This window comes from Pieris brassicae, chromosome 11, assembly GCF_905147105.1.
Source record: "Pieris brassicae chromosome 11, ilPieBrab1.1, whole genome shotgun sequence".
Taxonomy (NCBI): domain Eukaryota; kingdom Metazoa; phylum Arthropoda; class Insecta; order Lepidoptera; family Pieridae; genus Pieris; species Pieris brassicae.
Window position 1 is genome coordinate 7,104,915 of NC_059675.1, and position 124,118 is coordinate 7,229,032.

General features: G+C 33.0%; 6 protein-coding genes across 10 annotated transcripts in view; 4 read left to right on the forward strand and 2 right to left on the reverse strand.

Moving 5' to 3' along the window:
• Positions 1–32,068: 32,068 nt before the first annotated feature.
• Positions 32,069–56,141, forward strand: LOC123715954. Of its 2 annotated transcripts, XM_045671351.1 has the most exons (6): positions 32,069–32,312; positions 38,831–38,888; positions 51,029–51,237; positions 51,454–54,285; positions 54,439–54,556; positions 54,645–56,141. In XM_045671351.1, exons 3-6 carry the CDS (start codon positions 51,066–51,068, stop codon positions 54,700–54,702), a joined length of 3,180 nt encoding a protein of 1,059 aa, XP_045527307.1. In that variant the 5' UTR covers positions 32,069–32,312; positions 38,831–38,888; positions 51,029–51,065; the 3' UTR covers positions 54,703–56,141. The 2 variants fall into 2 exon arrangements, with proteins under 2 accessions (XP_045527307.1, XP_045527306.1); XM_045671350.1 differs by lacking the exon at positions 38,831–38,888.
• On the forward strand, positions 40,255–48,479 carry LOC123715955. Its single transcript, XM_045671352.1, has 2 exons — positions 40,255–40,651; positions 46,414–48,479. Exons 1-2 carry the CDS (start codon positions 40,623–40,625, stop codon positions 48,218–48,220), a joined length of 1,836 nt encoding a protein of 611 aa, XP_045527308.1. The 5' UTR covers positions 40,255–40,622; the 3' UTR covers positions 48,221–48,479.
• A 41-nt stretch (positions 56,142–56,182) lies between the features above and the next one.
• On the reverse strand, positions 56,183–108,459 carry LOC123715948 (dynein axonemal heavy chain 8). 3 transcript variants are annotated; one of them, XM_045671333.1, is made up of 91 exons: positions 107,978–108,456; positions 107,789–107,899; positions 107,422–107,533; positions 106,963–107,105; positions 106,326–106,527; positions 105,968–106,131; positions 105,376–105,552; positions 105,155–105,258; positions 104,362–104,581; positions 103,729–103,875; positions 103,343–103,482; positions 102,733–102,817; positions 102,316–102,461; positions 101,546–101,690; positions 101,188–101,286; positions 100,484–100,610; positions 100,076–100,178; positions 99,522–99,687; positions 98,471–98,606; positions 98,176–98,287; positions 97,467–97,531; positions 97,061–97,220; positions 96,563–96,695; positions 94,697–94,817; positions 94,378–94,520; positions 93,996–94,176; positions 93,533–93,740; positions 92,742–92,871; positions 92,047–92,210; positions 91,657–91,800; positions 91,267–91,377; positions 90,799–90,953; positions 90,514–90,599; positions 89,779–89,978; positions 89,337–89,508; positions 88,815–89,063; positions 88,450–88,584; positions 87,702–87,830; positions 87,200–87,405; positions 86,475–86,613; positions 85,714–85,924; positions 85,217–85,373; positions 84,692–84,885; positions 84,317–84,482; positions 84,150–84,251; positions 83,309–83,531; positions 82,646–82,775; positions 82,142–82,359; positions 81,447–81,583; positions 81,326–81,378; positions 80,565–80,772; positions 79,926–80,187; positions 79,339–79,461; positions 78,823–78,940; positions 78,198–78,293; positions 78,027–78,133; positions 77,659–77,822; positions 77,179–77,379; positions 76,555–76,695; positions 76,318–76,422; positions 75,873–76,057; positions 75,210–75,343; positions 74,793–74,924; positions 74,355–74,557; positions 74,040–74,154; positions 71,442–71,618; positions 70,653–70,820; positions 69,356–69,456; positions 68,928–69,126; positions 68,383–68,594; positions 67,966–68,104; positions 67,195–67,379; positions 66,537–66,663; positions 66,255–66,390; positions 65,790–66,007; positions 64,262–64,504; positions 63,470–63,605; positions 63,203–63,356; positions 62,408–62,527; positions 62,131–62,191; positions 61,867–62,046; positions 61,283–61,395; positions 61,088–61,173; positions 60,547–60,808; positions 59,932–60,171; positions 59,608–59,775; positions 59,240–59,381; positions 58,710–58,899; positions 58,281–58,402; positions 57,681–57,842; positions 56,183–56,731 (listed from the first exon to the last, which is right to left on the reverse strand). In XM_045671333.1, the coding sequence occupies exons 1-91, from the start codon at positions 108,296–108,298 to the stop codon at positions 56,606–56,608; spliced, it is 14,043 nt and encodes a 4,680-aa protein (XP_045527289.1). In that variant the 5' UTR covers positions 108,299–108,456; the 3' UTR covers positions 56,183–56,605. The 3 variants fall into 3 exon arrangements, with proteins under 3 accessions (XP_045527289.1, XP_045527290.1, XP_045527291.1); XM_045671334.1 differs by lacking the exons at positions 56,183–56,731; positions 57,681–57,842; positions 58,281–58,402; ... (6 more) ...; positions 61,283–61,395; positions 62,131–62,191 and having other exon boundaries at positions 61,896–62,046; positions 107,978–108,459; XM_045671335.1 differs by lacking the exons at positions 56,183–56,731; positions 57,681–57,842; positions 58,281–58,402; ... (15 more) ...; positions 66,537–66,663; positions 67,966–68,104 and having other exon boundaries at positions 67,212–67,379; positions 107,978–108,459.
• A 1,513-nt stretch (positions 108,460–109,972) lies between these two features.
• On the forward strand, positions 109,973–119,330 carry LOC123716473 (DNA helicase MCM8-like; the record flags this gene model as incomplete). Its single annotated transcript, XM_045672237.1, has 16 exons — positions 109,973–110,083; positions 110,243–110,291; positions 110,420–110,475; positions 110,572–110,659; positions 110,729–110,860; positions 111,080–111,195; positions 111,362–111,466; positions 112,291–112,437; positions 113,065–113,281; positions 114,113–114,255; positions 114,811–114,950; positions 115,495–115,585; positions 116,516–116,649; positions 117,268–117,490; positions 118,271–118,432; positions 119,110–119,330. Coding segments are annotated over 16 exons (2,109 nt in total), but the record flags the coding sequence as incomplete, so codon positions are not given.
• On the reverse strand, positions 118,617–121,594 carry LOC123716080 (protein-cysteine N-palmitoyltransferase Rasp). 2 transcript variants are annotated; one of them, XM_045671620.1, is made up of 4 exons: positions 121,375–121,594; positions 120,553–121,307; positions 120,256–120,473; positions 118,617–119,940 (listed from the first exon to the last, which is right to left on the reverse strand). In XM_045671620.1, the coding sequence occupies exons 1-4, from the start codon at positions 121,472–121,474 to the stop codon at positions 119,448–119,450; spliced, it is 1,566 nt and encodes a 521-aa protein (XP_045527576.1). In that variant the 5' UTR covers positions 121,475–121,594; the 3' UTR covers positions 118,617–119,447. The 2 variants fall into 2 exon arrangements, with proteins under 2 accessions (XP_045527576.1, XP_045527577.1); XM_045671621.1 differs by lacking the exon at positions 121,375–121,594 and having other exon boundaries at positions 120,553–121,010; positions 121,103–121,210.
• Positions 121,595–123,879: 2,285 nt separating this feature from the next.
• Positions 123,880–124,118, forward strand: part of LOC123716528 (uridylate-specific endoribonuclease D) — a 3,808-nt gene continuing 3,569 nt past the window's right edge. Inside the window, exon 1 of the mRNA XM_045672315.1 lies at positions 123,880–124,118. This exon is cut by the window's right edge and continues 118 nt beyond it. The gene's annotated coding sequence lies outside the window, so the exon portion shown is untranslated.

A 124,118-nucleotide genomic window follows, 5' to 3' on the forward strand; every position in this document is an offset into this window, starting at 1 on the left:
CCTTTAGTTTTTCACCATACCTTTAAATTGTACTTTAACATCCTCGTTTCTAATAATGTTCAATAACATAAGTGTAATTTAATTTTATAAACCCTTAGGCAAGCCAACTTTGTTTTTGTTAGCGCTGTAACCTCTCTAAACCTAATTTTGTGTTAGTTATAAGCTCATGTTTAAACCATTAAAGTCGTTGCCCATCTCCATATAAAAACCGAACTTAAATAAGGCTAGGTCCAAATTTTCTAAGATATTATACGTATACCTACTCAATTTGATTTGAAACGCATTCCATAGATATGATATAAGTGTTGACCCAAAAACCGACATAAAATATTATCATAGGGGAAACAGCGATTCGCAGTTTTCGTATTGATCCCACACAAACCTTATCGCAAATGTGTGTTATCGCCTTATTGACTAAAGAAAGTAAGAGTTATCGAAAGACCAGCGATGGATATTTCGTCATACTCATACAATGTACTTCAATTCCCAACAATTCCCGGCGAGATTATAATCCTCACGATCCTCCTAATGATGTTAAATCATGACGCATAGTCCACATTTCCGAGACCGCTTTTAAAAGCTCTCGAAAACATGATTTTCGTAGTATATTGAAACAGGGCATAGTGTGAGTATACGAATAAAATCCCTTGAGTATACTGGGCTGAATCTATATATTTTAGCTTCATGTAACTATTTATCAGCCAACGAAAGGGGTACCCCTTTACTACTGGACTATATCAATGTAGGTTCAATTGTTTTTATTTCGAAATACCATACCACCTACATTTAGATGTTTTTACTTTATGGTCGAGTTATAGGTGATAATCTCTTTGGGTATCATAAAAAAATGTAATTTGAATTGTTAAATTTTTTTAATTGTGGTATTAATTTCTAATACTTCTGCTGTTACCCTGTTACTGCTCTTATGTTTTTACTATTATAATGTAATGCACAATTACTAGCATTAATGTTTGGTTGATAACCGAAATGAATATCTCAACGTTTCGTTGCCTAATGTATATTTACAACCTTTAGAATTTATGTACAAAATGTAATGCTTTTGGGTCAAATAAAGTAATTATTATTATTATCACTTAGTACATTTTCTAATGTATGTAAATGTTGTAATGTTTTTAGCGACAAATAAATCTTAAAATGTTAATCTGAATATTGTATAAAGTTATTTGTCTTTGCCTTTACCTTTACCTTTACAGTTACCTTTTTATTCCATAATTTCTCTTAAATTCACAAAGTACTAAACGAAAAAATATATGTTATCGTATAAACAGAGGCGGATAAAACATTTATGTGTATCTGGTACAATTTGGAACCGCACTTGACCGATTTCTTTCATTTGCGGTTGTGTACAGGAAATGTTATAGTTTAATCTGATCACCAATCAATGTTATTGCTCAACCAAGCCCAAAATATGTCGTTATATCAGCAGTCACTTTTATGATTTGAATTTATTTGATAATAATAAATATTTGAAGTCCACTTCCCTCATGTCGATTAGACTACGTTTTAAATTACAGGTTTTTATTAAGTTTTGTAAATTGTTTTATTTTAAGTTTAATAATTAACAAGTTTAGTAAGGTTTCACGTGTATCTGAGAAGACGGATAAGATATAATGTCTCTGGTATTATTTACGTGTTCTATATTTTTAGTTATTATAGTTGTTATGTTTCGTAGACTTTTTGAATTATTTTCTCTAATATCATCACTTCAACGCAAATGGTTCGTAGTAATAAATATGATTAAATATTGCGAAGCCGCCAAAGCCCTTATCTTCCATCAGCATTAGTGGAAATATAATTTTGTGCGCAATATTGCCTGTTCATGCCCCGTGCAATAGCTTCCGCTTACTGACGAAATCAAATAATAGCCGCCTCTGGAATGCAGCCATCGATGTGTGGCTATTCGCAGTGTAATACCTGTCGCAACAGTCAAAGAAATCGTATGTAGCTCAATGCGTTTATAAGCGTTTTACGATACATACGGCTAAGGTATTTACCCGATGCGCAGTTTAGAATCATTGTTGTTACTATGACAGTTTAAAACACATGGATTACTTAGACAACGCTACAACCTTTTTAGGTCTGGGCCTTAGATTTCTGTATCTGTTTCATGATCATTGAATAGGCAAGTAGGTGATCAGCCTTCTGTGCCTGACACACACCGTCGAGTTTTTTGGTCTAAGGCAAGCCGGTTTCCTCACGATGTTTTCCTTCACCGTTCGAGCTAATGTTAAATGCGCACATAGTAAGAAAATCCATTGGTGCACAGCCGGGGATCGAACCTACGACCTCAGGGATGAGAGTCGCATGCTGAAGCCACTAGGCCAACACTGCTCTATTATTTACGGCTTACTTAAAACACAAATCTCAAATGCATAGTAAATACATTGTATTTGTTAATACTGAAAAAAATTATAACACTAAATTTAATATATGTTCTTATGAGAAAAAACCAATAATTTCTTATTAAATATGCTTCACTATCATTATCAAAAATAAATAATATTATTTACATCTATAAGAGGAATGTTACGGCTGTTGATCTTTAGACAAAGCGACTATTTTCCGGAACTGTCTATTCACAAAGTTTTAAACGTTGTCACGAATACGATTTTAAAAATATTTACCTACTTCCAACTTTAATATGTTGTGAAAACGTGAAATAAAAACTAGTTTTCGAAAAGTGCCTTGTCGGATTTAGATTTACGTTATAAGAACTTATGGGAAATCTTTTTAAAAATGTTTGCAAGATATATTCTATGCGACGTTAAGTGAAGGAGGAAACACCAGGGCATCAAAGTTTAATGTAAATCCAGCTGCATTCGTCAGTCTGTCAAAACAGTCTCACAGTTGGAACTCTAAATGCCATCTAGACCTTTAGGGTGTGGTTTTCAACCTAAAGGTCATTGGCTAAAGGTTAAATAGGATCGATTAAGTCTTATTGTTGAATTGCAAAAAGATTTATAAACTAAACGTACATTTAATTATTTTCATAAATTTAATTTCCATGAGTTTATAAACTTTAAATTACGTTACGACTCGCGAATATATTTAATACACAAAAGTATTAGTTATTTGTTATGAATACAGTCAAAACCGTTTACGACGACATCGTTTAGAACAACATATCGGTAATAGTATTAAGTACTTATAACAACGTCATCGGTTGTTACGACTATTTGTTTTTACGACCAAATATGAGTAAGCCCTTATGTTTAGTTCACGTTTTATAATATGGCGATCGCAAATAACTGTGGATAGTCATTGTTTGCATTTATAATACAAGTATAGATTATAATAGCATTTTATGAACCTGTTATGTACCGTTACAAAATTTGCAGTAACATTGATGAATGAAGGACGCGTTGAAGCATGGCGACTCAACAATTTCCTTTCTTTGTGTTGTGACACATTTTACGAAATACAACCTTATTTACCATCGTTCAATAAAAAATACAATTAATCAAAATTGTCTACTAATTCTAGTATATTTACTTAAGTCTTTCATTCACATGTTTTGTAGTCTATTACATACATTGACTCCGTAAATTAATATTACATTAAAAAAATTTAGTCTGCATGAATACATATAATACAACAGACAGTATTATATGTATTCAAAATTATTTCTGGTGATTATAATAAAATATATTAAACCACTGATCCCATACAAATGGTATATTGAAACAGCGTATTCCAATGTTAATGTTTCTCTAAATTTATGTTTTTAACTGTGTAGATTCAAACAACATGTAGGTTTTGTGTCATTGAAGATAAATTTGAGCATTTTTACCCGAATAACAACCATTATAATATAATTTAAAAATGCGTCAACCATTTACTTGTGGCTAATGTAGGCCAGTGAATGTTAATTTTCGATACTGCAAGGTGATCATAATTAAAATAATCAACTCTTAATAATATTACGATAAGGCTTTAAAGGTCCGAGATGGGACCCTTAATGATTTCGGCAATGAATTCTGGGCATTTAATAAGAACCTTCAAATAAGATATGATTGCAGAAAACCTCGGTCTTTTTAATTAAAATCATTTATTTTCATTGACTTGAAAGAATTTTGTATATAATTATACGACATATGTGTGAGCACGTTCTACGTTTAAGAGCTCACAATACACAAAAAATAATTCCATCAATTTGTTTAATTTGGAATTTACTTACAAAAATGTACATGTTAAATACCGTACAGGATCTGCATTCGATTCCTAGAGAAAAATATTTTGGTTGCAGTGGGCTAAGAAGTTACGGCTTACATACAATCATAATGTGATTTCCACAGAAAAAAAATGTTTAAGAAATTGGTATACGCCCAATAAACTACCTTACATACCCTACTTACTTACATCTACAAACACAAGTCTAGAACTACGTATAACACTATGAAATAAATTCAAAAAATGTGTACATTTTTTGCTTACAAAGTGAACAGCGATATTTTGTTTATGTTTTCATATTAATTATTTCTTACTGTAAAGAAGGCATAGTAAAGTATAAATAGCAGTGGGACAGATAAAAATATCTTGCACGCATCTGAAAGCGGGAGTGAATGAGATTTCATATTTTTTTATTCGAAGATTACCACCACCACTTTAAGGAGACCCAAGGTAGTTGAGACTTTTGGACCTCTTATATATAAATACATAACAGGCAGTTATATATAGTAGAACGAGTAAGTAACTATAAAATCCATGTATATTATAGAAGCTTTTCATTAAAAACTAACCTAATTCAATCAAACGAGAAAATTTTTCTTATTTAAAAATTAGTATTAAATATATTATTTTCGTATATTTTTAAATATATCAAGGCGTGTGTAATTGTGATTAATTACTAAAACGTTTTAATATGAAGGTCTACAATTCTTTTTTATTAGTTGTGTACAATTTCCTTGCCATTGTTGGGCTAAACAATCGATCAAACTCATTCCAAACAATGAGGTTTAGAAAGAGATAAAAACAAAGACTTTTGTTTAAAAATACATAGAAAATTATTCATAATCGTTTCGAAAGTGAAACACTGAAATCATCAAATTTCCGCCAAAAAATAACAGTTGTTTTGTATTTTTTCTAAAATTGGAGTGGTCACACAATACATACAAACTACATAGTACAATCGGATTGCCCTTCTAAATATAATCAAACAACATAAGGCAAGAGTATAATATTGATAAAATTAGCCGTCAGTCGTAGCGAAAACATCTTAATATTGTCCCTAAACATGTCCCAACATACCTTATCTTTTATCGAATGATGGCAGCGGTATCTTTATCTTTTTCTGTTCCATTCCAACAGTTCACCAATTACTATACCGGTATGCATTCAACCGCAAAAACGCTTCAAGGACTAAATTGTTTTCAAGTTGGAACTTCATATCATTTGATAATACTTTTTAAATAAATAAGACATACTGTATTAAATGTCATACGTAATTTATTAAAAAATAACAGCCGTCAAATGTTTATTAGTGTTGGTTTGACTGATATTTTTGCCTTGCTAAACTTATTTATGTGAGATATGGCAGAGCTCAGACAAACCAAATTCTCTTTCCGCGGCCTGTACGCTTAGATATTTTAAACTAAGTTTTTGTAATGAGATATTAAATATATAGTTGTATCAACACATCTTTTTCTTTATTAATACACTTCCACTTTATATGGGCAGATCTTATAAACTAGACTTTCCTGTTTCCGTGAACTAAGTCGCGAGGACAATTGCTATTTTTTTAAATACAATTTATCGATACAACATTTCATTACGGTAAAAGTATTGAATTTTTGACAAATGTATTTATCTGTAAATTTTATAATTCACTTGCTTCCTCTCGCTGTAATTTTTGCAACTTCAACAATAATAGGTATATTAATATTTCAGTCAATTTACATACAAACCATCAAATTATACAAAAAATTCTCAGGAATAAAAAATACTATTGGTGAAAACATTACAAGGAGCCGCTCAATACTTTCTAAGATTTTTCGTCCCTACAGTTAGCCAGACGCGGCATAATTAATTTTCAAATGTAATGGTACTATTTAGCTATGAAAATAATCAATGATAATAAACTTATAGGTTCAAAACTCTAAATTATGTATCAGAATTTAAATGAAACCTGTTAACCATCAGACCCCTTCAAATTTTTACATACTCTTGTGGGAAGACGATAAAAAGCGCTTAGGACTCAATCAACTATTGAAGTTGTAAGTATATAGACTTTTCAAGAAGTCGGAAGGTTTATTTTTCATAGTCCGTTACTCTTAGTATTACATGCAGTTCTGTTTTAATTCGTTGATTGGTTAGCCTTTATTGAACAACTTTGAACATAATTATCAATTGACCGTTCACCAAAACATTGATTTTTAATTTTTACGTTTTGTTACGAATTAAATTCATCGACCACCTTGAATTTAATGATTATTTATCGACTGTTCGTAATTAATTATATTTCAAGTTTAAAAGGCAGTTTATAAAATATATACATTTATTGTTTGTTCGGTAATAGGATACAAGGGTAGAGGAACCTTATAGGAATAAGGTTAATTAAAACTATCGTCCTGCTAAATACTAAAAGGTACTGGAATTGGAAGTCCGAACGGAAGATCGATTATTTTGTTTGTGTTTTATTAACTGTTAGCAGTTAGTTAACCCTTTTTAAAAGGTCTGTATTAGACAACAGTGCTGTTAAAATTACTTTTATCCTAGAGACAAGAAAAGTGAATTACATGTTAGGGTACTTTAAGAGTTAAAAGTTTTCAAACATGTCGAACTCATTTTCTAACTAAAAATACTTATCCAATGTCTAAAATTTAAAATTATGTAACTAGCTTTAATCCGGTTAAAAAAGTGTTTTCTTTCAATACTTATCCATTTAAGTATGTATTCTGTAAAATAATAACGAAATAAATAACAACGTAATAGTTGCTAACGTTTGATGATAAGACTATTCATAGGAATATGATTAGTTCCTAATTGAAACATTCTTTGCAAGAACTGAGGAACTAACGCCGTAGTTTCATTGAAACCTTTTATTTTCATTATTAATTATGTAAGATAATACAAGGTGTCGTCAAAGTATTTATAGCATATTCAGAATAGCAGTGCGGATGATGAACTTTTGAGCGGTAATTTGCATACTGCGTCTATTTCAGTAACATCGGACTCATGCACCGGCTGTTACGTAGTTTGAACTTCGGTATGAATTGGGAGTTGTATATAATCCTAGTCCACTAGCACAATGAGTATATGTACTGTATTAAATCACAGAACTAAAAAAATATAATATCTGTGTCCGTGATGTTCCGTAAACTTCAAAAATAAATTAATCTTAGGGCTGGAACAAATATGCCAATAATTTAAATTGACAGTATATAATTTCGAGCAGTGTAGGCCTAGTGGCTTCAGCATGCGACTCTGATGCATTTCCTTTCTATGTGCGCATTTACCATTAGCTCGAATGATGAAGGAAAACATCGTGAGGAAACCGGGTTGTCTTAGACAAATGATCATGAAACAGATACAGAATCTGAGGTCCAGACCTAAAAAGGTTGTAGCGCCATTGTTTTTTTTTTATATATAATTTCGATACCTCCGATACTTTAGATTCTTCGCAAAGCGTGCCTTCGCTCGTTACTAAAGATTTTTCTCTATCAATAACCTATATATTTTGTTGGTACAATGTTATGATAACGGTTGGAGCATTAAATTGTAACAATGTGTCTGCTTCGTAGGAATACCCGTTGCCGCGCTATTGTATGAAAAATGTACTACAAAGTAAGACTATATTTAATAGGAAAACTTAAGATTCAATCGCTCGGCATTACACATCCGCAGTTTTATCGTCGCGACGATAATGAAAGTTTATTGAAATTATTTCTAAATAAAGTCTGTCGATAGCACCGGTGACAAAGTAGATCTTACACCCTGCTTACTTTATGCATCCGCTGATTCACAGTAGTTACAGATTTGCGATATGCGTAGTAGCGTTCATTCGCAAATAAATGATACTGCGACTGTCTAAGGAAGGTATTCATTACGATGTAACTTAGCCCCACTATTATGTGTATAAAATAATGTAACCTTAATATATATAGCAAGAAATTCCCAAAATTTTGCCGTTGAGCCCCCGGTAGTTTGCGAGAGCGACCCTGAATGCGATTTTGTAAGAACTACCTAAGGTGGTTATAGTGGGTATAGCTCAACCAGTCACCGAATAGCCTAGATTCTGGTGTGGGTCGAGTGAGCAGTCTCGCATATCCCTGCTACTTTCCGGCACAGGAGATACGTAAATGCATTTTCACCTCGGATATAAAAAAAGGATTTCACAAATTAAAGCATAGACGTTAGTCTGTGTCCCTTTTAGTAATATTCACGATTCTAGGAATTGTTTGTCTATGGTTTATAAAATTATATATACGATATAAGGTTAACCTTCATTTCCAAATATAATTCATATAATGCCTCACTAATTCATAAAGCCTCACAAGAAACTTAAAATCGAACAGCTATCTATAGTTACGTTATTCAAACCACTACCAAAACTATAATACAACGGAATATATATATTTATGGAAGACTGAGTTAACGTATACGAAAGTTGGCTGAAACTATAGTCAAATGTTAAGGCCTCAGACCTGCAGTACAAGTTACAACTAAAATGTATCGTTTGTTATTAACAAGGTTGTGCTCTAAGAAAAGTCAATTCTCACGCTCTATAGTATTAGGTACCGCCATATCAAATGTCACTGAATGCCCAATTATAGCTCGATATTTGTCTTATATTTTGTATTGGCGTCAGTTAATCAGATTAATATAAACGAGACCTGTCTTACGAGTCGTGGTTTCGTGAGAGGTGTAATTACATCCGTAGCTAAACAAATAAATAAACTACGCCATCCGATGACAGCAGCATGATGGGAACTATTTGAAATAATTCACTGTAATAGCTGAGTTATTCAGCCGTTAAAGGGCTTGTGATTAAGTTAAAATATTTTAATGATCGCGAAGAGACTTTAATTGCGCCACATCCTGCCTGAAACTTGCGTAATTGCGCAAAAACTATTCTTTGTTAGATCTTAATGAATAAGGTATTCGGCTTATCATTACCAATTAATATACGTAATTTAACAGACAGCAACTTCCGAAGATCTATCGTATGCTCAATGTTAATTTACACAGCGATAAAAGATACGAAATGTCTTACAACTCAAATTATATATACGTTTGAAGCTTTAACACCTCATAAATTATATATGACTTCAAAAATCTAAAAGTTTCGTTTAGGAGGTTGCTTATTAAAAGTGAATCAATACAAAAAGCTATCTGCTATATAATTCGACGTTAAATAATTATTTGACACCTAAGATTATTATGGTGCAATAGATATTAAACGATATGTATGTGTAAAAGGTACTAAAACTATATGGCATTATTTTCAGGTCCCGGGATGTAAACATTGATTTATTTGTGGACAAAGGATTCTGTGCAGTCTAGTCGGCGTAAGAGACGTCGCGTCGCAACGTGGTCGATATCGTGTAGTCTGCTGATAGGGTTACCGTAACTGGAGAAACTATAACAGACTGCACTGTTGGATTCATAAATTAAAATTTAAAAATATTGCATCGTTAGTAATCTAAAATAACAGGAATCTTTCTTTTAAAAAACTTAAAATAATTAATCATTAGTTTAGTAAGTTCCAACTTTTTTTTTTAATTATTCAACATCCTAAACTAAATGTCTAAAATTATGTAATAAATATTTAATTGTTAGTAAAAATCCGTAAACTTGTTTAAAACGTCTAATATGCATATGTTTTGAATTTATTTGGAGACTGGTAACCCTAAATCCTGGCCAGGGATATGAACCGTCACACGATTTATTGGAAAGACGGCGGGTGAATGGGCAGCACTGACTACGTGACATGATGTATTAATATCAATGATTAATATTTAGTTCATACAGAAATTATTTGTCGTAAATATAATAATTTAAATAACAAAGAGTTCATTTAAAAACATATTTACAATTTCTTCTGTACAAACGTATATTTAATTAAAATTAAATGTTTAAATTTAATACACAACGAAGATGAATGTCGTCGAAACTTACTGATTGTTCTAGAACGCGGTGTGTTCTTAGAAGTACAGCATTTTTATGATTTTTCAACAAACTACATTGAGCGTGATTAAACATGTGCATATGAGTCAAAACATATCATTAGTGTCATTTAAATCACTGTCAATTATACATAGTTTAAGTGAAGTAATAAAATCGAATTGTTACAAAGCATAAATGTTGTTAAAAGCTTCCCAATAAACACTTCGACTTCTTCCAAAATCGTATATTATTAAGCTAAATATGTGCATGAGATAAGGACACTTACCGTATCGTATAATTTCAATTAAAGGTTGATAAAAAAATGGAAAATTTTGCTCACGAACTCAGCACAAGAATCAACAAAACGGTGTAATATCATTGTTAACAAGTGTTTATCTCACGATAAAGATCATAAAGTCGGGGTCAGGTGTGGCTCTAAGGCCCTTTGATCCCTTTTTGTTTATCTTCGAGGGTCCAAACTGCCACGAGACATTAAAGCTTAGTTAAGACATAGTGTTTATTCTCTTAAGCCCGGTCAATGGCCTGATATATCAGCTCATAATATGGAGGATTTACAAACGTAACGAAACAGCCCGGATAAGAACTATTTCATTCAATTCTGTTAAATATTCTAATATGTATTTCGGTTATGGGTTACATGAGCTTAAAACAGCGGAAAGGAAGTTACAAAAACGTGACTTCCGAAGCGTTCTTTGGCATCGGAAGCGTGAGGCTTCGTCGCAATATTTTTATGACGACCGCAATTTTGTAATAATTTTGGAATTTAATATTCTTATCATTATGAATCGATAAACTATCCTAGAGCACATACATTCATAATTTATTTGCTTTTGACAAATTTGAAGAGCAGACATACCATAACGATAAAAATATTTAGTATTTCTCAATGTCGACTAAATGAATTTAATGAGTATAGATTTATTACACATCTTATTGCATAACCTCATAAATATATCGTAAAAATTTGTGATTGCGTAAAGTATAATTTATTTTATGTTTTTATTCATTAACACTAGATGCATAGAAAATTTTATTGCTTCCAAAAGTGAGAAATATTCACATTAATTAATAGTTTATACGAATTTTGTATGCATTTAAAAAGCTTTATGAGGGCTCAAATGACACTTGTTGAACTACTTTAAGAGTTAAGTGCGAATAACAAAATTATTGGCATTAAGGGACTAGCATGTTTCGTTTTCAATGCAACGTTCATATCCTGTTGAATCACCGCTAATATTAGTAAAGAGATTCTTACTTTATGTTCATTGCAACTTTAGCATATAAAGCTAACGTGGTTTGTGTTAGCTTTTAAAATTGAATATCTTCGCGATATATATATATATATATATATATTCACATTCTTCCTCCTCCATACTGTCTGGCTTACTATACAGTTACACATAATAACACTTCTTTAACGACTATTGACACAAATGACATTATTCAAATAACTCGACAATCGAAAGCTTTTATGAAATCGTAGTCAGCAAGGGTCTATCTCTGTCACGTCAAGTACGCACTCTTTATTATTTGATTCTGATATGTAGATAATTTTTAGACTACATTCGTTATGGACTTTGTTTAAATAATTTTCCCCCACTTGATGTGAAAATATGTTGTAGACTTTAGTTGGACTATGGTTAATAAACACCGTAAAAAAACTTTCAGAAGTACCTAACATAGGAATATTGTTTAAAATGCCACTGCAAACGGCCTTCCAATAGGTGTATGGAAAGTATTCTGGGAACTTTCAAGCCCCCGAAGCTGCGCAGAATATAAAGTACGTAACATTAGTTCGTCCTTGCGACATCTTCTGATTTATCGGTTAGGGCTCGTAGCCTAAAGGGCTTTTAAGCCTATAGTATGTTAGCTAAGATTGAAACAGTGTATTAGGTTGCAAAATTAGGAAAAATAACAGGCTATTTAATCACTGGTGTGTACAATATGTGGTTCACCTACGACGTTGGCTTGTATCGAGTTTCTTAAGCATAATAAAAATGTATTATAGCTGCCAATGTGCTTATAACAAAACATTATTATTAGGAACTTGGTAATCGTTATTAAACTATTACATGGTTTTAAAATATAATGGTTAAACTTAATCTCGTTACCCAACTTCAAAATAAATAAAATATTAGGTAAGCTATTCCGATTTGCTCCTCCATTCGGAATGCAACGAAGTTCGGCATTCCATTTTTAAATTTTCAAGAAGAAAGCTAATGCGTAAAGTTAACATCGGAAAATGTCATGCAAACATTGAAACATGTGTCAGTAACATTTGGCCCCGTATAGGTCAAAGAAAACGGGACTCTGTTTAACTTTAAACAATTGCATAAACATTGCTGTACAAAACGATGTATATTTAATAATGCAGTCACGCATTGGCTTGTATCTTCAGTATCGTTTTACGATGTTCACACACAGTGTAAATTAAACGCATGCGCGTGAACATGTTTAAGTAATTAGTACACGAATAGCTTAGACCTGATTACTCGTGATGTTGACGATAACGCTCGTAATCCGTGATCTATCTCCTTTCTTGCTAAATAATAAATATTATTTCACGGGTATAATTTACATCTTGTCTTAAAACTTCGATGAAACCTACGTCCTGGGCATCTTCTACTTTGTGTGTAGTTATGTAGTTCGTAAGTAAATATATTTTTACTAATACTTTTCATCTCGAAACAGATGAATACTCGAACAATGTGTAATGATCCAAATCTATTTACCAATTATAAACATGCATTATAGTTGTCGGAGCGATGGCTCACTGAGCTGCCGTTGTCATTATATGTCAGCTTACAAATTTAATTGTCAAAGACGAATCAATCCGAAACCGTTATACTGGTATTTTATTTGATTTGCCAATATTGCTAGAACTACAAATCTTCAATATAATTATTTAAAGTGCTCCTATATAATGAATACGTTATCTTCACTCCAGAAACAAAATATAATAAGTATTGTTTTGCCTGGTATCGAAGCTGTGTACTTGACTGTACCTAATTTACGGGCCTACGCAATGCGGACATCTTAGTCGAAGAAGGTAATTTAGCGAAAAAAAATTGGCGCGAATATAAATAAAAGAATATTTTTCTTGAAAGTTATAGAACCTCGAAGTTGCGTTAAGTGTAAAACGATTTAAAACGTTACCGATCTGAGGTTACTGCTTTAACGGTCAAGGTGAGGTTTCCTTTCTGTTATTTAATAATTTATCGTTTAGATTAATTGAATCATTTGGGTTCTTCTAATACAAGGTTTTCTAATCCTTTAAATACACATTTACACTATTTAGAATGATCGCGTCTGGGTAGCATTTGTATAAAAATGCCGTGTTCATTTTCAGTTCAGTTCATAAGATCTAAAAATTCTATCGTGCACCGAAATGTTTAACGTATATTGCAATTTATGAACAAAAAATCTCCTTTATTTATTTTTAACTATACTCGGTTTTATTTTTTATAAAGTATATATAAATATAAGTTAAAATACCAAGTACAGAGTAGTGTGTGTACAATCTGCGTCAATATTAGATTCGATAACTGTTGTTCAAATAACTCTGTTCCAGAACTATTTAAAATGTATTACAGACTACAGACACGTGTCGAAGTATTACCAATTCAGTGAATAATCTACTCGAAATATGGTCAACTACATCTTGATAGGTTTTCTCTGCATCCATTTTCATTTAATGTAAAACATTCGAATATTTCTTAATTCAAAGAAATAAAACTAACTGTATAACAAACCAGATATCATAAAAACCATCCACTCTGAGATGTCTCAAAGGGCTGGACAAGTTGACCTAATGGAGTAAGTCAGAGTACCACGGAGGCTATAAGGTGGCAGCTGGAGGGAAGCAATGCCGCGGTACGCCAAATGTGCAGTGAAGAGGACCACCTCTAAGCCAAGGGAATGCGACGAAGGCCAGGACAAGGACAGATTGTAGACAGACAAGGTTGTAGAAAGAATTTGATATAATAATTAATGAACCCAATCTACCACAGTATTGACTTTGTTTTGAAAGTCTAAACGTACTTTTATATAAAAAAAACGAAAAAACAAAGCTATGACTGGTTTACTGCCCTTTTGGTTTACAATTTTATTTATTAGACATTGGTTAGACATTTAGAGTCTTAGTTTAACTGTGGTTTGCCTGATGTACAGTCTGCATTGTCAATCAATGTTTACATAGAGAGGTATGTACTCTTTGTAGATATGTTTCTTACTGTTCCTTGTCTAACAAATTACGCCCATGCATCAAGATATACTATTTATTTAATTTATATGTTAATTATAAAGAAATTTTATAATCTCGAGGAGACGGAAGCCTATTATTATTATTATTTTATATGTATAGTAGTGTAGTGAGAATTAAAAATCACTACATCAATTTATTAATACACGTGTCCCTTTGTTTATCTGTATACAAATACGAACGTCCAAAAGAGGTGAAGGCCCACTGGTAAATTAATAAGTAAACTTGATGAGTATTATCTATAACATGTGTACAAGGCGGTTATCGGAGCGTAGCCGTAACTCAAAACGGGCTAAAGCCGTGCACTCGAATCGCTGATAAAGCGGGACATCTGGCAGTCCTTCATCTCAAGTATCGGGTTTGTCCCACCAATGCCATTCGACTTTGACTTTAATAATCGTAAATTTAAAACTCATTCATATGTTCGAAATTTGAAATTAAATTTTTTTACAAGAGTACACATGGTTTACGATTTGAATTAGGAACTATTCATCCATATCATATCCATATTTGACATACCACTGAGAGATTCATCTTAAGTCACCTCCACAATATTAAACATTTATCGTTTTTTCTTCTAGCTGTCCGACAAGCCAGCAAAACTTACAGCTCCCTGGGGATTGATGTTTTGATTTTTCATTAAAAGGTTTTAATTAAAACCTGCTTCATTAGAAGTAATCTGGGTCTGGATTTTAATTGAAGTGACCTATTACGAAGTACTTGAAGGAATAACTGCCTGGCTCTTTGCCAACTTTCGCTTAAAGCGAAAATCCCCTGAGTTAAGCATTGCCCCAATTCCCGCTTTCATATATCTTCAGACGAAAAGTAGGGGCGTTTCAGAGGCAATTTTCGACAACCGTTGTTGTTTGTGTGATACTCACTGTAATTTTCATAGCAGCGTTGTAGGTTTGTTCATAGAATATTCTGGATATTTGAAACTTGATATGAAATGCATTCGATTAGTGCAAACAAGCGGACGCCTCATTCTTCATGCTCCGCCCGGTTCAGTGTGGCCTTTCTGTTTATCGATAATTAAGCTGATTAACATACGACGATACAGTGCAGATTATTTATTAATACAATTACCGATGAATTTACGTACTTTAATATTCCGTTTTTTATATACCCCTACAGCTGGTCTGGGCCTCAGATATCTGTATCTATTCCATAATCATTTCTAATAGGCAGGAAGTGATCAACAGTTTGTACCTCACTGATATTGTGTATAACTACACCGCATACAATTGTCGAATGTTTTACTATAACTTCAATCTTGCCTTAACAGATGGTATTTGAAGAATATAAATCTACGTAAGAAATTATTATAAGAGCTAAAGAATATTTAGAAATGCAAAAATTAACTAAACAATTAAAAAAGGTCCGTTGAACTATGTAGTTCCTTAACTAACGTAATGCATCGCGTATAATGTGCCATTTTTCGATGTTTAGCTCTAGCCGTGGGCACATATAGTAACTGCGGACAATATCCCCTCCTGAATGATGAGTACGGTAGTTTTGCCCAATAGCTGTCTTTGCTATTCAACAATTATAAAGTACATCGCCAGCGTGTATTCTTGGCGTACTCTGAGCTCGTTGTAGCCCACAGAATAAATAAGTTTGGAAAATTTATACAATATACTGCGTTGTAATACAAGTAGATATGTAGGAGTATCTTCGTACAAGCCCTTATAATGTAGGTAATTTTTGTGCATAGCATCAAACTTATGAAACGGAGGACGAGATGCCCTTTTCATCTAATTATGCCAACTGTATTATATTTCTGTATGCATCGAAGTGTTAATAAATAAATATACTCAAAAAACTACACTCAAATGTCCCCTTAGGAAGTTATATAATCCACGTGGCGGCACGTGGATTGTGTTATCTTTTTTCGGTTTACATAATGCAAGTCTTCCGAGGTCGGCGACACTTGATGATGTATTAGGGTTAAAACAAGTTGGTTTTTATTATCTTATCAATAGGTATGTCCCTGTGACAGAGTGATCGGTCTCAATACAGAAGGTTGTAATTAGTGCGTTGTTCGAGAGACACTAATGTGGGCGATGGAGTACTAATAGTTTTAGTAAGAGTTCTATCAATTAATATTGGTGATAAAAACTTCATCAGATCCTTGATTTTTGTGAAATTGCCTGCAGTAAATTCTCGAGTAATGTAACAGGACCCTAGTTAATTAACGCAGATGACTTGCTTTATTGGTTTTCAATAGCTTGCATCACGGAACACGTTAATCCGACCTCACAGAATGTGCATGTTAACGATATAACAAAGCCCGATTCATTCCCTATCATCTAGGTAATAGCCGTGTAAAAGTTACGGTAAAACGGTATACTACGGCTTTGGTAGACCAATACTTTTTTCGCGCCAGGACACTTTTCAATAGAGTCAGAAGGTCGCAAGTGCGTTGCCAGCCTTTTAGGAATTAGTACGCTCTTTTCTTATAGGACCCTAAGTCAAATTACTATTATTATTATTTGGAAATACTTCATTAGGCAGCTGGTTCCAAATAGTGGTGGTGCGCGGCCTGCCTTAAAAGGCGCTCAGTTGTGTACGTCGAGGTGATACGAGTGGAATTTCGTATTCTCCCTCACCGACCGATGATGAAACTCAGCTACTCATTATCCCAATAAATCTGAACAACTTCTTAGACCAGTCTCCGTAGTAAATACGGAATATGCGGAGAGACTCCACATCTCTACGCAACGCCAAGGGTTCAAGCCGCGAAGAAAATCAAACATCTTAAAGATAGGGATCATGGGATTTGTATCGTCCTCTGTTGCGCTTATGTTTTTTTAATCCCATATAAAAATATAGATATAAATAAAAATGCCATGATCTCTATCTTCAAGATATTTGATTTATTTCTGTGACAAACTAGATACACCTACATAATACAAAAATCATGCAAGTAGCTTTGTAGGTGTAAGTATAACGAAGCGTTATTCATCTAAATATTACCTTATCTATCTTGACTCTTTGGATATTTCACGTCGGTATGATGGTACAAACTTAGACAATATAGTCAAACGGGTAGGAGGTTCACTTGATGTTAAGTGATACCGCAGCACACTCACAATGCCAGAGGGCTGCAAAAAATTCCATTAAAAACACCCAGTTAAGGAACGACGACGAAGCGAAGTCAATATAGGATATATTGATTTATCTAAACTAACATAAGGTAATCTTCAAAGCAGTGCCCCGGAGCTTAAATCTTTTTATAATCTTATATTGAACGGATATATACAAGTGTAGAGTATAGCAGTACAGCATTATTCCCTTGGAATGACCTTCGTTTGCCGGTTATGAGTCAGCGTTATCTATGCTGACTTTCACGTGTTTATTTTGCAATTTGATACGGATGACTTTAAAGTATATAAAACTATATTTAGACTTTATAGTTTCGTAATTTACGGCAATTGTTCGCAACTTGGTGTAAATAGAGTAAAGCCGGCGTTACGTTACTTTTTTTTAGCTTTGAAAGAGACTTTGGGATGAATTTCAGTGAAATGATACGTTTCGTACGTTCGTACGAATTTTAAACTCTCACTATAAAAAAATAGTTTCTCATATTCAAAGTTCCCTGCAAATTCCTATATTTAATTGTAAATAAAAACAGAACTGTACTAGTTTTTTTAAAAACAGAACTGCACTCGGCTTACACATTTAGTTATATACTAGATCACTGTGCTTAGGTAGTCCCCTACTCGGAGAATCTAGCACGTCACAAAAACCACCTTTAATTCGTTACACTCGGGACTTGGGAAACAAAGGCTGTCTTGTTAATTCCTGAGCACTTTCCCACTGATGTTAAAAAGGAAGTCACGGTCCAGAGTTCGTTGCTCCAACTTAATAACACCGTAAAGGTTCATATATGAAAATGAAAGTACTACATTAACAATGAAAGTAACATTAATGTAATGCGGTGAACAAATTACACTTTTACGCAAATTTTTAAAACATGGTGTAAAGCATCTGATCAGATTAACGATTAAGCAATTGTTTTCTAATGTAATATGAAAGGCAATTTAACAGCATCTTTCCATAGATAATAAAGGGCGAGCGACACTTTCATGTTTTTTTACATATAACTTTTTGTATTAACTTTCAGATTTCTTACCAATTAGGAACCTTTGTTTATTCGGAAAATGTATTGTAAAATATAATCAGTGTATTTATTGAAATAAACTTAATGATCCGAAACTAATTGTAATGGTTTATAATCCATATAAATTAAGAGTTACAGTAATTGATTAAATTATTCGATTTAAAAAGTTAAAACAAAACTGTTTTCTTTTAAGTTTATAATAGTATATCTATATTGTTGATTACCTAAACTAAGAGAAAAGAAAACGTTGCCAAGAAGTCCACATTGGCTTTATATATACGATAGCTAGTATTCTTTAAAAGGACAAGGATTAAATACAAAAACATTCGTACAAGAAACATAAATAATACATACTTAGAACCGGTTTCCAATGGTATGAACATTTAAAAAGTCGAGTAGACGCATTAATATTCATAAAGTCCCGCAGTCTCATTACAAGAGCGTTTATTGATTCATGCATTTCGTTAAATAAGTATTTTCGCGCCATGGAAATGTTATTTTTTTTGTAATTATTTAATCAGCATCAACGATTATTTAATGTTGTTTTCTTGCTAGAAATATCTTTCAGTCAGTAGACTCCTAGTGTGTTATCTATGACGCGAACTTAAAAATTATACAAATAATACAACCATCAGTTTTTCGTTAAATGTTACTCGAATTTGGTTAGGTTAGCGATAATACTACGACTAACGATATTAAAACTAAAAATCCAATAAGGTTACTCGTATAACGTAAATAAACACGATAGTACAATATTTTATACAAGCAACGGCAATAGCTAATAATACTAAATTAATATTTTTTTGGTCGAATTTGTACAGTTCCATATACAACAAGCACTTATTTTAAGTACCAATGTTATTTGATAAAATATTTTATATGCCAATTTCTTTTAGGTCAAGTTGAAACAGTATCGCAAACGGTTAAGACATTTAATCGATGAAAATAAAACGTGATCTCCATATAGATAGAGGACAGTAAGATTTTTACTATCGAATGGACTTATTTTTTGATACGAAACCATAAATTTTAATAAATTACCCATACATGCTGCGATTGCGTCTTAAACGCGATAATAACTTATAACATCGCATGACTACTTTGTTGACATTGCTGGTATTTTACAAAATTATTTTATTTACTTTTGTAAACTTTTAAGCCAAAAAGATAGTGTGAATGTCGAGTACAGCATTATAGATTTTTACACTATAAACTGAATCGAAGACATCGTAATTTTTCTACAGTAAACACATTTAACAGCAGTTACTTTTTATCAAAAAATCTGCAACGCGTTAGTCAATCGACAAAAGCCTCATTTGCAAACAATCGACATTCAAAATTCTTTTCGCATAAAATTTGATGAGAAGAGATTAGATTTATATTACAAATAATTACGCCCCGATTTTGATGAATTTAAAGCAGACATTTTATATTGGTATTGTTTTCGTATTAAATGCCACCTACCATGGAGCCTTATTAATCTTAGCAAAGAAAGCCTTCGACCATTTCGCTCTTGGATAAGACAGGACATCAGTCCGGCTTCGAAGATAAACCAGTACCCATTAGTGGAACTAACCGCAAAAACAACAGGGAACGAATCGGGAATGCATCCAGGATTATGCCGAGGCCCTTGTATTGCCATCACATTTCTATGGCCTATTTAATTGAAAAATATTAATTTTGCCGCATAAAAAAAACTTTAAAGTTAAAGTCATATTTTATAGGTACCTATCTTATTAAAAATATATAAAGATAAATCTTATCATTATATTCTGATAAACTGAATAACTCGTTGACTCCACAAAATACAGTCTGCTAAAAAATAAAAATAAATAGCGCAATTTTACAGTCACGAATAAGGCAACACTGATAAAGTATCATATAGTCCAAGGACCTCATTTACGATGAATCTCTGTACTGGCCGGTTCTTTGCTTTAATTACACCTTAGATCCTCTAACGCGTTTTTGTCTGTGGCATAGAACTTTAAAATTCCAATGCCTTTATTTAGAAAACGTGTCTATGCTACACTACACTACACTACACTACACTACAGCTTACATTTTTATAGTCATATGTTTTACAAATAGGTTATTATTAATTTTAAGTCTATAGAACATTTGGCAAATGCTTAAATACAAATGTATTTTACATACAGTTAAAAAAAGTCTTGAAGTCGATATTTTATAAGGTTTGTATGTTATTATGTATTTTCTATTAAATGTGTACACTTTTAGAATTCTACATAATACTAATGCCTGTGTATTGACATAATTTCATACGACCTAAATTTCAAAGAGAAAGCAAAGGGCAAAGCAGAATGAATATGGAACATTAATGCATGTTTCTCCATGTTTAATGATGAGAAAAGTTATTTACCGCTTTATGTTTAATGCAAATGCGCTGTTTTTGAGAGCGAAGCTAACAAAAGATAAATTTGTTTCCTATTGAAGCCTGAAAAGGATAAGATTTGTATGATAATTATTCGTACATGCCTCCATTATACAGTATAGATAAAAATAAGACTTACAAAGAATTACAAATACAGTTCATATCGAACTGTATTTGTAATTACAAATATTTCTGTATATTATAAGAGTTAAAAATTTGTTCAAATCTACAGCCTTTGAAAGTAATAGGTTAGTAATTTATGGGTAAAAATAATTTTACTCACAGCACAAACTTTATAAAACTAAAAAAACATCCTTTGTCGCTATTCCTCTCTTCGAAGGGTGTTGGCATATCGAACGATATTCAGTTTCACGGTCTTGGAGGGAAAGGCTAAATAAGCCTCCAAGAAGCTTGGCGTGCTCAGCAAGGCGAAATGGCTTGCAACTGTATTAAGCGCCAATTACGCCCCACATGAAGTTCTGATCTTACCTCTGGGTGGGTGCTCCCTAATTCCAGCTCCTTCCACTTGACCGTATTCCGCGAAGAGCGGATCAAATCGTCGACGACAAATCTATTTCTGAGCGGCTTGAACCCTTAGCTAAGCCCTTAGTACGTAGAGATTCAACCTCAGACCTCAGACCTCAGACCCAACCTCTCTGGATCTCCTATCGCATTACCCATTCAGAGGAGATGTTCAGAGTAATACCTGCAGCTGAGGTTCATCATCGGTCATCCGACAGGATACAAAATTCCATCCGTATCACCTCGATGTCCGTCGTTCAACAACTGAGCGATTTTTAAAACAATTTTTGATGCTCACTGAAGCTACCAACTGAAGTATCTACAATCCCATTCGACTTAGGGTCCTTCAAGAAAGGGCGTACCAATTCCATTCCTTGTGAGCATTTTGGTAGTATGAGTATCCATGGACGGCGGTATAACTTAACATCAGATGAGCCTCCTGCCCGTGTACCCGTGTACATCATACTTTCTTTAAAAAAAATCTTTACGCCAGTCTCTAATACATATATATCTGTATATCCATTATTCCACATTTATTTTTTTGTCTTCCGTTCGAATACCTGTTATTATTATTTTTTATCGCCAACTTTTCCATTACTTAAGACTCTTTAGATTAAGTAACAAACAATGTAATGCTCATTACCAAAGAAAGTCCGTAACGGATGTCGGGACAATTTTCGTACAGATTACAGCTTCATCATCGTAGGTAATAAACGTAATCTGCCACTTCACGGCAATCTAAGTCATACTGATTCACATAATTCATTTTAAGCCGTACTATTTTATACAACTGCCGAACAATAATATTGGAAGCTTATATTCGTTAATTTGTTAGGTGTCATCCCTTATTTGTGAACAATATAATAGATAGGATTCTTTCCTATTCGTCAGTGACAAAATACATTTTATTCCTCTTAATTTTTGCAATCGTACGAGGTATGAGTTTAGAAATAAAACAGCTTTGTAGTGGACCCATATTTTAATGATTTTTTTTAGTAAAATAGATTCTTAATGAAAATAAACAATTCGGCACAAAGGTATCTTTCATATATAGCGTGGTTGTCATATTAATCATATATTTTAAAGAAAATAAATAATATGCAGAGTTATAACAACACAATTTAAAATAACTCTACGCTAAGCGTAATAAGTATCATAAAACACAACACCATTTCTTGTATATTTTAATATTTCTTCTATAAATAAGTCATAACTCGAAATAATTGCTTAATTGTTATAATTACAGAGTAAATTATAGTTCAAGTTGCTGGTTCTGAATTCTCAGTAAGCTCAGCTTAGAAACACGAGCCCCGTGGTACTAAATTGTATAAACAGTATGATATTAACGGAATGCAAGAGCTAAAAACGTACCTTTTATTTGTCTTACTCAAAAGCCTACGAGGCATGTTAGCTTATGAAAATTACTAACAAAACAAGCGTAAGTTACCTAGACAATAATATTTGACAAAAACCTGTTTTACGGTTTTATGGACATGTCTATGGTGTCATTGTAACTGAATATATTAGAATTCTTGGTGTAGAAGTTCGTTTTGTTTCTTTGATGCAAAAACTACGAAGATAGTAGTTCTTACTGATAAATCTTTTTTCAACAACTACCTTGTGGTTATAATAAATTTCTATGTTGTTTAGAAAGACATGAATTTTGCTATAGATACAATATGCCCAAACTTGTTCTAATATTTTTAAATATATTATATGTTTTTATAGTACCGGGTATTCTGCAAGCGCAGTAGGCTCATCTGATGTGAAGCGATGAACACTCAATTCCAAAGGATACGCGTAGGTATGCCTTGCCGGTTAAGCCATAAATTTATTAAGATGATAAGTTTTATAAATTAACATAATACATTTTTCATATGCTAAAAGAAACCTATAATAACATTGTAAAATAATAGTATTAGAAGCGACCGGCGCTAGCGCATGGCGTGAGGAACTGTAACGACCTCGAAGGACGCATTGTGCGCGGTTGCAAGATATCCGCATACCGCTTGACCGACCGCGGGCCCGCTAATTAATGATTTATATTGAAGCCAATTACCACAGCAAACACTGTATAATATACTATCATACACTTCACTGCTCGGTCGTTACAACAATATATGTGTTACAATATATATTCAACATATAACAAACAACTTCTTGCCGTTTAGAAATTAACATTAAGCCCGATTGTATACTATGGAAATTCGTTTAAGTTACGGTGACCCGAAATTTCAAAACTAACCCATTCTACGTAGTATGTATTTTGAATTTTTAGGTCAAACGTTGTGTGTGAATATTTTTACTTTAACAATCAGAAGGACAATGTTCGACTAAAATCAATCGAATTCAAGCGGACCCAATTTGACTTCATATAAGTTTTTAGTTTTGTTAGTTAGTATATTTGTATCCGGAAAACAAAAGAAGAACTGAGACAGTCCAAAGAAAATGGAAGAGTCAGAATTGAGGTAAAACTAGACAAGTTGAAAGAAAGAAATCGGTTTAGTGCTTAAACTGTGAAAGCAAAGTTCTGTTCAATAATTAATTATGAATTAAATCCTCTCGTAATGCTTTAAATTGGACATAGTCAAATTATCCAGCCGAGTTCAACGACCTATATCAGAAGTTTGGTTTGTGTTATGGTATTTTCTACGTGTATTATTTACTGACTATGAGAAATGTATTGCAGGTCAAATCAAGTCAAATCTTAACCGTTGGGTGATACAGAATGAGTGCAATCTGTTAAACTCTTCACTATCTTTCGTGATCTTCGAATTAAACAAAAAAGACATATTAATACTTTAAAACTTATACATTACATTTTTATTCACATGTGTTTTTATGTAGATACCATGAGTACGCTACCAGAACTTCAGAAGAATAGGTTACTAGGTCATACGTTTAAATCCCGGTGTTCGAAATACATAATTTCAATTTAATAATTTTTGATGAGGGTGATCCCAAATATTTTTTCTCGGATGACCGTCACATTTATAAGATTGTGTATCGACGGCCACCGAACCGTTCTTTGTGGTACACCCGGGTTGTGCTGGATTTATCTTTTTAAGTGCGCGTTTAACGGTAGGGAAAGCGGAATGCCTTAAACATAAAAAGTCGACATGGGTCAGGTAGGCTGGTCACCTACTAGTCTATAAACGAGAAATGTTTAAAAATCAATGAACAAGATCCATACTTTATAGGGTTGTAACATAATTTGTTATTAATCCCCCGAAAATATAAAGTTACTTTGACGGAGGGTTAATTATCGTTATCCACCTGGAAATTGGTTGAAAGATTCGATAAAGATACATCTCGGAAACCACAACTGCGTATAATGGTAGAAGTAAATCCATTAAATCTGCAATTAATATGATTAACTGGCATTACACTGATGAGATTACAGCTACTCGCACTATGTCGTTTTAAGAGAAAAACGAATATGATTATTATTGCTCTAAGGAAAACATTGTATGACTTCTTTAGTAATTTATAAAATAGTTTTTAGTAACAATTTGACAACTAATCATGGCGAATTCAATTATCTCTTACCGGCTCTTTCAAGCTATGTACAAAAATCTGTAGGAGAAAAATGAATTCCTATTATTTCATTCTAATAACGGTATTAGATATTAAATTAAAGACACGGAAGCATGAGAAGAATACTAGATGAAGGATAAAGGTTTTCTAATAACCATCTCAGTAAAGGTTTCCAATATAATCTGCCGTTTGGCCAAAAGATAAAATGGAACCCACATAAATTGTCGTAAAAAAATTCCGAACCCCTCAAAAGTAAACACAGAACGTGTTTCGAATTCTCTATTATTATTTCTTTATAGTACAAAAGCGTTAGATTCAAGAGTGGAATATAGATTTTATTTATGAACATAAAGACTGAGTATTATTACATATAAAATTAATAATTTAAAACCAAAATGCACATCAGTGTATAAGTATGATTAGCATAACATAAGCAGTGACTTTGTGAAATCCGCGCGACCTGTAACAAGAGTAAAGTGTGTCGCGTGCGAACAAAGATGATCTCCACCCGCCAATCATTCCGTTAATTGGAGAGAATCATCGCTGTAGAAAGTCTATGGTAAATGAGGGGGAGGGGGCACAACTACTGCAGTGTCGGTCACCGCTAGTGCAACTGCGCTGAAATTGTAAACGCTCGGCCAAATTTTAGAGCTTTTATTGTTGACATTTATTACTCAAATGTCTATTTAAAGCAACTTCAAATGACTTTGGCTATAAAACTGTTTTTGTGGTATCTACCGGTGTTTCCCGCATCAATTATGTTCGTGTGACTTTTTTCGTTCCAACAATGGATGCGGTCATCTGTTATGAGGTTTTTGTCATCTACGCTACGCGAACGATTTATATTTTTCTCTTATTGTATACCAAATTTACTAACAATGCAAATAAATGTATTGTCGCTAAAATAAAAAAATATTTATAATACTCCAATTTGACTTCATTCATCATCATATATAACCCATAGATGGGACAGAGGAGTCCACACTGAGTCTCCATCACGTTCAGTCTTGATCCTCGTGTTTCATCTCGCTCCAAGTCTTTCCGGCTCTCTTTGCCTCGTCTGCAACCGTTCAGCGCTAGGCTTATTTGGGACGGCCACGCTTCCGTTTTCCTTACGGATTCCAATCAATCGCCTGCTTGGGAATATGATTCGGATCCCTTCGGAGTGTATGGCCTATCCAACTTAACTTGCCCAGTATTAATTCATAATTTCCTAGGAACGAAGCATTGTCATTATTCAATAACGTTCACCTGTTTAGTTTGTGCCAATTATGGATTTGTGTGGGCATCGAACTATAGATGCGTTGCGTCATCCTAGAATTTATTAAAGGTTGCAGCTATGGCAGCGACGTATGAGGTCGTTGAGTCAGTGGCCCTTCCTGTCGTCACCATTTTGGGTCGTGTTACGTGAGCGCCATCACCGGAACGCGACAAGCACTCCAATGACACGCCGCCTTCTCGTCTGGCTCGCCAATTGTTATTTGCAACTGAAGGAAGTCATTACCCATTGTTGTCACAAAGACGTCAACTATAAACAATCCCCTGCGTTAGCAATATTATAATCTATTTATACTTTACGTTTATAATTCTAACGCATTATACGTGGCCGGAAATAGAATTAATAATGTTAATAACAGATAGGTTAAGCGAATCTGCTAGAAATAGGATATGATGTTATTGATCAAATGTAAATGATTAAGAAATAAATATGAAATCAAGGTCCTATCAGATAATACGTTTACACCAACATCCTTAATGAGGTACTTGAGTTTCTCTGATAGATAAAATTATAATCACTGCCTACCGTCCGCCTACAAATTGCCTTCGATACCTACATAGATTTATAAGTGTAAGGTCACTGACTCATACTAATTAATTGTACCTTCGTTTTTTTTATTCGTAAATTATTATAAGCATTTACGCATACATCGAATGATGTTATCTTTTAGAAAATCTTATAGTTTATAGAATGCTATCTGTTATATGGATCTCGTCAAATGTTGTCGCATTGCGTGCATCTTACCATTAGTCAACGTCACAGGACATCATTTAATCTGTCGTCCTATTCAAAATAAAGAATAAAAACACAGTCTGCCTTGCAATAATACTTTGTGTTATTGAACTAAGCAATAATAGTAAGAAAGGTGAAAAATTATTTGTTATTCTTGACGGAAGTCTAAATAATATCTGTATTAGGAAACTATTGATAACGTCCCAATGTTTTATGTCATATCAATAAAATTTTATTTAGAAAAATTAAAATCGATTAAATGCCCATTAATATAACTTACTGAATATTATTTCGAGAACTGCGTCACTTCGCTGACTGAACTGATTTTGACGATAATTTAACTGTTCCCAACCGTGGAATATACCTGATGAAATCGGTATGACTTTTATTTTCCGAGGAGTGTGGGCACATTAACATACTTACGAAATTGAACACACTTGCTGTGCATTTACAAAAATATCAAATTCCAACAATATCATATGCATTAAGAAAACACTTTTTAAACGGATTGAAGCTATGTATTATAATTATAAACTTATAAATATTTACATAATTTGAGTAACAAAAGACAATACTATATCATATGCAGTCAAATTGAGAACCTACGCTTTTAAATTAGATTTTTTTGGGGTTTTGGTTCTTGGAAAAACGTTGAATTATCCTTTAAATCCGTTGAATACTTTATCTTGTAATGTTAAAAAGGCTAAACAAGGCCCGACATTGAAGATACTTTTTTCTTACAAATTAATTGCTCGTACAATAACATGAGGCAGGTGTATGTTTGTTTTATTTGTAGGATGTGGAGTGACATTGTTCAGCCGGTTATTAATTGTAATCATACCTGTATGTAAACTCTAGTTTTTTGACAGACCACTCGTGGAATCCCGATGACATTCCCGTTGCCAAGTACAAACTAAATAATTATTATGCTACTTGAATTCCATTACTTCATTCGTTAAGTTCACACGGTGTATTTTTTGTGATGTTAGTAATATAAAATTCAAATATTCGTTTTTTGCCATCGGTTAAGGTAAGATAAAAAGATACAATTTAAAATAATGTATCCAAAACACGTTAGAAACTTGTTATATCTAAGTAACGAATTAGTTACTTCACAGCTTGCGTGTTTATTTTTCATATTAACTCTAGTTTGGTCATTAAAACATTAATTAATTTTATTCACGTAGACAAGGAAATCTTACGTACGTAATCAAATTATTGTTTTTCCATTACGTAAAGATTTATTTATTTCATGATTAGTGTAAATAGAAATGACCTAGAACTTGGGTATCAGCTGCTAGCCTCGACAAATCGGATTAGCATTTAGGTCTGATTATGTGCGTACATAACCTTGGGTGCATCGAACATCCCTCTATTTCAAAGAACTTTACTAAACGTGATTAATTATCACAATTGTTAATTTAAACAAAAATTGTCAAGTCACCAATAATTTTTAGGATCTTCAGGACAGTTGTATAATAAAAAAAATCTAACTGTGTTTAATCAAAGTGAAAAACAATGTTATCCCATTCCCTCGGAGATTATGTAGTATTATCTAAAGGAACTAGGGAAAATGTTACACGAACGAAACTTAGTAATTGAATCGATAGTTTCTCTTCACCAGGTACATGTTGACGCAGACAAACATTGCTAAACGTAGTTATCATTGCTAATTTCTTGCTATTTATTTAGAGCATATACGGCAATCATTTAAATTCTTTTTATACTGTTGTTTTTATAGTGTGTTTAGAAAGGAATAATAGATTATGGTATATATAAATGCCATGGAGCATAAAAGGGTTTATGCTTAGACAATTAAGTCTTATATGGTATGGATTTGTTTCAACTACGTTGCTATCTTAGTTTATACCTAAGCCAGAATATAGACTATAGACTCGCATCTATATACGTATGTTACATTTGCGTACCTAAGGTATTTTATTTACGTCATTATAGACCTTTATGATATATTCTGCAATTGAATTTTTTATTTTGAATATTGCTAGACTTCACGTTTTTAATGGAAATCACGCAACACTTCAGAACAATTACATAATTATTTCAGGTATATGGGTTTTAAAATTATTTGATGTATACGGCACTTTAATAGATAGAGAATAACCTTGGAATTTGCTTGCTTCAAAATTTAGCGATGAATAAAGAGCTGCTAACTATCTATATTGTGCCAACATTACGAAAACTTAGTGGGTTACTAAAACTGTATGCGTAACTGCGATATCATCGTTTACAATATCATAAATAATATTACAAAGTAGAGCATCACATAGGTAACATTATATTATTATAACGGTGTGAGAATTATCAATATACTTCAAAATGTTAATTAAAACGCTACTATTTTACATCATATTAAATTTTAAATTTATTAAATGTAAATATTTAATCAGATAGAATTTTTATTTATAAGTGGGAAATGTGGTTATAAACCTTCACTGGTAAAGCTAACGTATGCGATTGCACATATACAATCAGAATTAAATCTTCATATATTCTCTCCGAAGATCGCTTTCAATTAAGTGAATGTATAAAACTATATAAAAATACATGAAAGATAGTCCAGACCAGCGATTTACGATCCTAAAGACGAATGTTTAAACCCCAACTTTGTACGAATGGATTTCTTTCGTGATGAACATTTGCGTGTACGGAAAGGAAAACGTAAGGAAATCGCTGATATACAAAAAGACGGAACGATACAAAGATAAACATTCGATGCATACAGAAATTTTAGGTCAATATCGTAATTGATTTAGTATTGTATTATACAAAGAAAATAGTATGTCATCGAGAATTCCTATAATATAGAACAACCGATACGAGATAACACGTGATTCTGACGAGAAACGTGTTGATGACTTGAAAATGGCACAGTCTATCCGGGGTTTATCTATCCGTTGATAGATATTTCAAACATGTACTTTGTTAATACATTTGCTCACGTCTCTAGAAATTGCTGCGAATCGTAGCTAATCTAAAGATAATTACATGAGCGACTCTTTTTTGTTAATGCATATAAACAGTACATACATTACAGATTAATCCGATCATCAGATAAATTTTTTAACATAGACTCTATAAAGGCCTATGGTTATTTAAATCAGTAATAAACTCAATTAATATTATATCATAATAACATTTAAATTATTTTGTTAGAAAATAAATACATTTAATTATAACACTCACAAAATGAGACGTCGCGGTCGTTATGAAACTATTTTGAATTTTGTTTGGCAATAGCATTAACTGCATTAACCATTTGGTACATGCATATTTGGTAGCAAAATAATAATGAAATAAATTTGTTCACAGTCGTTCACTATGCTGAGTGAACGACTATCGTTATGCAAGGCATAAGATACAAGGAAAAAAACTACCCAGACTGACACGCTTAGATAGCACTTTGAACCCTATTGAGAAATATAGAGTACAAAGTAGAAAATTTTGGTTAGTCAATTCATTTAAATTTAATTTAATCATTTAAAATTGTTAATATACAGATTGGCTAGGAATAGGCTGTTAAGGTCATGAAATATATACCTAGTTAATTGTTTTATTATTGTGTATTTACTAATAGTAAAAAAAATAAAAAAATAACTGCTTCATGATCTTTTGTCAATGTAATAGGCAAGTAGGTGATCAGCCTCCTGTGCCTGTCACACACCGTCGACTTTTTGGATCTAAGGCAAGCCGGTTCCCTCACGATGTTTTCCTTCACCTTCACGATCGAATGTTAAATGCGCACATGGAAAGAAAGTCATTGGTGCACAGCCGGGGATGTACCTGTGACCTCAGGGACAAGAGTCGCGCGCTAAAGGCACTAGACCAACACTGCTTTGTAAGAGTGCCTTTAATATATTAATATTTATAAAATATCACGGAATAATTAAACTCACTCGCCTCATACAAAATTTCCTCTTAATAAATTATGGCAGTAATAACATTTTTATTCACGCTATTTAATATTCAATTAACCAATTTTATAGATGCTATAGCTTTCTAAAGTTTTTAATCGTCAGCTACTTATGTCAGATTAATTTATGTCTGATTATATTTACATTACGAGTCAATATTAGAAAATTCAATACCAGTTGAATAAGCAGTGGCCAACAGCATTAAAGTTATTTATATGTCGGTGGAAGAAACATTTCGGAAAGAATAAATGTAAGTATTTATATTTTTAGTTATATTTTCTTGGTTGTGGATTTGGTTTTAACACCTAACATCTTTCCTTACAACAGTTCAATATGTATAATAGTTTATTTCTCTATGACGTGCCATCATAGAAAGGAAGGTAAATATTATTATTATATCCGTCATAATATTAATCTTTTTTGAATGCACTTATTTTACTTTGTAGTACAGTAACCAAATTCCTTGTAATCCCGTAGACACAGCGTACAAGGCATTTACGTTGTGGAGTCTGGTGAGCCAAATTTTACTTCTGAAACGAAACATAGCAGCGCTGGAATTAAGCGCTTAAGCGCTGAATTACATTTACGTATCCAGCATGAAGAGCGCTTTAATTGATTAAATCAATTTGAAGCACAACGAGGACCAAAGAACTATCTTATCTTACCACAGTACGATTACTTAGTTACTAAATATGTAGTAGTATATTATATTTTTAGTTATTAAATAATATCAAGTAATAGTTAAGGAATTACTGGAAATTGAAACTAAATTTAACGAAAGTTCCACGTTTTTTATGAGGACGATTAAAAAAGGATATAAATAAAATTTAAGATTAATTCATAACACATTTAATTCATTTGAACTTCAAAACCACCTCTCTCGCTCTGCTTCTCAAATCTTGAAAAGTCAAAAATCTTTTTTTTTAATTTATTATTATGATTATAAATAACTGGTTCGATCCGAAATCTTCTATCCTCCTTAAGCCTTATTTACAGTCTTAACACACTTGGGAAATCCACAATCCTATCCCTAAGGTACAAACTTTTCCGACAAGCCATTCAGCAACTCGTTCAGCGTTTTGAGCGCTTTATTACAGCACTTTTTTGTACTACGAGCAATTCCCATTGGGTCGAGCCGTGTACGCTGTACGCTCGTCAGTCGCGCCGCGCGCCTCGAAGTCTACACTCCTTAAATTGCAGCCGCTTTCGATCGTCAGCATTGCGTCCGCACCCGCCCTTATCAAAATATTCCCGCATTGAGATCGATCTGCACGTCTCTGTGATAACGTGCCAGTGACGTCATGACTTCAATGTCCTGTTTATAGTGATAGTGTATTCGTGAACGCCGGCTTGTTTTGTTTTTAAATTGATAAGAAGACACAGGACACAGAGTAAGTATTTATTAATTATTAAACGATATAAATTTATAGAAACTATCATCCGAGTACCCTAATATTCCTTTAATAATAAATGCGCAATTGTTATTTTTCATAATCTGTAAACATAAATTTATGTTGCTATAACAGCAGTTATAAAAACTATTGTAGAATATTAACTTTGTAACGTCATATTTTGGACGACCATTACTAATTAATTAAATTTAAACAAAAGTGAAACTGTCAGTTAACGGAAATCAAAACTAAGTTGAATCCTTTCTACGTATCCAGGAATTAATAACAACTTTTAATTAATCTACTAAATTATCTCCTGTGCTGTAATGCGAGAAACCTCTGTCAGAATCCTTGCCGGAATATACAACTCCCACGCTTACTAGGACTACACGCATCGCCATAGTTATGCATAATAACTGCAATATTTATTAATTTTATCTTTTAGTAAAAGCTTTCAAAAAAATACCATGATATAATTTATCTCGAGTAACGGTAGTTTATCCTTGAAGGGCAGATTTGAATGAATTAATTTTATACAGATCGTATTACGTGCTTTAATATCATCTTGACTACAAAACCAGAGACATTTTAAAAGATACATCCGCTTACCGCTGTCCCGAACGAAGCGTTAAAAACATATTTATTTCTGTACCCAAAGACAAACATTACAAGAGTTAAAAAACCAAATCCGTGAAAGCTGCCGAGACATCTAAGTTTATTTAAAAACAGGAAATATCTTATAGTCAACGTAAAAAACAAGCATAATGCAATAAATATAATTTACATGAGATAAAATGTACTAAAATTCGTAATATCTTCCATTAAGTATGTAAAACTGATTGAAATTGCATTTCTTGCACCTGCGATATTCTTGCTCCATCAATGTCATCATTGACCAACACTCAAACAATTTTCAAATAACTATCAGTCGTAAGATTCAAATTGAATTGACCATGATCGTGGCGACTCGACCTGTACTTTATATAGTTTTTATTGAAGTCTACATAAACTTAACGATTCCGACCGTTATAAAACTACTTGATTTTATAGTAAAAACCTTTTATCGTTACAATCTTGAATCTCCGCTTTAAGAAAACACCACATTTGTGCTATATTAGTCGTAACATGATTATTTATCGTTTATCTAAAACAGAAAGTAAATGATCATTTTAGATTGTAATTAATGGCGGTGTCAATAACCAGAGATGTTTTTAAAGCATTACACAATTCATGATGAGTCGCGTGACTGTTGTTGATATATCTGTAAGTTTTTTTTACAAGACAGAACTGATTGAGTGCGGCCGACATAGTCAGCGGCGCATATGCGACCTGAATGCCAGTAGACCGTCAAAGACTGCTTGATTCATCAACATTCAGCACTAAGGAGTGCGATATTAATTAGCAAAGTAGCTGTTAATTCTACTGCTCCAAATTTTTAATTAAGGTCTATCGAATCGAAAGAGATTCTTTTAGAGAATTCTATTAGGATCTCAAATTATATATCTTGAGTGAAAGTTTTAAATAGCAATTTGGTATTATGTTTGTGAACAAACAAAACCCTACTTAGTATGTACGGCTCAGGTACCAAGAACAGTTAAACGCCACGCGGTTCCCAAATCCTATTATGTATTGGCGCCGGAGCACGTCTTAAAAAAAGGTTCCTATCGCCTTAAATATAGACAGGCCTTATTGAATGTTTGGCAGTTTATAATCCTATAGTATTGTAATAAAAGCTCATTTTGTATTAAGTTCTCTCAACTTTTTTTTGAGAAAATTCATGAAAGCAGAGAAGAATTTTTACTATAAATGCGCATTCAAAGTCGCAGTCTACTTCTGTGGGCCTACCATGAGCCGTCTTTAAAAATCCTGTCGAGATGAGTTTAGGTTCCTAAATTAAATAGCGTTTTAGCACGTATAAACTGAAACGTATTCGATTCACAAGACCGAACGAAAAAACGATAATTTTGTTTGTGGTTTCTATGTAAGTTTGGTTTATTCGTCTAGGTTGTCAATAGGCTCGCAATAAGAGCTTATGGTTTTTTTAAGCTGATTTGTTAGCTTTTTATTCCCGGCACAACAAAATGGATTCAGTATTGAAATCATTAACTATTGTCGATTAATAAAAAGGGCAATACACCTCTAACGCCTCACGTGCTTTTGTTTGTTAAAAAATAATTTCGATCCCCATATATACTCTGTCGCATATAGATTTCAGCTGAAGATCATAAATCTTATTTATCATTGATGATCTCCGTGACTTCGTTTATAAGATTGGAACAAAAACAAGGCTTATATTTGTTTTAGTTTTACATCTAGGGTGTGAATATTTTGTATAAATAGATATTATAGTGATCAATTTAAATACGTGCATACTTTAATGTCATGTTATAGTTCAATAACATTGTTGACTCTTATCATCTTGGAATTAAAAGATAAACGAACGAAACTTCTTAATCTTAATCTTACTTATAAAACTTTATCTATTTAAAAAATTCAATGGCGCTACAACCTTTTTAGGTCTGGGCCTCAGATTTCTGTATCTGTTTCATGGTCACTTGTTAATCTAATAGGCAAGTAGGTGATCAGCCTTATGTGCCTGACGCACGCCGTCGCCTTTTTGAGTCTAAGGCAAGCCGATTTCCTCACGATGTTTTCCTTCACCGGTCGAGCGAGTGTTAAATGAGCACATAGAAAGAAAATCCGTTGGTGCACAGCCGGGGATCGAACTTACGACCTCAGGGATGAAAGTCGCACGTTCAAGCCACTAGGCCAACACTGCTCAATCTTTATTTATTAGAATATATAATATTTTGGTATAGTCATTTAATCATAATCATCATGGGTATTAAAAGTTTTAATAAGCGAGTGCTTTATTTATATATCAATGTATAAATTTACATTATCTTAATTACAAGTCTTATGAATAATACTTTTATATTTATGCTTAATACTAATAAAATCAAAAAGCAATTTGCATTTGAATGTCATTAATGTATTTGCTCAATTTATATTAAGATGCATAGCAGTAAATTATCTCCTTTTTAAAACCGTTAATTTTTATTTTATTCCCTCATTGGAACACGAATATTGGCTTCAGAACTATAAAGAAGATTTATACATAATTATCATGAAAAATTTATACGCCGGCAAAATGTGGTATTAAAATCTGTTTCTGTTATATATCTGTTTTATCGATTTAAAAAGTTTATATTTTATAGTATTATAATATACATATATATATTAATGTAATATAATATAATAAACTAACATCAATTAGTAATACCCGTTAATTAATTTGTTAAAAATGACAAGAAAACTTCAACAGTTTTTGTAGATATTTGTAATACTACCGTTATTCTTATTTGAAATTATTTTCGTAAAATGCATATATAAGTTACATACTCTCATAATTTAATATAAATATATATATATATATATTATTAAATTAAATGTTCTTAAAAGTTAGAAAACAGCGTAAAATTGACAGTGACATTGGTGTGTCCAATCAGAAAATGTATAATTAACTTAAAAAGGTCAATCTAACAAAAAGCCGCGACGCTATTTCAATAAATAAAAACTCAAAAAATATTGTAAAAACAAATTGTTTAGTTGCAAACTGGTTTAGCGTAACTCCGGAAGCGAACAGGTTTCAAAGAGTGAGAGATACATATAAGTATTAATTGAAATTATAATTTTTACTAATGAAACATCGGCATTTATCGTCTGTCGTCGACCACGGATCGCTTTTTCTAAACCCATTACGTAGATTAAGTAACAGCTTTCACTGAATACTTGTTATTACAACGAGTCATCACGCAACAGTTTTTAGGTAACTGAAGAACCTGTCGATAATATTTGACCACGCTCAGTACAATTAACGTTAATCAGCATCGTATACGGGATTTGGTTTGAACTTGTAACTTCATTGTACATATTAGAATTTCTTTAGAACTAGAGTCATACCATGAAGTTATTTTTAAATACATTATTATCTGCCAAAGTTTACACTATTATTACTTAATGTGTCCAGATGTGCGGTACGTTGACTGGGTTTTTTGTTATCTTGCGTTAAATAATTTTATTCTGAAGATGTTTTATATGTACTAGGACGATGATCTTTAATATTTTTAAGGAAACTAAACACAAAATCTCTATTGTAGATAAATTGACTTCATTCCGTGTCCGAAAACCATAACGAACTAGTAAAACTAATTATTTTAATTGTCGAATTCTTCGTAACACGTGAAACAAATCATAACCGCGAGTTCCGGATGAGCCTCATCTATCGTGATCTACTTCTTGTAAAAGTAAATTACGCTTTTATTTCACCGCGAACAATTGCTATAAATAAAGACAATAACGATCACGCGTAACTTCGAATAGCCAGCAATAAATGCATTAAAGCGATACAACTTTGAAATAATTAAATCCACGGGACATATTCAACTGAAAACCGTGAATCAAAAAATTTTATCGTTTGAATCGTACTAAAGTACGATCCGAAGGAGATAATTGGATCTTATTTTGAGACAGGAAACATTTCGAGATAACACTGCCACAGTCGAAGGGTTTTATTACGTATCTGCAATTAATGTCTATCTTGACGCATTTGATTTACTTAGGTCTGCATTGAGTGGAGCTGGTTAGCCTCCGATAAAAATAAAAGTAGATAGATCAGGGCACAAATAACCTTGTTATCTACAAGGGTCAATCTGTTTGTATAGGTACTGTCTGTCTTAATATTATGAGGATTAAAAGTAACGCTATATTTAGACAGACACAAGGAATGCCTGTTTCTGTATCACTGTTAATTTTTGATTGCCCAGACATAAGTTCGGTGACTGTTGTTGTATGGATATGTTTAAATAAAACTCTTTGTTTGAAGCTGGGTAACAACTGACTTTTATCGTTAAAAATAACAAAACAAACTTGGCTTATCTAAGGGTGCAAAAATCTAAATGACTCTTATGTTATTATGTTATGTTATGACATTATCGGAAACGACAATGTTTAAATACAATTTATATGAGTGGCAAAAACTAAAGTGCTCAATATTGGCTTCAAGTGTACGATAGTTGTTTACATTTCGTTTACGCTTCTAATTATTGCCTAAAATATTTATAGTTAAGTTAGATTACATAATTCCAGTAATAAACTTTTTTGTTTCATAAAAGTTTCCCAATATTGGTTTTGTTTTTTATTGTTGTCAATGGAGTGATGCCGTTGTAAAAGTGTTAAAAAATTTATTACTCGAGGTGCGATTGTAGTCGTAAAAGTCAGTACTGAGTGTAGGTGGCAGCACAGACAAGGGCATTTCTCGTCAATGGCTGTGTCCGCCTACGGCGCGTGCGCTTTCTGCCCGCCTACATGCTTATAAATTGTTCTCTTAACAGTACAACCGACAAATTACCAGTATAGTGCTTGTGATAAGCTTTCATTGTGCCTTAATTGATAGCCTTGTAAAACATTTATTTCAAATATGTAATACGATTGACTAAAAACTAAATAATTCGTTACAGTCAGCGCAGTAATAACTTTACCGTTTACTTTTTTAAATATATGTTTGTTGTGTTCGTATTGCCATACTTTATAATAAATTCATATATATTTTAACATAGATAAGCCAATACCAAGTAGGAATATTTTAAGTATATCAATTGCTATATACTAATATCATGATGCTTCATAGCGTGTACATTAATGTTCATCTTATCCGGTATAAAGAGTATGCTTATCTATTTTCAAAGACAGAATCCCAAAGGATATTTTGTTAACACCTCACTTTTTTAATAATTCAGGTGCTGTTGTTTGCATTAGATGAAGGTAATTCTCAAATAAAAATACCTTAATAAGAACCTTTCTATTTCATTTTTATCACCCATATTTTATTTCATTTAAATTAATTTCATATATCTGTATATATCTTTAGATAAAGCAGAGAGCAAATACATTCAGGCGATGGTAAATATAATAGATACTAGAGTTTTTCGTTTCCATGAGTAAGAAAGGAGAGATTCGATTCGAATAAAATTGTTATAAGTTGTTATTTGCATGTCATGATGAGTGGTCGCGGTTAACATAGTGGTTATGGGTTGCTATTAACTACTCTTTCGATGCCGCCCTATTGTCCTACACTGGCTAGCGATAAATATTCTACGTGATGGAATCTTTATGTTTCCGATCCCTTCATGCCGCTTGCATTATAAAAAAGTACATTGGCGTGAATAAATAGTTACCGACACCGATAGGCTTATTAAGCATGTAATAGACCTATTACTTCGAATATTTAAAATAATATAATAATATTTAAATTGTAAAGATAAAATTCAACCCAGGTTTGTAAAATCTCCTTAATAATCTCCATCTTCAGTCTACGTCATAACTCCATAAAAAACTTATTAAGAGAAATTTCCTTTCTGCAACAGTGGTAGAATATTTGTTTGATTAAATCAAGAGAACAGGAAATCATATAGAAAGTAAAACGTTAGTTATTGAATAGGGTTTATTTCTTATTTCAGTCAAGCGTCGCTCGCGCACGCCACAGTCCGTCTGCTCCATGAGCATTCTTGGCATGAGGTGAGTCATCGCACTGCATTTATAAATAATGCTCCTAGGTCGTATGTTTACACTCGATGTATTGAGTATTCTTGTATCGACGTTAGCAATACGTACATATTACAAATCTTCCGCCTAATGTGCTTCATTGTTTTCTTACTGATTTTTAAGATCTCTATAAAAAATACCTCCTAAATGTGTTAACATTACAAGAATAGCTATATTCTAGGAAATACCGATGCCTGGTATGTTAATCAAAATACGGTAACAATATTATGGAATCTAAGTATGATTTTTAAATGTTGTAACACATTAACACCGAATTCTTACAAAACAAACGGTGAAGAAAATTGCAAGCAAAAACTCATTTGTTTGTAGATAAAATTCATGCTCCACGCGTAATGAGTAATTTGTGTACAAAAAGCCACAGCGCATTCTTAGAAATTTCTTCATGCAACACCAGAGTCTTGGTTATTCGTGAGTTGGCTATTACCAAAGAACACTCGTGCTTAGGTGTATTAGTTAGCAACGCACACCTGCCTCGCGACTCGATGTCAATGTCCGTCAAACGCGGCACTAACTGCGTACACATTGCCATTAAAATATCACAAACAAAGCTTCTGTATGCAAATAACACGTAGAGCGTTATAACAAATTACAATTTACGCAACTTATTGCGTTTGAAATACTCTCGGCTCCTCCTTCATCACGATGGAGCATGTAACAAAGGATCACGAAGGCTCGTTAAGTAAATACTTCTATATACATATATGATATATATTAAATTTATTTTTACTTTGTGTCTTCGGAATTTCCTAGACCGAAATGATAATACTTTGCGTCGATACAGTAACGCTGCCGTTATAAGTAAACTATATAATATTTTTAGTATCTTTAAAAAGGGAAGACAAAGTTATAATGCATATCATTATTATTTACGAACACACGAAAATTGTTAATCTCAATGTTAGAATATTTCTGCTGCGTTCTTTGAAAATTCTCTGCGGTTTGCCCGCATTATTAAGAACGCACCTAATTATATAAAACTTTGTACACAAATCGTCTTAAGGACGGTATTTCTTCGTGCCGCTAGGAATTTTAAGTGTAGGGTAATCTGGAAATGTTGATCCGCCATGTTTCTTACTCGGGTATAAGAATCCATTCAATTATCCTATTGCATTAGTATGCATGTGCTTACTATATTATTTAGCGTAATGAAACAATTGCTAACCAATCCAAATAAAACAAATCTAAGGTTCTTAAGCTTAAATCACAACACATTTGAAGCTTTGTTGCCAGAACAGAACAATTAATGTAGAAATTGGATATACAAAACAAAACAGATGACGATCTGTTATATATTTAAAACCTTAGAGACCACCCTATGTCAACTTCTATTTTAGCAAGCTGGCATTCTCCTATTTCAACTGCCATGAGCATTATCTTTCAGCTAAAGTTAGTCCCACTTTACGATTCAAACCGAGCAGTTGTCTTTCTAAATCTATATTTCTAAATAAATCCTATGTGTAAAGATAATCCTTTTTTTTAAAACTCTAAATCCGGGACGTCGTATAACATTGGTGGCAGCTCAAGGGATTTTTTAAAAATCCTCGGTACGCCTCAGTTTGGCAGTCGCGACTAACGAGTGATTACAAAAGTGAATATTTCTGTGAATAACTAGATTTTCCTATTCGCTGTGAATTCTGAAATTGTTTTGCAAAGAAACATCCGCCGTCTCCGCCCTATACATCAAAGATGTTCATCAGTAAAACTGCAGCATCCCTGTAAGTCTTCAAAAATCCTATATATTCGTATTTCAGTGTGTTGTGTGAAAACAATTAGTGAAGTTTAAAGTGCTAAAAATAGAAAGGTTGTTTTATAAAATTACAATCTCATAATTGGTTACAATACCAATAAGAAATCAGTGCATCGCCTAATCAGTTCTCAGTAACGCTAGCCGTCGTCGCGTCGTTATCAGTATTGTTTTGTCTAAGCCATATCCTACGTGACAATGCCTAAGGAAGATGTTATTGTACGCGAGTCTAAGAATAGGTCAGCCACAGACGTTGATTTAAATATACTAATTAAATTCATAAATAAATTCGATGGTAACCGCGAAAAATTAAGTGCATTTTTAAATAATTGTAGAAATGCGGTAGAACTTGCTACTCAAAACCAACAGGACATTTTACTAAAATATATTGTAAGTCAATTAGAAGGACGCGCAGAAACGGCTTGTTGTGTAAAAGAATTTGAGAATTGGCACCAGCTTGAAGAGTTCTTAAAATCTCAATTTGGTGATAAAAAGCACTATGCTGCGCTGCTTTCTGATTTACAAGAATGTCGTCAATTAGGCAACGAAACGGTCAACCAGTTTGCATTACGAATAGAGTCTTGCTTATCAAAATTATTATCCGAAATTAATATAACTATCCCTACTAAGAAAAAGGACGAACTGGCAGGCCGCGTCGCAGCTATGAAAGACTTAGCGTTACACACGTTTGTAGTCGGCCTAAATCCAAGATTGTCTACTGTAGTTCGATGCCGTGACCCTGAATCTTTGAACGACGCCATTAATTTCGCTACTTCGGAAGAAAAGATTATCAATGCTTTGACACGACGAAACACTAATTACGCCCAAACTCCAAATACTCAGAATCAGGCGCGATTTCGCCCATCTCACTCATCATATCCACCAAATAGATCAGCTTTACAATATGGCACTAATAATAATACAACATCTGCCGCGTTTAGGCCCTCTAATCCTATAGTGTGCCGATATTGCAAAGCTCCAGGTCATACTATTGAAGGTTGTCGCAAACGAGAATACAATAATAGGAAATTTGGAAACAATCAAAATTCAAGCTACAACCGCACAAACCCTACTACTTCCTTTCAAAATCGGAACCAACCGATTCATGCAATAGCTTCTTATGAAGATTATGGAGTCGATGAGACAGATAATCCTTTAAACGAATAAAGGACTCCCGACGGTGTCTCCCGAGTCCGAAATTTCAACGTCCTCTATTGCTATATCCAAATGACACCGCAAATTCTATATCCTATTACAATTCCAAGGTCACACAACAGGGTAACCAGCCCCAAAACGAAGACCATATTCTCATTTCTAAATCCAAGGTCACACAGCAGGGTAACCAGCCCCAAAACGAAGACCATGCTCCTATTTCTAAATCCAAGGTCACACAGCAGGGTAGTCAAACTCATAGTGGTAGCAACGTTAATAAATCAATTTCAAAATCCTCTGTACCACATAACCCTAATTCTAACAATGGTGCAATAAATTCCCAACAAAGGACATATGCATCTATAGTATCTGGCACTCTAAAATATATGCCTGCCATATCTCCTCTTACAAGATCCATGGTCGATACCCCAAACACCACGCCTGAGATAAAAAACAATATATATAACAAAATACATAACGTTACTTCAAATCCATCCGAAAAATACTTACCCTTTGTGGAAGTTCAAACCTCTGTATCTACCAAACTACTTAAGCTCCTTGTTGATAGTGGTGCATCTATTAGCCTTATAAAGAAATCATCTATTCAAAACATGCCTGAAATAGACGAACACACTATAACATTTTCAGGAATTGGAACTGCAGATAAACCAATGAGGTCATTTGGACGTATACCTATCGAATTCAACTCTCTGAAGTATCGATTCCACATTATTGATAACATAAATTTTCCTTACGATGGTATAATTGGAAACGATTTCCTATCAGACAACTACTCAAACATTGATTTTAAGAATGAATCGCTTACGATTAGTCAAGTTGAACTTGTTTTAAAATTTAATGAACCAATATATACTATTGCTCCCCGAACTGAAACCATCATAGAATGCTCGGTACTTAATCCAGAAATAGGTGAAGGCTTGATGGTAGATCAAAATCCCGTCGACTCAATTCTAATTGCTAACTGCATTGTCAAGGTGAAACCTAATTCTAGAATAAACATTTCTGTTGTAAATATCTCTGAATCTCCAATTACGTTAAACTCAAACTTAAAATTAAAACTTACGCCCTTGGAAAATAAAGAAAATCACCAAATATTCAATATATCTCATACAATCCCCAACAATGCCGTTAACAGAACTGAGCAGGTCTTAGACCTTTTAAGAGTCACTCACCTTAATAACGAAGAACGAGAATCATTATTTAATCTTTGCGCTGAATTTTCGGATATATTCCACCTCCCTGAAGATTCTCTGACTTGTACTAATGCTCTCGAGCACCAGATACCAACTTCTTCCTCTGTACCCATTAATACAAAATCATATCGATTTCCTGAAGTGCATAAACAAGAGGTAAACAATCAGATTAATAAAATGCTTAATGAAGGAATTATCAAACCGTCAACTTCTCCATGGTCATCTCCGATCTGGATAGTTCCAAAAAAGCTCGATGCTTCTGGTCAGCGTAAATGGCGCATTGTTATCGACTATCGCCGATTAAATGATATCACTATTGGAGATTCTTACCCTATTCCTAATATTTCAGAAATTTTAGACCAATTGGGTAAATGTAAATATTTTAGTACACTCGACTTAGCTTCCGGCTTTCATCAAATTAAAATGTCTGAAGCTGACGCTCCCAAAACTGCTTTTTCCATCCCACAAGGACACTTCGAATTTGCGCGGATGCCGTTTGGGCTCAAAAATGCCCCTTCCACGTTTCAGAGGTTGATGAATTCCGCTCTATCAGGCCTGCAAGGGCTGCAATGCTTTGTCTATTTAGATGATATCGTAATCTACTCATTTGATCTCCAAAAACATATGAAAAACCTCTCAAATGTCTTTGACAGACTCCGACAGTTTAATCTCAAACTTCAGCCAGATAAATGCGAATTTCTGCGCAAAGAAGTTTCTTATCTCGGTCACATAATAACTGACGAAGGTGTCAAGCCGAATCCCGAAAAAACCAGAGCAGTCCAAGATTTTCCCCAACCCAAATGTCCTAAAGACATTAAATCCTTCATGGGGTTAGTGTCCTACTATCGTCGTTTTATACCTAACCTGTCTAAAATTGCTAAACCCCTTACAAACCTCTTAAAGAAGGATGTTCCGTTCATGTGGCAACATGAACAACAGTTAGCCTTTGAAACTCTTAAAAATAGCTTGATCTCCGCACCTATACTTGCTTACCCTGATTTTAACCAACCATTCAATCTCACATGCGACGCATCTAACTATGCAATCTCCGCTATCTTGTCACAAGGGCCTATAGGAAAAGACCGCCCCATCGCTTTTGCGTCTAGAACACTATCTAAAGCCGAAAGTAACTACAGTGTTACCGAAAAGGAATGCTTGGCTATCATATGGGGAACTAAAACCTTTAGACCATACCTGTATGGTAACAAATTTACAATTTTCACAGACCATAAACCACTGAAATGGTTATTTAATTGTAAGGATCCTGGATCCAAGCTTGTAAGGTGGCGTTTAAAACTCGAAGAGTTCGACTACAACATTGAATATAAGAAGGGAAAAATCAATAGTAACGCCGACGCTCTGTCTCGATTTCCCGTCAATCCAATTATCAAAGATCAGACTGATTCTCAACGAGTAATACCGTCTTCAAGTGATAATGATCCACTTCCCTTCAGTCCTCTTACAATAGATGATCTAGGTATCCAACTCCCTTCGACATCCAATGCTGATAGTGACAGCCTACCCAATATCGATCTTTTAGAAAACGATGAAATGTTGATTCCTACTACTAGCCCTGAGAATGAGACCAACTCACCTTCACAAAACCCTTCACGCTTTTCACCTCTTCAAGGCATTTCAAATTCTAACACTGCCTACAACGACTTCCTGAAAACTTTCTCAAACAAAAATGAAAACTTCAATACTCATATAAAGGAACACAATGAAAGTCTCCTTAAGAGTAATTCTAAAGCCATCTTAATCCCAGTATCAATCGACTTCGATGAATCAAATCCATATCTCCAAGACATTCTGTCCACACTACCCGACTCTGCCAATATCCTAAATTCAGAAAGAGAACTACATTCGTTTCAAAAAATCGAAAATAAAAACAAGATATACTATCTTTTATTTACCAAAGTCTACTATTTCGACGACTGTACATATCCAGATATATTCAAAACTCTCAAAACAGCCCGAGACGATATCTTGCTTTCCGCGAACATTCGAGAAATAGCCATATCTGACTTTAAAAGTCTCTTCGAACAACATTCCTTTGTTAAAATATATGGCATGCTTATGTACTTATTTAATAATACTAACATAACAGTAAATATACACCATAATACCATCCTATATCCTGTTCCTTCCGAGATCACTAAAATCCTTAAAGAAAACCATGATATCCCGATTGCAGGACATCTGGGCTCAAATAGGATGTATAATAGAATCAAAGAACGATATTACTGGAAGAATATGCGTACAGATATAGAAAATTATATACAAAACTGTAAATTATGTCAATCAAACAAAGCACTGAGGAAGATCAACCAATCACCCATGCAAATCACGACTACCGCTACACGCCCATTTGAAAGAATTAGTCTCGACATAGTTGGCCCTTTGCCTGAAGCTGGATTTCAAAAACTTAAATTCATACTTACTCTTCAGGATGATTTAACCAAGTTTTCCATTTCATACCCAATATCAAACGCTACAGCAGAAGAAACCTGCGAAGGTTTAGTTCACTTTATTTCCCTATTTGGTATCCCTAAAACCATATTAACAGACCAAGGAACTAATTTCACTGCCGAATTATTTAAACGCACATGCGAATTTTTAAAGATTAAACAAATTTGGTCATCACCTTACCACCCTCAAACGCAAGGCGCTTTAGAAAGAAGCCATTCAACTTTAAAGGAATATTTAAAATCTTACGTAAATGAAAATCAGACAAACTGGCATAAGTTCGTATATACCGCCATGTTAACCTATAATAGTAGTGTCCACACAACGACTAAATTCACTCCATACGAACTTGTTTTCGGCCACAAGCCATATATCCCTGACTCAATATTTGAATCACGCCCTGACGTTACATATCCAGAGTATATTAAAATGCTCCATCACCGATTAAAAATTTCTCGAGAAAAGGCTTTGGAAAATATCAAAACTTCCAAAGAAAGATCAAAAACCTACTATGATAAACACACGCGGTCTATACAGTATAAAGTAGGTGACTATGTTTATTTAAAAAATCACGTCAGACTGCGCAAGGCCCTTTCGCCAATTTGGAAAGGTCCCTATAAAATCGTTAAAGTCTACGATAATAATACTTTACACCTTTTAATAAATCGACGTCATGTTAAACATCATTTTGATGAAGTAAAACCAGCTCACGAGATCTAATTTAAATTTCATTTTATAAATGTTTTTATTTTTATTATATACATATACTTTGTATAGGTATTTAAAATGCCAGTTTTATAAGATAAGTTTTTATAAAATTTTATTGTTGTATTTTACTTTTTATAAGTAACATTATTTTAATCCTTTCTATAGTATTATAACACGCTCACATATTTTCCAGGGTCATCGCAATTCTCTGCAATGTCACCCTAGCTGAAACTGAAAATCAGTATGTCAAAAATATAGTGAAAGGTCCTGGGATCTTCTTCGACCCTGTTGGCACACTAAAGATAATAAACGACCAATTTCATATTGTAATTCCCGTAGAGATCATTCCCATAAAAAATCATATAATGGACATAAATAAAGTGTTCAATAACGTTCAGTCTTATTGTCAGAGAAGCGAATTAATTGGTGTTTCGCAATGTCATAACTTATTGCAACCTTTAGAAGCAATCCTTAAAGATCTCCAACGTGACTTTAATGCCGTTTCACATCTAGTGTCCGATAATTACGTTTCGAAAAGATCCGCATGGTTTTCCGGAATAGGCACTGTATTTAAACACATATTCGGTACCTTGACCGAAGATGATGCGAAGACCTATGAAGACGCTATTAAAACCCTTTATGAAAATGATAAAAAGATTTCAGGAACATTGAAGAAAACCGTAATTGCTTCCCAATCTGCCATTACCAATATAAATCAATCCTTACATGAAATGAACCTTAATCAAGCAAAATTGAATGGTGTCGTCAAAGAATTAGCGTCTACGGTATCCAATATAACAAATGCTTTTAATGAGGTTAATTTTAGGAATAATTTCTATAACATTTTAAATATTTTGCAATCAAATTTACTGACTTTATCATTTAAGGTGGAAGACTTACTTAATTCCATTTTACTCATTAAAAGTAACACCTTGCATCCTTCAGTTTTAACCCCAAACCAAATGTACAATGATATTGTAAATAATTTTAAGTTACTCCCTAAGTATAGAGACTTTCCTGTAAACATAGAAATAAGCAATATTCATATTCTAATTAATATAGCCGATTTAACTTGTTACTATTTTAACAAAAAATTAATGTTTATTGTAAAGATTCCACTTGTAACCTTAGAACATTTTAATATCTATAAAACTGTGCCATTGCCTATTCCACATACGGAGGGTAATTTAAATTCTTTCGCTATGATCCTCCCTTCGGAACAATTTTTAGCCTTGAGCACAGATAAATTATCTTATATCTATCTCAAAGATTTAAATGATTGTAAAAGCATACTTACCTATACTTACCTTTGTGAAATAACCGATGTCTACGCAGTACTTAATAACCCTTCATGTGAAATCGAAATAATTACTAAAGCCTTAACTACCCTTCCAGAAAATTGTCCTGTTAAAGTCATGTTTGGTGATTTAGATATTTGGCATAAGCTAAATAATAACAAATGGATATTTGTACAATCAAAGTCCACTAAATTGTCTATTGAATGTAATCAAAATGTATCTGAGTTAGTAATATCCGGTACAGGTGTACTAAATTTACCAATAGATTGTGTAGGTTTTCATAAAAATCTTAAGTTGGTGACTAAAGTGTATCCTAAAACATATGTCCCCGCTGTATCCTCGAATTTTGATATTATTGACGATGATTGTTGTAAAAGTGTAAACAAATTAAGTAATAACTTTTCTATTCCAAAAATCAAGATTATTAACCTTGATAATTTAAAATCAATTAAAGCTATTTCAGACTTGTCAATGAAGGATCTAAATGAGATCAAGAATCCTAATAATTTTAATAATCATGTTAGCTTTCCTATTTTAAGTATTTTCTCTGTAATCCTAGTTTTTAGTTTTGTTTTTGTATATTTTTATAAGAAAGGCAAATGTTCGAGAAAACTCCAAGTTTCCAATAATATCCCGGTTGAGCAAGATAATAATCTGGAAAACCAGAGTAATCCTTCAGTAGCCCGCTTGCGAGTTTGTTAAATATTAAGGAAACTTACAAATAAACCGTAAGTTTCCTCATAACGAGGGGGTTGTTATATATTTAAAACCTTAGAGACCACCCTATGTCAACTTCTATTTTAGCAAGCTGGCATTCTCCTATTTCAACTGCCATGAGCATTATCTTTCAGCTAAAGTTAGTCCCACTTTACGATTCAAACCGAGCAGTTGTCTTTCTAAATCTATATTTCTAAATAAATCCTATGTGTAAAGATAATCCTTTTTTTTAAAACTCTAAATCCGGGACGTCGTATAACAGATCGTTAACCCGTTATTATGTCTAAAATCATTAAATTTAAAAAATAAATTTATTAATAAAATAACCTTTTTGTTTTCTACCCCATAACTGTATGAAAATTACTCCATAGATTATTTATGTAGCCACATACTAATATACGTGGAATGCAGCCTGACTACATGAGCTACGTGGAATGAAGAATTTGCTACCACACCGCTTCATGCACTTCATAATATTGTGTAATTACAGTAGTTTATATAGACATACGACCAACAATGCGGTTAACATTACTGACACAAAAACGCAAAAATTAATCAGAACCAATCCAAAAAACTGAACGATAGCTACTCAAAGTGCTTTTTTAATAGTGCATTGGTGCACTTACAAACATCTATCTATCAGACAAAATGTTAAGATATTACTCCTTTGATGTTTAAATGAATCCTTGGCGCCTTAACTTCACAACCCACACGATTTTCAAAGTTTGATGAGTAAGATAAGCGGAAAGCTATTAGTCATTAAAGATTTTTAAACGCCAACACCGGAATAGCCTACATCCTGTGTGCGACATGACATAAATTATTTTATCAATTTAATTATATCTGTTACGAATGCTATTAAAAGCTAGCTTGAAAATGATAAAGGGTTTATTATACAAAGTTTCAAGTATCTTTTAATTATAAGTGTTTTTACATTAGTGATTATTTTACTAAATATCATATGGTGTAAAATCCACAAGTCTTAGGTCTCGGACTGATAATTGTTTTGTATTTATATACAAAAAAATTTAAATAAAAATTATCAATAAATGAAACGATAAAATGTATGTTACGGGAGTTCAAACTCCAATATATTAAGCACCCTCATAATGGTGATCCAACGGCATTTATATAGCACTAAAATCAAACTATAAAATTACTATTTAAATATAAAACTACGTCTTTTTTTTAATAGAAACTTTAAAATCCTGTTACGCTTAAAAGTACGCTAATATGTTTCCTTCCGTGTTTTCGTATAATTACGAAACCAGACGTTTTCAATCAAAATTAATGTCTGTCAATTACCTAGAAAATGGTTACCGAATTAACTAATTAATTAAAATAGTTACCGTAATAATAAATCGTAAGTATTGTATTGTATTGCTTATATTAGTGAAATTATTGATATCTATATACTTTTTGTGTATGAAAAACAATGCAATTACTGCACCAGCAGGGTATGTCTTTGGCATAACTTTTGATTTCTCTCCAAGCCTTTCCAGTTTCCGTTCTGCAATGTTGAAATTGCACATTCAAATGTGTTTTGCCACTTTCTGCATCCATCTAGAAATAATGTTTATACGCCGCTAAGAATAAACAATCTCAGGCCGTAGATATAATTATGTCTTAGTAATTGATAAATAAAATACAGTTATCAATATTCTAGGCTTTAGATTTGAACGATTTCCGCCTATTCCGACGGTCATCATTACGACAGGACAGTTCCGATAAGTTAACATAAATATGTACTTAGGGTATATAATTGTTGTCTCATCTAATTATAGGCAGCGAATATCCGCCATGCATCTCATAATGACACTCATCCACAATCTTCATCCCACTATCTTACCGTTTTACGTCGACTTCTTAACAGTTAAAATCATTTCCTGGCAACTTAATTACTTAACAGTTTCAAGTAAATAATAAGTGGATGTGCAAATTACAAGCGTTTAATATTAAAGCAATATACAAAGAATTTCGTGAGTATAATATAATAGTCTTTATTTATTTATTGTTCATTTTCTAATTTGATTTAAAGTAGTAATAATTGATAAGTACGCTATATTTTAGTATAATGAAGTCCACCAACGCATCAACATGTTACCAAATTTTGCTTAGTATATTTCGTAACATAAGAGTTTACATTTATTTATCACTAGTATTTAAATCTAGTGCAATCAAATACGTGCCTGTTGTTAAACACATTTTCATATTCATACGAGGAATATTAAAACAAATTGGAGCAAAAAGGTAAAAAAAGTTTATATTTCAAGATTTACTATATAGAAATCAAATTATTAAACAGAAGAAGTAACATGATGTGTAAAAACGTTTCTAATTATTATTTCGCAATTTATCAACATACATAATTGCTTATTTTAAAATACAATATTATTCTTAACGTTACGTTTTATCCATTACTATGTTGTAGTAAAATAATTAAAGATCCATTTACATAAATGCGCTATGCGTGCAAACAAGTTCAGCATTCCCAGTGCACCTTGCAAAACTTAACATAATACTGTGATACATGAGCGCGTACTCACATTGAGTAATACTAGATAACTCGATTTTGCATAATTGCGATAAACATAACCATCTAAATTCCAAAGCGATATGTTACTATTGCTTTTAACTGTACCATTAACATTTCAATTCTCTAAATCATAAATAGCATTAATCAGGTTAAACAATTGCATTTACATGGATGGTACTCTGGAACAAGTGAGAATGGCTACAATGAAGAAAACCTTCATTGTGAAAAAAAATTATTGTTTGACATTTTTTTTCTAGAATAAGCGCGTACGCAATGGTTGCGTGATCGGTCATCATGCGCCTCTTCCGTGGGCCGAAGCGCAGGGAAGTGACCGGGCCGCAGGGTGCAACGCCATCTCCCCATAGAGACCATACCGGTACCCGCCCAGACCCCACACACGATTATACTCTTGTAACCGCGCTCCCAGCCATGGTCATGGAAGACGATGTCAGGGAGATGAAGAAAGGTAAACATTACCATTTACCATATATATACTCTCATTTAAGGTAAGGTAAAGTTTATGTTTAATACTAAACATTTCATCTTCACTGAAATGTTTAGTATTAAAATAAATAATAAAGCACATTATAATTAAACAATAGCTAAATTATTTCATGACACAACCAACTGCAATTTTAAATCAGAAATAAAAAAAATCTCAATCATAATTTAAAAATTTCAGTGTTTGCAACATGGGGTCGGCGTATGGGGAAGAAACTAGATATGCTCAAAAAAGAACCGAAAGATATAGATGAGTCACCCTCTAATGATGTCGCGAAACGAGACCTATCACCTGCATCTGGCCAATTTAAGAAGAAACAAAATTGGAAAATGGGTCGAAGTACTTCAGACTCCGCATCATTGAAAAAGGACAATGATACTGATTCCATAAGAAGCGGTTCAAGGGATAGGTCCCCAAGCCCATTCAAATCTTTTTTTCATCGTATGGGTTCAACAGGGATGTTAAATACGTCTAAGACACAATCTTTAAACACATATAAACCTCCTGAAAATAACAATAATGGATCCACATTATATCGAAGCTGTTCAACTTCTCATTTATCCACCTACATAAAAGCTGATGATCCATCTGACGACATCGATTTACAAAACACGAATAACGAAAATAAAAAATCCCCAACTAAACAGAAAATAAGTTTACACAACGAAGAAAATTTCGTGAACGCATCAACAAAAGCCATAAGCTGCGATAATATATCTAAGCTCGATGTACCACAAAGCAACTCCTCCAATAAAAAGCCCAATTTTCCTTATGCTTTCTTACGATCAAAACTCTCTGTTTTACCAGAAGAAAACAGTATAACGTCACAGCATAGATCGATATCTATTAGGCAGAGCTTTTCGGAACGAATAGATAGAAAATCACCAAAGTTTCGAAAGGAAAGATTATACTTAACAAATTCTCGTTCAGAGGAGCGTTATAGAAGCAGCGATAATATATCCGTTCACGAAGGAAGTGTATACGACAGTAATTCTGCACTAAGAACTGATATCGATTCCTCTAGAAATTCAATTCGAAGTATTAATGAAATCGATGGCACACCTTATCCATATAGAAGAAATGACGACGTCCCACGTAGGTCATCTATGATCTCACATAGACCACCGATAGACTACGACCCCATGCTTATGCCTCGGAATAGAAACAGTCTTCCTGTTTATGAATATGGTTCGACACTTGGTTCCATCCAAGATTTAAAGTCCGATTTAGCTTCCTCTAGCCAAAGCATACATAGAGAGATTTTACAAGCTCATCGACTGAGTAATTACATCAGTTCTAACGAATCTGGATACGATAGCGACGGCAGACCAACTGATGAACATAGCAATCACTCTCCTCCTGGATTCAGTCACCTATCAACCGGCTCTGGTACCCGTGATGGAAATTGTGGCAATTTTACAAGACAGTTAAGCTTAAATCAAAAAATGAATGTCAATAGAGTTCAAATTCCAGCAAGGAGAAGCTCAACACCATGTGCATTATTCCCAATAGAAAAGAGTATTTCCTATGATCGAGATAGTGAAAACAAAACACCAAAGTACACGAAAAATATTTCTAATCAAATTACAATTGATTATAGTGACGCTAAGCCACCCCCTTTACCAAAAAAAAATATGAGTAAAAAGGTCCCTTTTATTTACAAAACAATTACATTAGACGATCGTTTTCACCCCAGGAAAACTAACTTTTTACAATCTCAGCTGTCAGCTTTTGAAAACTTATCAACTCCAAACCTTTGTGAAAATATGACTTCGGGTCGTGTATCTGATACTAACAATTTGGAAAAAGATTTACTCGGAAGAGGGCCGTGTACTAAACGATTTAGAAAAATTAGACTTATAAAAACCAGATTGGATGAAAGTCTTGGCGTATATCTTGCTCAGCATCGAGTGGACTTTGACAGAAGTGGTTCAAATTTCGAGGTTCGATATATCGTAGTAAAGCTCGATTTTGATGGCATTGCTCACAGAGACGGTAGACTGCGAATAGGAGATGAAATAGTCAGTGTAAACGGCAAAGTACTGAGAGGATTATCATCTCTGAAAGAGGTTCAGCATATTGTAAATTCATGTTCTACTGAAGCTGACCTGGAAGAAGGAGCTTTGTTTCAAAGATACGAAGTAGACTTAGTTATGGCCCATGACGAAATAAACCCTGTTACCCTAGGACGCATAATAAATAATGAACGTTGTGAAAACAATTTAAATGAATCTAAACGTTTATCAAATGTGCCCCCTGACATTATCTCGCAAACAATACATAAACCAAAATCAACAAATTCTATTATTATGGAAACACACTTCCCAAGTGATAATAACCTATACGTAGAAAGTGATCTGACTGGGCAGTTACAAGATTTGAACGATATGCAAACCAAATGTGAAGTGGGTGTTCATGTGAGTAACAGAGTACTAATGTCAAATCAGATGAGTGACGATGAAAAATTATTAGAGCGAAACTGTTTTACACCGGTTCACCCCTCTTTGCAAAATATAACAAATATAGAAGTATCTATGCGGTCTTCGCCAACGCCTAAAAATAATACAAATTACAGACCCATATCGCTGCATGGATCTAGGACGCCTGTCTCAGTATGTACAGATAATGATACGAATGAAATAAAAGAAAACGCGTCTCATTATATAAAGAATGTGCCAAGACTCTACCAAAACAGATCGTTTGAAAGTATTCCAGAACAATTAAGAAGTAGTAGTCGTAGTCGATATTTTAGTAGAGTAGGTTCACAGAGATCCTCACAAAATTATGGTTCACACGTTTCACGTCACAAAGAACACAGCTCTGTTAATCAAGAGCGTCAACAATATTCTAACAACTCTATTGATAAAGTACAGTTTTGGAAGGGTCTGGGTCACAAAAGTCTTGGATTCAGCATTGTTGGAGGAACTGATTCGCCTAAAGGGCAAATGGGTATATTTGTCAAAACAGTTTTCCCGAATGGCCAAGCTGCTGATAAAGGAAATGTTTATGAAGGTAAGTACTTTTTTATGAATATTGTCCATAATATCTTAAACTTCGCCGCTGATCAGATGTGCCATGTAATGTTATATTTTTATATGGAGCTTGATAAGTTATATTATATGATATGTTATATTTGTTATAAATAATTTCAATTATCTATTTCAGGCGATGAGATATTGTCCGTAAACAACGTGCCAACACGTGGTTTAAGTCATGCTGGAGCAATATCCCTTTTCAAACAAGTTAAAGAAGGAAAAATCGAATTGACGCTTTCAAGAAGAAGGTATTTATTTTATTTATATATAGTTACGTTATATACATATATAACAGAAGTAAAGTTTACTTACATTTCCTTTCTTTTACATATTCAGAGCTCCAAGGTCAAGATCGGTCGAGCCCCTTGGTCATTTCCGCGGAGACAGTAAATGACCTGTATAAAAAGCAAAAGACCTCCAAAGAAAATCTGTTATCGAGTGCAATAATTTTCATTTTATCTTTAAGCCAAAGGCGTCACTTAACTTATAAGTTAAAGTTGAGGTACGTAGTACTACTTGTCGTTGTTACAACGATTAGCATAAGCTTGTAGATCTTTTGTATTGTGTAGTCGATCGAGTATTATATTATTGTATATGCTATGCTGGAGGCAATAAATATAACTAAACATATTCGTAACTTACAAATAGATATTATTTTCTAGTATCATTCAGCTCTATAATTTAATCCTGATTCTTACAATAATGACAGTTTATCAATTTTGTGACATGTCGAAAGTTTACGATTTGTCAGATCATTTTATATGTTGATCGATATTTCCTTGGTATAAATATACCTTTGCTTTTGTAAATGTATTAAATTTAAGACAATTAAAACTGTTACTTAGTGAGTAGTACTTGAATTAATTGTCTTATTTTGTTAATAGTTTAAGCTTGAGTAAAAATAAGACTATTGTATCAATTAGCCTTACACTGTGAATATAAGACTGTATGTAATTTAGCTTAAGACTTTTATGAATTGATGTGTTTAGACTTCTTTTGCGGTAGGATTGCTAGATCTCGTTATTTCCATTTTTTATGTTTTTCTATTTAACACTTAGGATTCATTTACACAAATTATAGACTGATTAATAGAAATTTGCTAATTTGTACCTACAAATACTGCCAAAGTTTTAGTCTTAACGTGAGTAATATAATCCCTAATAATATGCTCTGATCAAATGTATACTTTATAAATTATTAACACGAAAGCTTGACAAAATGGCATTAGTAGTTCAATAGTGAGGTAACAATCTGATATGTTTTCTAGTAGATAGAGGGTTTCGTTTTTCAATTGATAATGTTCAGTTCTTGTTCCGAACACTAAATTAAAATTTAAATTCAAAAAAGAATTGGCCTCGATTGACAGACTTATTTAGTTTTTTTTTTATAATAGCGCCATCTTTTCATTGGTTAAAGATAGCTGTCTAGTAAAAGCTCTAACATTTTAGCTTATCCAGTGAATTCTTAGAACGCTAAGGTGCGAATTTTATTTTCCTTTTTGTGAGTAAAGGTCTGAAAATGTATGTAATTTTTGTAATTTTATTATTAGTACTTATTAAATGTAATTTAAACTAAGCTAATAAACAATACACACAGCCAGCGAATATCTCCGTCCAATGAAAACGTCAAAGTCAATTAACTTATCAAGCAGAGGACTAAATGGGATAACATATTTCTGCAGTTTTTACAATACCAGTACTAAATTTCTAAAACTGGCATAAATTATTGTAAATATTTATAAGCTATTATAAAGGACACGACAGTATTGTTTAATATATACGAATTTGTAAATAATATATTGCGATACCTCTCGACGCTTCCATACATGTTAAATAAAACACGCTAAAATTATTAAGTATTTATTTTAACCTGATATAAAATAATATAAAGAAATAATAAGAAACATGATTTAAATAATATCTCCTGAAACTGAAAAATATGTTATAACCAAAAATAAAAATGAAGAGATGCCGTGCCTCCTAGTCCGTCTAATGCAACTTGACCTCCCTAACTTGTGCTTCCAGGTAGCAACACAAAATAAGTGCTGCCAGTTAAAAATATATACCATTCGCCAAAATAATTAAACAGATCTCTAAATTTCAGTACAATTATACTTTTGTTGTAACATTACGTTTTTATTGTCAACTTTTATGTAGCATATCTAAAAACGTTTGTATCAAACTGACTTAATAATAACGAAATTGCTACTGTAAGACTGGAAGCACTTCCCACCAAAGTTGGGGCTTAGAACGACTTGCCAGTACCAGAGCATGACAGTAAAATATAAACAAGATACATTATTTAATATCACACAATATAGCAACACCCCTAAGAATCCAATGGTCAGGATTTTTTATAGTTGGCAACCACAAGGGAGTGATGAACGTCAATCCTGTGCGAACCGGCTTTTTATAGACGGGACACTGAAAACGCAAGGTAACCGTTGAAGACTAGAACGGTAATAATAATATATCGTTTGAGTTGCAACTAGCAGTCTTGGTCTAACGTATTGAGCGTGCTTCCCTAAGCCCTGAGTTCGTGCGTTCGAAACGAGGCTGGACCAATGGACATTTCTTTCTATGTGTGTAACACTCAATTGTACAACCGGCATGCTTTCGTGCTTTGACAGCGTGTGTCAGGCACAAGACTGATCATGTGCTACGCAAAAATATATCAAGAAACCGTAAAGAGCTACACTTTTTTTTTTAAATCAAACGTATTCTAGTATTCTTAGATTTCTGTGATGTATTTTTTTATATTTTGCAAACTAAAAATGGTCACTTATTGCCAGTAGGTAGAATAAAAATATTAGATAACTTCTAAAACAATAATATACATACTTAGTAATTATTTTATAATCAAACAATATATATGTCGCAGTAAACTAGTTAAATTAGAGAGTTAATTGAATATCTCGACAGTTAAATAAATATCGATATTCAATCAAGTCGAAGTTTAACTATCTATCTGACTGAAAGCCAGCGTGTTGATTAATAATGTAAAGCGAGATAATGAAACATGACTCCGCCATGATTATTTCATTTGTTATTGTTATTTCGGTGTGATCGTAAAGAAGTGAGAGCTTGGAAATTCCGTGTTTTGCTTTATTGTAAATGGTTAGGTTAGGTTAGTCTTGTTGCCTAGGAACGTTCAGGAAACTCGTTAAACGTTTCGTTCACTCACTTGTCTGACGGAACTTTAGCGACTTGATTGAATATAGATTTTTAATTAACTGTCTAGAGATTCAATTAGCTCTCTGATTTAACTACTTTACTGCGACATATATATGACAAAACATTTTTAAAAAAAACTTTAAACCTAGCTATAGTCGTGGTGTGTTTGTATCAATGTGTTTGTAATGCCTAAGCAAACCTGATAAAGTTTAGGGTCCTTCGGTGCAGTAGAGTTGATTGCATAGACATGAACCACAGGCAGTGCGGTGTATAGAACCTTTAGCGTCGACTCGCATAACCGTAAGTTCCGACGATCCCAGCCCGCACCATCAAGGAACAACCCGTGCACGAATACGCCTTCCTGGAATTCAACAATATCAAGTGTCATAGTGCATATTAAATATATATATATATCATATTAAACAGTTGCGCTAATGTTTAAATGGTCGTGTGTTCAAACTTCACCAACAACAACTTTTAAATCTAATAGCGATGAAAGAAAACTTACAAAAAAACGAAACAATATCAAAGTTAAATTTTCCACAGTAGCTCTAATAAGTGTAAATATAAAGTATACTATAGTAAAATACGTTTTCAGACATGTGTGTATGAGCAGTTAAACATCACCCAACACAATCGTTTTTTACTCTGTGTTTTAAACATTATCAAAGTCATGGCAGAGCTCCTTTGATCGCCTTCTGATTGTTACACATAAAAACATTTTAGTTTCAGTACATTTTAGTTACTTTTGAAACGCAAAAATCAAATAAACCACCTCCAAATTGGTAAAAACTCTTACCACTGGTGGCGCCTTAATTTCCTCGTAGGTAAACTTAGTAACGTCATTGTGCAAAGAAACCATGTCCAAGGCCCAACCTTTGTGGGCTCGAGTCACCTCCTGTCGCATCGCCGTCAGGAAACCTGGAACATTCATGTGATCAATGATGATGTACAATATAAATAGTACCCAAAATAAACAATTCAAAACTTTGTATGAATGATTGGTAGATGATGATTGTGTTTCAAGGCTATCACCCTTAAAACACGTCATAGAGATAAGTCTAATAAAATTTATAATAAAATGTGTGAAAGGAATTTTAACATAGCTACTTTGTTCAAACAATTGTTTCCCAAAAGTCGAACCAGAACTTTCATTGCCCACAAAGCTACGCGTGTTTATGTTCTAAAAGAATCGTAGAGTAGATAATAGAGTAAAGAAAAAGTTAACCTTGAGGATTAAAGAATCCAGTCATCCAAAAAGAGAAAGGTCTTGCTTGGAAACACCAAGAAGAGAATTGGATATTTCTCTCCAAAAACTCGGTAAACCAGAAACCCAGAGTTGATGAAGACCACGAGCTCCTCAGCCATATGTTTGGAACCTTGGCATCGTAAATGTTGTCCAAGGAGTCACGCAAGGCCTAAAATATATTTAACTAGCAACTTTAATATGTCCTAAGTTGCCAATGTGAAATATTGACACAATCGCAGCGTGCGTCGAAACGCAATAATCTAATCTTTATCCCACCATGAAATACCTGTTTGTTTACCAAATTCGAGCAAATTTTGATCATAGAAATTCCTCATAACTTAATTCGTTATTAAATTATAGTTCTTATATTATAATTAGTCTTTGCTCATTGCTGCTTTTACCACAAATGAAAAGATTTATAAATTTTAAATAACTTGAAGAGAGTATATCAATGGCTAATATGTTTTTCTAATAAAAACAAAATATAATCGTAAATGTGGAGAACATACTTCATTCATAATAATAGTTCCGTCTATAGCGAGGAGGAGGTCCTTTAAAGTCGTTCTAACGAGAGATATTACTTTCTGCATTCGGTCTATTTCTTGTCGCAAAAATATCACCATCGAGTTAAGTATACCATAATATCTCAATCTAAAATTATACGAAAAAGATTAATTTGTTTTAACGAAAATAAAAGAAAATCTTGACTGTACCAAAAACTATCAAAATGTTCAGTGTTTTAAAACTCTTGCGCACTTCAAATTTGAGAGAAGAGAAACTCATTTCACACGCGTTTGTGTCTTCCATTTTGTTACCTCAAAGGACAATTTAGACCGCCAAACAGTCTATACTAATAATTCTAGAACTAAGGAAATACCTCTCTTTTACTTCGTGAGGATCAAAATTGGGTGGAACTTTTTCCAGCATTTCTTTACTCTGCCTATACACTGACGCCTCCCGGGTTTCTCCACCTCCAGAACTTGATTCTTTCGGTTGAATGGAGAGAATTGTGTCTAGTAGTTCTTGTGTCACACTGCGCTGGTATCTATAATTATAATAAGTATATTGAAGCTAGGTTAAGACAACTCAAACTATCTTAAGTCCGAAGCTAGAATTATAAAATTAAGTAGTGTACATAGTATGTATTCATTTTTTTCAGAGTAAAAGAAATTTGGCTAAAAAGTAAAATAAAATGTCTTACGTAATATCAGCATTTGTATGCAATCCATAAGCCTGTGGAGGATCGACAGTTTTCATTTTGTCAATCTCCTCAATATATTCTGGGATATTTTTAAATTTCATGATACCATAACTCTTATAAAACTGGAATTCTTCGTCGAACAATTGATCGGCGAACCAGACTCTTGTGAATGTGCCGAGAAGTCGATTATCATAATCGTCTGTTACACGACCGCCGTATTGTACCGCAGAAATCATATATCTGGAAAAAGGTTCTCATGGTTTAACACATAACTTATGAGATATTTTTTTTTAACAATAATATCAATTGAGTTAAATTGGACCGTTACAATTTAAATTTAACTCGTCTATCTCAGTTTACTACAATTTGACAGAAAGAGTTAAACTGATTTAGAACGAGAATATATTTCAACAAAAAAACTTTCTTACCAAGATAACTTTCTGCAAGAATATTTTCAAAGTAATTATTACTTAAAATGTCACGTAACGCCGTAACAAAATATTCCATATTTCGTGGCCTACTAGAGGTATAAACCCATATAATATACATATCCAATAAAAGCTAACACTTTAAACTGCATATTGTAAATACTTATAGATAGCAAAACGCGAGTACCTCACGGTGGTCCAACTGACAGACTGGCCAGGCTCCAATATGTCTAAATGATTCTGCACAAACATGCAAGAAGCAAGCCAATCGGCTGAATTGAACTCGTAAGGGATATTCCATCCAAGAGGACCGAATTTACGCCTCTCTTGAACCACAGTGTGTAAGAATGATATTGTGTATATAAGGGGAAGGTAAAATGGGCTATCGCTGTAGTCCAAAAAGTCTTGACTCATGGAATCATACGTGCGCATTAAGCCAGCTTTGATACCTTTAAACAATTGTGGATTAAGTATATATTTTAGTTAATAATAATTTCCGGGGATAAGACGGACTTAGTTCAGTAGATATTTCGCAAGCTTTATCATTTCACCAGATTCAGACCACTTTGGCCCTAATGCGTGACTAAGCTCTTAAGACAAAAGAGTCAAAGCTAATCACCAGGTCCCGCTTGAATCTATTGAACTGGTTTCTGCTGAATTTCAACATAGAGATGAAACAAAGATAATTGCGTAAAAAATAAAACGAAACGTAAATATTAAAAATATACCTGATGGCGGCTCGCACGTATATTTGATCGCCATTTGTAACAATGTGATAGGAAATTTATCATGTGGCTCCGTGGTTATCCATAACCTATAAATGATTTATTAATGAATAGACAAGATAAATATATGGGAAATAAAGGGAATTATGTATATTTTCAATTGAGAATTAATAAAACATTATAAGCTAGAAAATCTACCTAAACATCTCATGAACTTTTTCCGGTTCCTTTTCAAGTTCAGCAAACTGTTCCATGATTTCTACCATGTACTCTAGGCCCAAGTGACAGTTTTGCAGTAGCACCCATAGACCCTGGAAATTTCATAAAAATACTTATAATAAAAACCTAATGTTAGAACGGGAGGAGATTGTAATAAAGAAAATATATGTAATAGGAAGTAATGAGATTTGAGCGAAATCTTACATTTTCTAGAAAACATATGTAAATGGAAAACCTAATACTTACTCCAGTGTGAAAGTTCATTGACATTGAAAAGCTTACAATGTAAATGAAATTGGTTCGCCAACTTTTTATATTAACATATGTGTGGATATAACTAGAGGCACGTGATACTTAGTTAAAATGTGATGTTCAAATATAAAAAAAAATATTCGTGATAAGTACATATACAATGTTTTGATTTGGGGACCCGTTTAAGCAATACATAACTGCGTCACGTTTCCCAATTCTTCCATAACATGACAAAATGTTGCATATTTTTGCACATGTGTTTAGTAAAACAGAAACAAATCAAATACAAAGGTAATATTAAAACTCCATACCTCTTTCAAACCCTTGTCAATCAGCTTTCTAGCATGCACTTCCTGTCCCTGTCCCATGGATATCGAAGAACAGAGATTTTCCAATCTCTTCGCGGTAGTTTCAATCGACGGTGTCGGGTCTGAGCCCATAGCTAAGAAACCGATCAACGGAACCAATGGACGAGACTCTAAAACCATGCTCTGTAATTATAAACATATCATACATAAGTGTGAGAAAAATATTTGATAGTTGCAAGCTCAAAGGCCAATTAACTTATAACATACTTCATAGTTAACGATGACAGCCTCAGAAAATCTTGCACCCATAGAGAACACAACATATTTTCTGCAAAATATATATTTTATCGAAAAAGAATGATAATAATCAATAGGAGGTTACATGAGAACAAATGTTAAATTTGCATATAGAAAGTAAAAAAATTGCAAATGGGTGGAGATAAATACACAAGTTGGGAGTTGCATACAAAACCACTAGGTATGTAGTATGAAAAGTCACAAATGCTAACTAAATTAAAAAAATAATAGAAAATGGAAAACTCACAAGCTTTGAGCCAATGTTCTATCTGGACACCAAGCTCGTACTACAAGTAGTTTTCTAAACACGTCCAATGTATGAAGACCATCAGGCAAAGGTTCGTCTTCGGGGGCTTCTTTGTCAAACCTTTTAACCACAAAAATAACGTAGGTACTTAGTACCATTTTACTATATACTATACTATTTTCATCTATCATCTAAGGAAAAAATATGCTATTTAACAGTCGAGACAAGAGTTAAAATTCTTTTTTTTATCATAGCTGATATTTTAAATTCTTTGTTTTATTTTTGTACCACATTTTAAATAGAAGCGGGAATACAATAATTCCTTATCAGGAAAAGTTATGATCGAGTCAATTGATGATTTTTATTGTTGCAATGGTTAATTATTATTATTTAATTGTTTCATAGTTTGGAATACTTAACGAATAAAATTACGACCAATCATTGCAGAGCATATGCCTCGAGCGGGGTCAAGGCGCCATCTTGACTTTTGACGGTGCGTTCAGGAAACACGGGACAGTAATGATTGAGGATTCAGTATAGCATTGTGTGGATGAGACTTTGGACCGAGTTTATGTGTTTATGGTTGAGTAGATTGTGATTACAAGTGAGATCGGTGCTTTGAACCCGCTGCTGTAATAATGTATTCTAAAATGTTATTTGTAGTGCCAAAATGTTTCAATCTAAATTATATATTGTACGATAATTATTCGTGTCTTTTATGCTTGTACTTTACTCACATGACGATTGACGCATATTTCTCCGAAATATATATTTAAAATCATAATAAATATTTACCAAGTCTTCCAACCCTTCTCGTTATTGCTGACTTGGTTTAATATATTAGTATATTGGCGTAGATTTGAAAGCTGCACTAAATTAAGCCACGACATATCTGTCACCCACTTAAATGGCTTCGGGGGACATGCGTTCAGATCTAAAGCCGCTCCACCTGATTAAAACGACATCTAGCGTTTATTATATTACTTTTAAGAAACGTTATCGTACTATATTTTCAAAATGTTATATTTTGTTTATCTATAATTATTAAATTAGCAAAACTACCTTTGATAAATGTTTGGAATTCTTCATAAGTAATGTATTCTTTTTGTAAATCAATTTTCAAAGTCAAAAGTAGCGTAAAAAGGTATTTATGACTCTCATAGAATCCTCTGCTGATATACTTCCATACATCGTAGGTCTGTAATAATAATTTCCAATAAGTTTTCATACCCATTTTGATTAGCCTAACCCACATACCCAACGACGGAAAGCCAATGCTCATACAACTCAATTAATATGAATTAAGACAGAGATTTTCGATTGTATCTAAATAAAAAACTTTTGTTTAAGTTTTTGAACGCAGCGGCAGCTGTGGGGTAAATTAGAAACTCGTAGAATATACTGCTAGCAGGACACTCTCGGCCAAATATCTTGACGAGACATTTGAAAGGCCAGGAGCAGTTAGTGGAAAAGAGTGCACTCTCGACTTCGCCAGACTTCAGTCAATCAATGGATGAGATAGTGGCAACATTGCCCATACGTATATTTAAATTTTCACTTTTGTCTGGATCGTGCAATGTATGGGACCCCATAGAACGGGTTGGTTTTGTTAATACACCAAAAAAGTAGAACAAAGTCAGTACTCTAATCAGCCATGTCAACAACATTAAAGCATATCGATATCGGCACACAATATCGGTTTAAATGACGGTTAAAACCCACGTTCTATTGCGAGCGCAGACGAGAGTGTACTCAGCGTGCTCGCGGGTCCGGCTCTAACTGGAGCGCCGACACGAAGCAATGGATTTACTCTTTACAAAGCTATGACTTGATATATTAAGATTGAGCATTTACCAAGTAATCAATAATTAAGGCAATTCTCTTGAATGTTATAGGACTTGGAGTGGATCTCTCCATAGATATGTCGAATCTTTCCAAAAACTGCGCCAAAGACGTCTGATACATGTTGCACACAAGAGACATGTTGCAAATAAGGAAATATAAAACGGATCCTCGGGTTGCAACTGGTCGAAATTCTTCACGAGCTGCATTAATCTTTATTTCAGTTTCTTTCGCTACATCTAGTTTTTCTCTGACCTAAAAGCATCGGTTAAAAGTTATATATTATATATATATAATAAGTTGGATATTTAGTCCCAAAGACAAATACCAATCATTATCAAGGCATGCTTTTGTATTACATAAAAACTAATCAAAGGCTTGTAGTAAATCTAAAATGCTTTACGGCCGCTTTCTATACTCCATCTATAATTATTTCCAATACAGATTTTCGCAAATTTAAATATTTTTCAAAATTTTAACAGTCGATATCAAAGATATGTTACAAAAACGATCCATCTATCGCTTATTGAAGTATTTGATGAGAAATGGATTGAAACATCAATCTCTAATAGTAAAAATTGGACTGGGATTGAATATAGAAAGCGGCCGTGAAAGAGTTGAACACATTTTAAGGAATGTGAAAAATCTACAAGCTATATTTTATTCTTGTTACGGCCGTTCATGGTGGCCACATATCGGTTCTAGTTTATGTATCTTGTTTTATTTTACTTTTCTTTGTGTTGCCTTGTTGGTACGGTTATAAAAAAAAATATCTACATAATTGATACAGAGCTGTGTTAGGTTTTGTTCTCTGAATAACGCGGATGAAGTGGCACATGACAATGACATTCACAAGACAATTTCAACTAAATCTTCTCAACCGGATGTACCAACACTAAACTACCCGAAATGCTATATGATTCTTCATACCAATTTTTGACGTATTTTTTTCGTCGTTAGTGTTTTAAACTTATCGTAGAGCAACAGTTAACGAACATATAACACTCTCTTCAGGGGATTTAATCAAGATGCCTTAACAGTAGTGTATGTAGAAAGCCGAAAACTTAATTTGTATGAAAATGACAGTTCGTGTCAACAAGTTTTTAATAATTGTAAAAACGATTTAATTATGAAGATTACGAGAAATTATCTTCTATCTTGAGTGCTGTCAAAAATGTCATACTTCATATAGAAAAAATGCTAGAACAGCTTTAGGTCTCATCCTTAAACTTCATAATTAAATCAGTCGTCTCAATGAATGTCATCTCGTTTTATGATCTTGGAAATTTGAAAAATATTTCGACGTCCAGTAGAACACTTTAAAAATATTTAAAACACGTCAAAATATACTAAAATACGTCAAATATTGGTAATAAATATCATAAAGCATCTCTAGTTATTAAAAATGTTGGTAAATTACCGGTTGAGCTACAGATTTAGTTGAAATTGTCTTGTGATTCATTCGTATGAGGATTGATAGGTTGATATAACCTAAATCGAAATAACACTGGTGCACGTTGACTGAATTAAAAAATATTACCTCAGTAGCCGTCGCCTTAGTGATATTCAGCACTTGTATAAGAGACACATCTTCAACTAATGACCCCTGTATAGTCGTTAATTTGTGGAGCAAGTTCGCTTCTAGCTCTTGCATCTTTCGCCTGTTAGCAGTGACGTCCATGATAAGTTGAGTACGCTCAGCTTCCATTTCAGCTTTCTCAGTCAAAATTACTCGTCCTAGCAATTGGTCTTCCAGACCTGGAATAATATAGAACGTTTGACCCCTCAGATCCCATTTGATGCATTTCTAACGTACTTTTAACTGATCTACTAAAATTACTGTCTGTAAACGCGTTTTATAAATTGGAGATATATTTGGAATACTGTGAAACAAATTCACATGAATAATTCGAATAAAGCTTATATATAGACAAGGAATTCTTAATATAATTTTTTTTACCTACTTACAAACATTTTTTATAATAAACTTATATTTATGGGTTACCTTGCATAGTGACAGTGAAGTCAATAATTGACGTTCGCGCCGAAATCTCAGGCGTATATGCGGGGTTAGGCAACTTTGTCGTAATATATATTTTATGCCCAGCCATCACGTCTATTTCCTTGTCTCCCAATTTCACCTGGTATTAAAAATAAGACATAGACAACTATTTCTTGAAATTTTTTCATAAAAAATCTCATTAGAAACAAGGTGACACTCTAAACCAAATTACGCAGTATATGTATTCCGAGCAAATATATTTTGTAGGTAATAAATAAAGCTCACCTTGTATGAAGACCCAATTTTAATATAATTTTTTTCTAAAATATTATCCAAAGCCGGATCTAACTCCTCTGCAACGTCTTCTATGAGTAAAGGTCTTGCTAACGACACACAGTCTTCTATGTGGTTTCTGTAATTAATAAACATAAGTCACACCTTTTAAATTGGTGTAAATAAATTTATTTATCACGTCTATACGTAAAGTTGCATTAAACGTTGGATGGGACACGTGTTTCAATAATTTCCAAAGTGAACTCTTAGATGAACTATGCCTAGTACGCGAGTTGGATATTTAAGTTTTAGAGGGATATTGTGATATTTTGTAATAGCAACACTAATAGGGAGAAGATAAAAATAAAATCAGATTCAGATTTATGAATCTGTTTCAATCAGTTCTGAATCTAATTGGTAAGTACGTAATCAGCTTCCTGTGCTTGTCACACGCCGTAGAATTTTTAGGTCTGAGGCAAGCCGGTTTCCTCACATGTTTTTTTCACTATTCGAGCAATTCAAAAATCCGCATGTTGACGGAAAATCCAATGGTGCATATCCAGGGACGAACCTACTACCTCAAGGATGAGAGTCGCCTGCTGAAGTCACTAGGCCAACACTGTAACACTATTTTACCTAGTTGTATTAGAACTAGGAAAAATATACAAACCTAAAATATTTATGGTTCAGTGTTGTCACGATAAGTTCGTTATATTTCTCCATGTTCTTAATCCATATCTTCCCTTGTGTCTGTGGATCTATCAGTAGAGGGAATCTGGCAGCTTTCGTTACTATGATACCGTTCTGAATGGACAGCTCATCAGTTGGCAGGCCGCATAAGTTCCACTCCCCAATCTATGTAAATTCAATTTCAACTATGACCAGCTTTTATCTAAATTTACTTTAATTAGTATAGATACAACGACTAAACTAATCTTAAAAGCCAAAGTAAGCCTTGGCCTCCCAAACAAGAGAACGCCACCTTTGCGGATCATTCAATGCTTTACGTAACACAAAATTACGAGAATCATAAATTATGTTCAAGTATTACTTAAGGAGATTTACTACAATTTATCCCCCCCCCCCCCTCCTTTCTTGTCAGAAAAAGTAAGCAAACCTCTCAAAAAGAATAAGCACATAAACGCATTAATATTTTGTAGGAATCCTCGAAAATGCATTTCGTTTTCAAGCATAGACAATGTAAACAATTACTGTTAACGTAATCACCGAAAAAGAAAATCCCCGCCTATAGTGCTTACTTAATACTTGAACGGCCCCTAACCAACTCTCTTTGACTCTACTGACTGACACTATATAAAGCTTTTTCGTGGGCTGCCGTGTAAAGGGTAATAAGTTTGGAAGGTTTCATAGACGCTTTTGCGTATTAGTTTTAGCCATTAGTATTAGTGTACTAAAAATGAAATTTTTTGCAGATAAATACCGTTGCCGTATCAGTAAGCTGATCGGTAATATTCAAATTCATCGATACAGGTATCTTTCTTCTTAGTAACTCAGCTAGCCAATTCGAATTCAATAGGTTGCGGAACTCTTGATTAAATGGTCCGGAATAAGATAAGAATCTTGTAAAACAAATATGAATTAGTATCATTAAGATGAAGAAGAGAAGAGAGAAACAAGCAAAGTTCCGGTCACCCTATTCAGTCAATATTTAAATTACTTATTATTTCTATCAACACCTATAAATATCGAAAACCTTGCAAGCACATCGATCGGTAGTTTTTAAGTTAGAATTTTGTATATCTGTCTGTTGAATAAGCCCCGACTAAAAATGCAGTCACAAAAAGTTAATTAAAAATTCTACCGCCAATAATCTTTTTATGTTAAGCAAATGACATACCCAGTAAGTAACAATATATCCCCAACCAATCGTTCAATTTCAGACTTGAACAAGGCTGACTGTTCGGTCCAACGAACTCGTTCGCCACTAAGTCCATTGATAAGTGCAGTAGCGGCGTCCATCTTCTGTTGGCATTTGGCCGCATCGTCTAACACTGCTTGCTTTAAAGCCATCGCTTCATCGAACTTCTGCTGTACGTGTTGTAATTCACGCTGAAAAATTAAAATCCTTTTTAGTGTTTTTAATTCATCTAAATTAAAATGTCAAATCGATTGGAAATTTTCTGTGGTCGAAATGGTCTTTCAAAATCTAAGTTTTCACCTAAGTCTCTATATTTTGCGTATAATTATTTAAAAAAACATGTAAACAATTCATATTTAGAGGCTGCTGTACAAAATAATGATCAAATCAAGAGTCCATAAGATTGCGTCTAGTAATTATATTATTTACAGGTAAATATATAATTTAATAATAAGTATATTAATTATATTTTTATGATATACATTAACAACTAAGCCCTATAATACATCGCTCAAAAGACATACTTCTTTAGCCTCCAATTGTGCTTGTGCAGCCTCCAACTCTTTCTTAGCAGCCTGATACTTGCCCTGCATTATTGCCAAATTAGCCTTAAGAGGCAACACATCCTTATTCACGGAATAGAATTGTGCCATAGCGATGGTCCAAGAAATCAAACCGGCAACATTACCACAAGCTAGTTTTGCCGCATCAAACGTGTATTGACTGGAAAATTTATGAAAAGTCAAAAATATCTTACTAAACCTTAATCCTCGATTCTGAAATGTATGATTAATGGTTATTCAAGGCTAAACACCTAAACGAAGTGTCAACTGTCAACAAAACTTGGTAATAAAAAATTAAATGAAAATCCTTTATAGGTCGTATTTAAAATCACTGCAAATTTAGCTTGATTATTAAAAGGCAGGAAAAAAAATATTGTTGGTATATTTACGGGAAATTGAAGTATGGTTGCAGCAAATCAACCATTTCGGCATTGATTTCATCTTTCGGGTAGAACTTCAAGTTGTTCAAGAATCTGGAATCTGCCATAACCTGCAATTACCAAATATATCATACAGAGAAACTTCGTACCAGACTTTAGTAGATACAACTTATAACCGCACACGCAGGTTTCGCTTCTACACACATATATATATATATAGATCATATTGTTTTTAGGCATAATTAAAAGCGAATTATTGGATATCTATTGGACCAAATGTGTCAACAACACAAACACAATATGTTCCACTTATAATGTTCCTAATTATATTTATTGAATTAGAATAATATGGCTCTGATTATCTTAAAAGTCATTAATAATGTATAGTATACAGTATTAATAAAACACCGACATAAGAACTACTTTTGCATAATTGTATACCAAAAACATTCGTCAAAAAGAATCATTCTGGATATTGGTGAAAGCTACAATAAATTCCGTGTAGTAGTATATGTAGTAGTAAGAGTATTGCGAACAGACAAACTGCAGGATATCCGAACCCTTTCGACTAATAGAGTCCTTCAAAGAACGAGCGTACCAATACTTAAAATGCCGGCAACGTACTTGCGAGCCTTCTGGCAATGTGAATGTCTATGGGAGATAGTATCACCTAACATCGGATGAGTGAACAAAATACACATGTCAGAAGTGGTAGTAGCCAGTGCCAATAGATGATCATGCACAAGGATATGACTACTGCATGATTTTGTATTTCTATATTCACAATGTATACGTGTTAATGATGATATAAATAATTAAAAAATCTGCGTTTACTGCACAAGACATTATGAGACAGAATTGCCTTCTAAAGTTCTAATATGTGACTACTAAACGAATACATCAACCAATAGCGTGTATATTTTCTCGATCTCCCTTTCTCAATCCCACTCAATCGGTCTCTCCCTTTTCTTCGAAAAAAATGCTGCACATGCGCACAAAGTAGTTTCACTTCAAAAAGACGCAGGGCTTGCCTTATACAAAATAGTTAGAATATGCTGGCTGACGTTTTTTTGTATTAATATTTATATTTGTTTTATATTTAAATTAGGTTTCGCACTCTTGTATATCACAATATTATTTTTTACCGTTTTCTACCGATTGCCGTCCGTCACATCATGTTTTTAAGTTTATTGTTAATATTACTATTTCTGTGAAAAAAGTGAGAATAAATGACAGTATATATTTCGAGGTCGAGTTTTGTATAAGAACTAATGTCACCATGCCAAAATTTGTATATTAATGGTACCTTTAACGATTCCGCCCAAGATGCCATTAGAAACTCTTTTTCAGGATCTGGTTTGATAGGATCAATTTTCTTCCTAAATAGAATGATGACAGCATCCATAATAAGAGTAATAAGGTAAGGCGGTTTTCCCAATTTTCGCACTGTTGCTATATCGGCTGCATTAATAGTCTGAAAAATATAGAAATAAGGCCTTTTTATATATTGTTATTAAGTTTGCAATACAGTGTGGTGGAAACTAGCTTACGTTTTTTTGATAACATATATTAAGTAGACACTAAATTTTAACATATTTAAACAGAAAGAAACCATGCCACGCTAGCTGAGAACCAGCTAAACCCACCTTTTACCTCAACTTGAGGATTTTACCGGACGCGTAAGTCTTTTATTACTATTTTTTATCAAACCTCCATCTCGCCAGGTACTCCCACGGACGAGGTCTGTTTATCAGGCCTTCTCTCAAAAAACACTAATTTATATGTGATAAAGATGCAATAGGCAAATTTTACACAAACAAGGTAGACATTATTAAAGTGTGGTCGAAAAAATGTCATCAATATGCATGCAAAATCTACACATTTTGAAAAAAAAAACAAAAATGACCGAGGATAAAAAAATACGTTAGTATATCATTTGTGCGTACATGCTAATCTTAAACTTCTGTATGGTTTTCTCGTTGTTTTCAGCAGTAGATTAAGGTTAGCATTTATTGGTAACATTTTATTGAAAACTATAAACTTTTTAAGTTTGTAGGTAATTATCGAAATTAAAATGAATAAAACATAATCTTACTAGCAAAGCCGCCTCAGCCGCATCCAATGCAGGCTTAGCCGCGGCCAACTTCTCCTCTGCCACAGCAGTTTCTGCCGCGATGACGCTGACCAGTTTCACTGCACGGTCTTTTACAATTAATACTTCTGCTTTTACTACTTCGGCCGCCGCTTGCGAGTCGGCGACAGCTGCTAATACCTGAGGTTATTTTGAAAAATCAAATATAGTCAAATAAGATAAGTTTAAAAAAAAACACACTTTTTAAACATTTAATTCATTGAATCATAATACAGTGTTAACTCCATGTAACTCGATTTAACAACAAACCCCCTAAAGCGTCGAAGGCTTTGGTTGGTTAAGCTCGTCTTCGATACAATGATACACTCTATATAGCATTACAAGCATCCACAATTAAATAATAAAATGTTCTATTTAAGTTTTTAAGTCGCCGACATTAGTTATAACTGCGGAACTGTTTACGTTCTTTTGTCGCTTTATTGTCCTAGCCGATAATAAACTCGACTGTCGGCATCATACTTACCGAACTTTTTAAGAAAATAACTTTTGTTTACGGATTGGAATTTAACACAAAGATGCCTCAATATCGCAAGATATTAATAAAATAAGTTAAAAAAACACAACCTTAATTACTGGTGCAACAAAAGACGTCATACTAAGATTTATTTATGTAAATCACTAGAAATAAACTCCATATTTCCATATAATGACAACGCTTTGTAACGTCAAAATATGCACAGTCCATTGAGTGTCGTTATATAGTGTTTACAATATACAGTCATGGTCAACTAATTAGGGACACTCTTTGGTTAAAGTGAATTGTGAATTTATTTTTTATTTTCCAACGAGTCTAAACCATATTCCATATCTCTTACATGTAAGTATAATTAGTAATTTATGTGCCCGATTATACAAACAATAACAACTTCTTAAACATTAAACCTCTTTACAGTATAGCTGATAGATTATTGTAGTGATATTTGTTCAAATAATGCTGACTGGCCATTTAATTAGGGACACTGAGATATTGCGTTCTATTTTCAAAATTTGAATCTCAATACTTTTTTACTTCTTCTCTTATTGTTTCGTGGTAGTTTTGGCGGCAATCTCGATATTTATTTTAAGTTTTGAAAAATATTTTAAAGAAAAATGGGTAAAAATAAAAGTTGCGATCCAACACTACGAAAAATTATCATGAAGTTTGTTGTCGAGCATGGTAGGCCATACCGGAGAATAGCAGAACATTTAAATTGTTCAAAAACTATGGTATACAATGCATTGCAACATATCAGACGCAATAACACAGATTTAAATGTGCCCAGAACAAAAAGATCGAGAAAAACAACTCCGCAAGAAGATAGAATGATAACCAGGTAAACTAAGAAAGATCCGTTTCTAGGCTCTATTTTAATTAAACACGAAGTGTTTGGGACAGACGAAAGAGCTGGTGTCTCAGCGAGGACCGTTCGACGACGTCTGGTAGAAGCAGGGTTGTTCGGAAGAGTGGCTCGCAAAGTACTGTTGTAGAACATAGAAATGATCGTTTGGCGTTTGCACGTAAATATGGACATTGGACCTACGCCCAATGGCAACATGTATTATTCTCTGACGAGACCAAGGTTAATTTGAGTTGTTCAGATGGAAGGCAATACGTACGGCGTCCAGTAAAAGCGGAAATGAATCCAAGATTCACAAAAAAGCAGGTGAAACATGGTGGTGGAAACATTAAAATGTGGGGTCCATTTTCTGGACGTGGAGTGGGACCTGTGAGGAAAGTTCAGGGTAACTTAGACCAACATCAATACAAGGCAATATTGGAGAAAACGATGCTTCCCTATGCTGAGGAGCATCTCCCTATTATATGGACGTTTCAGCATGATAATGACCCGAAACATACCGCCCGTTCAGTCAAGTCGTTTCTTACCAGTCAGTCAGTATCGGTGCTAGATTGGCCAGCAAATAGCCCGGACCTTAACCCAATCGAGCACCTTTGGCACGAAATCAAAAAAAAAGTAGCCACTTATCGTACCACAACTTTAGATGAACTTAATGAAGCTTTTTGTGAGGCATGGGCAAACATTCCTGTCGAAACATGCCAGAAACTGATAATGTCTATGCCACATCAGTGTCAAGCGGTAATTACTAACAAAGGTTTTGCTACTGGGTACTGATTTTACACGTAATAAAATGGAGCTGTTGAAGATATTATAATACTTCAGATTATTAGTTTTGTTTAACTCTATTTTTCATTATAGTTTACTGTCCTTAATTAAATGTCCAGCTACAGAATTATACCTTAAAATTGAATACATATTCAACCTTTGATATTAAATACTTTTTTCAATTTATTTATTCTTTTATTTACAGCCATTTAAAGCATAAAAATCGGACCAAATTATGCAAATAATAGTTACTGAGAAATCAATAGGGTTTTATATTTGTATGTACATAACTGGTTATTGTTCTTCACTATCTTGCATGTCCCTAATTAGTTGACCACGACTGTATATGAATGATATTGAACATGAGTTTATCTTATGCTAAATTTATCATAATCATAATCTCTTCTATTTTATAAAGAAGTCAATAAATATTTCATACCTCTTCTGCTGCAGCAGTGGCTTCTTTTATTTCACATTCTTTGACTTCTAATTCTTTTTTCAGCTCATCGACACTAGCAGCTGCTTCTACTAACTTATCCAAACCAGTAGTCATTCTTAAAATATTGAATTTTATTTTTATTCATAAAATGACTTACCAAACTAAAATATAATATAATAACATTTCATTAGCAAGGCCTCAACTGTCGGCAGCGCAATAACGAGCCTCCTCACGTGTTAGTTGCAGCGGTGTCATTTATCAGGTGAGACTGGCTGAAGTGTTATAACCAAAAAGAGGAGAATACTATAAGAATACCTTCGTGCCATTTCAGCAATATTTTCGTGTTTTTCTTTATATAGCACCTTGTATCCCTCCAAAAACGATAGATACGATTTAGGAGTAACGTGTGTTTGTCTTCTAAACCTATCGTAATACATTACACAAGTATCGGCGACATTATCCTGAACCATTCCCATTATTTCTATGAGTTGTATCTTCGTTTCCGCCGTACATACAACCTGAAAGTTACCTTTGGAATAAAGAGTAATATACATTTGTTTCGTTTTAAAATTTTATCATTGAGTAGAAATTCGAAAGTTGAAACATCTGTTTGTATTTATATACGACAAAATCTCAAACCTTATTACTAAGAGAAAATAGGTATTCTTCGTTTCTTCAAACATTTTCACTTTACATATATATTATTTATTTTAATAATTAATAGCTTCTTATCATTTAAAGTAAAACACAAACTTGGAATTCGCTTAGGAAGTGATGAGCGACTTCAATCAGAGCCGTTCTTGGCCACTTCTGGAACCAATCCATTGTTGATCCGGAAATGAGACCAGGGAATTTGAGTGCTCGACTCCTAAACTTTTCTCCTACCTATAGAGTATAAATATAGACTTTTTAAAATATGATGAGGAATAGCAAATTTCATAGCAAAATTGATGATTATATGAAATAAATTTATTTAAACAATTTGCGGAAACAAATAAATAACTATTTATCGCATCATTTTAAGTACTGACGTCTATAGTATATATTGTAATGTAACAAGAGAAAAAATAACTAAAATAAATATTTTGAAGCATTTTATGAAAAATGGGGTTAATTTTGTCAACAAACTTCTACAAATTATTTAGGTATTAAACATGCAAACAAATTTACCGGTGAAAAGCACAACACGACGTGTAAGTTAGATCTAGAACGCATAATAAAGTATTCGTAAAGGATATCCGGGACTGGAATTCTTTTAGGGGCGTACTTCTTCATTATAGGAGTTAGTTCGTTTAAGATTTCATCTATAGAAAGAAACATTGATTTTTATAGATATTAAGAAGCTGAAGAGCTTGTGCTAGATATAATATCATTATCAAGAGACTTCATATTGTAAATATCTTATTATCCGAATAATAAAAAAAATTAATGGCGCTACAACCTTTTTAGGTCTGTAGGTATTAATTTTGAGGCTCAGGCCTCAGATTTCTGTATCTCTTTCATGATCATTTGTTAATCTAATAGGCAAGACAGTTTCCTCACGATGTTTTCCTTTAGCGTTCGAGTGAATGTTAAATGCGCACAATGGTGCACAGCCGGGGCTCGAACTACTCAGGTATGAGAGTCGCATAGGCAACACTGCTCAATCCGAATAATAGTCTTAATTAACATTATTAATTAAAGGAGCCGAAATAATACTCATTGATTAATTAAGCAGCAAATGATGTCTAGTGATAAAAACATTGAATCATTTAATGTCCAGAAGAATATCGACCCAAAAATGTAGTCTTGCTAGACAGCTTCTTTTACTCGAAATATATTAAAAACTCTCACCCATTTCATCCTTAGGGAAAAGATTGGCAATTTCTCCGGAACTTAAGATATTGTTCAAAAACTCAAGGAACTGCTCATCTTTAATATCATTATCGGTGAATATAAATGTTATACCCTGCCCTTGTAAACCAGCAATTCGATACAGGATTTTTATATCATCACAAAAGTTGTTAACATTGTAGGTTCTGGAATCATTTTTTTATTTCTCCCTCTTCGTATTTTATACTATGGACCACGTTATGATCAGTGACTACGAATTTGATATCCGTTCTTTTTTGCAAAAATATCTAAGACTGCAATTGCACTAGTGTGTGCAAATGCAGCAATTATGACTGGTATTTTGGAATAAAACCCAGGAATTAGTATTAGAAAGAGAAAGAAAAACTAACAGTTGCCTCGGAGATTTGTTTGTTTCAATGTTCTATTCATTATAGTATATTCTCACCTCGTTAAAGTAATTTGGTAAAATGAGAAGTTGGCTATATATGAAGCTAATTTTGTCAAGCTTTGTTTACCAGAACCACCCACACCCACAAGCAAAGCATTTCCTCTGAAACAAAAGCATATCAATCAGCATGAATGAAATGTCCATCTATGAACAGAAAATTCAAATTTGGCAAACTAGTTTTTATTTTGTTTATATTTGGGAAACTGCACATTGTAAGGTTGATATAATAGTTACCTTGGAGTATTAATAATCCTGGATATTATAAAGAGATGAACCATTGCGTCGTGGAAGAATACCAAATCCAAATGGGCTCCACGAATTTGATCATTGAATTGCTCTTCGAACTGACCAAGTTTAAATAAGACAAATTCCCACCTAAAAATAGGTACAAAGTTTGAAATCCAGCCGGTTCTCATAGAATTCATCAAAAACTAATAAGAACTTCACGCTATTAGTTTACACGATTATAAGGATACAGACTACTACGTCAGCCAAATAAATATCATTTATTTAACTGAAATCGACCTGTGTGACCTTCGCGGTTCACCATTCCATTATCATCATTAGAACAGACTTTTCATCATTCAATATGTCAACACCCAGTATTTCGATGATAGCTGAAGCTTTAGAGAGAGTGTCTTCGAAGAGAGGAGTAGCGACAAAGGGGTCTCAAATAACATTTGAAATAACCTCTGTCACAGTTTATTTCACCAGTAGGCGATGGAATCGTCACGTCCCGATGCCGTTTGTATTAGGTTTTATCATTAACAAATTTATTTGGTAAATCTTATCAGTTATCAAATACCAGTAGTATAACTTGTTGTCGTTACAAACAATATATTCTCAATTTATACTTACGTAGGAAGTTCCTCATATATCTTAGGCGCCTCAGTACTGAAGTCTTCATCCTCATCGCCTGTTGGATCAACCGCTTCCCGTAGGAAATTCACAAAGAATGTTTCTCCATCGGGAAATTCGCTTACTATGTCTGGTAACTCTTGTGCCGCTGTCTTCCAAAACATAGCGACGAACCAATCCTTGTCATCAAATGTTGTAAACCTTTAACAATATAAACAGAAGTTGCTTATGTTATTTAAAGGTCGCGTCCTGTGGTGAACCAAGTAGACATTTCTGCGTCTATATTGACAATTATTGTATAGTTGATATGAATCAAACCAAAACATTCATTATTTCGTTCTCAAGTAATAAGTTCATTAACCGATTAAAAAATAATTTGCAATACTACTACTACTACTAGGTTCTAGTGTACTATATGTATATGAATAAGAAAATACGGATAAAAAGATAATCTATTATTATAAATTGTTATATGTTTACCTATCTGAAATAACTCTGGTACATTCATGGAACCACAACTTTAGAGCAATTTTGATACTGGGCAGTTCATCTCTCTTAATAAATAGAATGCCCTCCCAGATCCGAGATAAATCTCGAAGGTTGAAGACGTAGTGAAACTTTGCCGGCGTCGGCAACATTTTTACCTAAAAATAAATAAATAAATGAAAAAATATAGATAAACACATAAATAGTTGATTATGTAATCTAGTCGTTTTTATTAAAATCTAGCTCATATGAGACTTGTATACTCGTAAATCTTTGTCTATCTCAATTCTAAATCGAGAAAGACTTAAGTAATTTCAAAAACTTTTTTAAATCAAAAATATGTTGCTTTAATTAAAGTTTACCTTTGTTTGTTGCCATATAAGCCGCGTAACCGATACTAGTCTTGGCATAAAATCAACGATTTTCTTATCAAATCTACTTTTACAGAAGTAACCGGCGCTAATTGTCTCTGAAATTATAATTTATTATAAAATAAGAAAATAGTAAAAGTTTTATATAGAAGTTTAAATTACCAAAAATCTTATCCATTGAGACATTACTGGGTAAAGTGCAGTTGAAAATATTAAATTGCCTCTTTAGTCTCGGTGGAATATCGTTTCGTCCACCACCTGTAAAAAATATTAATCATTATATCCCTACTTCATAAATAACGCGTAGCGTTATCGGCCTAGTGGCCGTGCGGTTGTTATCCCCGAAATCGTAGGTTCGACCTCCGGCCGCACACCAATAGTCTTTGTCATATGTACGCATCTATCAGACAGAAGGCGGATCACCTTTTCACCGGATCATATTTTTATTTCATACACACTTGTGCAAAAATTAACAAAAAACGAATGCAATCTGAGGCCAAATATACGGATGTAGCGCAAATGATTTATTATTATGTATTTCATAAATAAAATAAAATTTGTAAATACAAATAAGAAATTTCCAATTATGAAGTTATTTCTTGAAGTTTATATGGATGGTATATATATACACCCTATAATTTTCCCTTCCACTCCGATTTTGGTAGGTAATCCTCCAAGCAGAATATATTTATTAATTCTATGAAGTCGCTATAGTTACATATATACTTCTACCGTTAAACATATTACGAGTTGATGCTTTCGTACATAGGTTCTAAATTAGACATACCAGGGTGAATCATGGCACCGAACATTTGAATATCAGCGATAATAAAGAAATCTCCAGGTTTATCTAATGAATAAAAACCACGGCATTCCATCATCTGCCTTACTATTTCATTGGTGACCTAAAAGTATTTTATAAATTCATTGTCCTATTACATTGATATGCTTAGTTGTAAAAAGTGTCCTCAGTAGTTTGTTACACCTTTAATTGATTATTTACGTGATTATTCCGTAGATAGTGTTTTGGAATAACAAGAATTTTCTAAATAAATTATATAAATTTCAGTAAACTAAATTATTTATTTATTAAAGAATTAAATAATAAAGAGACTAACTGCCTCTTCTAGGCCACCAATATAAGGAAAATATCAATAAGGTATGCAAATACTTAGAGAATAGAACAGAACAAAGTAGTTAAATTGTATGTACACAGTTAAATTACAGTCAGAAATTTAAATAATAACAGAGAAGGATCTATGAAAAGTAACAAAGGTATCACAAATATCATGCCAATATATACCTGATCTCCCCATTCGTTGACAACCGGCATATTAATATCGTCAACAAACACAGTCATGGCTCTTCCACCGGGTGGTCCATATGTCATACCAACCCTTTTCTCTACATACGACTCAACGATTCGCTGTTAAACATGAGACGGAATGGAATATTTTTAGGCTTTCACACTTATGTTTACAGTCAAACTTGTAATGGCGGGTTGGTTACCATTTGCGAAGGTGGAACAAGTAAAATTTACTCGATAATATCAAGAATACGCCAGAAAAAGACAATAAAAAACATTAGTACAGAATAAAAATCTATTCATATTCATTAGTAATAAATTAAAGTTAAAACGTAACGAATATAAACACGACTACTGTCTTATTGCAGCGGAATATTGCATATAGCAACTTCACGGCAAAAATGCGTTAATATTTGAATGACCAAACGTCGAGATACGTAAACAATGTAATAAATTCACATTACTCAGTGTTATTAATTGTTGACTAGTCCATACACCAAAGACAATAGAAGTTAAGATTAATTAACATTTTAGATTACAGTCTTATGCATTGCGTCTCGGAATTAAATTAGAAAATAAATTACCTGAAACATATTAGGAGTCGTAGCAGAAGAAAAATTAATCATCTTGAACAATTTGACCTCATTATCGTACTTGGCCATATAGCTTTTAAGCATCACAGTTTTGGCTGTACCCTGTTCGCCAATTAGTAACACAGCCTTATTTTGTTTAGCAATAGTTTCTATTAAGAATGAAATGCAAACATTATCAACATTCGGCACTAAGATAGATGCGTACTCCGGCACAGTATCCGACGGATATATGTAGTCTTCTACATTTTCGGACCTAAAATGAAAAATAATTCAAAAATAGTATATGAAAATTATTTTCAAAGCCTCATTTAAATGTTTAATCTATTGCGATTTACAACAGTGACGGAGAGTTTATTGCCAGTTCTTCTAGTCCGTTCTACAACCTTTGAGAAATCGCATTAAGTTTGGAACCATTAATTTATTGTTCATAAGTGTTAAGTCATGTTCATGTAGAGAACATGAATAACATATATTTTGATTATTAGATATTAAATACGGACATTTTCTAATAACAGTAAAAAATATATAGATTTTCAGTATCATGTTACGTAAAATTCAACCCCAACTTCAGAAATTTATACATAAACTAGCTCGGTGTATGAATGAATATTAACTAAAATGAACAGATACCAATGTTGCCAGACTCCAGTCTCATTAACCATATATTCAAAAGGCATGATCCACTCCTTAGATTTGGCGCCGGGCCAGTCTATCTTTACGGGCAACTTTGTCATATACTCGGCCATACGAGTTCGAGCATCTAACTCGAGAACAGCTCCCAAGGACCACATCATTGCAAATACAAACAGCCTTTCCAGGTGACGATCAGTGTGTAATTCTGATAAAAATAAACATTGATCTCTCGTAACGTTATAATATTGCGTGTCTTAAATTTTTCATTAATTTGGTAATACATATTTTCTTCCTACCAACCCGATGGATTTATAGTTATGGAAAGTAAGTTGAGTAGCTTTACAACAACCTTAACCAGTGTTAACATGACGGTTTTGACAAATATTTGTATGAAAAATGTCAGATTCTCCCGTGACAAGAGAAAAAATTTACTTGTCAAACTCATAGTAGAACTACTGAATTCACTTGTATGCCACGTTATAACTGAGAGGAGGTAAACATCGACCAATAAAATTAAAAAAAAAACCAGCACAACTTTGATTATAGCAACGCTAAGTATGGACGTGCAAATTGGCCAGAGTACAAATACTTTAATATAATAGAGTCGATTGCAGAAATAAAGTTTAATTTTCATGACATTTTATACGTTTTACGTATTGTAAGAAAAGGTGTTGCCATTTAAAGAAGTTAGTTCCAATAGTTTATTTTTCAATGTATTCATGTATAACGCATGATTTAGAGAAATAATCTATACTCACTTCCACCTGGTATTTCTATCTGCAGTAGACCAATCAATACATCTATGCATTGCCTGAAAAACCAATATTAATTTAGAAAGAATTGGAAGGAAATTGAATCAAAGATCGAATATATACTTACCTGATATAAATAGCTTCTAGTAACTTCATTTTGGCGGGTAATCTTTGCTGAACAAACAAATGAACATCATCGTAAACTTTATTGAACGCTATGCGGAAGGCATCACTTTCTTTCGGTGATCGTTTTTTAAGCCAACCCTGAAAATTACCAATTATATGTCAATTAAATAACTTCATTGATACTGATAACGTCCAACTAAAAACAAAGAGAGAAAAGAAGTTATAAAATATAAAGAGTACAGGAGCTAGGAGCTAGCTAGCTAACAAAAATGATGTCTAGATAAAAAGAAAGTACACTAGTTCCTATACAGCTCTCTTCTATTTGACACGTTTACCGTACTTGACATAATAATTTCTCCATAACATTGTTGCACAATAGGAATGTTTTCTGTTTCAGCATAGGACAGGTTGATTAATTGTGGTTTATGATTGTTAGTGAATGTATAATGTTATGCGCCGTTAGTCTTGTCTATAAGAAAGTGGTTAAATATGAAAGAGCCGTGAGTATATGAGGTGTTTGATTCCAAAAAAGTCTGCATATTACTAGTACGTATAGTTGTCTAACCGTTAACAGTTTTGTTCTATTGTACATTTATGAAGTTGAGTAGCGAAAAGATTTCTTAAACCCTATTTAATTGTAACAGTAAAAAGGGAATCATTTTTTGACAAGTCATATTTTGTATAGACAATTCAAACCTCAAGTATTGGTTGCCATTTAAGGACTGATGATGAGAGGAAAACCATTCCCATCCTGCTGACGGTAGCGGGTGATGCGTTATCCACATTGTCTGGCTCAAACACCAGTTTACTATTTTGGGCCATTGTAATTCGATCTCCATTCGCTAAAGTTAGCGTTTTATTGTCGTCGAGTACAGAGTTAAGATTTTCTATCCACACAGCGTCCACTGGACCATCTGAGGTTAATTTTAATCAATGATATGTGATAAAACTTTAAGACCAGATACAGAAACGTTTCTCTATCAGTTTCATTAAGATTTAAAAAATGCTTTATATAATAATTAAAATTTTGCCTTAATTGTAATTATGACGATACAATTATATTTCTACAATTTCCGAAGGTATTAAAAAGTATATGCACATGCAGCAATAGCACATGACTCACTATTAAATTGGCTTGAATTTGTTCGCACGTACTTCATACATAACTCATTAAGAAAATAACTGACAAGGAGATGATACCTAAAACAATCCATGTAGTGTCCGATTTTTTTACTTTTAATGCCCTACGCCACAAAGTAGAGAAAATGCCATCAGTCCAATCATTAGTGGCCACATCCAAACGACCAAACATTTGCGGTGCGGTAATGGCCTTGAAATACATATTATATTAAAGCATAGTTGTTTATTGTACGTAACTACGATAAACATATTTGTGTAAATAACTGGTAATATTTCTAAACTCAAGTTGCGTATTCCGAAAAAAAGAATTGTTATGTTCTAATCAAAACGAAATAAAATTAAATGAACTTATGAGTTCGAGACAGTGATTTTGTCTACCCACGTGGTGAAATCTATTGTAATACAGTCAAAACAGTTTACGACGACATGGTTTCTAACAACATACCGTCTATATGTATGACCAAAATCAAAGGTCCTGGCGGGTAAAAGTATGTATTTATTACTTAATAACAACATCGGCTGTTACGACTACCGATTTTATGACCAAATATGAGTCTCTTCGATGTCGTTATAATAGATTTTGACTGTAATTATCCCTCAATAGTATCGTAGTCGGAAAAACATTGGAACGCATAACATATTTCAAGAGTGTATAATCAAGATAACTATTTTCTAAAATAATAAAAAAATCTAAATAAATCCGTAGTAAACTTTTTATTTCACCTTTGGATTCATTCTCATTTCTTTATGAGGTTTGCCTACTTCGGTCAATGCAGCCATAAGCGTGTGAATACATGTAGTCTTTCCTGACCCAGTTGGTCCCATAGTCATCAATCCGTGTCGTACCAGGGACGTTTCATACAATTGAATAATCTTTAAATTCCAATCAGGGTGATTTACCAGACCTGTCCGATCGGTCACTAACGTTATTGCACGTTGCATCTCTCTATAAAAAAATAAACCGGTTACATGTAATTGACACTTTAATATTGTGATAATTTATAACATTAAGTTTGCTATGGAAGTGTTGAGAACATTTTATGTACTTCAATAAATCATTTGATTATTTTTGTATGAGATAATAAGCTCTTTAGATTAGATTTATTTAGTTCAACATTTGGAGGAAGGGAGGTGTACAGTTCCTCCAACTTGAAGTTTTGGGCGGATAGTGATTCGTAATGACAGATTGTAGATGTCGCTAGAAGTATTTCGAATGAAACAAATAACTGTCAGAAAATGATTATGGAGCTCGTTGACGTGGATAGGGAACGAACACAAATGGGACGACATATATGCAAACATGGAGGAAATTTATGGCGCAATGTAAACGAATTGAGAAGAGAAGCCACTTGGGAAGCTGATGAGGAACTGGTGCTACATATAACATCATTAGAATAAGAACTAATATTGTGAATACTTTAGTAAATAGTGTAATCAATTCACATTTAAATCTGTTTACGAAGTTTATTGAAATATGTAATTCTCGCGTAATAGGTGAATATTATTTCGTGTACACGCCCATGAGAACGTTATATATAGTGTTAGCTTAGGAAATATTACTTACTTATGTACAGTCTGACTAAGTTTGATTCCCGGGAAGAGATCTTCTATCAATGATACGAATAATGGCTCATCTTCATCTACCAATTTCGAGACATTCATTTCTCTGAAAAATTGAAAATGCAATAAAATGTATAAATACTTTTTAAAAAATAAATTATATTAACTTACTTTAATACTCTCATCATTATATTCTCTTCAGTGCTCTCAGGATTCGCTCGTTTCTGCGACCCCATAGTTCTTAGCACAGACAAAATATTTCTTAGTCCAAAGTCATAATGCACCTGTTTTGACAGTTGCTCTTCACAAAGTTTGTATAGCGTGAAGAATTTACGAGCTGTAATAAAAAATTATCAACAAAAAACCCTTGAATCATTTAGTAAGTTTAAATCTATGAATATAGATGATATTACAGTTTAATAACGTTATTTATGAATTGTTTTATTTAAAAAAAAATGTTTTTAGAATAATAGAAAGCTTATCTACGTCTTTATATTTTGGTTTAGCAAATTTACAACTTAAATTTTGATCTGAAACTTATATTACCCAGCAAAATGTTTTCCTTGAATCCACAACTGGCTAACTTCACTCTGATAATAATCTGTCTATCAGGCACCATCATTGCGACTGAACGGAACTGAATCTTCAAATTCTCTGGCAATTCTTGTCTTCCAGCGTAACCCGGGTTCATTGTAATGATAAACGCAAACTCTGGATTTAGACTCACCACATCCCCATCACTACAATATAATTCACAATAATAAAAACAACAATTATGACTGATATTTTTATTAAATATTATTTCCGTAACTCGAGATTAAAATTGGCACCAAACATAGATCGCAAAAAATATAAAATTGTAAAAATCCTAAATATTTATAATATAAATTATGTGTGTCCGAAATAAAAACGATTTAACTAAGGAATTGAGATTGAGCGGTATCCAGGTTTCTTCACTAAATAATATGAGAAAAGAGCACGTAAAATACACCTATATAAATAAATTGAAACTTGAAATGAATACTAATAAATTGAAGGATTTCATTTTATATTGTATATTGTCAAATTTACCTGAAAATAAAGAACTCTCTCTTCTCACGTCTAGCAGTAAGACAGATGTAAATCTGTTGGGCTGCCACTGAGAGGACCGGAAGTTCAATTCGATTGAACTCGTCAAAGCAGCCCCATGTACCAGATTGGGCCAATCCTTTGTAAATACGGCCCAGACCTATATGATTAATAAATATACAATAAGATTCTACTGGACTATTCAAATTAAATTACTTTTAAATTTTTTTAGATAAATTTCTTAAAAAATGTGTTGTGTAAATGTTCTTGCGGACAAGTCTTTTCCGTTTCTATACAGTTTTATCAAACATTATAGCGAAATTGCAATGCACCTTACTTTGTTTTAATAATAAATATTTGTTTTAAATAAAGGTTTAGATTAAATTTAATTTCAAAATAAAAATAAAAATTGTAGGAGTAAATATAGCGGATTGCTTTCCGATAAAACTGGTTGAAGTAACCGAAAAGCAGAAGGGAAAACTTAAAAAGAGTATAATAACCTCTAAAGTCCATCTGATCAGAGCAATTGAACACAATAACCAATTTCCCGAGGGTTCTAGCCATATCTTTAGTGGTCTCAGTTTTGCCTGTTCCAGCGGGACCTGCTGGAGCCCCTCCCATACTCATACCAATTGCTTGAGATAGCGTTATATAACATCGATCAGTTAATGGGGTAATTACAAGACGCTCCGTTATACCTAAGTATTCATTCTGCAAAAAAAAAAATATTTTATTAGGACAAATGTATCAAAAATTTTGTTCAATAGTAAATATTTCGTTTTTCATTCTTTGCTATGTCCAGGTTCAATTATTATAGTAATAATCAATTTTACGATCGAGCTAAAACGAACTTAAAAAAGTGGTTTTAGGAAAGGGGTGATTTGACAGTCCCCTACTGTTTCGATCGCGTGCTTGGTACTCTATTAGGAGCCCTATTTATAATAAACAAATTATTGCGCCTTAAAACCACAAAGTCCACAAATTTTTGCCTTTTGGTGATCTAACTTTCTATTATTGGATATCAAAACTTACGTTTAGACTTTAATTCCTTTTTTTTAGTAATATTAATTTAAAAGCTTTTTATTTATTTCTTGTACACTAATTACTTACACTGAAAAATTATTAACTTAACGAAAAATAATATAAGTGTTTTGAAATGAAAAAACGATTGACTATGGATAAGTCAAGTAATTGGCCACGAATACAAATACTATGTAAAATCTAAATGCGATAAATCTACTAGGAATATTAATATGAATACCTGATACAAGAAGTCCACATCAGTAATAGAAACAATACAATCATCGCTGTCTTCAAAGTAGTAGAATCGTGCTTGTTTCTGCCATTCGAAATCTGTTGGAGTCTTTATTCTCATTCTTACCAAGTCATCGAAAATATCCCTACAAATAAATAAATGCGTAAATCCTTAGAAAAGTACTAAAAAAATTGTTTGAGTTGAGTTGTAGACACATCTTTATGTGGCACCGTAGCTCTTAAAATAATGGACCATTTATGATGCAATTATTTTAAGAAATCTGATTGAATCGAGATGATTCTTACAGGAACTCTTAAAATGCGTAGTATTTATTCTTTAACCGGATTAAAGCTATTTGTATTATTATAAATTTATAATTATTTGTTTTCTTTCAATGTGCAAAATCTATGTTAACTAAAGACAATACTAGGTAGTTATTTTATTAACTCGCGGAAATCTGAGATAATCTAGTTTTTACTTTATTTTAAAACATATGTTAACCTAACATTTGGAATGTCATGTAGGTTGGACTACTCTGATGATGGAGCTGGAAGGTAATCGGACTTTAAACAGTTCAAAACCGTGTTTTGATTTGTCCTCTAAACTAATTCATGGGCTATGTAATACATTATCGAATCAATTTCATTAATCAGTTCCTTCTATAAATATGTTTCACCGGGAATCTAATCCTGGACGCACAAGGCAGTTTTACAGATTATTATAAGATATACCTTTGATGAACGTGAATGGTAATCATAGTCTCCACTCTGGTCCTATCCAAAGGAGCCAAGTCTGTGACAGTTTGATCAATGAGACCGTTCAACAAATCCAAGTTCTTCTGATTGGTTAATCTCATAATAAATCTGTCCGCTTTAGCCTTTTTCAAGGCATATTCAGCATCGCTTGTCCATAAAATTTGCATTCCTAATAAACCAGCCTATAAACAAAAAATAGCCCTAAACATTTGTGTAATATATGTGATTTTTAAGTGATACACAATACTAAAATGGAGACAAATATATGTAATGAAATATTTTATTTCCTATTACTACTTTCTATGTGCGCATTTAACACCGTGCGAGTGAAGGAAAACATCGTGAAGAAACCGACATGCCTTAGACCCAAAAACGGCGGGTGTCACGTACAGAAGGCTGATCACCTACTTGTCTTTCGATGACGACCAGATGTAAAAGATCGAAGTGCTACTGTTTTTTTATACTATAAAGAACATACTTGTCCAGGGAAGTTCCAAAATCCAGATAAAAATTCAAACTCTGGGTCCCCAGCCATCGCTTGAGCGATGTTCGCGATAATGTTCCTCACTGTATCTTTCATCGTATCCAGTAAGGTATTCAGCCAGATCTATAATGTCACGAATCACACAAATGATTGTTCAAATAATTTCTTATCGATCCCTAATTACCTAAGATCAGCCTACTAAATCAGCTACTTAATATAATTAAAAAATATTATTGCAATAGTACATCAAAAGCATATATATCAAAAGCATGTATATTATTAAGGAGTGAACTCTCTCTCTCGTAAGAAAAAAAGAAATACTAAGTGCAAAAAGTACATAAGTAAATTAACAAAAATAAAATTTTAAGTAAAATGTAGCCTTACACAATTACAAAACTAACATCGAAAAAACAAAACGAAAGCTTAAAAAGAATAATATTGAAACAGAAATTTATGACACTTTCATCGCTCTCTCAGGCCAACGTTTTTTTTTTGATCAATATAATAATTGATAGTTGTCATAACTTTTAAAAATTAAAGACTAAATAATAAATAATAATGATATAACTTTTTTTTATTAAGTTGTAATAATAAAGTTGATAATTTATCAAAACGGGTAATGAGGTCTAAGTACGGAAACTGAGTCTACCATCCATTACCATAAATAGACGTTTTTGCTAAAGTATTTTATTTTTAAATATTTTCCTAAATAATAACATCTTCGTAATACGTGTCAACTTACTTCGACTCCACCAATACAAGAGACCGGTCGATCCAAGGGAATATTCTCGCCATTGTCCGAATTCATTCCCACAATCCTGTCTTTGTCATCGAAATCTACCGTGTACATTGCATCAAATATACTTAATAAGTGTGGCTAAAACAAACAAATAATTACTTATTGCGTCATAGAAAACCTATCAATATATGTCAAAAGAAAGTCTTGAGACGAAAATATGAATTGTAGCTATTAGCTCTACTTGGGAACCTAATTCTCGCAACCACAAGCTAAAATCATTTAGACGTTAACACGAAGAACATATAAAGAAAACGAAATCTTATAAAACAGTAGAACGTTGAACTCATGGAGTAAAAACGACTATGTACCTGTATAGAGTGTGGATCTGAAGCTTGACCCAGAATTTCTAGAAGCACTGGATCCGAAACAAAGAAGAACCTTGGGAATATCAATCTCTTTGTTTCCAAATATCCAGTGAGGGACTTCTGACAAGCCTCCAACTGCTCGAATAAATGTGGTAACAACTGCTTCAGCGTATCATCTGACACGCACGTCTCCACACAATTTATAATATCACGAGCACGGTACATAATTTTTACGTACGTTTTGTCAATTGTCTGAAATTACCGGAATTATCATTTTAAATACTTTGATTAAGGAGCATTATTTAAGGTATAAATCCAAATATTAAAGACAGAACTTTAAACTTCTGAAACGATATTTTGGAATGTTGTAATAATAAAGTTTATATATAAACGCGTAATGAGGTCTAAGTACGGAAACTGGGTCACCAACCATTACCATAAATAAACGTTTTTGTTAAAGTTATTTAATATTAAATATTTTCCTAAATAAAAGTGGAACTTTAAATAGAGAAATCTTAAACTAACTCCAAATCTCTTGGCTTCAGCAGGCAATTGCTTAGCGATATCACCGCCAACAAACACAGCTTCTAAGTACATCCACAAGTTTTGCACTTGAAGCCACTTCTCCAAAATCTCTGTTGTTCCAACTAATTTATTAATCCACAGCAAAATATCTTTTTTAAAGGGTGCATTGTACCTATAGTAATAAGATTCTATTATTACTTGATTATTGTTTTCTTTTAAACGTATCCATTTCAGGTATGGAAAAAAATATTGTGTTAAAATTAGAGTGGCTTAATTCATATGTTTCCACCATAGACCTTAATTTAAAAAAAACACGAAATGGTAATCCTACCGCATAATTTTAAAGTATATAATAAGTTATTGCGTTTTAATCCAATACACATATATTAAAACACATATTTATTTTGTATGATAGTAAACAGTTAATTGTTAATTGTAATACCTGTTTGAGGCTAAAGAATTCAAAATCATCAAAGAGTCTTCAAGCATTGTTATTATATCCAACGTTTCTTGGGGCTTTATCAACAACTCGCCTCTATTCTTGAACGGCGCGAATGATAGATCAATGACCGCCCAGTCCGCAATTATTTGTTTCAACTTAGCCTCTATGTCTTTCTCTTTTACCGCACTTATGCAAATGTCCTAAAGGTGTGAATCATTTGAGATTATTTCATATTTATAAAAAAAATCTATATTCCCCGTCATTCACAAATATACAATTCCAATACAACCATGTGATTGTACCCATTCAATTTCGTAGACACAGAAAATCCATGTTCTTATTCAAAATGATCATAGTGATAGTTAAGGAGACGATGTGAAAAACGAGGTAAACGATGTTCGTTTACCTAAAGAAAATAAGATGATTTGATCTAGGTGATTTAAAATTTGTTGTCTTTATATTACGTAACAATCAGATAGCAAAACATATTAAAAAGGCAACGGGCGGCCTAATCAACAAGCAATCACTTCCAACAACCCTAGTAATAATAAACGATTGTGCGTTTCGTTTCATTGTGATTGGTTCAACACATCTATACCTAATTCCCTGACACGCGGCAAGTTTGACCAATTGAAATCGAACGTTATATTATCAGGTAATTGCCTTAAATATACAAGTATGTGTATATACTCTCAAATATCACAATTTTAAATGAAACGTAATGAAAATAATTACTTCGACATCTTCCTTGTTTTGCAACAATGGAGCTTCCATAACATTCGCCAAAGTAAATGTTTCAGACTCCACGTCTAGTACGCAATCTAAAAAAAATTAACGATACAATTAAAAATACCATACTACGCCTTTTTATTTAATTAATTTCTGAAATTACTGACCTCGTTATATAAATTAAGTGAAAGTGCGTTAAATTGGCGTATTTTTGGTGCATACATTTGAAAGCATTTCCGGTAATCCGAATTAATTATTTCCAAAACTATTATGGACCTAATAAAAACATACTCATTAATTTCTCCAATCTTCTCCAGTGCCGATCCTTCATAGACTTGTCAGCCATGAGCTCCAATAGCGGGCAGGTTTCATTGAAGTCGTCAATTTTGTTCTTTAATTCAATAAACGCAGGCCAGTCCTTCATAGCCTTCGGCAACTTTCGGCATCTATTTTATTCAAAAGCCATATTATATAGGTGACTAAAATATTAAAGATAGAGCAACTAAACGCACATGGCGTTGGAATTTGTTACAGTTACAGTTCCTGGGTTCAATTTCCAACAAAAAACATTTTTTTGTGATAGGTTAGCTTATCTTTAATTTACCATGTCCCTTGGCACTTTACTCGATGTCAAAGACGCATAAAATACTGTACTATTACAACTATAGTAAAGTCTTTAAATTTTATATTGTTTAATATATGGATGAATATGGTACAAATTAATATAAATGTATTTTACAAATATATTATTATTGTTACCTGATATCAAAGTCAGCCAACTGAGACACGATTTGTTCAATTTCAATCTCAACCCAAGGTGTTTCGAAATATCCATCTATTGAGTTCATAACAGCAAGATATAGACTGTATCTGTAATTGCATAAAAAACTCTAATGTGTATACTTGACTGCTAAAAGCAATATTTTGAATTAATTGAAATTTCCGAAACCCCTTTAGTTTTATAGCTTACTAAACATATATTATGAAACGAAGACTCAATGTTATGTTATGTTATGTTAGCCATTTTTAATTCAACGCAGGAAAAAATACAAACCCCGTCTCCCATCCTCAAATATAACTCAAGATTTAGGTGACTGGTTAGTCATGGACTACCTCTTTAATTTTAGATAGATTTTAGTAACGACTTACAATTTACTAAGTAGATTAAATTCTTTTTTCTTCTGATGCAGAATTGGATAATCTTTAACTTCCATTCCAAATAATTTCTCACCATTTGAATACATTTCGAATCGTCTCCAAAGTTCATCGAATCTTGATTGGAACATGATTACCCTGAAAATATTAAGGCTTCAGTAAGTTTTAATTCTTCATATGTGAAATGTCACAAATCGTAATGATGTATTAAAATACTAGACTTCTACACATTTACAAACATGTAGTGCGATAGTGATAACAATACTATCGATATTATTTAAAACACTTAAATTCTAAAGACAAAATTTTACCGAAAAGTATCAGTAAAATAAAAAAGAAATTAATCTCTGATATTCCACGTAACTGCTATTTAGGAACATTTACCTATCACTAGCTTCTCTAGCGGAAAGCCCAGGCGTCATGGGCCCAAAGGCGTCATAGTCAGCATCAAACTTAAGAACGTCTTCATAGAATGTGGTCACGCCTTCCGTCAACTCTTTCTGCAGGGGACCTTGCATATCAACTATACGTTGTTGAACTTGTTGGGACTGAAAACAAAAGAATATTCTTCGCCTCAATACTAATCTTAGTTATCTGCCATTTTATAACATTTACTAGCTGACCCGGCAGACGTCGTTTTGCCGTGTATATTATTTATAGGAAACATTTTTTTTTATTTAATTAAAATAACTATCTACTATAATAAAAAATAGGGGTTGATTGTAGAGGGGTGACATTAAGGGTTGTATGTTGTATCATAAAAAAATCAAAACCAAAAAAAATATCACTTAGGGGTTTGAAATATAGATAGTAGCCGATACTCAGACTTATTGAATATGCATAAAAAGTTTCATAACAATCGGTCGAGCCGTTTCGGAGGAGTATGGGAACGAACATTGTGACACGAGAATTTTATATATATAAGGATTATCACAAAAATTCCAGTTAAAATAATACAGATCTTGACTTCTTTTATCAGGACATCACCACAGCAAGATGAGTTTACTAGTCTACTTAAATTTACTGTTAAACGTCTTTATAAAATGCAAAAGATTTATGTATATGTATTAACAACTCACGGTTAGCAACATATTCTGAAATGAGTATCTTAAACCATACACCATGTCGATATCGTCCTTGGGAATGTCAATATTAAACTGACTAAATAATGTGTAACTTTCTTCTATTAGGTCGAGTTCCATATCCATTCTAAAATATTCTTTATTTATTTACACTTCGTTACATTATACAAAACAGACACATAAAAAAGGGAGACTTATGAAAATAATTTCATCAATAAGAGCTCTGTAATCAACACGTGAGTCATCTGATAGAGGACTATACCACCCATGGACAATTTTTAATTAGGTAGCTAACGAAATTAATACCGAATTCGTGGTTTAACTAAATAAATATATTATATACTTAAATGCCTTCACCAATTGTCTCTCAAGACTTTCACGCTCAGTGATAGCTGGCACTTTTCTAACTCTCTGACTTTCTTCTTTGACCGCCACGCACTGGTTGTAGGTAGTTACTAAATCAGTCTACTCTATATGCAAGGGACCGGTGTAGCCCGATTGGAGACCTCACCCTCGTCACTTGCATTCTCCTTAACAACTCCACTTCCATATGCTTTCCTTCCTCATGAAGTTTGCCCCAGTGAGTAAGGTAGGGCTTACCCATGGCCTTTGGCGGGCTTTAACTCACCGTGGATAGTTGAACTTGTATTGGAACTCATTATTGATTTTAATTAACCAAGGGTCGCTCCATTGTGGCCTTCTTCGAGACCCATGTGGCGCGGCCTAGTCTTAATAAATTAAATTTCGTCAGTATACATGTATCCTAATTTAAAAAATCGTTAACATACCCAATAAACTCTTCTCTTATCGACTCGAGGCACAGCATAGCAACTCTCACATCATCCAAATCCTTAATTTTCTTACTCATAACCTTCATTTTGTCTTTGATAAATGTCATCAATCTATCAACTCGTTCCTTATAGGCATGACTGAGTAATTTGCCGAGAATCCTTTTCCATTCAATGGACTCGACGTGTAATGCTAATTTTAAATTTTCTGAAAATTTTAAATCAAAATATAAATTACTTTATTGGACAATATCTCACATCATTGCGAACAAGTAATGCCTAATTAGAGTAGTTTTTTTTTGTGAGAATAATCTTTTCTTCGATGTATTTATTACACATGCTTTCACATGGACTCCCTTAAGATTCTTTGAAGTTAAGCGCGCATACTGGCAAGGCTGGAGGTTCCCGATGACTGCATTTAGCAGCACATGAAAAGATTATTTGAAAACATTGAAAGCATTACCTAAATTAATCTGAATGGATCCAACAATATGTCGCTCTGGCAGGTTCAATACTTCATCCGTCTGGGCTTCATACTTCTTCAACATATCTCGAATAATAACATTCAATGGATTCGAATCTACAAACGCTTGTACTTGCTGTACTCTGTCCTCTGCCCATAGATGAGAGAATTTTCCGTATACCTGTGACAAAAGACTTGTTTTTCTACACATTTGTAACTTCCGAGTAAGATTGGAAAAAAATTGGATTCTTTTCTAATTATGTCATTAGCACTTTGTAAAAAAACTACTAAAATTGTATTAAACACTTAAGCAAATTAAAGTTATGTTTACAGAGAAAGAGGTTAAAACGTTAATACATAATTTCGGACAGAAGTTACTAACTTCAAGCAATTTCTGAATATCTGGTTTGAACATATACATCATGCCTTGTAACGCCATCACTGCTCTTACAATATCCTTATGTTCCGAGACCATTCTAAAATAGTTCCTTACTCCTGTCATAGTGGAACCCGATCTTGATCCAGCTATAAGTTTATACTTATTAAAAAAATATATACCGCTTACATAGCTTAATTGTGACTATTCGGAATCCATGAGCGGAACTTGCTTTTATAAACAATTTTAAATAAGGCATCAATTCATCAGAGGCCTGCATACATCAGGGACGTCTCATAAAATCTTACTAGAATACCATACTAACCACTATAACTTCTAGCAGCTGATAAACTTGAGGCGCCGTCCATCTTCTCCTTCTTGATCAAATCTTGCTGACCCCACATAAACACATTGCGGTGAATATCCATTATACAGTTGAGTACAACCTGGAAATAAAATTACAGTTTTAATTATTTTCCTATAGTAAATAATTATTTGCTTTACTTTAGACTTATTAGTCTGGCCATAAATACTGTTACAATTGAAAATTAACAAAATATTACATTTGAGTTAAGAATATGTCATTTTTACATCCTTGGGCTTTCTCATTTTGGCGCCAATACATTGTATAGTACAATTTAGTGATAATAAAATGGAGTATGGTGATAAAAAGAACCGAATCGCTGTGATTGCATAACACAAAGTAGGTATGGAGTCTAATGCAATTTTTAAAACTTGGTATTAGTAAAATGTTTGTGTACCGGGCTTTTAATAGGTGCAACGAGACCTCATTGATAGAAAAAGATCTGGCCGTCCGTAGTGTTCGTACGAAAAAGGTGGTCAAAGCAGTAAGGGAAAGAATTCGAAGAAATCCTGTCCGAAAGAAAAAAGATTTTATCTCAAGCAAGAGATGAAGAACACCTAGAACCATGTCGCGTATTTTAAAAGATGACTACTTATTTATTGACTGACTGAAGATACTAGTTATTTATTGACTGACATTTCAAAAAATAATAGGGTTGTAAAACCGAAACAACTACTGAAGCGGTACGCAAAGGGAGGTCACAGAAAATTTTTATTTACGGATGAGATGTTTTTTACAATTGAGCTACCTTTACCAAACAATATGACCGTATTTACACTCAAAGCTCCAAGAAAGCTTTCCAATTAGTCGACAGAGTGCAACGTGGGCACTATCGTGACCACGTGATGGTTTGGTGGGGCTATGAAGGAGAGACTGAGCCATACTTTTATGAAAAAGGTATCAAAACATTGGCACAAGTGTATCAAGATACCATTCTTGAGAAGGAAGTGAAGCCCTTAACAACAGCATGTTCAATAACCAGAATGGTCCTTCCAGCAAGACTCGGCGCCGGGTAATAGAGCTCTGTCTACGCAGTCTTGGTGAAACAAACGTTTGAGACTACATCAGAGCTCAAGACTGACCGTCGATTAGTCCAGAACTTAATCCGTTGGATACGATTTATGTCAGTTTTAGAGAGTACTGCTTGCTCTAAACGCCATGATAATTTGGAGTCCCTAACACAATCCGTGCGATTGGCAGTGAAGAATTTTCCTATGAAAAGAGTGCTTCTATTAATATCTGGCCTCAACGTTTAAAGGACTGTATTGCTCCTAATGGAGACCACATCGAATAAGCGTTTAGTATTTTAAATTGTTTCATATTTTTGTATTAAACTAATACACTGTAAAAGTAATAAATGCAATTTTCAATATATTTTTTTTACTTTGTTTCAGTATTTATGGCTAGACTAGGTATATTTAAAAATAAGTGCAATTTAAATAGAACCTTACTTATCCACGAGGATTCGCGGCATATTTGAGTTTTGGCAAAACTTATACAGAAATAAGCCACAAAAATGAGGCCTATTATAAAATTGCATAAGTAATCTATGTAATAAAAATGAGACGCAAAATATGTTCCTAAACGCAAACCTCAGAGACGGCTGGATCAATGTCTAGTATTTTTTATAATTTATTCCTTGAACTCTGAGGAAGTTTTTTTATACAAAAGACATTCATGTAGCATAGCAAAATGTTCCATATGTTGGTATGTTGCTACTAAAAAGTGGGTTAAGTAAAAATCATATTAAGGCAGAACGAACTTTGTAGGAGCAGCTAGTTCTCATTTAAAACAGTGAGGTAAAGTAAATCATATATTAAGTTATACCTGAGAGAATGCAGACTGTATCTCTTCAAGAGTTGGCTTAATTAGTATCCTGGGTATTTGCAAGTACATCATCGTTAGCATAAGCGGCTTTAATTTCTTTTGTTCTTCTGGATCAGTTGTCATGGTTAGAAAACTAAAATATGAACAATTTGGTCAACATTTCATTAATAATCGACAAAACTGGCTGCAAAGGAATATAATTATGACTTAAGAATTTAAAAGTAATGTAATCATAATCTTATCACGTATAAAAAAGGTTGTATGTTCTAATCATTTCGTTCGATAAAGGTGTTTATTTTAAAAGCTGAAGTTTTTTACAAATATACAATATCTTAAAGGAAAAGTAACGTTATAAAATTCACATACACAAATACATACATTGAATATAAGAACAACTTGCCTTATTATTAGTATTTATTTAGTAATTTTACTAAAGCAAAGATTCAGATTTACTTTTACAATACATTTTTTTAATATAACGGACAGAATTAAACTAACCTAGATACAGAAGCTCTCTTTCGTAGTACATCTAAACTTTGTCGAGTGCATTTTATAAGCGCTTCTAAGCATTTAGTAGCAAAATATGCAAATAGCTCATTGCATTCATTAATAGCGTTCATTGGTTCAAAACGGTCTGGATTCTCGATTTCCAGAAATGCTGCAATATTAATAACATTTATTTCTAAAGAGAATAAAACATAACGTAAGAAAACACTCGAATGTTTAAATTGTGGCTATTCATTATGTCAATATTTCAAATTATATTTTTTATGAGATCCGCTATTTTCAAAAATATATAGGATAATTTAATATCGACAAACGTTATAGGAATATAAAAATTCATTATAGCAACGTAACCGTAGTAACGTGCAACCATTGGTTAAAATAAAATTTAATCATAAACCTGCATCTTCAGGAAAAACTCGCGTTGCAGATGTAACTTGCTTTAGCGCCTTCTCTGTATCTAACCTATAAAATAAAACATTTACAGCTTAATATATTAATATAATTCTACTAAAAACGGTAAGCACAGAGTTGCTCTTAAGTGATTACGCAGAGAAATCCGTATCGCATTAAATACAATCCATCGACTTTATTTACGAACGTGATATATATAACCATCATTTGTTTCATTTATTTAGAAGACAAGAAATAACGTCAGAAGGTTTCTGGCCGAGCTACGCTCGCCAAAACAGCCCGAGCTGAGCTGTAAAGGCTGTAAAAGACTATGGCCAACAGCGAGATTCTATAAAAAAAAAACTCAGAAGGCGACATTGTCCACCGTTACTTTTGGGAACATATGTTTCGCTGTATTACTTTTGTTAACTAATTACATTCTTTAACGGACCTTTTTTATTGTCCGTTTAATGAACTGACAAAAACAAGTTGTATTATTTGTAAGAGCATATAGTAGTTGTGTTTTTTTATTTATTTTTGCTTTTTGTTTCGTGTGTGAATTATGCAGTTGATTTATATTTTTATTTGATATTTATTTTTATTTTACCTGTTAGAACAGGATTGTGTTATTTTGGAAAAAAATAATAAAAGAATTAATGTTCAGTACCCATCTGAGGTATATAATAGGATTGTGTGTATAATCGTTACACACTGACCAGTTATTCCTCAAGTCCTGAATTTGCTTCGAAGGCACGCTCTCGAGAAACTTATTGATCAATTCGTTTACAGCGAGTTCTGCATTCCACGACTTTTGCTGCAGGTCACTAGCTAAGAATACAAAATAAAAAATATTATTAAAAATGAAATCTAGTACACCACACATTGGGCCATCGCCCCAGCTTTTGATATTTTCTAAAGTTCGTCAGCCATTTGTGTTTCCCCAGTCAAATAAAAAAAACAAAGCCAGTTCACGGAGTAAAATTCTTATGAAAAAGTGTACAAATTAGTTACCGATTTCATCGCGTCTCACTAGATTTTCTTCATAGAATATATTAGGATCCACAGCCTGCTCCGGCAAATATACTAACAAAGATTTAGTTATTGATAGAAAGATCGCATCGATCCTGGCTTCTTTTATATCCACTACCTAAAATAAAACATTATTTATTTAAAATTAACAAATACTGTGTTCCTAATACACATTTAAATTAAAATCCCTTACTAACTTATGTCCGAAATTATGTCCCTCAAAAATACATGATGTGTCTCGTGTTAACAAAGACCACCATCACTAGAAAAGTCTAATCAATAATTTGCATTTAACCCAGTGTAGAGAAACAAAAAAACCTTATAAACAACGCGACGTCCTCGTTAGCGTAAATTTTACGAACCTTCAATCAAACTCTTACATTATAATAGGCTGAGGGTAGGGAGAAAACGAGAGCCACGGACGGTGATTGCCGTGTTTTGGACACTTTAAAGACATAAATTGTATCTGGTGTGAATGTACTTTGAATTATTTCGGAAATACCTGTGTTGAGGGGTATGTTTTTTCTAATTATTATTTTAAGATTTAGTTTTATTTTGTTGTGAAGCTATCTGAAATGTTTTCTTCCTTTTTAGCTTTGGGAAACGCCCTCAAATTAGATGTTCATTATTGAATGATTAACAAATTTGTTTATGTGGTAAGCGTTACCACATATAATAGGTTTGGTAGGATAAACCAAAATCCTCCTGGCGCCCACATTTACTTAGTTAAGTTAATGATAAGATTTAGTTTAATATATTTAGGTTTTTTATTTTTCTAGTTTAATTGTTTGAGGTTCCTTTTATAAATATCCTAAAATGTGCTAATTTGTTTTATTTAATGTTAAAAACCCATAACAACATTTAATAGTGTTAATCTTTATAATTAATTATTATCACGATACATCGGAAATTTCCCCTTGTAACAAATTTCAATGTAAGAAAGCCTTAACTATACTGACCTATTGGCTTCCAAAAAAAGATTTAAAATCTTATGTCTATTATTTTCTATATATAGACGATAAGTGAAGGTTACCTCCTTTACAAAAAGATCGACTTCGTCCAATACGAATTCAATGTTATCACAATAAGCTGGAATTTCCAGGGCAGTCCAGGTAATAGTCGAAAATCCAGGTTGAAATGCCTTTTCTAACTTAACAAGCTGCGCTCGTAGTAGTGGCAAATATAGCTTTGGCATGCTCCTGAAGATTTTTACGTATTAAAGTACTGATACTACTATGGGTTCCCGGTGAGACAACTCTTGTTTTAGATTAATAAACACAGAAGGTTTATTAGCTATAGCAAGAAATAAGCCTACATGAACTATGACTTAAATAATAACCACTAATGATATAGGCGAAGAAAAGTATCCGCCAAGAGTGTCAAAGTAAATTAGAATAATCATTTTCATTTGTAAAACCTTGGTGCAATTGCTACAAATTCTGAAACAGTACGAAACGAGTGCTCACTGGATGTTTATATCCAAAATACCAACCGAAACGACAACGATACGTTAATTTAAATAGAAAAGGCATTCCTTGTTCTCTTTTGTTTCCCATCACAGCAATAGGTATATACAAATAACCTTACCGTCGTATTTGATCATTTCTGTCAACCAAATATTTAATCCTCTCATAACTGCTAAATATCTTCTCCTTGCAATACGCTACAATTTGCGCTGTATCAGGTACACCTACAAATAACAAACATAGTATAAGTAATATATTTATATGTGTCTAAAAATTTGATTTTTAAAGTTTATTAGTATCCAACGTTGTAGAATACGATATATAAAACAATTTAAAACAATAAACAATGCAGTAGCTCTGGCAAATTTGACTATTTTAATAAAATGCAAACACATGCGAAATTTTAAAGAAAAATCATAAAACAAAGCTAAAAATAAAACTATGCTCACTAACCGTAAAAAATTATTGACAAATTTTTAACATGATATACATATTTAAAGCCATATTTTTCTTTAATAATATTTCTTACTCAATCCTAACTGCCACATGTATTCCACTTCTCGTATACACTCCGGTATATACACACTGAAGTTAACCACGTATCTGTGAGTTACAGGGTGTCGTATAAGAAGAGGTGCTATTAGACCCAATCGAACCTAGAATTACACCAATTAAAAACATTCAAACATACGATAAATCCTATTTTCATAACTTAATACAGTGGACCTCTAGTAATCCGACAAACATTTTGCAGGGCAGTGTTAGACTCGAAATAGTCGAATTATTGAGTACAGCCTTAAACCCCGACAGTCCAGATTTTTTTACAATAGAGTATGTACCTTGTAATCCGACAAATTACAGATCCAATAATAAGATTCTGTATGCACTCTGTAGTACAAATCGTACATCATAATCACCGCTATCTTCTTCAAATTCAAACTAAACAATTAGAATCAAAACAATATCCCACGCGTCAAGTGCAATAGTGGTGGTTCTTACAAGTCACAACTTGTGCAATGATGCATTAGCGAAGATTATCAAAAAAATATTCAATAATAAATAATAGACAGTGTGGATTAGAGGGGGTGCTGGATTACCGGGGGTCCACTGTGATTGATTCCAAGTAGCAAAAAAAATAAGACTACAGGCACCTAAAGGTTGATAGTCGATCATAATAAAAAATTGATATTCAAGTTATTGGATGTAATGTGTTAATTATATAATGATATTTACCTGACCAACATTTTCAGCCCATGCTTTGTGGTAGATGAGTTCGAATTCCGTGAATACAATTGTCATTACATTATACAGCTTAATACATCGTTGTGTGTTCTGAAATGTGTTATCAAAATAAAATAAAAACGAAAACACTGTGGTAACATTTACGAAAAAAAACTCAAATTTTAGTCTAAACTATTAACAGACGAGAGCAGTCTTTATTTTATTTCCAATGTAAAGTTAATATTAGGTATGCTTCTTATGTCAAAAACGTATCGGATTGGAGAAGTGTCCACTCATGAACGCCCTATTCTCGTCTCGTCTCTAACAAAAAAATATTTTCATTGTATTATTACTGAAATATAATAATCACCATATGTGTTATAACTTCGTGGTGTTGAATAAACTCTTTCATTGGTGCCTTAATATTTTTATGATAGAAACGAATCCACATTACTCGACCGGCGACGGGCGGCATGTTTCTCGGGAGTTCAGGATTTTCACGCTCCTCATTATACCTTAAATATTATTCACACTTAATCGGTAATAAATTAATCGATATTAAATACTTGATTTTTTTAACAAACATATACTGACATGTAAGTGTATTAAATTACCTACATAAATAAATGATATTGATTTTTTTTCATAGGAACATCGTAAAAGATTGAACTAATTTCAAACTCGCAACTATTTACGTACCAATATTATATCGATAAGTAGGGCATTTACATGTTTACATGAAAATGGTAGCTAATAACTTTGTAAAGCCAAATTCCGTTATGATTAAAGTATTATCACTGTTAATATCAGACCCCTTAGGGGAGAGAAAGCAAAACAAAAGACGTAACAATGACGTTTCGTTTGTTGTAGGCAACAGCGTTTTTAGTCCAATCAGACACGAGACATAAACGTCACTTACTAGTTACAAGCTATGTTAGCTTGTAAAGTGTAAAGTATGCTTAAATAAAGTAAACGCATCTGTTGGCCTTTATTAAATAAAGTTTATATCAATGTGTATGTAAATCATTACATTTAGTTCAGTTATTGTCGCAAGCCCGTTTTACAATATGAAAAAAGGTACCAAAACTCCTCCAAAATTCCTTTTTAGATAAACTATAAACAATATATAAGGAATTTTACCTGTCTCGTAGGGCTTCAATTTCTGCTGTATAGGTACTGATTAGATCATAATACTGATCCTCCAAATATAAGCAGTTCAGTTTTAGTTTTTGAAATCTTGTCAGTAGATTCAACGCTATTTCCGTGGTCGGGCATTTATTCACACTCTACAAATAAAAGCCGAAATAGAAAAAATATGGACAACGAAGTCTCGTCCAAAATGCAAATATTAGACATTTTTGCGGCCAAACTGCTGATTGAGTAGGATGATATAGTCCAGGAACTTGTCAATCAATACAGTAATTAAATAGCATCGTTATACAAGCCTGTGCCTTAAAAAGTAGTTATTCACTGACAATCAAACTCCAGACTAGGATAAATAGAAAGTAAAGCTGAAAAGCTAAATAAGAATTAAAATATTACGTAGTTAATACTCACTGAAATCATGAAATTTTCAAGTAGAATTTCCTGAGTCGCAATTGCATCTTTGTATATTTTATAATCTTTGTCAAAGTCAGGTCGTCTGAAATTAATATTAAATGTGTTTGAATTTTTCAAAAGTGAAATAATTCTTTTTTTCTATTACTTGGTATGACAATTGACAATTAAAAACCACTTCGGATAATCTATTAGTTATTTATTAATTAAATTTAATTGTAATTTTAAATTTCTTAAATATTGACTTAAAAAATTCAAATTGAACTCATAATTTTAAGAAAAACCGCCAAAGCACGATCCGAACCAATATGGCGACCAGTCCTGTCATACCAACAATATCAAAGTCAAGTTTCCTACGTGTTAAATTATTATCATTCTTAAACTATACACATTTATTATTTTACGATCAAAAATAGTCTGCAACGATATTAAGCCGCAAATTCTTATTAGGATTAGATAGAATTACTTACTAGCATATACTTCGTAAATTTCGACTAATCTGTGACATTTTGTGTCACGTGACTGACGTTTAAAAATTAATTAATTTCAAATTATCGATTTTTTTATCATTCAACGATGTTCGTGTTTTTATTATTTTATAAAAATTTACCTATGATCCAAGGCATCATATGTTTTACTTGAAATCGTCTTAAAAAGTTTATTGCAATTAGCTGCGTATTCCTCTATAGCTTCTAACGTCGTCTTATTAAGGACAAAGTATGTAATGTATGTTTGGAAGAGGTCTATAATCTAAAAGATTGAATATTTATTAAAACTAACGATCGCATTCATAAAAGACTAAACTACTAATAGCCATCTCGCTCTTTAAGTTTTAAATAAAGAAAATAAATGTTAAACTAAAAAATATTGGTTGTTTTTACTACAGTCCCATATCTCCAAAGGATTTAAAAAGCAAATAATTAAAATTCCGGTTTTAGCCTGAAGTTATTAAATCCGTATGTGACTTAGACGTAAAAGACAATTGCCTCTCTTCACCTTCAACAACCGTCTACGGAAAGTTTCAAATTTTCCAAATATATACATTTCAGAGCAATCAAAAGGTCTCTCATCAGCCGCTTCCATCATTTCCTGCTGAGTCTCGTTGTAGCATTCGCGGTAAAAACTATATAGTCCGAGACATAACTGAAAACAAATAACGTCTCAATAATAATGCTAAGTTAAAAAGTTAAGTTGGGTAATATTTGTACATTTATAATTGTAAAAAATTAAAAAAAAGTATTATTGATATACTGTCATAACGAGAATACCTGGCAAGAAAATATTTTATTTTACAAGATATAGCCATAAAGCTAGCAAACGTAAAACGAAACGTAATAAGCACATACTAACAACGCAATAACAAAAAACACGCATTAAAAACGTTCTTATAATTACAGGCTCACTTTGTAATGTTGTGCCAGCGAAGTAAATACATACAGAGAAGAACCACATAAATGGTAAAACAAGAATCACTTCTCCTATTAAGTTATCTTTTATTATAATGAAAAGAAGTGCTCGATAAAATGTTATATTTAATAAGTTTTAATTATAAATTGCGACAATAGTAAAAATGCTCATGAGTAAAATTAAAACGAGAAAATGTAACCACAAAGATAAAAATCAGCGTACCTTTGCCTTATTAATAAAATTCAGTTTATCTTGGTTCCATATGGTCTTTCTGCCATTGCTTGTCAAATAGTCCATGCACATATTGAGTATTTGGTTTGTTACTTTGACGAGTAGCGTGGATATTTGTTTTGTGGTGTTATAGTATCGAGATGTTGCGAATATCATTCGCACCGTGTATAATAAACCAGGTATAAATTGCTGCATTGTTAGTGGATCGCAACTAAAATTTTAATTCTTTCCATTAGGTATGAAAAAATGTGTTATAAATAACTTTAAGTATGTAGGGGTTTATGTAAACCACACATATTGTATTGCGACTGTGTGTAGTGTACAATTGGTAGCGCCGGTCGTTCTTACCGTGCGCAATAAAATATCAGCTACTGATTAGTCGCTATACAATATGTATGGTTTACATAAACCCCTACAAGTATATATAGTTGTGTTAACTTCTGGAACGTTTCCAGTGGAACTTCTAGATTACAGGAGCAAAATATGTATGTAGTTTGTGCGAAAACAGAATTGTCGTGGTTCGAGGTTGCAGCATTGCGTTTTGTTTTTTATAACACGCATTATAGTTGAACAGTATTCTTGATATGAAAAAAAAATTTGTGAATAAATTAAATGAAGCTAATTAAATTAGTTCGTATAACTGCAAGTTTTCTTCCCGCACAGACTTCTTTATATTTGCTGGGCATGGCCAAACTGAATTGTTTACCTAGTTTTCAGAAACATTACTCTTCATTCGATACTTTTGATTAAAAAATATTTGTCTATTTTTTACCACGTAACTTACCGATACAAAGGCTCGCAGTACTTCTCCAAAGCATACAAGTATTTTACATTATCATAGGCCTCATTATAAAAATCTGTCACTTGATTATCTAATAGTCTCCATTTCTAAAAAAATAACGTATAATATGTCTATAGTCGCCTACGTATAATGCAAATCGACAATGATGTATACGAATAATTCAAAGTATCGTGTAAAACTCTGATATACATAAACTATTTTACCTTAATAAGTTTCGATTTAGCCCTGATAAGTGTATGGATGTACATTTGACATGGCTCGCTCTTAATGTGTTCGATTATTGAAGTAAAGGTCGTAAGTTGTCTACGCCAATGATCCAACTCTGCTAATGGACCGATGTTCGAAGGCTCGCGACGCAGTTGCTGGCTTTGTACAAGAACCTATATTAACGTAACAATTATTGTTAACTTCTAAATATATATGGTGTTTCGGCTGCTGACTAGTGGATACTGTTCTTGTAATAAATCTACAGTTGACAATATTATAAAGTCATCAGTTTTGAACTAAGTAAAACTTGAAAAGTCTTCAATGAAGTATCATCTTCATTGCCAACACTTAACTTTTTCATATATAATTGTCAATAATGTTCACAATAAAATAAATTTAGTAATAGAAAATATTCGATAACAAAACGGCATTAAAATGGCTGCAATACGCTAAGGGTGAGATTCAGAAACAAGACTTAGCGCGAGCTATGATTCCTGCAATCCTGCATCCGTAATATGTCGAAGTCGAGAGTTTCGACTCTGCATATCACCCTTAATTCAAAAAACAATGAACATAGTGACACAGTACCATTGTAATTTGCTTATTCCACTGTTTTACAAAAGAACATATCTCTTCGAGTACATGAGTTTTAGTTATAGCCAATTTCATTTTCTCCGCATCTGCCAACTCTTCCTCATACAACGACAGATTTATTTTAAACTTCGTACAGCAATCGAGATCGATCTTTGTTTCTGTATCAATTTTGTGTGTTATAAAATTTAATATGATCTAAACACATTTTTTAACCACTATGACATACACTCAAATCACTGGTTTTCACCAATACTTATTTGTTTTATTATTTATAAATTCATTATTATGTAAAAAGTTACGAAAATTAACTAAATAAACAAAACGAATTAGCTAGATCAAGACAATTTCTTACTTTCAAGATAATCAGTAAAGAGCATTATCTTAGAGATGTATGTGTTGATTATTTCTGCGCTTCTCGGGTTAGGTGGGTTAAGATCGCCCCATGCTTTACACGCGTTCAAAGCCGGCACATATACACGTTTCATAGTTCTATAGATACCAGATACAACGTTTTCGGACTCTTGATTCATGTCAAAGAATACCAAGTAATAGTCCTGAAAAAGGAGGCAGTAGCTGCATCAACTGACAACCAATTGGTCATGTACGGTTTTGTTCCATACATTTAATAATATATTCTACTCTGGGAGCGCGCGCCGTTAAAAATTTCGGCTCGAAAGTCTTTGAGGGCTATTAATTGGTAAACAGTGAACTGTTTACGAATACTTCCGCGCCTTCTCTTTAGTTGTCTGCTTATCTTTTTACAACCTATTTTTATATGTTGTATTCTTATAACTACAAATGTTTACTTATAATTTATTTTAGTCACTAGTTTCAAGTGAACTACGACTTCTACTTGACAAGGATTATTTTACGACCTTTGTTTAAGTATTTGAGTTTGACACCATATCCTCATTCGTAACTGGACAAAAGTGCTTGCACTAAACCTAAACAAAAGAGTTCCCAGTTGCGTAAATTGTTGTTTTACTTACATCAGCAACATTTTTAGTGTCAATAGCTTTATTTTTTATCCTGTACATTGCAACACACATGCCTTCAGTTCCAATAGTAGACCCATCAGATACGTATGTCCTTTCCATCAATCCTTTTTGATTGGGTATAAATCTACCAGATTCTGAATAATAAACAGTTTAATAAAAGTTAACGTCTTCGTCCAAACCATTTAAATTTAACAAATATAAGTTGTAGGCCTCTACGCCTCATCATGTTTTTTAAGCCCAGTAGGTGACCAGCCTTCTTTCGCCATTATTTACACACCATTATTTCGCCGAGATTAGACCCAGAATCTTAGTTTCATGGTGCAGTGTGGGTAACCACTAAGTCAGTATATTTTTAACAGACCTCCCAAGTATTATAATTGATTTTAGCAATTACAATGCCTCGACTGAAAGAGATGTAAATTTATACGAAAGGTAAATATTATAATTTACCCATTTTTAAAGGTGGCAACCAAGCATCACATAAAACTATACAATTTCTGCCACCTTCAGCTACTGCACTGTCCATTATATCAATATGAATATCAGCATCATACAATCCTTCCTAAAAATAAAATTGGTGCAACTAGTTTGAATTTTTGCTTCTCAATGAATGTAAAAATATTTAATCCCTAATAACTTGGTTTTGCATCATTTTTCTAAACCAAAAGTAGCAGAAAACTCAATTTTTCAATCAATCAATTGACACCCTAGATATTTTGAAAAGGAAATTTTACTGTAAATCTAGCTGCATAGCTGCATAAATTTAAACCATAGTCTTTCTGAACCCTGATTTCATAGATTATAAAAATGTCATTACCAAAACATATTCAATAGACTTATTAATAATAGTTGCAGCATTTTCCAACAAAAACCTATGTTGTGTCTTCAAACCTCCCATCCTATTGTTCCGAGCCTCTTTTGCCTTTGCCTAAAAAAAACAAACTTTTTTAAGTAAGAAAAATAAAACGAGTATGGAACTTTATTCACATCATGGAACTTTATTCACTTGTTTATCTTTGTAGGACTCATGTGCTAAAGCTAAAGTACTCATTGATATTTTGCTTTTCTTTTGAATGTCTTTCAGACGGGCGCTGACGTCTAAAATTGCTTCTAAAGCAGTTCTATCAACATCGAGAATTTCATCTGCCTCTTCTTGGTTAGTTTGAAATATAGACTGTTTTCTTGATATACGCCGAGCGACTTCATCAATTTTCACTCCTGTCTTCTCGACATCACCATCTTTATCTTCTGCAGTGTCTCCACCCGTCTCATCTTTTTCAGCTTCAGGAGCTGAAGAATCAGGTGGAACTCCACCTTCTTCAGCCATGATAAAATAACTTAATAAGATACTAAATTAACAATACGTAGTAATTATCTAAAAACTATAAAATATTCCTTTACTGATAGGTATAATAACAAATTATGTTTGAGCTCTACACAATAATAAAAAACAAACGTCGTAAAATAGTCAAATTTTTAAATTCTACTTTTGAAATTCGTTCTAAAGTTAAACTGATATTTTAAACCACAGATAAAAATAATAGAAAAACTATCTATACCCTTATATTATTTATTTCATTATTTTTATGGTTTACGCCCAAATCATTATATAATACTATAAGTGGTATTATTATTCTGTTTTTTTTAAAATAAATAATTGTATTTTTAGATGGTCATAAAATACATTACGTCTTTGAACACCACCTTGAAATATTTTACCTTCCAATAAGTGTGGTAAAAATTAAGAAGTATTTATGTAGTATTTTTTACCTAATAATTTTATAATGCATGAGTATATTATATAACTCATAACATCCATAGCTACGTTTATTGAAAAAAAAGCAGTTTCTATTCTAAATTAATCTGCACTAAAATAGCAAAAAAACTTAATATTTGGAGAAGTACTTCATTTTGAAACGCCATCTTATGTCATGAAAGGAGATAAAACAATTATTGCCGTTTGATTTACAAAAATTACCGGTAGTTCTATTGATAGTCCTTTGATAACATTTTTACTGATAAAAATATAATATAATATGACTCACACGTTACGTATGGGACACGTTTAATTTATTGCAGGAGTGAATAACTTATTTACTCATCATGTCCTCTTTTGCTTCGAGGTCGGAAAATATTATTAATTATAATGTTATTACACTTTTAGCCATATAATCTAAACTAAATAAAACATTATAGTAATAAGTCATATACTAGATTATGTTTTATGGAAAATTATTTAATATTTATTTACTTTTGTTTTATTTCCCTAATCCGTTTTAGTCCAACGAACACAAACCTACCATATTATTTAACTTCTCAAACGTTTGATAACGATGATTCAGCTTCTTTTTTACATATCGTATTCGAAATTCTTATATATATATATAATTTTTAAAAAGTGTCTTTATTCATAAAACTAAACATATAAAAGTCCTATAACACGGTAGATTGGTTCCGTTATACACACCAATGATTACGCATATATCTATTATATTATGATAAATAATTATTGTAGTAAAAAAATAGTAATTGCTGCATGATATTTTATTTCTACCGATAATACCGATAGATGATTGACAGAAAGTACTACATTTTCCGAGATTAAAATACGGTAAACTTTGTTTCACTGTTTTATTTTATTTTTACACTTCGTTACACGTTTTGCTGGTGCTTGTTCCTGTTGAAATCCATCTAGTCTGGCGAATTTGACAATATATGAAACGTCAAAAATCAGACAAATGACAATCCTAAGCGGGAATCTTAATGCTTGTTTTCAAAATAGAAAACTTATAAAACTACATATTACTTATAAGAAAACTTTAAAATTAAATGTTATTTATACTTTTTCTATTGTAAAGAGCTTATTGTGTTTCTTAAGTTTTTACAAAAATAAATAAAATTATAATGCGAAGAAATTGGAGAGGACGTTGGAATCGTAATAACAACAAGTCAAGAATATCAACAGCAGATAATAAAAGTCTCAACAATTCGACATTAAAAAATTCTACCTCTATCGCCGCAAATTCTGTTAGAGCCCCAGCCAATCAAGTTCCAATCGTCATACCAATTAATTCAGAGACAAGTGTATGGAAAATATATTTTCCAACTGAAAGTATGTGTGTTAAATTCGATCTATTTAGAGTTTTCTTATTCTGTATATTATATATATATGTTTCAATACAGACTATTATGGCTATTAATTTTTAAAGGCTATTAAGGGCTATTAAAGGCTATTAAAATTATATGGATAACAACTAATTATACTTTGTAGGTCAGTCACCAACCCCTGAAACAAATAGTAGAATTGAATGTTTTAAAAGGTATATTAGTAAGAACAAAGCTATCTTTGATTTAGAAAAAATTGATCAAACCAGAAGTGTACCATTAGATTTACACTCTTTAGTAATTGATGAGGACTTTAATAATTACTGGTCATCATTTCAAACAGATCTATTTGAGAAACCAGAATATACACTGCCACTATTAGAGTTTTGTTTACATGAGGTATTGTTCTACTACTAGTATCTTTTCATATGTTATATTAAAAATCTAAAGCCTATTTTCTTTATTTTAAATAAAAATATTTGTTATTATTTGCAGAGTCTAAAATGTGAGTCAAAAGTAAAAGTAAGAGTACTAAACCACCAACCTGTAATACCAATAGCAAATTTAAAAGTAAATTATTTTGGTAAGTTTAACATATATAAAAACTATAGTATTTTTGTAGTAATTTTTTATATGATATATTTCATTTTAGGCAAATTGGTTACAATAAAAGGTACAGTCATAAGGGTTGGTAGTGTTGGCCTTATGTGTACCTCTATGGCTTTTGAGTGTTCAAGTTGTCATAGAGTACAAGCTGTTATGCAACCACAAGGTGTTTTTACAGGTACAGTAAATTCGTTTTTAAGTTAAGGTATACTTGAAGAAAATAAAAAATTGAAAATGAAACTATTTCCTATAGAGTTAGAGTCTGACAAGGATTTTTTAGTATGGTATTTGTGGACATATTTTTAAATTGATAGGACTTAACAATGTAATTAAATTTAAAATTGATTTCAGAAATATATTATACAAAGTAATTTAAAATAAATGTTAACACTTTCAGCACCAAGTTTTTGCCAGAGTTGCAGAAGTGGTCACAAATTTGAACCACTACAGTCGTCTCCATTTACAAATACAACTGATTGGCAAGTAGCAAAAATACAGGAAATACAATCACATGTAATCTCTTTTTTTTAAACTTAACTTACTTTGTAATGATTTCAATTTACATACAAATTAAATAAAATAAACATTATTTTATATATAAGTGTAAATAAAATATTACAATATACAGCAACTACATAATATTCAACTTTATAGGTAAAGACATATAATGTAATTCCAGAGTCTTTCTGGGACAATACCAAGAAGTGTGGAGATAGACTTACAAGGAGACCTTGTTGGTACAGCTTGCCCTGGCGATGTTCTTTCTGTTACTGGAATTGTACAGGTGAAAATATCTACAAATATTTGTATTCCAAGGATGGTATTGGTAGTTTAAAAAAGTAACCTATATTTTTAGATAATTTTCAGTTTCCACTATTTGTATTATTTTTCTACAGAAAAGATTTTTTTATAGAAATTGCATGTAAGAGATACAAAAAGATTTTTTTGATATGGTACACATTATGTTTTATTATATAGATGATATATAATTGAACTTAAACACTGGATTTGTATTGCTAAAGCTCACAACATAGTTCTTGGATTGTTTCGTACTGAGATTGAATTCTCGCAAATTGTATTAATGTATTTGTGATAATGAAAACTTTAAAAATGCAATGATTGTTGCTGTGATCAAAGGCATATCTAGCTCATCAGTCATCCATATCCAATCATTACCCAAGAGCCCACTACCCACGGTCGAAATATGATAGATACTGGGTAAAAATAATGTAATTAAAACATAGACTTTAAATAATTAAAGTCTAAAAAAATGACTATACAAAGATAACTTTGTATAGTCATTTTTTTACATTTCCATATTATTTTTAAAATTCATATAACATGTATATAGACTGTTAGTATGACTTTTCGGCTTGTTGTATACCAAACACCTTATACAACAAGTAAATGAAGATCCGGGTGCAAATAATGCAATTTTAAATGTCATCAAGCTGTAAGTTCACTGATATGACTGTACCTTCAGTTTCATGACACTTAAAGCTCTGCACATCTGTCAACAATAACACGCAGGTTCATCGAAAGCGGCATCCTCTAACTACTTCGCTTTCTGCCACTGACTGCCACTCTGCTTTCTGACGGAAATTTCAGGTCCGTGGTGAGAGCAAAGGCGGAGAAGATGGCAAACGTGCTGCGAGATTATTGCAGCTGTACTTGGAAGCTGTCTCGATTCATAGTCAGCGGAACTTGAGCAATCCTACGCTGTCATTTACATTGAAAGACTATTATGCAATTCAGGTAATTTTTTGTTGATTCAGTTTCTATAAATAATCCAGTAGCTACATCGCATTATGGGTCTAGGCCTCAGATTACATCCATTTCTTCTATAATTTTTATTTCATAGACAAGTAGGTGATTACCCTTCTGTGTCAAACAGATGTGATCGTTTTTTGGGATTGGGACACGTCGGCTTCATCACTATGCTTGCCTTGACATAAAATTCAATTTGTCGTCGTAAAAAAAAATCAATGGCGCTACAACCTTTTTAGGTCTGGGCCTCAGATTTGTATATCTGTTTCATGAGAATTTGTAAATTGAATAGGCAAGTAGGAGAGGTTAAATGCGCACATATAAAGAAAATCCATTGGTGTACAGCCGGGGATCGAACCAACGATCTCAGGGATGAGCGTCGCACGCTAAAGCCACTAGCCCAACACTGCTCGGCCATATCTCGTAATACACTCAATACAAATATTATAAAGCTGAAGTTTTTTTTTACTTTTTTGTGAATACTATTTGTTGTTTTTTTGTAGTAGAGGGAACCGCGACGACGGGTATATTTTACTTGATATGGTCCTCAAACCTAACAATTAAAAACACATATTTTATAATGGTTAGTCTTATTTGACCTGTCTGACTTTCCAGGAGATCCATGCAACAGAAGACGTTTTTCGCCTATTAGTGCATTCGCTATGTCCCACAATATTTGGGCAAGAGGCAGTCAAAGCCGGCCTCATACTTGGTCTGTTTGGTGGCACGGAACACGAGAGCGCTCGCAGCAACCCGCACGTACTCGTGGTCGGTGATCCGGGCTTGGGCAAGTCACAGTTGTTGCAAGCCGCCGCACACGCTGCTCCTAGAGGTTAGATACACTGGTCATTAACAAATGCTTGATCATAAATAAATAAATCTTCATTATAGAACTGTGGAATCGACTAGCGGTGGGGGTCTTCCTTTCTATTTCAATTGTTTATAAAACCGCTTCAAAGACGGCTCCGGTGCGTTGGAGAAGTATAGAGTATACTTCTCCCTCAAAGGCCGGCTACGCACCCACTAAAATGTCCATGGGTTTCGATGGCACCCTTATACCCGTCCCGTAGTCTTGTTTGCCCCCCTATACTATAATAAAAAAAAGATATGTAGTATTCGTACTATCTATACTACATTTTTTTTTCTAGTGGTTGCCTGGAAGAGATCGCTCGAAAGCGATAAGGCTGCCAGTTGCCCTCCTTTTGATTTAATTATGCTCAATTTTTATATTGTAATGTAACGAAGTATTAATAAATAAATACAATTACTTTTAAACAAGCTTTTAGAACAAATTTTTACACAATTTTTTAAACATAGAGTTTTATATATATGGTTATAATTGTAAGTGTTTTAGTCGGAAGTAATAATCATGATAATTCTACTGTTTTCATGATATATCATGATTATCTGACTTTATACTTTTTGGAACAATCATTTTCGCATCGCACAACTCGTTCTGGGAGTCTCTCGAGAAATTTGCACAATAATATAAAAACGATGAAAAGAAATACTTTATATTATGTCTGTTATAATTTTAATATGGTAAACTATAGTTACGTGAGAGTCACGCAAAACGGTCTTGGAACTATACAAACAAGGGACATCCTGGCTTTTGAAAAAAAAATCCGTAATGAATTGTGAAGTAATCATTTTGTACAACTAGGTGTTTATGTATGTGGAGCGTCAGCATCAGCTGGGGGCTTAACAGTAGCACTCGGTCGGGAAGCGGGTGGAGACTTCGCCCTCGAGGCCGGAGCCCTAGTCCTTGCTGATAAAGGCGTTTGTTGCGTTGACGAATTGGATAAGGTATATTTTTAAATCGGGAACGATACAAATTAAACTTTTCTAGAACTTTCTAGAACTACGTCTCCAATGAGTGTCGGCGCTGTGTTAGTCATACAGTAAAATGCTTTTAATTTTAGTGCCTATCAAACCTACATTGTTTGGCAAATAATTAATTTAAGTTTAAACCACGTAAGCTTAAAACTTATTTCGTTTTTTATATTTTGGCAATAGTTTTAACTTTATGCCAGTTTGAAGTAAAAGGTTGGGAAACTACACGCGAGAAAAAATTAACAAAGACATAAAAAAAATTAATTTCGTATTTTTGTTAATAAAAAAATCATGGCACAGTTTTATGTTAGATAATAGTAAGTTTGAGTTATTAAACGCGTATTCCCAATAAATATATCTTGAAAAATAATTTAGGTATTACTACTATTACCTCATCGAGTGTATATGACCAAATAGAATCTAACGAATAAACACATTTTTATTTAGTATTAATTTAGCATTCTGGTTTATAATCCGTTGTTACATGTTAAAAATGTTGGCTTCCTATGAATATTTGGTTGTCTTAAGATGCCAGCGCATCATAGCAGTCTCTTAGAAGCAATGGAGCAAGGTCGCGTAAGCGTGGCAAAGGGCGGAGTTGTTTGTACTCTTCCCGCGCGTGCCACAGTACTTGCCGCCGCTAATCCCGCTGCCGGCAGTTATAATAGGTATAAAATTGTTAAACTATGCTAATTTTTTATTCATAAGTAATATAATATTGTATGTTTGTTTTGTTAGTAATAAATATTATATATATACAGCTTCCGTGCGATATTAAAGATATTGTAAACAAGATCCGATGTTATCTCGATTTGACCTGGGAAAAGGAGTAGACATATAGATATATATATATCTATCTATATAGATAGATAGGATAGACAGAGGTTTCCGCGATATGCACAGATGTCCGAGTTCTATCCTTTGGGAGCGTTCAAGTAAGTAACGTCACTAAAATTTTGGAGATTCTTGACCCCCCTTGAATAGTAAAACGTTTCGTGCCCACCCCCAGTGACTCTTTATACCTAAAACTTACCATTATGTGGTGTAAAGTACCGGAAAGTATAAAATAATATTAACAATAATACGTAATTCCCCGCCCCGCATCGTAACGTTTTACAAGAGGACCAAATTTGTTACGTAATACTTGAACGCTCCCTCCGACATAATAAGATGTTTAAAGTTACAATTTAAATGGTTTAAATTGCATTTCAGAGCTAAAACCGTGGCTGAGAATTTGAAACTGAACTCGGCATTATTATCGCGATTCGACCTGGTTTTTATTCTTTTGGATCAACCAGATGAGGTTTGTTAATTATATAATTTTTTTTAGGATATTCAATTTATTTAGGCACGAATTGTGTACAGTAGTACCATTTTCATTTACGTACGTATGTTGTCATTCCAAGTTTGTTCAAGCACTTACGAGTATTATAAGAATCGAGTTCCAAACTTCATTGTCTGATGACGTGATTCCTTGTTGCCAGCCAATTGTTAACTAAATATTTAAAAATCGTTATAAAAGTTACGCGGAAAGCTGCTGTAAGTTTGCTGCATTAATATCCGACATTTTTTTTCAAGCAAAACATACCTAGTACCCTACAATCACTGTGATGACGTCATACCTGAAACGCGCTAACAAAATATTTCCCGCATATGTTATATTCAACTTCTCGTCCTCAGCCACTGGGGCTCAAAGGCCTGATATATTACAAAAACACCTTCACCGGGAAGAACGTGGTCCTTTACTTCATATTTCACTCACTCCAGTGAGCTTCCGTGCAGCCCTTTACGCGATTGACGACGGCCCAAGCCAAGATCTGACTCTAGTAGGAGATCTTGTGGTAGTCAGAGCCACGCCCTCAGCCCGTCAAGACAGTGCCAATAAGTGCTTAGAGGGGTTGTGAATCCTTTCACAATTCATTTTGGAAGCGCTCAACATCCTTCGTATAACTATAATATGTATTAATTATAATATAATAGTAATATTAAGTAAATTCCATAATATTCAATAGTTTTATGAGCAATTCATACTGTTTACTGACACTTACCTACACGCTACCACCTAATGCTTGTATGTGGTATATTCTATAATAATATTACAAATACAAACATAAACATTATATAGATTATTATTTGCGGCGATTTCATTGAAGGGTAATGCAATGCAAAACATAGAACGCAACTTGTTTTTTAATGCAATTTCACTTCTAAACATATTTAATTTGTTCTTCAGAAAACCGACGCAATGCTCTCAGAACATGTGTTAGCGCTTCATTCGGGATCTAAAGCAAAGAGAAAGGCAGGTGCTGGCACTAGTTCTATGAAAACGTCCGATGCTAGTCAAACTACACATAATTTGTCCTTAAGGTAAGCCTACTTTTAAAAAAAATCGTGGCGCGAAAAAAAAGGTTGTACCTTTTTAGGTCTGGTCCTCAGATTGCTGTATGTCTCATGATCACGAGTTAATCTAATAGGCGGTTAGGTGACCAGCCTTCTGTGACTGACGCACACCGTCGACTTTTTATGTCTACGGCAAGCCGGTATCCTCATTTTTTTTATTTATTATACATTAAAGAAATTTTATTCGACTTTCATCGCTGAGGTCGTAGGTTCGATCCCCGGCTGCGCACTAATGGACTTTCCTTTCTATGTGCACATTTAAGACTCGTTCGGTGAAAGAAAACGAAGGCTGCCCAGGTACACAAGGCCTACTAAAAAATATCATGAAACATAAATTCTGATACCTAGGAAATTTGGCTTATTAAATAGACTCCAATGTGTATGTTCTTTAATGTGTTTAAATTTTTAAATAAAATGGAACCATAAATATACAATAAATTGTTGCTGTTAATCCTAATACGTAGTACATATTCCTAGGGATCAAGGTTTTCGTTTGCAATATAAGAAATATTCTTAACAATAGACTAAAATAACTAACTTTCATTTAAATAAAAATATTTGTACGACAATTATTCACCTTTTCAGGCAAAGGCTAAAACTTAAGCCAGGCGAAGTTATAGACGCACTACCATTGGTACTCCTTCGTAAATACATAGCGTACGCACGCAGATACGTGCACCCCAAACTTAGTACGGAAGCTGCGAACGCCTTGCAGAGCTTCTACTTGGAGCTAAGACATAATCATCAAGCATCAGATGGCACTCCTATAACCACGCGACAGTTGGAAGCCAGTATACGGCTAAGCCAGGTAAAGGAATTGTCAAAGCAACTTCAACCCGGTTTATGCACAACGTTTAAGTGGGAAGTTCCAAATTCAAATACCGTCACAAAAATACTATTTTGGGCTGATAGGCACAGTAGTCGAATCTTGCCTTTAAATTGTATATTTTATATTATAGCACAGCAGGCAAACGAGCAGAAGGCTCGCCTGATGTTAAGTTATAGCGTCGTCCATGGTCAGTTACAGTCTTAGAAGGCTCGCAAATGCGTTGCCGGCCTTTGGAAAATACGCTCTCATCTTGATGGACCCTAATTCGGATTAGGATTATGAATACTTCAGTGGGCAACAGTTTCCACATATTGGTGGTGAAATGAAACATACACGGAATTTACGATGAGGCTTCGAGTTCAATTAAAGCCAAATGTTTATTAAATTATATAATATATAAACTCATACTAACGAATATTATTGAAATAAAATACGAACTTACTTAGAGAAGCACCATTTACGCGTGTCTTGCGCACCTTATATATTATTGCTTGTGAGACATGTTTTTATTTGCACACTGGCGGAATTCACAAGAATTACTTATAAAATGGTTTAGGTTTTAAGTTTTTACTTGTTATGTTTATATTATATTTTTAGTTTAGTTTTCTATTATATTAGTATTAAGTTACTGTCAAAATAGGAAATCAATTTGTTTATTAGCCCCTTATTCATAAAAAATAGGTTAGTTTAATTACTGTCTTTTGACTAAACTATAGTTATATAGTTTAATTTAAGGAGTAAAATATTCAAAACCTTTAGGCTCGCGCAAGAGTAAATTTAAGAGAGGAAGCCACACTTGAAGATGCTAATGACGTAATAGATTTAATCAAACACAGTCTAGTTGACACATTCAGTGATGAATTTGGAAACATACTATTGTCTAGATCGATTAATGGTTCTGGAGTCAGCTCAAGAAATAAGGTATTTTATCTGTATTCGTTTACTGATACTGGCTTTTCGATAAACAAATTGCCTCATTGATTGCACGTTCATTGATTGAAGATCATTAGGTTTTGTTATATCAAAAAAAATACTACACTAATCCTCCTTAGTAACTTGACGGTATTTAAACATGTACTACGACTGAGGTGGTCAAGCTGAGTTCTGCCCTTGATGACTAGGTTGATATGAAAAAAATATTATATGGAACATAGAGTACAGACACTGTGTACAAGACACAGTGTCTGCACTTACGCATATGCGCTAAGGATAAATATATTATACGTAAATCGCTTTATACATTACCCTTTTATACCTTATTTATAAGATCAGTGATAAGCGTTGCCTTGAAATAAGTCGTAGCGAATTTACAATTAAAATTTAATTTTTATGCATTAAATGCACGATGTCGTGACTAAACAATTTTGACAAGCGGGCTTCGCTTGATACAGAACATAAATCATAATTAACGATTCGAATTAACCGAATCCGACCATCTTAAATAATTGAGGGTCTTGGGACCAATATCTAGTAAAGAAATGGTCATACAAACAAGATCGAGAAATTAGCATTCCACCTATTTATTCCAGACTTGAACGTTTAGGGTTCCCAGGCACATAATTGCGTTATATCAAATTAGTTATTATTGTATCCGGCAGGTTAAAAAGTTTCTAGATGCCCTAACAAGAAGATCCCATCAGCTTAATAAGGATGTGTTCACAAGACAGGAACTAATTCAAATACACAAAGCGGCCGGCATCGCGGGCGACCCAAATGATCTCATAGAAGCAATGCACATACATTCCTATTTATTACTGAAAGCTTCAAATACTTATCAATTGATTGCTTTTTAATGTTATAAAATAAATGTTACGTCACAGTTGCTTTTTTAATATTAACATTCTTACAGGAATTTATGCCATAAATAAAATTAAATATATTAATAAATACGTCACATTAAAATAATTGACAAATTACTTTGCAGTTTTTAGAATTCTCACAAGTGCTTTTTATAAAGATTGCGAAAAATTAATTGTCTAGATGGGACATTTTCTAAAGCCATTGAAACATAACAACAACTATACAAAGAAGAACAAACAATTACACAATTGACAAGAGTTGGTATTTGAAAGAGATATTCAAAAAAGAGATTTCCAACACTACTACCAGCAAATAAATAAAAATTCGAAATAGCTGATAAACCCAACAATGGTGCACACAAAACTGCTACAAGCCTAGCCTCCATAATCTCTGTTTTCAAGACCTTTTCCTTAAACCAAACATACTTATCAGATTCTGATATAATCTTTGCTACATGTTCCATTAATATACCAACATAGTTTAAGAACGACCACATCAGTATATGCCACACCATCCCATGCCACATGAATATAAAAAGGAATGTACCAAGTGATGCTAAAAGTTTGTAGGCAATTTTCGGTAAATTTATATATTCACTCGACAGAACATAGCTTGGTTTATAAATGTACCTAAAAAAGAAAAATATTATTCTAATTAAAAATCAGATTTGTCAAATATATTTTTGACAAAACTGTATTTATATACATTTTGTACTTAATAATGGTAACATTTTACATCAAACCATTTCATAATACAAAGAAATAATCGATTTGGTGCTAAATGAAGTCTAGTTTGTGACTTTGTGAGATAGTTTATGGACAATAATAACTAAACATCATCTTCAATTTATCTATTATTATTATTTATATTATTAAACATCTTCTTATTATTTAGAGTGAATTCAGACAGAGACCTAATTGCACTAATTTGACTTAAATACCTACTTGACTAAAAACCTATAAAGGCCAACATCAAAATGCCTCCACATTTGAGAGTAAATATGAATTCTTGCTATACATCGTGGAGTAGGGGGCGCTTCAATATTGTCAAGCATAGCAAATGATCCTGTTGTGCCATATGATATCACATATTTGAAGTAAAACTCAAGCCCCATCCATAAACCTCCACCACACAGGGCTATACTTGACATTTTTCTTACTAACTGAAAACATAATCTAGTTAACAAACTTATATAAATTAATATGAAAAACTTCATAAATTAAGTGATTACAAATTCTTACCTCTATATCATTTTGTATGGCATAAAAATAAATAAAATGAAATGAAAAATCAAGACATACTGAATATATTAAGAAAATAAAGATGTCTGGTAAAAATCTTAATAGCCTTGGGAAAATGTCAGTATTTTGTACTTTATAGCTCCTTTCAAATTCTTCATATAATATTATAGGTCCCATGTATAAAACTGGTAAATACAAAACATAGCTTAAAAAATTTATGCAATCTTCAGGTTTAATCCTATTGTTTTCTTTGTTTTCTATAAAGTCAATAGAGAAACTGATACATCTTAATTCAACCCAAGCCATGCAAAATAGAATTAAATACACTTCTTCATCTTGCAGCTCTCTGTGTTCCAAGAATGTCCAAAAGAAATTCTTGTATTTCAATGAATTATAGCTAAGTAATAAAAAAATACTGACAAGCCAAATGCTTATTTTCTTTCCACCAAAATTAATAACTGTAGAATATATGACAGGTTGTATTAATATAATAATCATTTGTTTATAGCCTAAGCAAGTACAAACAAATGTGAAACTTGATAGTATATACCATTGTTTTATAAAACTTGGTGAATATCGACGGATTAATTCAGATACTAGAAACTGTATTACTATGTAAAACCAAGATATTTTTATATAATATTTCCAACTGCTCCACTCAATATCAGACACATCTTTATATCTCGAAAAGAGCTTCCAACCAGGTTGTAAATCATCTAATGAGAGATATACGTTTTTATCAGCCTCCAATATTTCTGAAATAATACAATGAAGGCTATAAACATTTTAATTAAACTGTTATAAATTAAAAAAAAAACTTACCGGTTTGTGATTTTATTAACATATATAAAGCGTAAATATTAGCAATCGTCCAAATCAGTAAACATATACATAGCTCTGTCTTCGAATTTAATAATTTCATTTTTCTTATACATCAAATAATTAATATTCTAATTTGTACATGTTACAAGTACAGTTAATTTTAAACTATTTTAAAACACATGATTGTTTTGACTGTTGGTGATTTTGAGAAGTGAATGAAGGATCACGCAACTCGGAAATATAGACAATGTTGCCACTTGAGAAGACGGAACTTCCAATTACAAAAAAATTAAGCTAAATTTAGTCGTAATTTATCCAACTTTCAAACAAAATTCCCATCCAGAATTTTAAGGCTTTGGCACCCTATACACTCCCCACCATGGGTAACTTTTGTTTCCTTACCAAAATAGCACCTAAAACTTAATTGTTACTAAACCAGTTAGAAAAATATGACGCAATCGTTTGGAACAAATAATTACTGCGAACCCTTATTCCTATTTTGAACGAATTCAAAATCCACTATATTTAGCAGCAAATTTTTGCGTTTGTTATTTTGAGTTTTGTAATATTTCAGATGGTTCAAAATTAATAAATTAAGCAGCATTTTCAAAGCAAAAACTGTGTAAAAAAATTAAATAATAATTTTGACTCTCAATTTAGTGCGAGAGCATTCGAGTTTAGTGATTACTAGGGTATTGATCTCAAAAATTGTTGGAGATTGAATGTTAATAAATAATATGTTTATGGCATTTTTCACATGTGAAGAAAAAGTTTTAGTTTAGAATATTGGAATACCTGTTTATATTTTATATAAACAGGTTTTGCTAGTACTTCTCTGTTCTAAGAATACATGGTGATGATAGTGATGATGGTGGTCATTTTGGTGATGCTGCTGTTGGTGGTGATGATGACGATGGTGGTGGTGATGATGTTTCCGGAAATAGAAATAAAGATCATTCCCAATGAAGCTAGTTTTAATTTGTGAGGCTTTGATAATCCATGTTCCTTATGGTAAAAAAGGTTTATTGTATTACCCTTTCGAGTAAAAATCTACACACTTAGCAATATAAAAATCAGTCTCGCTAGAGTAACTCTTTGGTGACGCCGGTTAATAGAAGTAAAGTTTCTTGACATTTAATTTAATTTTAAACGATAGTATATGTTGGAGTTTGAATACGTTAATAATGGCAGGCAACTCTTGTCACATGTTAAGAATTGAAAAAAATTGAAAACGTCCAGCAAAAATTACACAAAAATCCTTTAAATTTGGCGCTGCCGATAATATTATTAATTCATTGAACTTTATAGAAGTTACGAGAAATGCAGCTCTTAATGTATTTACGACAGAATTGTGTTGAGGGATTTGGTCCCAAAGAAATTAGTGCAAAAATTAAAAATATAGACTTCAGTATCTACAAGAAAGAAAAAAAGTAAAATCATCTTTGGGGCTGGGGGCTGAAAATATTTACGTGCCTAAATTGCGTTGGTATAATTCTTTGGACTCATTTTAAGGAAATCCTCAGAATTTCGTACAACGGTCTCAAATTTGATGAATACCTACTTACTAAGCTTTTTTTATTCCTATATGAAAATAAAATTCCAAGTTTCCTTTATTGAAAGCTGTATATTTAAAAAAATGATCCTACCACGAAACTGCTCCGCTCTTATTAAAATATTCACAATACTGTTCACGGACTAAAATTGCCAATCTGGTAAGGTTACCGTAATTTTGCGAAGTTTTTTTTAGATTTTCAAAGGCTCCATTTGTTTGGTTTTCTCTCCATGTACCTAGTCGTATACCAGATTCTGTTTCTTGGCCTAAAACCCACGAGGATTGTATGCATTCGGCGATTTTTTTCTCAATGTAACACATGTCGTTTTTATAGTGACATATACTATGTCGGGCGTGTATAATTATATAATTTTTAATATAAAACAATAATCACAATTAACACAACCTAAAAATATAATACTGATTGCATTTTTATAATTGAAAAATTCTGATCCTATTCCTGGAGGACACTTAAACAATATGTGTTTGCCATCCAAAGCTCCGACACATGAAGGAAACTGCCATCTTGTTGAAAATCCTGTTTTTATATTGACCCATTCTTCTTTGGTCCTAGGTACCTAAAAATACAGATCGACGAGTCTAGCTCAAGTACATCTCACACTCAAGTCAAAGACTCGGTGTTTAATATTGACGAAACACAAATTGTTACAATTTTAGACTCCGCGATCGATATAAACGATTTACACCAATGCCAACTCAAACTAAGAAAACTAAGACCAAAAAGTTGGACATTGATTCAGCCATCGATAAATCGATAAAAGGTGGACAAAATGAGGACGATTTGGATTTGTTTGGGAAGTATGTTGCATTCAGCTTGCGCAAACTTAATGAGAAAAATATAATATTTGCTCAAGAGTCAAGATGAAATCCAGGCAACACTGGCAGATGTATAAAGTTTACTTTTTACCGTAGACACTAGTGTTCAAAGATTTCTCACCAGTTAGTAGAATTGTTTAGCACAAAATATACAAATACATGCAAGAAAGAGATGCATAGTGAATGACGTCAACCTTATTATCTTAGTCAGCTTTCAACAAACCTACGCGTTTCGTTTAGTTTGCGACTTGCGTCTTGAGACATGGGAGTGAGTGTTTGTTCATTGAACTCGTGCGCTTCGATTTATTTTATTTAAAACTCTTAGAGGTTATTACATAAAAAACATTTAAATTTT

Excerpts from the sequence above, each read along its gene's own strand:
- LOC123715954 (XM_045671351.1), top strand. The coding sequence starts at position 51,066 with ATGCGCCTCTTCCGTGGGCCGAAGCGCAGGGAAGTGACCGGGCCGCAG. Across the intron at positions 54,286-54,438 it reads TAAAGGAAATGTTTATGAAG|GCGATGAGATATTGTCCGTA; the intron begins GTAAGTACTTTT and ends TATCTATTTCAG. Across the intron at positions 54,557-54,644 it reads TTGACGCTTTCAAGAAGAAG|AGCTCCAAGGTCAAGATCGG; the intron begins GTATTTATTTTA and ends TTACATATTCAG.
- LOC123715948 (XM_045671333.1), bottom strand. The coding sequence starts at position 108,298 with ATGGCTGAAGAAGGTGGAGTTCCACCTGATTCTTCAGCTCCTGAAGCT. Across the intron at positions 101,691-102,315 it reads ATTGAAGCCCTACGAGACAG|GTATAATGAGGAGCGTGAAA; the intron begins GTAAAATTCCTT and ends ATAATATTTAAG. Across the intron at positions 94,818-96,562 it reads TACAGTCTGCATTCTCTCAG|GTTGTACTCAACTGTATAAT; the intron begins GTATAACTTAAT and ends TTTTATTTCCAG.
- LOC123716080 (XM_045671620.1), bottom strand. The coding sequence starts at position 121,474 with ATGAAATTATTAAATTCGAAGACAGAGCTATGTATATGTTTACTGATT. Across the intron at positions 121,308-121,374 it reads GTTAATAAAATCACAAACCG|AAATATTGGAGGCTGATAAA; the intron begins GTAAGTTTTTTT and ends GTATTATTTCAG. Across the intron at positions 120,474-120,552 it reads CCATACAAAATGATATAGAG|TTAGTAAGAAAAATGTCAAG; the intron begins GTAAGAATTTGT and ends TTATGTTTTCAG.
- LOC123715955 (XM_045671352.1), top strand. The coding sequence starts at position 40,623 with ATGTTCATCAGTAAAACTGCAGCATCCCT. Across the intron at positions 40,652-46,413 it reads AGTAAAACTGCAGCATCCCT|GGTCATCGCAATTCTCTGCA; the intron begins GTAAGTCTTCAA and ends CATATTTTCCAG.